The sequence below is a fragment of the Hyperoodon ampullatus genome (assembly GCF_949752795.1).
Source record: "Hyperoodon ampullatus genome assembly, chromosome: 15".
NCBI classification, from domain to species: Eukaryota; Metazoa; Chordata; class Mammalia; order Artiodactyla; family Ziphiidae; genus Hyperoodon; species Hyperoodon ampullatus.
In genome coordinates this window covers 1,746,472-1,856,138 of record NC_136928.1, presented here as the reverse complement: position 1 = coordinate 1,856,138, position 109,667 = coordinate 1,746,472, and the positions used below count along the sequence as shown (strand labels likewise).

The 109,667-nt window shown below is 43.2% G+C and overlaps 2 protein-coding genes across 8 annotated transcripts; both read left to right on the top strand.

Annotated features, from left to right (window-relative positions):
• Positions 1–39,490: 39,490 nt before the first annotated feature.
• ACTG2 (actin gamma 2, smooth muscle) lies at positions 39,491–53,568 on the top strand (the record flags this gene model as incomplete). 4 transcript variants are annotated; one of them, XM_079720415.1, is made up of 8 exons in its annotated part: positions 39,491–39,631; positions 40,035–40,163; positions 45,572–45,682; positions 45,943–46,027; positions 47,637–47,798; positions 48,600–48,791; positions 50,751–50,932; positions 53,356–53,568. In XM_079720415.1, the coding sequence occupies 8 exons, from the start codon at positions 39,506–39,508 to the stop codon at positions 53,497–53,499; spliced, it is 1,131 nt and encodes a 376-aa protein (XP_079576541.1). In that variant the 3' UTR covers positions 53,500–53,568. The 4 variants fall into 4 exon arrangements, with proteins under 4 accessions (XP_079576541.1, XP_079576543.1, XP_079576542.1 ...); XM_079720417.1 differs by lacking the exon at positions 40,035–40,163 and having other exon boundaries at positions 39,506–39,631; XM_079720416.1 differs by lacking the exon at positions 45,572–45,682 and having other exon boundaries at positions 39,506–39,631.
• A 7,161-nt stretch (positions 53,569–60,729) lies between these two features.
• Positions 60,730–97,183, top strand: DGUOK (deoxyguanosine kinase; the record flags this gene model as incomplete). 4 transcript variants are annotated; one of them, XM_079721479.1, is made up of 7 exons in its annotated part: positions 60,730–60,851; positions 72,775–72,887; positions 85,446–85,633; positions 89,963–90,110; positions 95,690–95,805; positions 96,400–96,499; positions 96,943–97,183. In XM_079721479.1, the coding sequence occupies exons 1-7, from the start codon at positions 60,761–60,763 to the stop codon at positions 96,967–96,969; spliced, it is 783 nt and encodes a 260-aa protein (XP_079577605.1). In that variant the 5' UTR covers positions 60,730–60,760. The 4 variants fall into 4 exon arrangements, 3 of the variants coding, with proteins under 3 accessions (XP_079577605.1, XP_079577604.1, XP_079577606.1); XR_013811306.1 differs by lacking the exon at positions 96,943–97,183 and having other exon boundaries at positions 95,690–95,898; positions 96,400–96,468; XM_079721478.1 differs by lacking the exon at positions 96,943–97,183 and having other exon boundaries at positions 96,400–96,529.
• Between the last annotated feature and the right edge of the window lie 12,484 nt (positions 97,184–109,667).

Sequence of the window (109,667 nt, the reverse complement as noted above, 5' to 3'; positions counted from 1 at the left end):
TAATTAAGGGCATCTATGCAGAAATTTGGAAGCCATTTAGAAAATCTTTGGGTTTTTCTGTGGTTTATGGCAGTATTAATGAAGCTTATCATAAGGCTGAGGGAGAGCTCGCTGCGTTTGACCAGATGGTGAGGCCCACGAACCCTGCAGAATGATTTTGTCAGGAATTATTGTTATTTAACAAATATTTCGGGATTTTTTTCTTGTACAATAAAATAACTATATATATTTTTTGTGCTCTAGAATGATCTGTTGGATCAAGAATTGTCTAGAGAGGTTAACTAAATGGTCTGGTTATTTGGGGAAAGGTGAGGGGAAAATGGAATTTGAGATGTACCAACATTGAAGGTATGTCCCAGTTCACCTTAAATTGTTCAGTCTTTTCTCTCTGCCTTTTGCCATCTTCCAGGACTGTGAAGTCATCTCTGTTCTTTTGGTGCTGTCTCAAGTCGGTCATCCCATTCACTTCCTCCTTATGCCCTAAAAGCTTTCAGCTGAGGATAATAGAGCCTTTGTTTGGAGTACCAGGTTACACTCCAAATAAATGATTATATTCCCATGCCACCCCAGCCTACTAGTTTTATTGTGTTGGCTCTTCCTTTCTGACTTAGGCAACATCTAGGAAGATGTTTGAAGCTGCAGTTGATTCTGTATTTCTTCTATGAGCTGAGCCTAGCGTTATAAGGTGGCCCAGAAATTAATGGTATTGTTTGTGTCCTCTCTGGCCAGGGCAGGAGAGTAAATGCCTTGGATAGGAGAATGATTTCTTTTTGTTTCAAAATTCTGTGGTAAAGAAAATTTGCAAATGTATGAAGTTCTGCTTCATTTTTAAATTTTGTGTCCCGAATATATTCAGTCTTTATTGCTTAGGTTGGCAGCCCTTGAACTTTTCCCCTGAAAGCCAAGTGTCTATATTCTTGGTCTTCTCATAAGTTCTTAACTCCAAAGATAATAGAAGTTCTTTCTTCTGCAGTTTCAGAGTAGGTGGGAATGTGGGGGTAGGTGGGTCTGGGCAGGGGAAAGAGAACCTCTCTGGTCACTGCCTCCTTTCCTGCCGTAGCCCTAGAGGCAGCCTGGACTGCTCCCCTTTGCCCTGAACAGCCCTACAGTTGCCTGGCCCGGCACCTTCCAGGAGATTCACCCTTTCTTTCCATTCTCAAGGCTGGAACTATTGCAATAGACTTTTTACCAGGTGTCTTTGTTTTTAGTGTTTCTTGACTCCAGTCTTTTCTGCCCAGTACAGTCAGGAGAAGTTTCCCACATTACAGCCATCCTCATGTTTCCTCACTTGCTCAAAAACCTACAATAGCTTTCCACTGCTTAAAATCTAAATTTAGCCCTTATTCCAAACTTTCTACATATGGCCACATAAAGCTCTTACCCCTGACTACACATTCAGACACCTGGGGAGCTTTTTAAAAAATACTGATACACTCCACCATCCCCCAACCAGTGAAACTCAAATCTCTGGAGAGGGACCCCAGACATTGTTTGTTTCTGTTTTTGTCTTTTAAGCTGCTAGGATTCTCAAGTGCAGCCAGGTTGAAAACCACTGTACTAGTCATTTATACTGGGGAGTTTTGAACTGATTCATCAATCTCTGCACATCATAGACATTCAGCAAATGTTTGTTGAACCGAAGTGAACTGTATCATAGATTGCAACCACATTGGTCATTTACTGTTAACCAGATCGCCACATTTCCTTGCCTCCGCACCTGTGCACAAGAACTCTCAGTAAGTGGATGCGTGCAGGTGTCGTCTTCAGACCTGCTCCAGTCTAGCCACGAAAGCGGTACTTTGCACAGGCCAGCTTTAGTGTCTCACTTCACCCTACATCTGTGGAAGAGACATGCTATCAAGCCAGCTCACAAGGAAGCAGGGAGACTGGGTAAGGCAGTGAGAGAAAAGGAGCCAGAACTGTAGGGAAAGGAGGAAAGGAATATTGTGAATAAAAGGGAGTCAGGGTCTCTGGGTTTCAGTTTCCCCAGTGGAAGGAGTTTTTCATGTGCGGGTTGACAAGCCTGGAGACGGCTAGGAGCAAAGCCTCAGTGACATGAAGGCCCAGTGAACCCTGTGACTTTGGGCTGCCTCAAGTGGACTTTGAGAACAGTTTTTGGATCAGACCAGATGTTCCCTAGAAAACAGTCCAGTTTGTATTGCGCCTCCCAACCCCTCCCCACTATATCTCAGTATATTAACCCCACCTGGGTTTGGAGAACAGTTTGTCCAAGGATCTTTCAAGCCAGAGTGGAACTTCAGAGGCCAGGCTCATTTCTTTCTGTGAGGAGCTTTGCTTGAGGCACTGAGAAGGCCTGTTTGGAACACTGGAACATTATCCTCTTGAGAGGAAGTGCCAGACTGAACATTATAGACTTTGCTTCTAGGCCCAACTGTTGTTCATTCACCAGGAAGTCACTTAACTTCCCAAACTTCTTTAAAATTCTGTAAAGTGGGATCAGTCTAATATACCTACCTCGAATGAGGATAGAATGAACTCCATATGCACCTACGAGAGTTGTAAAGATGCCATTCAATATAAAGATTTAAGCTGCTTGTTATTTGTGTCTCTGCAAGTGTTAGAGTTGAGGTGCCGTTACTTCCACCTGCGAGACCTCTACCACCTCCAACTTCCAGCTAGAGGACTCCTCAGATAGATTCACATTCTTTATCACTAACTGAGCCTCAGCTCCAAATATCTTTTCTGGTCTGCCCTGATGTTCTGAACTGGAAAACTGAGAACCTCAAGAATCAGAAGAAACATTCCAAACTTCTACTCATTTCCCCTAAGACCCAGAGCAGAGCCAGGACCTAAAGAGATTGCACCGTATCTTTTAACCCCTGGTTCCATCCCACTCTTGTTTGAATCTCCCACTTTTGTTGTTCCAACTATTTCTTGAGGTAAAAGAAGAGGAAGAGAAGTTTCATCCTCTTCACAGAAGTCTTTATTCCTTAGTCCAGGGTTGAATTTTTCGTTAACCTTTGCCTCCTTGGGGTTAGAAGTGGGCCTTACAGGGTAAGCCCAGCATCATTCATCCTGTTGGATCCAGAATCCAGCCCTGTCGCACTGAATAACCATGGGCTCTTGTGTCCTGTGGCGATTAAACCTGCTTCCCTGAGGGCTTGGTTCAAGTTCTACTGTCAGTGTCTTCTTGAACTGATAAATTCGCTCTGAGGGCCTCCTTCTTTGAGCTCCAGTGGCACTTGTAGCCTGTTTCCCACAATTTGGTATGTGTTTCTTTGCTGTTTTGCAGTGTTTTCTTATTTTATGTGAGTCAGGTCACTGAACTGTCATGTAACCTCATGTCATGTAAGGATGGGACCATGTTTGCTTTCTAGCACTGTGTTGAGTGCCTTTCAGTCAGCACAGTACTTCCTTACTTTCTCTTGCTGAGCCCTTCCTTGAAATAATGTCCTTGGTGTTGAGCCGTGTGTTAGAAAGCCAGGTGGACTTGTGCCCTAACCTCTGCCTGTGGGAAGCCATCTTACTGCCTCGACTCAGACATTGTATCCTGAGCCTGTGCCACCACCCCAGTGTCACCTTGTGCCAAAGGTCTGAATACAAGCAAGAGCTCTCAGAAGAGGGAGCCAGCATTTGAGCTCTTCTTCCAGCTGCCAGGACAGATGATTGTGCTGCCCAACAGGGTGGGCGGGGGAAGATGTGCCTGCACTAAAGTCTGAAAGGCGGAGGTCAGAGACGTAGGAGGAAACCAAGAGACAGTGGTGACAAAGTCACTACTATCTCATCACAGAAACCAAGGAAAGCAACAGTTTAAAAAAGGGGGAGGTGAGTGGTACCAAATGGCTCAGGAGAGGCTTTCTGGGCTAAGGACCAAGATGAGTCCATGGGATCTAGCAGTTAGCAGAGGTCTTCCCTGGCAACCCCATCTAAAACACCTCCACCCCGGGACTTCCCTGGTAGTCCAGCAGTTAAGAATCCACCTTCCAATGCAGGGGACACGGGTTCGATCCCTGGTCGGGGAACTAATATCCCACATGCCGCAGGGCAACTAAGCCCATGCACTGTAACTACTCAGCCCACGCGGTCTGGAGCCCACGGACCACAACTAGAGAGAAGCCCTCGCACCACAACAAAAGATCCCGCATGCCTCAGTGAAGATCCCGCGTGCCACAACTAAGACCTGATGCACCAAATTAAAAAACAAAACAAAACAAAAACGTCTCCACCCCATCACTCTACCACATCTTCTTTACTGTCTGCATACTGTCATTAGCTAAAATCATCCTGTTTATTTCTAGCATATATATATATATATATAGAGAGAGAGAGAGAGAGAGAGAGAGAGAATACTCTGTGAAAACAGCAACTTTTGTCCTGTTCACTCTTGTATTCTCAGCTCCCAGAACAGTGCCTGACAATAAGATAGGAATTAAATGCACAGACTTATCCAAAGTCACCCAGCTAATAAGTGGGAAAGCTTTGCTTTTTTAAGGAACAGAGCAATAAATATGCACACAGTTTGAATAATGATTTTAAAGATTTAATTTAAAAAACTAACAAATTTAATTTATTTTAATTAAGTAAATTAAAGTTAATTTGTTTAACCTTTTATGATTATAGAAGGTTACCTCTTAGAAGGTAAAAGAAGAAAAGCATATGAGAAAATAAAAACTACATATGTAGCCATTTGTCTTTATTTAGAGATGAGTGATAATGCAGTATCACAAATTGAAACTTCTGAACTTTCTACAAATTATACAGAGAAGGAAATTTAGAACCTTAAATGCTTTAATATTTAATAAGAAAGAACCAAAAGTATGAAATAAGCATTTGACTCAAATTAGGAAAAAGAATAACAAAATATGCTAAGAAAGCCAGGAGGAAGGAAAGGAGTATTATAGCAGATATTGCTGAATTTATAAATAGGAATCTTGGTAGATAAATTCACAATGTTATTCTTTGAAAAAATAAAGTAGACAAAGAGAAAAAGAAAAATATATACAAAATTAGAAGTGAACAAAGGGATACAATGAATGGACATTTTAAGAAAGTCCTATGTATAACTAGGCGAATGAATTTGCATCTCAATGAAATTGTTAAGAAACAGATCTCCAGAACTTTTTCATCTTGCAAAGCTGGAACTCTGTACCCATTAAACCACAACTTTCCTTTTCCCCTCCCCCCAGCCCCTGGCAACCACCCTTCTGTTTTCTGTCTCAATGAATTTGCCTTCTTTAGATGCCTTATATAAGTGGAATCATACAGTATTTGTCTTTTTGTGACTGGCTTATTTCACTCAGCATAATGCCCTTAGGGCTCATCCATGTTGTAGCATGTGTCAAAATTTCCTTCCTTTTTAAGGCTGAATAATATTCCATTGTATGTATAGACCACATTTTGTTTATCCACTCATCTGTCAGTTGACACCTGGGTTGCCTCTGCTTCTTAGCTAATGTTAACAGTGCTTCTGTGAACATGGGTATATAAATATCTCTTGCTGTTTTTAACTGCTGCAGAGCATAGGAAAATAAAAAAACGAGCATATTTCCTTTTTGCGAACACAACCTAATAAATCATATACACATATATTTCACATCAACCTCAACAATACAGATGCAAATTTCCTAAATAAAAGCATTAATAAATTCATCAATATAGTGAAGGAATAATGTATCATAACTGCCAGCATTTGTTGTGCATCCCCATTTAGAACTTGTACATGACCCCCCCAGCTAGTAAGTGGTGGGCTAGGATGGCAGCCCAGGTCTGCCCAACCCGAGAGCCCATGATGAGTTTGTTGAGAAGGTAACGTTGGCCCCACAAAAGAAATCCACTAATATAATACCTCACAGAAGAAGGTCAAAAGAAAATAAAGACCCAAGACTCTTTCATAGATAATAATAAAGTATTTGACATGAGAATCAACATTTATTCTTTATTTTTCAAACTCCCCTAATAAATTAGGAAAGAAAAGCTTTGTTAACATGATAAAATATATCTTCTGAAACAACACCCAGCATCATTCTTCATACAGAAATAATGTTAGGGACAAGACAGACCCTTTCTAACTACTGTTATCTAACAGTGTTCTGAAAGGATAATCTAGCCAATGTCCTGAAGCAGAATAAAGAGTACACTACTGGAAAAGACACAGTTTTTGGCTGCAAACTAAGTACCTAAAAACCTAAGGATAATCAATCATTAAAAACAGTTAGGCCTAATAAGAGCAGCAAAATTGTCCACTAAAAGATATATATATATATATATCAATAAAACTTCTTTGTAGCTTTCTAGTACAGGCAATAGCCAGTTGTGATTGGGAAAAAAAAAATTCTCATTCACCCTAGCAACCAAAACTATGAAATACCTTGGAACAAAATTAACGGGAAATGTTCAGGACTTACATAAAGAAAACTAAGCTGTACAGAGGGACATGAAGAAAATAAATGGAAAGACAGATATTCTATATTCCATGAAGGGAAGATTTAATGCTTTAAATACGTTAATTCTTCTTTAATTAAACCATAAATTTAAATGCAAGTCTACAAAAATTTTATTTTTTAACTTGAAAAGATTATTCTAAAATTAATCTGGAACTGGGACTTCCCTGGTGGCACAGTGGTTAAGAATCCACCTTCCAATACAGGGGGCATGGGACTGATCCCTGGTCAGGGAACTAGATCCCATGTGCATGCTGCAACTAAGAGTTTGCATGCCACAACTAAGGAGCCAACAAGCCACAACTAAGGAGTCTGTGAGCCACAACTAAGGAGCCCAGCTGCTGCAACTAAGATCTAGGGCAACCAAAATAAATAAATAAAATAAAAATAAATAAATGATTTTAAAAATTAAAAAAAAATAAAATTAATCTGGAATAAGTGAAATAACCATTTTTCAAAATTGAAAGATGAAGAGTGTTGGGGGAAATTGTATTACCAGGTAATTCTTATTTTAAATTTATAAGTTTAAATAATAGCATACTGGTGGAAGAATAGGTTAAGAATTAGCAAACTTTATTGTTCAAGGAGGTAAGGCAATGCTGTAGATGGCATGAACCGTATCTTGATGGAATTTGGTGTTGGTATGATGCCAGGGGCTTTTTTCAAGGCAAAGTGAGGTGAAGAGAGGAAACAGAGGGGTAGAGAAGCTAACTGCAGGGAATGAATGAGAAATTTCTAAGAATAGTCTTACTTTCTTTAGTCTAGGTGATGTTTTCACTTCTTTCACCCAGTAATAACCCATTACTATTTGTCCAACACAAGTAACATCCTATATTCTCACTCAGGCCTCGGAAGAAGAACAGAAATAACCCGTGGGCCACTGTGGGAGTTCTTTTTTGGAGTTGCCGAAGGCCACAGAACTGCAAATGAGTGGTGTCAGACTTCCCAACCCACACTCAACCACGGTGCAATACTGCCTTCCTAAAATATGTATAGATATATGCATTCATTAAAACTATGGGAAAGAAATACACCAAAATATTAATAGTAGTTTTCTGTAGGTGATAGAATTGTGGCATGATTGCTCTCTTTTTTTCCCTCTATACTTTTTTGAGTTTTCCAAATATTCTACAGAGAACATGAGTCGTTTTTATATTGGACAGAAAGGACAATGCCTACTATTTTCAGAAACCAAAGCTCCACTGCCCCTTCAATGTGGGAATCAAGCCAAGACCTTATTCTTGGACGGCATCAGTGAAAGGGCCTTAGGAATGCTCTTGGGCACAGCAACAGAGGCATGTCATATATGGAAACCTTCCATGAGGGTGACCTCACCACTGGAACCCATTCAAAATAAACCTTGCTGCAAGGGCTAGCAGCAGAGATCTTTGGACAAAACCTGGAGGTTGGAAAGATAAGGAAGAATTGACCTAAAGAAGACAACCTCCGGGCTTTGTCCTGAAGAACTCCTGTGTATCCATCTGGGCTTACTGGCAGATCTCCTCTGTGCTCAGTTCCTAAGGAAGGATTACTTTACCCCACCTCACCCTCCTCCAAAAAAGAACTCCCACAGTGGCCCAAGGGTTATTTCTGGTTTTTTTTTTTTCCTGGGCCTGAGTGAGAATACAGGATGTTACTTGCGCTGGACAAATAGTAATGGGTTATTGATGGGTGAAAGAAATGGAAACCTCACCTAAACTAAAGGAAGTAAGACTATTCTTAGATATTCCTCAGTCATTCCCTGTAGTTAGCTTCCCTACCCCTCTGTCTCCTCTCTTCATCTCCCTTTGCCTTAAAAAAAAGCCAATAGCATCATACCAAAGCACAACTCCATTAAGATATGGTTCATGCCATCTATAACATTGACCCCTTTGCCACCTTGAACAGCTCTTAACACCTCTGCCTGCCATGCTTGAACATCTGTGTCTAGAACTTCTTTCACCCAGCTTAGTCTTCTATACCTTTCCATTGGCTTAGGAGTTTTAAATTATTTTTAATTGAACCATAGTAGACTCAGGATAAGTTCACACAAATATTTTACTTCCCAGTCCCAGTGTTGCTCTGCAAGCACAAGGCCTCTGATATGGCCCTAGGAGCTTCAACGTGGCCTAGGAAGAGACCATATAATGAGAACAGAATCCTGTGTTGGTTTGAATTCTTTTCATTGTGCTTACAGAAAACTCAATTCAAACTGGTGTTCAGGCACAGCTGAATCCAGTGCCCATTGTCATCAAGGCTCATTTTGTGTTCTTCTCTTAGCTCTTACATACTCAATATTTGTTCATTTAATTACATTTTTCCAATATGGTAGTTTTGACAGCTATAGGTTTATATCCCATTGTCTTGGTAAATCCAGCAGGAAAAAGAGAATTTCTATGTCCAACAGTTCCAACAAGTCCTGACATTGAGTCATTGGGTCATGACTTTGGTCATGACTTCATCCTTGGACCAATCACTGTGGCCAAGGGGATGGAATGCTCTGATTGGCCAGGCCTGTGTTGTATATGTATACCCCATCTGAACTATATGCACTAGGAGTGGGGGAACATTCATTCTCCAAAGAAAAAATTTGATGGCATTAAGGGAGGAATGGATGCTGGGCAGGCAAAAGCAACAGATGCCTACAATAAGTGCCTAGAAGAAAAAGCTAGGGCACCATCACCACTGTGGGCACAATGACCCAAAGTGAGCAAGCGAATAAAATGCAAATGAAAACACCAAGTGCTATTGGCTTTAGATAACAGCAGCTGGACTATGGGGTAGTAACCCTTTCACTTCCCAAAAGGTGGGTCACACATCCAGACCATGGGTCATATATTTAATTTGCATTTATTGAACACCTACTGTGTGCAGGGCACTCTTTAAAATACACAGGAAGTAAATGTTATACTCTCTGTCTTCAGGGAGAAAATAATGGAATAAGATAAAGAAACTATACTCCCATGAATTAGCACAAGGCCAATTTCTTCGTATTGATGAGTGTACACAGAATGAACACCAACTCTGTACGTGAGTACTGAGGGAACCCAAGTTAAGGAGAAATGAATGTTTTCATCTTTATTTATTTATACTCTACTTAGGTAATTTAATTTATACTCTGTAATTTTTTTGTATTCCACTTTTAATTCTCTCAACAAATATTAACTCTATACCTACTAAGTGCCAAGCCCCATGCTAGACTCTGGATACCTAGTAGAAACGTTTTCCAGGATATGTAAAATACTACAAAGAGAAAATAAATTGAATGTAGAGGCAAAGGAATATAGAATACAAGGATACAACAACGCAGATTCAGTCATAGAGCAAAAAAGTAAACCATGATCACTTACATTCCCACCATGGATAGGCCACATGATATGTGATGTCATAAATAATATAAACATTTGTATAATAAAGCCAAACAGCACATAGAAGGTTATGTTTTTCCATATAAAAGATGGCATCTCACTACAGCACAATATGTAGTAAAAGTAATTCTACTGGAACGCAGGGAGTCAGGGCAGGCAGCATAGTTCAGCTCAGATACCTAGCTGTCTGTAAATCTGGTTTAACCTAGGGATGTATTTTGTCATATCTGAGAGCTCAGGTGGACTGCATGGATTTTAAACAACTCCAAGTTTCTCTCTGGTGACATTTTAATAAATATTTAGTGACAGTGAACTTGGAATTGTAATCTTTGGCAAGTACCTGGAGTTTAGCTGCCATTCTTTATTGGCGGCTAAGTAAGATCTGAGGCTGTTGACTTTCAAACTTTTTTTTAACACAGCTCACCAAGGTGGAGTAAGAGAGCCCACGGGCCCACTTAATACATTGATTCCCACTTCACAGCAGAAAAGGGACTTGCAGTAACCACAAAGGGATTTTGTACAGCAAATTGGGGGATCAGATTTTGAACAATATGGTTGTCTCCTCATTTATGAACTTGGGAATAACATGGGACTACCTACCTAGGTAATAATTTTGATCTGTAGCCCTTTTCTGCCCATAGTTTACTAATAAAGACTGTTGTGTATACAGACCATTCCTTTCCCAAAAAATATAAAGCCATATCATCAGAATAAAAAAGGGTATCTCCGTTTCTTTTTTTTATAGCAGGGGGCTCATCCAGAGATACTATCAGTTTTTGTTTTGTTTTGTTTTGTTTTTTAATGAGTGGAAAAGTACTGGTGTCAGAACTCAGCCTGGATCAGCCCTCAGGAAATTCCCCCCATTCTGGCCCATGAACTTCCTAGATGTTATTCAGCGTTTCGTCCCACACGAACTCGCTTTCCAGGGTCACCACTCGAAAAACCCTTCTGGAGTCTTCCCTTGTTGCCAGATTCCATTCTCATCACAAGATATTATTGAAGTAAAATATATGTTTTCATTTAATTGAGATATAATTGACATATGGCACAATATAAGTTTAAGGTGTATAACATAATGATTTGACTTATGTATGTGAAAAGATGACCACAGTAGGTTTAGTGAACATCCGTCATCTCATATAGGCAGATGAAATAACTCACTTGGGAGAGTGTTAGACTGAAGAAATAGAGAAAAATTCTTTTCCTTGTCATGAGAATGCTTAGGAGTTACTTTGGAGAGTTGTTACTCTTAGCAGCTTTCATTTATAACATAGAACAGTGTTAATTATCTTTATTATGTTGTACATTACTTCTGCAGTACTTATTTATCTTATAACTGGAAGTGTGTACCTTCTGATCGCTTTCATTCCATTCCCCCCCTCCCCACCCTCTGGTAACCTCAAATCTAATCTCTTTTTCTATGAGTTTGTTCATTCGTTTACTTTTGAAGCATAAGTGACCTACAACACTGTGTTAGTTCCTGGTGTACAACATAGTGATTCGATATTTCTATACATTTCAAAATGATCACCATGATAAGTCTAGTTGTCATCTGGCACCATACAAAGATATTAAATAATTATTGACTATATTTCCCACATTGTACATTTCATACCTTGACTCATTTATTTTGTAACTGAAAGTTTGTACCTCTACTTTCCCTCACCTATTTCTCTCCTCCCCTTCAAAGTAAAATATTTTTAAGACAGTGAAAAACTGTATCCTAAACCTTAACTTTTGTGAAGTCCTGAGTGGTCTCTTACTATTTTGTTTTTTCACAACTTTTTCATTTGACTTGTTAAAGGTTATTTTGGCTACCAAGAACATTTTGAAAATTAAGGCTGATTCTAAATTATTTGCATTACGTTGTTATGGGAGATCCTCACTTTCAGAACACTACCAGTTCTCAGCTAATTCCAAATAGCAAATATATCTTTCCCCTCAGCACTAGGGGAGGACATGACGCTGCAGTTAAGAGCCGGCTCCAAAGCTAAACTGACCTGGGGTGGATTCCTGGCTCCCTCACTTGCTGACTATGTCACTTCAATAACTGCCTTACCCTCCCCAGCTTCGAACTCCTCAACTCTCTAAAATGTGGAAAATACCACGTTTAGATAAGGGAATGCATACAGTTTGTAGCACATAGACCCAACTCAATAAGTAGCAGCTATCAATAACAGTAATAATAATAATAATATGGCCCAAGGCCAGTAGTTTGCTCCAAGTCACGCTTTGCGGGCTCTCGTCTTTCAGAGGAACATCCTTGCCTTTCTAGAGAGATGGACAGAGGATCCTAACAGCCCAGGCTCAGCTGAGTCCCTATACGCTGAGGCCTTTCCCAGGGAAACCAGAGCCCTTAATCACGAAGTGAAGGGAGAGGAGGCGTGTCTTTCATTTAAAAGCCACCCTTCTGTGTGGGCAGGCCTGAAGTGTCAGATAAAGCTTTACTTTTAGATAACCATCCAGCAGGGCTTCCCTGGTGGCACAGTGGTTAAGAATCTGCCTGCCGATGCAGGGGACATGGGTTCGAGCCCTGGTCTGGGAAGATCCCACATAACCGCGGAGCAGCTAAGCCTGTGCACCACAACTACTAAAGCCTGCACGGCTAGAGCCCGAGCGCTGCAACAAGAGAAGCTACCGCAATGAGAAGCCCGCACACCGCAACGAAGAAGAGTAGCCCCTGCTCATCTCAACTAGAGAAAGCCTGTGCACAGCAACGAAGACCCAACACAGCCAAAAATAATACATAAAAATATAAATAAATTTATTTTAAAAAAAAGAACCATCCACCAGGGAGGCTCGCAACCCTACTTTTAAAGCCCTCCAGTCTCCCTTCCCCCATCCCTCCCCTCTAGCTTCTCCTGTCTCCCAGGCTGAAAATAGCCACCTGGGGCATCACATCACAAAGGCTTGCCAGGAAGGATACAGGCAGGAATGGGGGAGGGAACTGCCTGATAATAAGTAAGGGAAGGAATGGGGATCCTGGGACACCTTCCAGGTCAGCCCAAGGCTCAGGACTCCTAGAAAGTGGAAAGGGGTGTGATGTCCATTTCTAGCTCCTCCAGAGTTGGGGGTCATCCCTGAGGGCAGGCAGGAAAAGGGCATGTGTCTTTTTACTTAGCTGGCTGATAGGTTTCAGAGTTCTTCCTTTGGCTGTCACTTCTCCATTTAGCACTGACTGTCCAAGTGCTGGCTATCTCATAGTGATCACACGTGGGGTTTTTGGTATATTCTGTGCAAACAGTGCCCCCCACCTAAACTGCACACTTCCTTGATATGGGAAATCTGGTCTAGTTCAAACGCTTTTACCCTCCCTTAGCCCCACTCTAGGGATACACCCTCCAGGGGTGCACCCACAGACTTTCTCTTGGCTTAGATATTGGCAAGAAGGCTGAAGCCCAACCGCCTTCCCTGTGCCCATTGGACCTGTGAGGACATCCCAAATGGAGGGTGTCCAGTCTGCTCCACAGACTTCCCCACTGTCTGCCCTGTCTCATTGCCTTCCTCCAAACCCCTTCAGGTGGGCTCAGGGCAGATCAATACAGCCTCTGCACTGGCAGACACCCAAAAGGAGAATGAGAACTACTGCACCTGGATCTTACAAAGGTCCTCTTGGAATCCCCACTCACTCGGCAGGGGTTACTTATTAGCAGCCCTCCCCTCCCCACAGAGAAAAGAGGAAATTCCCTCTCACCATAACACTTCTCTCCTTCCAAGGCCGAGGGCTCCAACTGGGAAGGCTCAGTCTCCTTCTCTCTCTAGCTTTCTCACATAGGTGTCTGGGGACTCCGAGTGGGGGGCAGGGACGCTGCTCCCAGAAAGTAGGGGGTTGAGCTGCCTCTCAGTAAGGCTTGGGGGAGGCATTAGGCTCTGGTTTTTGGCCATCTCCTATAGCTTGTTGTTTGCCGTTGGGGCCATAACGACGATTCAGGGAAACAAAAATGTTCACTCAACATTCTGTACACAGATAAGAGTTAGTCCTGTTGTTCAGATCCTCTAAATCCTTCCTGATTGTTTTGCCTCCTTGTCCTATCAGTTACTGAGAATTTTCTCAGTGTTAAAAATCTATCAACGTGATTGCAAATTTGTGTCTTTCTCTTTTTTGTTTGGTCAGTTTTTGCCCTTGCTCTGTGTGTGTGTGTGTGTGTGTGTGTTAGGTGCATATAAATGTGGAATTGCTATATCCTCTGGTGGACTGACTCTTTTTTATTATAAAACATTTCTTTATCTTTAGGACTCTTCCTTGCCTTAAAACCTTTGATGTTAGTACAACTTTCTTTTGATTAGTGCTGCTTTCAGTTTTACTGAATCCTTGCATTTAGGCGTATCTCTTATAAGCTGTGTTGATTATTGTTGATTTAATATCATCAAATATGCAGTCAAAAGTTTTTATCTTTATTTTATTTATTTCTTTTTGGCTGCGTTGGGTCTTTGTTGCTGCATGTGGGCTTTCTCTGGTGGCAGAAAAGGGAGGCTACTCTTCGTTGCAGTGCGCAGCCTTCTCAATGCAGTGGCTTCTCGTTGCGGAGCCCTAGCGCCCGGGCTTCAGTAGCTGTGGCTCGCAGGCTTAGTTGCTCCCCGGCATGTGGGATCTTCCCTAACAAGGGCTCTAACCTGTGTCCCCTGCATTGGCAGGCAGATTCTTAACCACTGCACCACCAGGGAAGTCCCCACCCAATTGCTTTTAAATTGTTCTCTTTATCTTAATATTCCACACCCCGCCCCCTCCCCCACCCTGCATACCATGGTTCCACTATGATGTGTCTAGGAATGATTTTCTTTGTATTTATCCTACTTGGGATACGCAGTACTTCTTGAATCTGTAGCTTAATGTATTTCACCTGTGTTGTTGGAAATTTCTTGTCCATTATTCTTCAAATATTCTTTTTGTCTCATTCTTTCTTCTCCTTCTAGGACTGCAATTACACATGTTAAACGTTTTCACCATATTCCAAATTTCTCTTTTTTGTATTTTTCTAAAATATAGATCATCTGTGATCTGTTTCTATTGTTTGCTTTTTGTTTCAGTCCTACTCCCTGGTATTCCTGATAATTTTTCAATTGGATGCCAGCTACTGTGGACAAATATCTGTACAGGCTCTTAATAGTATTATCTTCCTCTAGAGAGAATTTACTCTAAACTTTCACAGGTAGTTAGAAATCACCTTATTCCAATCTGGAACTGAACTTATTTTAAACTGGGTTCAGTCTTTGTAAGGCCTGGTCTATTTCTGGCTTGCCCTTATTCTCTAGAGCATAGTTTTTTATGGGACAGTATTAGTTAGGGTTGTCCAAAGAAATAGAACCAAAAAGAGAGAGAGAGCGCATACAGCCAGCAGGCTGCAGATCCAGGGAAGAATTGCAGTTTGAGTCCAAAGGTGGTCCGCTGACAGAATTTCTTCTTCCAGGAAGATCAGTCTTCTTCTATTAAGGTCATCTACTGATTGGATGAGACCCACCCACATTGTGGAGGATAATCTGCATTGCCCAAAGTCTACTGATTTAAATGTTAATCTCATCTAAAAAATACCTGCACGGAAATACCTCAATTAATATTTGACCAATTATCTGGGTACTGTGGCCTAGCCTAGTTAATACATAAAGTTAACCATCACAGGTCCCAGAGGAAAGCCTGGAGTGTTTGACAGTGCCCCTCCTCCACAGTGGGCTCTGAACTCCAGTGTTTTTCTCCCTAACCTCATAAGTCTGCCAAAAGTACTGATAAGCTTCCCATTCTCTCAGTTACTGCTTCTTGCTCAACTTCTTGGTCTCTGCCCAATGCTGCTTAAACACTGAAAGATGTCTCAAGAGGAAAACGGCATAGAATATCAAGTTCACCAGAATGAGTTTTCTCTCTCCAGAAACCTGGCCTCTTATGTCCTATTTTGGTAGTTCGCTGGTGCCTTCAAACAGGTGTTTTCAGATTTTATCCTAGAGGGAGGACCACTGAGATGCTGAGAAGACATTTTACTAAATCCAACTTCCAATTAATAACTCTTAATAAACGTTTGCTGGAACAATACTTCCATAATATGTAAAATAATGCATATTATATTGAATTATATTTAATGGGGAAATGCTAGATCATGATCCTCAATGACATATTGGGAACATGCTTCAGTATTATCTGTGTAATTAACAGAATACAGTTGCCTGGGTGCCACCTCATATTTAATGAATTAGAGCTTGTGAAGGTTGTAGGAATGGTTAAGAACACTGAACTAGAGGCATTCTCATTAAAGACAAGGATGCCAGTTGTAAGAGCAAAACATTAAACATTGTTCTGAAAGTATTAAATAGTGTAATAAAAATAAGAAACTAAATAAAATGTAGAAATATTGGTTTAAATAAATATGATTTTCAGATGATATGCTATCTACTCAAAAAAAACCCCGTCAAACTAATGAGATAGCTTAGCAAGATGACTAGATATGTGTGTATAATAATATATTATATATGTATATAATAAAATGCATGTTTCCTATATGTCAGTAATCAGATAGAAAATATAACAAAAATGTTAATATAGTAGCATCAAAAAACGTAAAAACCTAGTTTGAAAAACAGAACTGTGCAAGGTCTATATGAGGAAAACCTTGAGATTTTATTAAGGGACATTAAAAAGTTTTGACTAAATGGAAAGACATACAATTATATAAAGGTATAGATGTTTTCTAAATTAATATGCAGGGAATTCCCTGGCAGTCCATTGGTTAGGGCTTCAGGCTTCACGCTTCCACAGCAGGGGGCATGGGTTCAATCCAATCCCTTGTCCAGGAATTAAGATCCCACATGCTATGCAGCCAAAAATACATAAATATGTTAATTAATTAATTAATTAATATGTAAATTCAATATAACCAATTAGGATCTCAACTCTTTCAGGGGATATGGTGAGAGAATTTCACAAAATGATTTAAAAGTTTTTCTGGAGAATAAATGAGCAATAATAACAGAGAAATATTTGAAAGAGAATACCAGTGCAATATTTACTTCAGCAGATATTAAAACCTAGAGCTATATTTAAAATGCTGAGATACTGGTGCAAAAATGGGCAAATAAAGGAAGACAGTAGAATATAGAAAGAGAGAATATTTTAAATCATGGAGATGGTGTTGACTAGTTTATAAATGATTTTGCCTAGTTAACAAATAATGCTGGTAATAGCCTTGAAGGAAGAGAGAAGACAGGGGAGTTTGATCCCTATCTCTTGTTTTCATTAGACTAGATTTCAGCTGGATTAAATAAAGATTTCAATACAATAATGAAATAATGAAAGTGCCAGAATAAAATGTAGGTGAATATTTATATAATTATGAGTAAAGGAATTTTTTTAAAAATATGGCCCCAAGATACATACCATGAAGGATAAACAGATATTATTACATCAAAAGTTAAAGCTTTATCAGAGTAGTGTTTACCTTGGGAGGATTATCAACTGGGAGAGGTTACATGTAAACCTGATGTGGGTAATGATTATACGGGTATAAAGACTCATTGAGCACTTAAAATTTGTGTACTTTTCTAAATGTATGTTATCCTTCAATTTAAAAACACTTTAAGTAAAACTTCGTTTTTAAAAAAGATACCATGAAAATAATTTTAAAAGAAATGACAAACTAGGAATAACTATTTGCAACATTCACGGCATACAAAATGTTAATTAATATCTTAAGTATATAAAGAATTATTATAAATCAATAAGAAACGATTAGGCACGCTAATAAAAATGCAAAAATACTCCAACAGGCAATTTACAAAAGAAGAAATACAAATTGACAATAAACAAGAAAATACGTATAACTCACTAATAACCAAATAAATGCAAATTTAAAACCAGTACAGCACTATTTTTCACCTATTAGATTGTGAAGGTTAAAAGGTTTGATGCTCCACACTGAAGAAAGAGGCAGCAGCCATCCATACTAAAAACAGCCCTCTCACCAAAAATATTAAACCCACGCAGGCTACACAGGGATGCTCCCACATAAAAATAGCCCTCCAAGACCACAGGAGATAATTGTTTCTCCTAAACTCATAGAATAAGAGAAATATAAGCAAAATGAGGAAGCAGAGGAACCACTCCCAATTTAAAAATCGAGAGAAATCCCCTGAAAGAATAAAAAATGAAACAGACCTCTTCAGTCTAATAGACATGAGTTCAAAAAGGAGATAATAAAAATACTGAAGGAATTAAGAAAAGCTATTGACAGAAATGCAGATTGCTGTAAAAAAAGGAACTAGAAACTGTAAAGAGGAGCCAAAAAAGTAGAAAACTCATTTGCCAAGACAAAACCTGAGCTAAAGGCAATAAATAGCAGATTGAATAATGCAGAAGAATGAATAAGTGATCTGGAAGATAGAATTATGGAAATCAACCAATCAGAACACAAACAAAGACAAAAGAAAAAAAAATGAAACCAGTCTAAGAGACCTATGGGATAATATAAAGTGTGACAATCTATGCCTAATAGGGATCCCAAAAGGAGAACAAAGAGGAAAGGGATCAAAACTGTATTTGAAGAAATTATGGCTGAAAACTTCCCAAACCTAAAGAAGGAAACAGATATTCAGGTACAGGAAGCACAGAGGGTCCCAAACAAGATGAACCTAAACAGACCTACACCAAGATATATTATAATTAAAATGGCCAAAGTTAAAGAGAGGATTCTAAAGGCTGCAAGAGAAAAACAAAGAGTTAATTACAGGGGAACCCCCATAAGGCTATCAGCTGATTTCTCTACAGAAATGTGGCAGACCAGAAGGGAGTGGCAAGATATATTCAAAGTCCTGAAAGGGAAAAATCTACAACCTAGGATACTCTACCCAGCAAGATTATCATTTAGAATAGAAGAAGAGATAAAGAAATTCTAAGACAAGCAAAAACTAAAAGAATACAGCAATATTAAAACTATCATAAAAGAAATAATGAAAAGTCTTCTAGAGGGGTGGGATAGGGAGGGTGGGAGGGAGGCTCAAGAGGGAGGGGATATGGGGACATGTGTATGCATATGGCTGATTCGCTTTGTTGTGTAACAGAAACTAACACAGTATCGTGAAGCAATTATGCTCCAATAAAGATCTATTAAAAAAAATAGAAAAGAAGCAAGAATCTATAGGTTAGAGAAAATCACAATTGGAAAGTAAATCACTTAAACAAGCCAGTACACAGATTAAAAAAAATAAAATAAAATAAATTTTTGTGAAAGTGCTAACCAAAATGAATAGGAAAAGGATAAACCTGAAAATGTGAAAGAGGACATCAAAATCATAAAATGTAAGGGATGAGAGTAAGAAAATGTAGATGATTTTTTTTTTTTTTTTTTTTTTGCGGTACGTGGGCCTCTCACTGTTCTGGCCTCTCCCATTGCGGAGCACAGGCTCTGGATGCACAGGCTCAGTGGCCATGGCTCACGGGCCCAGCCACTCCACGGCATGTGGGATGTTCCTGGACTGGGGCACGAACCTGTGTCCCCTGCGTCGGCAGGCGGACTCTCAACTACTGCACCACCAGGGAAGCCCTGATTTTTTTTTTTAGAATGTGTTTGATCCTATATGACTATCAGTCTAAAGCAAGTAGATATAGTAGTGGGTTAACATACTTGAAAAACAGGGTAACCACAAATCAAAAACACAATAGATTCACAAAAACCAAAAAGAAGAGAACACAAGCATAATACAAAAGAAAATCATCAAACCAAAACCAAATCAAACCAAACCAAAAGGAAAAACAAAAAGATAACGAAAGGAACAAAGAAGAAATAAAAAATCAACAGGAAAACAAGGTTAAAAGTGACAATAAATACATATCTATCAATAATTACCTTAAATGTCAATGGACTAAAAAGTCCAATCAAAAGACACAGAGTGGCAGATTGGGTTAAAAAACAAGAGCCTACAGTATGCTGCCTACAAGAAACCCACTTTAGGGCAAAGGACACACATAGATTGAAAGTGAGGGGAAAGATATCAAGTATAAGAAGTGGCAAACTAAATTCTGGTCCCCAAAGAGGCCTTAATACTAATTCAAGAAACTAATGATTAAAATAAAATGGTGAAACAAAATGTGAGGGCATTAGTATAATTTGTCCCTCAGTTTAATGAAAGGTATGGAAGGTATTGATAGTCACAAGAGGATAACTGAAAGCTAACTCCCAAAGTGCAGTTAAGAATCATAACATTAATTAGATCAGCCATCTACAGAAATGATACAAACCAAGAAATGTATGGTATCAGTTTTAGGAATAATCCAAATCTAACCTAGGTGATCTAGACAGTGAGTGGGACATAGTTTTCTTTTTTTTTTAACATATTTATTGCAGTATAATTGCTTTACAATGGTGTGTTAGTTTCTGCTTTATAACAAAGTGTATCAGTTATACATATACATATGTTCCCATATCCCCTCCCTCTTGCATCTCCCTCCCACCCTCCCTATCCCACCCCTCTAGGTGGTCACAAAGCACTGAGCTGATCTCCCTGTGCTATGCGGCTGCTTCCCACTAGCTATCTGTTTTACATCTGGTAGTGTATATATGTCAGTGCTACTCGCTCACTTCGTCCCAGCTTACCCTTCCCCCTCCCCATGTCCTCAAGTCCATTCTCTACGTCTGCGTCTTTATTCCTGTCCTGCCTCTAGGTTCTTCAGAACCTTTTTATTTATTTATTTACTTTAGATTCCATATATATGTGTTAGCATACGGTATTTGTTTTTCTCTTTCTGACTTACTTCACTCTGTATGACAGACTCTAGGTCCATCCACCTCACTGCAAATAACTCAATTTCATTTCTTTTTATGGCTGAGTAACATTCCATTGTGTATATGTGCCACATCTTCTTTATCCATTCATCTGTCGATGGACACTTAGGTTGCTCCCATGTCCTGGCTATTGTAAATAGAGCTGCAATGAACATTGTGGTACATGACTCTTTTTGAATTATGGTTTTCTCAGGGTGTAGGACATAGTTCTTGATGAAATCAATGGTAGAGCCTGATAAAAATGACCTGATTAGGCGAGAGCCTTGATATGGTAAGAGTGCAGCTTCCACTTACTTGCTACAGAACACTTAGTACATGCCAGAAGCTTTACACACATGATTTCATTTATTCCTCCCAATAGTCATATGAAGAAATATTATTTATGGATGAGAAAATTAAAGCTTAGAGATGTTAACTTGCCTAAAGTTAATAGTAGGGGGCAGAGCTGTAATTCAAACCCAGACCAGGACTCTACAACTAATTGTGTTTTCAAGCGGATCATCTGTAGAACTCTATTCTGCAAAATGTTCTATGGGCAAATCAGTTGAGAAATTCTTAGTGTTTACTGTACTCTAGGACTTCTCTGAGCCTTTACTATAAATTTAAAGACCAGGGAAAATAACAACTGGATTGACTGGCCTTTCTAGACCATCTCTTTTCTTGTCCTTCCTCTTTCTAACTGTACAAAGCGAATAATTAACAGAAAATAATACTTCCAGGATGTGGACTAGATATAGTAGGAGTATGTAATTAGGGTGCTCAAAAATGCTTGGATTTGAGACTCAGTATTTAAAAATGAATGCTTATATGTAAAAACAAAAGTAAAAATAGGGTTTTTTAAAAATTAAGCTTAAAGGAGTACATTGGCTGGACTTCCCTGGTGGTGCGGTGGTTAAGATTCCAACTTCAGGGGACACGGGTTCAAGCCCTGGTCCGGGATGATCCCACATGCCATGGAGCAACTAAGCCCGTGTGCCACAGCTACTGAGCCTGCCCTCTAGAGCCCACGAGCCACAACTACTAAGCCTATGTGCCACAACTACTGAGCCCATGTGCTACAACTACTGAAGCCTGCACGCCTAGAGCCCGTGCTCTGCAACAAAAGAAGCCACCGCAATGAGAAACCTGTGCACCGCAACAAAGAGTAGCCCCCAATCGCCACAACTAGAGAAAGCCCGCGCTCAGTGACAAAGACCCAACACAGCCAAAAATAAATAAATAAATTAATTAATTAATTAATTTAAAAAAAGAAATACATTGGATAATAATTACAGTAAAGAGTATGCTCTAAGAATAGGAGTAAAGCAGTTTGGCTCCCCTTGGTACTTTGGCTCATTGAAGTTCTTAGTTGTAAACAAGCAGAAGATGAAGCAATCTCTGACATAATTTAAACTGGGTAAAGCATTTAAAAAAAAAAAAAAGGTATGATGCTCTCTAGTTAGGTTCCAGGAAAATGAGCACTCTCATACCTTAGTGGGAGAATAAGTTGCAATGACTTTCTGGAGGTCTGGCTTAGCAAAATTATTTCTAATTAAAATGTGTATTCTAGGGACTTCCCTGGTGGTCCAGTGGTTAAGACTCCACTCCCAATGCAGGGGGTCCGGGTTCAATCCCTGGTCAGGGAACTAAATCCTGCATGCCACAACTAAAAGAGTCTGCATGCTGAAACTAAGACCCGGTGCAACCAAATAAATAAATATATATATATATATATATATATATATATATTTTTTTTTTTTTTTTAATGTGTATTCTACTTAACCAAGAAATTTCTCCTTTTGGAATGATCTAAGGAGATAATCCCATAGGTACACACACATAAGTAAAAACATATTCATCACAGTATTGTTTACAATAGTGACAAAGTGGAAACTACTTATTACAGTCAATCAGTAAAGGACTGATTTGATAAATACATTGATAAATGTTTGATAAATACATTGAAATACATGCAGCCAATAAAATAGATAATGATGAAAATCTATGTTTATGGACACAGAAAAAAAGAAATTCCAAGACATTTTGTTAAGTGATTATAAGTGGGATTTATTTATTTCTTCATTTAACGGATGTTTCTTGAGGGCCCACATGTGTCAGGCCCTCCTGTAGTCATGGGGGATACAACAATGAGCAAAAAAGAAAAGAAATTGTTGCCTTTCTAGAGCTGATATTCTAGTGGCAAATGAAAGATAATAAAAAGTGAAATAAATTATGTAGCATATAAAGCAGTGTGTACAGTACTATAAATGTGTATTTGTATTGAAAAATATCTGTTCATAATGGTTGTCTGGATGGTGGGGATTTTTATCTTCCATTTCATACGTTTTCTTTTTTTCTTGAAATGTTTTGAACTCCTTTTAAATCAGAAGACATCAATGAATTTCTATTTTGACAAAACATAAAATGACAAAATTTTATTTTAAAGAGTGTCTGGATAAATGAGATTTGCTGTTTCCTTCCCTCAGAGAAATTGAAACATCAACAACTGTGAAATGGGAGAAATTTTTTGACATTAAAAATAAGTGCTATGGATAAAGAAGATGTGGCACATATATACAATGGAATATTACTCAGCCATAAAAAGAAACGAAACTGAGCTATTTGTAATGAGGTGGATAGACCTAGAGTCTGTCATACAGAGTGAAGTAAGTCAGAAAGAGAAAGACAAATACCGTATGCTAACACATATATATGGAATTTAAAAAAAAAAAAATGTCATGAAGAACCTAGGGGTAAAACGGGAATAAAGACACAGACCTACTTGAGAATGGACTTGAGGATATGGGGAAGGGGAAGGGTAAGCTGTGACAAAGGGAAAGAGAGGCATGGACATATATACACTACCAAACGTAAGGTAGATAGATAGTGGGAAGCAGCCGCAGAGCACAGGGAGATCAGCTCGGTGCTTTGTGACCGCCTGGAGGGGTGGGATGGGGAGGGTGGGAGGGAGGGAGATGCATGAGGGAGGGGATGTGGGAACAGATGTATATGTATGACTGATTCACTTTGTTATAAAGCAGAAACTAATAAAAAAAAAAAAGTCAAAAAAAAAAAAAAAAAGTGCTCAAAGGTAAATTGAAACCACAATGATGCAGAGCAATAGGAACTCTCATTCATTGCTGGTTAGAATGCAAAATGGTACAGCCACTTTGGAAGGCAGTTTGAAGTTTCTTACGAAACTAAACATACTCTCACCATGTGATCCAGGAATCACACTCCTGGGATCTACTCAAATGAGTTGAAAATGTTATGTCCACACAAAAACCTGCTCGAGGATTTTTAGAGTAGCTTTATTCATAATTAACAAAACTTGGAAGCATCAAGATGTCCTTCAGTAGGTGAGTGGATAAACTGTGGTACATCCAGACAAAGGAATATTATTCACTACTAAAAAGAAAGCAGGGGCTTCCCTGGTGGCGCAGTGGTTAAGAATCCGCCTGCCAGTGCAGGGGACACGGGTTTGATCCCTGGCCCGGGAAGATCCCACATGCCGTGGAGCACCTAAGCCCATGTGCCACAACTACTAAGCCTGCACTCTAGAGCCTGCGAACCACAACTACTGAGCCTATGTGTCACAACCGCTGAAGCCCGCGTGCCTAGAGCCTGTGCTTCACAACAAGAGAAGCCACCGCAGTGAGAAGACTGCACATCACAGCAAAGAGTAGACCCCGCTCGACGCAACTAGAGAAAAGCCCGTGTGCAGCAAAGAAGACCCAATGCAGCCAAAAATTAATTAATTAATTAATTTTTAAAAAGAAGAAATCAGCTATCAAACCATAAAAAGACGTGAAGGAACCTTATATGCATGTGACTAAGTGAAAGAAGCCAGTCTTCAAACGTTACATACTATACAATGTAAACTATATGACATTCTGGAAAAGGCAAAACTATGGGGGCAATAAAAAGATCAGTGATTGCCAGGGGTTGGAGGGTGGGGAGGGATGAATAAGTGGAGCACAGAGGATTTTTAGGACAGTGATTCTGTCTTGTATGATACTATAATGATGGATACACGACATTATATATTTGTCTAAACTTAGAGAACATACAACACCAAAAGTGAACTCTAATGTAAACTATGGACTTTGGGGGTTAATGATATGTCATTGTATCAATGGGTTCATCAGTTTTAACACATGTGCCACTCTGGTTGGGAGTGTGCTAGTGGGGAAGGCTATGCATGAGTAGTCGTAGGGGATATACGGAACTCTCTGTACATTCTGCTCAATTTTTCTGTAAACCTAAACTACTCTAAAAAATAAAGTCTGGGGGCTTCCCTGGTGACACAGTGGTTGAGAGTCCACCTGCCGATGCAGGGGACACGGGTTCGTGCCCCGGTCCGGGAGGATCCCACATGCTGCGGAGCGGCTGGGCCCGTGAGCCATGGCCGCTGGGCCTGCGCACCCAGAGTCTGTGCTCCGCAATGGGAGAGGCCACGACAGTGAGAGGCCCGCGTACCACAAAAAAATAAATAAATAAAAAATAAAGTCTGTTTAGTTTAAAAAACACACACACAATGATATGCCACTTCACATCCATTAGGACGGCCACTATCAAAAAGTGTTGGTGAAGGAAGTGGAGAAATTGGAACACTTGTGAGCAGTTGGTGGGAATATAAAATGGTGCAGCCGCTGTGGAAAACAGTGTGGCAGTTCCTGAAAAAGTTAAAAATAGAATTAACATGTGTTCTAACAATTTCACTTCTGAGTATATACCCAAAAGAATTGAAAGCAGGGTCTTGAAGAGGTGTTTGTACACGCATGTTTATGGCAGCATTATTCACAGTAGCCAAGAAGTGGAAAAAACCCAACTGTCTTTCAAAGGGTGACTGGATAAACAAAATGTGGTACATACAATCTAGAAACAATAAATGCTGGAGAGGGTGTGGAGAAACGGGAACACTCTTGCACTGCTGGTGGGAATGTGAATTGGTATAGCCACTATGGAGAACAGCCTGGAGGTTCCTTAACAAACTACAAATAGAACTACCATATGACCCAGCAATCCCACTACTGGGCATATACCCTGAGAAAACCATAATTCAAAAAGAGTCATGTACCAAAATGTTCATTGCAGCTCTATTTACAATAGCCAGGACATGGAAGCAACCTAAGTGTCCATTAACAGATGAATGGATAAAGAAGATGTGGCACATATATACAATGGAATATTACTCAGCCATAAAAAGAAACGAAATTGAGTTATTTGTAGTGAGGTGGATAGACCTAGAGTCTGTCATACAGAGTGAAGTAAGTCAGAAAGGGAAAAACAAATGTATTTGGAATCTAAGAAAAAATAATGTATGAAGAACCTAGGGGTAAGACAGGAATAAAGACACAGACCTACTAGAGAATGGACTTGAGAATATGGGGAGGGGGAAGGGTAAGCTGTGACAAAGTGAGAGAGTGGCATGGACATATATACACTACCAAACGTAAAATAGATAGCTAGTGGGAAGCAGCCGCATAGCACAGGGAGAGAGGCGCAAGAGGGAAGAGATATGGGAACATATGTATATGTATAACTGATTCACTTTGTTATAAAGCAGAAACTAACACACCCTTGTAAAGCAATTATACTCCAATAAAGATGTAAAAAAAAATGTGGTACATACATACAATGGAATATTCCTCAGCCTTAAAAGAAAGGACATTCTGACACATGCTACACCATGGATGAACCTTGAGGACATTATGCTAAGTGAAATAAGTCAGTCACAAAAAGACATATACTGTATGATTCCACTTATATGAGGTACCCAGGATTGTCACATCCAGACAGAAAGGAGAATGGTGGCTGTAAAGAGGAATAGGGAGTTGTAGTTTAATGGGTACAGAGTTTCAGTTTTGCAAGATGAAATCATTGTGAAGATTGTTTGCACGACAAAGTGAATATACTTATTGATACTGAAGTGAACACTTAAAATTGTTAAGATGGTAAATTTTATGTTATGTGTTTTTTACCACAATTAAAAATAAAATAGAAAATTAAAGAGCTAAGGATGTTATGAAACACAGACACCAAAAAGGGAAAACATTTGATTGAACTCCAATAAGGCAAATACTGCCAGACAAAACCAAAAGGCAAATAAATGTTAAACTGGCGGGAAAATAATTGCAACCCTTGTGATAAACAAAAGGTTAATGGTATCACTAATGAAATATACCAAGAACTCTTAAAACTCAAGAAGATAAAGGCAAACCATCCAATAGAAAAATAAAGACATGAGCCAGCCATTCTCAGAGAAGGACCCCACCCCAAAAAGGTTAATAAATGCCAAACATGTTCATTCTCATGAGTTACCAAATAATTTAAATTTTTAATTTTAAAACAAGAAGATGCTAAGTTTCTCCTTTTGGATTTGGAAATGTTTAAAAGATGGCTAATTGCCACATGGTTCTTTGGGGCACAAAGAGAGCCAGAGAAGCAAAGATGCTCAGTTGACCAACTGTCCACCGAAACAAACATCTTAAGATGCAAACACCTGTTTCCACATTTTCCTTTAAAAAAAAAAAAAAAACTATTGAATGCATTTCTTTTACAATCGGGAGGAAAAAACTAAACCAATTCTTATGTGGTGAGTCACATGAAAATTAGCATGTTTCCAAAGGTAATAAACAAATGTTATGAACCAAAAAAAACCATTGACACTCAGGGTCTGAAAGAGTGTGAAGAAAGAAGTGTTCTCATACACTATGGGCAAGAGTGTACAACCTTTTTGGAGGACAGTTTGGCCATTTCCATCAATATTTCAAATGTTCGTGCTGGATCAGACAATTCCACTTTAGGAAAGTTACCGTGTAGATATACTCACACACACACAGAAAGGCACAATATATAAAGTTTTATTAACTGCAGCAATGTTTGCATAAGTGAAAAATTGTAAATGACTCAAGAGCCCATCGATAGAATATTGGTTAAAAGTTTTATGGTATATCCCTACTCTGGAAAACTGTTAGGGTTTAAAAAATTATATGAACTGATTTGGACAGCCATCCAAGAGTATTATTAAGAGAACGTGGGAAGTTTCAGAACAGTTGTAAAAACATATGTTATAACATAATCCTGTTTTTATAAAATAATATAAAAATTACTTCAAAAAATCTGGGAAAAATCTGAAAGAATACACATCATACTGAAAGCACATCTGAGCCATCTCTGACTCGGGTCTGTATGAAATTGTTGGAAATGATACACAATTGTGTATTCTTTGAATTTTTTTGCATTATTTTTGAAACCAGGAAAAAAACCAAAGAAATAACTGTTTAAGGGTGGGATTCCTCAAACTATAAAAAACTGAGTACCTCTGGCACCTGGTTTAGCCTCCGGCCTCCTCCACCTCTTTCTCTCGATCAAAGTCAAGGCAGACTCCACCTCCCTAAGCATTTCCTAAGGGCTTCAGTTTATTCAGATGGCCTTCCTCTGTGATCTCTGGATTGTTTGGACCCTGAACCACAACCAGTTCCCTTTGATTATAGGCTCTTTATTGTTTATAAGCTGATTGTGCCAACCAAGGTGTGAACATTCACCCTGGCCGCAGCGCAGAATGATTAAAAGAGAATGGAGTCTCCCAAGGAGGGAGACTAGCGGGTAGCACACGACCTGGGCGCTGGCTCTTAGCTGCCCCGCCCAGTCGGGACTGACAGCACTGTGTCCCTGCTGGACGTTTCCCACCTCATCGGCTGCCCTGCATGCCCCCCACCATCCACAGCAAGGGCTTTTTCAGGGACCAGAAAGACTCAGAGAAGCTTCCCAGGGGGCCTGGAACTTAGACTTGGTGCTAAGCACTGAGGCCAATGGTCAAAAGATGAGTAAGTATACCTCATGGTGGCTACAGCGTCCCTTCTCTGCAGGGGCAATCACAAGCCTCCATGCAGAGCCTTCCCTGCTTCCTTCCTCTGGGTTCTCTAAGCAGTGGCCGCTCCTTACCCATATCTTTGCCTGCCTCAGTCCTTAGTTAATGGGCAAGACAGACCTACACTGAGCCACTGTGTCACGACACCCAAGCCCACTGAGAACTCCATGCAGTGTCTCCAAAGTGGGTGCAATTGAGCCTGGTCTGTTGCAAGCCCAGGACAGCTAAAAGCCGAAGGGAAATGCCATCCAAACCTGGGAAAGCAATCCCATGTGCCCTCCTCACCTGTTTCCCCTCACACGAGCTCCTAACCCCTGGGCTGAGTCACCTGGGGGCCCAGGGCAGCGTAAGCAGGTATTCAATGCACAATTCTTCTGGTGAAGGGTAGGTATCCTGGACACCTGGGTGGGAGGGGAGAGGTCTGTAAAACACAGATGGCTGAGTCCTACCCCCAGGGTTTCTGATTCAATCCATCTGGGTGAAACCTGAGGATCTGCATTTCTAACCCATTCCAGATCATGCAGTCGCTGCCTTCCAGTTGGCTTAGGGACCATACATTGGGAACTGCTGGGTTTGAAGATGGGATGGAGTCAGGAAGACCGGTCAGGAAGCTGTGCTGGACAGGACCAGAGCCAGAAGCAGAGCAGGGCCAGCAGGGAGGAGCGCAGAGCCTTTCTGAGGGGAGGGGCACTGGAAAGGTGTCCAGGTGGGTGCGGGCATGAGGGAGAGCGAGGGGTCTGGACGACTCAGGTTTCTAGCTTGAAGGACCGAGGGGAAGGACTCTGAAGTGGGGAACCCAGGAGGCACGGCAGCGTCGAGGGTAGGGGACGAGGATTCTGTTTTGGAGGGTCATCTGGGTGGGGATGTCCAACAGGTAATCCGTAATTTTTGTCTGGATCAGGCATGAGGCATTGGGACTGTGGGAATGTGGGGGTGAGAGCAATTGCCATAGAGCTGGCAACGGCTAGCTTGGGAAATGAAGCAGCTACTCAGGAAGAGGGCGTGAGAAGAACAGCAGGAACCTCAGGACTGTGGACAAGCCTACAGGCTTGCGAGTCTTATTAGGTGTGCCTCCACACTGAAGCAGCTACCTTGGGCTGTATTCCCAATGTTCAGGGACTGGCAGAGGGAATCCAGGAAGGAAAGGAGAAAGGAGGGAGACAGTGAGGTTCCAGAGGAGGCTTCCTCTGTCCTGGGTCCCCAGGTGACTCAGCCCAGGGGTTAGGAGCTTGTCAGGGGTGGGGGTGGGCAGCAGGTAAGGAGGGCACACAGAATTGCTTTCCCAGGTATGGATGGCTTTTCCCTTTGGCTTTTAGCTGTCCTGGGCTTGCGCCAGACCAGGCACAATTGTATCCATTTTGGGGACACTGCCCAGGGGTGGCGGGCATCAGGGCCTGAGTAGGGAGGTGTGGAGGGAGGAGGCCCACTGCCATTCTTGGTATGGTTCTCTCCCCAGGAGCAGCGCTCCATCCGGCCTCACTCCGGGCAGCTTATAAGGCCTGGTGTGAGTTTTGTTTATGCGAGTGCAGCATAAAAGGAACAAATCTGCCAGCACCGAGGCTGCTGCCTCTCGCGTCCTTCGCATACATTTTTCAAATGATAATTCACTCTACCCAACCCCCTTCCCACACCCCCCCAAGGCCGATTTATTGAAAAAACCACCTTATATGGTAATACTGCTAACACACCGTCAGCTGGCCTTTTTAGGGACTCTGCTTAAAGAAGATCCGCCTCTGGGGTTTTATATTGCTCTGGTATTTATGCCAAAGACACACCAGCCCTCAGTCACTGGGAGAAGGACCTCTCATACACTCGGTGAGTACTGTACAGCTTCTGCCGTCTCTGTCTTTCTGGGGCTGCCGGACCCCTGGGTGCAGCAGGCGCCTCCAGATTGGCCTGGCTTCTGTGACGCTGGCCCAGGTCACACGTCAAGACCCTCGGTGTGCAACTCTGCCTACAAGCACACTGCTGCCTGCCAGGAAAAGGTATTTCTGGCCATGGAGCATCCTGGGGCAGGAGCAGCCTGGAACGGGACTCCCTGCCCTCCTAACTGGGTGGTGGGTGGGATGTGTCACCTGCGGTCTCTAGTCTCACTGCTCATCAGAGCCAGCGTAGACCTACACCCATGAGGTGTGCTTTGTTGTGGCTCAGAATGTCTGGGAGGCTGTTTTAGGGGAACAGATGCTTTTCAGAGAAATGACTTCTTCTCGGGGCATTTAAATCCAGACCAATGATGGCCCCTGTGTCTGTGTCTGCTGGGGATGGGTGAGTATTTTCTTCAGACCCCCGCGGGTCTCTCTGATTCATCCTTGGCTAAGAGTCTTCTCACCCTTGAGGGCTCCAGGGTCATTGGAGGATGCAAAAAGTGGAGTGGAGTGGAGTAAGTGTCCTGGGGCATCATGAGGTTTTAGGGCTGGAAGGAAGTGGAACCATCTAATTCGTTCTCTGATGAGGACACTGCGACCTTAGAGAAGTTAAGCAACTTGTACAAAAGACCCCCACCTGGCTGTGAAACCACCCACCAATGCCATCATCTGCCCCCAACGACACACACACAGACACAAGAGCATAAATAATTCAGAGGAAAATAGACCAAGGGGCTGTGTCCGCTTTTGCGAACAGAGTCTGCTAACATCTCTTTACAGCTGAGGCTGGCTGGGGTAGTGATTGCAGGCCTTGGAGGCAGACTCCCCAACTACCAAAGTTACTAAGTGACCTCAGTTTCCTCACCTGTAAAATGGGAGTAATGGTAATAATACCTATCTGGCAGTGCTGTTGTGAGGATTAAATGAGATAATATATGAATAAAGTGCTCAGGTCAACACTGTCAGGGCCTGGCCCTGAGTGCTCAAAGTTTAAAAATCACCTGGACAACTTGTTAGAACACAGATTGCTTTGTCACTCCCCCACCCCAGATTGTGACTCAGTAGACTGGGGTGGGGCCTGATAATTTCCATGCCTAATAAACTTCCAGGTGATGCTGAGGCGCTGGTCTGGGACCACACTTTGCATAGGGAGGCTCTGGCACTTGCTTTTATTATTTGAATGGGTTTAGACCTTGAGGTTAGCCCTTGGGCTGCAGCAAGACAGAGCTTCCTGTGACAGAGATTCATGGGCACTAGAGAAACTCTAACGAGCAGAGATTCTACATGTTACGCCTGGGAAACCAAGATGGGCAGAATGACATCATGACCTTGAAGCTAGAGTTCTTTCTTCCTTCCCTTTGTTCATTCTGACAACATTTATTGAGCACTTGTTATGTACCAGGCACTGTCTCTGCTCCTTAGGGACAGTGTAGGGGCTTCTGCAATCACTGGGAGAGATAGATGAGAACCATGGAGAAGATAAATATATGAAAGGGGTAAAGCGCAGGAGGAGCCCTTCACCCAGCCCAGAAGTTATCGGGGAAGGCTTCCTGGAGGAAGAGGTACCTGAGCTGGGTCCTGAAGTAGGGGTAGTCCCAGGACAGAGGGAGCATGGTCTTTGGGACTGTTTAAGGAGCTCAACTCCACTGACTATAGATTTCAAGGCAGGAAGCAGGGAAAGCTGAGGTCAGAGGGGCAGGCAGGGCCAGATTACTAGGGATTGGGCAACGGGGCACCACAGAAGGATGATAGCAAGAGGTCTGCCCTCTGAAGGCACTGCTGGGGCGGCTGTGAGGGGAGTGGACTGAACAGGGCAAGAGTGCTACAGCAGTGCGCAGTGGTCCCAAGTTGGTGGCTGGAGCTGCATGGAGGCAGAAATAAGAGGGCCTGGGGACTGGTTGGGAGGGAGGAGGAAGCAGTCAGGGTGCTGGGCTTGGGTTCCATCCTGGGTGGGTGGTGCAAATCTCTGAGGGGCCATTCCAGTCAAAGGACGGTGATGAGGACAGCAGTCTCAGAGGTGGAGCTGAGGTGCCAGGGCATGGGGCGTAGATGCCCCATGGGCTCTGGAGCTCAGGAGAGGGGTTGGGACTAGAGCTGAGCAGGGGGAGAGAGTGAGTGGCCGAGGTAAAAGCCAGAAGAGCAGGTCCAAACGGCAGATTCCTGAGGATCAGAAATATTGCTAGCCAGAAGCCATTTTTAATTTAATTAGTGTATATTAACCAAGTCGAGATACCCTGAAGTTAATAAGAGGTGCTGCTAGAATTTTCCACCATAGGAGTGTTTCTTGTGAAGTCACTGTATGGATATATGTGTTTGCAAGATTATAATAGGCAGCTGCTTACTTGTCATTTGAAGCCCTCACTCCAAGATGTTTCCCCAACTAGTATTTGAAATCTCACTATCTGAGAGGCCCTCCTTTTAGGACTCAAACTTTCCCCTAAAATGAAAACGTCTCTGGGAACTGGCATAAATTCAACCTTCCCTTCAATAATCATTGATTGGTGAAGGAGATCAATTCATCTCCTTCCAGTATGGCAGGCTTCATCCGGGGAGCAAGCTCTAATGGAGAAGAGTAAGAGAGATCATAAGAATTATTATTTTTGCGGCCCTTTACAAAAGGGGCTGGCAAATGTTTTCTGTAGAGGGCAAGATAGTAAATATTTTAGACTTCGTGAGTCTAAAGGTCTCTGTCACAGCTACTCAACTCTGCCATTGTCACGGAGCAGCCATGGACAGTATGTAGTGAATGGGTGTGGCTGCATTCCAATAGAACTTTATTTATTATCTGATTTTCATATAATTTTCTTGGGTCATAGAATCTTATTCTTTGGCTTTTTTGCAACCATTAAAAAATGTCAAAACCATTCTTAGTTCGCAGACCTCACAAAAACAGGCATTGGTTTGCTGACCCTGATTTAAATGGATTTCCAATTTATAAAGCACTTCATTTCCATTATTTCATTTGATCCATTATCGTGGGAGATAGATGTCACCATTTCCATTTTACAGTTGAGGAAACTGGAGGCCAAAGAGGGAGCTGTGGGCCTTGGCCATGGGAAGGGGTGCCCAGAGGGAGGAGAGTGAAGACGGAAGTGCAGGAGAGAACTCTGAAGCCAAACCCTCTCCTTCAGAGCGAGGGTAGGGGGCTCTCATCTTGTCCTCGTGTCTGCTTGGGGGTGGCCGGGGGGATGCGTGGGTGAGCAAATTCTTTGTGCTCATTACGTCTTTGGATTTTGGCCACTTTTCGGAGAGGAGTGGGGAGCTGTGTTTCTAACTCTGTGAAATCCTCAATGAAGCCCAGATGTAGTACGTGCTGAAACAGCCAGAGCATTGCACTCGGCTTCCTGCGACTGCAAAGTGGTTGTGACCCAGGAAACCACAGTGACGTTGGCTCTGGTTCAGTTGACACGCTCAAGTCTAGCCACAAATTACCAGCAAGTGGCTGAGTGAAGTTTAGAATTTCCCCTGGCAGAGACATTCCAGGAGCGCCTGGCTCCAGGGTCCAAGCCTTCTCCCCGGGCAGCACAGCACGGGCCACGCCAAGCTCCACTCCAGGCCAGCTGTCTCAGCTGCTGGGAAACAAAGTCCAACGTTCTCTCTTACTATGGGTGGGGAACTTCAAGGGGAGACAAAAGGGTTCACTGAAAAGCCAGACAGCCTTGAACTATAAGTCACAAGAGAGAGGGGACCCCAGAGGGAGGCAGTCACAGAGGTGCAGCTTTGCCTCTTGGCCACCTTCTAGCTTCCGAGGTTGTTTTCTCCTCAAGGTGGACCACCTGCTAGAACAAGGAAACACAACTCTTTGTGACCAGCTTGTGAAGAAGGCTATCCCTGTGTGGTTCTAAATCAGGCCCACATGACCGAGCAGCCCTGAGACTGGCCTGTGGGGACTCGAGCTCAGCTTGCAGGGACGGGCCAGAGCAGATTGTCAGGGGAAGGCCAGGCAGGTGGTGGGATTGCCATCCAACATGTACTGAGCACCTACTATGTGCTAAACAGCGATGCAGGGGCTGTCAACATAAATCTAGACCTAGGCATGGCATAGGAGGGGCTCAGAGGCTCAGAGAGAGAAAAGAACACAGGCCCTTTTGTTTTAGGGCTTTTGCTGCCAACAGTGCCAGAGAGTCAGAAGCAAAAACACCAAACATGGAGAAGTCGTGAGGGTTTCACTGAGGTGGTGAGGAAGGTGCAAGCCCAGGCTGCGAAGCCTGTCCTGGGCTGAGGCCAGCCCTGCCTCGCCCAGTGAGGAGCCCGAGAGCTAAGTCCTTTCACTTCTCTGAGACTTGGTTTCCTTATCTGTAAAATGGAACTAAAACTATCTTCCCTCAGGGCTTTTGTGAGGATTAACTAGATAATGTATGTGAAAGGCTCCCAATTTTTAAAAATTAAAAATACATTTTTGCCAAAAATGGAACCACAGAACATGTTGTATTTCACCTAACAAAGCAGCTTGCACTTTTTCCAGGACATTAAATATTCTGCTCTCTCTGTTGTAGGGAGGTTTCTGGAACCTAGTTTAGAAACCATTTTATTTATTATTCAATCACATTTTTTCGCACTAAAGTTGGCCAAATCTTTGCACTCACCCATGAGTGTTTCCCAAGGATAAATTCCTAGAAGTGTCTTTGTGGAGCTAAAAGATATGTACACTTTTAAGGCTTTTGATAAGTATTTTTGAATTCCCCTTTAGAAAAGTAGTACAATTTGCCATGTCAGCCGTGAACGGGGGCCCACCTTCCCACAGCTCTGCTGGCAAGGGTGGCCCTAAGAACCGGACACAGCCCTCTGGCCGAAGGTGGGGTTAGTTTTTATCATGGCTCCAGCACACTGCAGACTGTCAACAAGACCCCAGGTCCTGCTCACAGAGGCTGAACAAGAGCTTTCACAGTTTGGTTATTTAGACTCACATCCGCAACCTCATATTTATCCTATTAAATTTAATCTTAGTGGATTCAGTTCATTTTCTCTGCTTTTTGAGATCTTTTGGATTTCGATTCTTCCAGCCAACATGTGTGTTTTATCTGGACATTTGATCAGCATGTACTCTATATTTTCATCCAACTCATTTATAAACATGTCACATGAGAAAGGATCAAGAGTGGAGCTCTGAGACATATCATTGCCTCCAGGTTGACAGTGACCTATCAATTAACACCTTTCAGTGACAATAACTCAGGCAGCTGTAAATATGCCTAACTGGTTTATTGTTCAACCCACATGGCTTTATCAATAGAGATATCACAGGAGAATTTGTCAGATGCCAAGATCAAGTTAAGCTCAATGTCTCCCGCCTTCTCCTGCATTTCCAGCCAGGGGGTCCTGTGGAAAAAGGGAGGCTGTCAGTCTGCCAACATTTGTTCTTGGTAAACCCTAATCAATTACTAGAAATCACTGCTTCTTTTTTTTTTAATTTATTTATTTTTATTTTATTTAGTTCTGGCTGTATTGGATCATCGTTGCGGTGTGCGGGCTTCTCATTGTGATGGCTTCTCTTATTGCGGAGCATGGGCTCTAGTCGCACGGGCTTCAGTAGTTGTGGCGAGTGGGCTCAGTTAGTTGTGGCTCGCAGGCTCTAGAGCGCAGGCTCAGTAGTTGTGGTGCACGGGCTTAGTTGCTCCGCGGCATGTGGGATCTTCCCGGACTAGGGATTGAAACTGTTCTCCTGCATTGGCAGGTGAATTCTTCTTTTTTTTTTTTTAATTATCATATTCCAACTTTATTGTCATCAATAAAATACCAATTAATAATTTTTTTTTCTTTTCTAGACAAATACTCCCGTATAGCCTACTATCTTCAACACAGGACACCTCTAGCACAACAAAAGAGTCTATCCTATTTGAACAGAATTCCTGGGATTCATTTTCCTTAGTAAAATTCACTGTTTTTATGTTATGCCTATTCTAACTCCAATATCCCACTACCACCACCTTCCCCCGCCACCGCCAAAGCCTCTGAAAACAACAGAAGGGGGGAAAATGTTTTAAAATTCTAAAATTTTATATTCTATTTCCCTCTGAATTGCTTGGAAGAAGCTTACTTTTTTTTTGAATTTTATTTTATTTATTTTTTTATACAGCAGGTTCTTATTAGTCATCAATTGTATACCCATCAGTGTATACACGTCAATCCCAATCGCCCAATTCATCACACCGCCACCACCACCCCCCGCCACTTTCCCCCCTTGGTGTCCACATGTTTGCTCTCTACATGTGTGTCTCTATTTCTGGGCAGGCAGATTCTTAACCACTGTGCCACCAGGGAAGCCCACTGCTTCCTTAATAGTGCTTTCTTTAATAACACCTTCTGGAAACCTGCCTAATTTGCATATCAAGATTATCTGAGGTTTATATATCTGCCTTCTTTCCCTTTTTGAATATTGGAACAACATCTGCCATCTCCATCTCCTGACATCTCTCCATTTCTCCATTGGTCTAACATGGCAGAAGTTTAGGGATCTTCCCTGCAATCCAGAAACTGTTCAGACCAGAGACAACATTGTTTTGAACAACTAGGTACTTTCCTTCAATCTCCACCTCATCTCAGACCAGTGTCCTCTCACCAGTGTTTGTTCTACCTTTGTTATTCTGAATATCCTTCTCCTTGACGTCCATTGATTCATTCACTCATTCATCTGGATAAAAAAAGGTTTAAGAGCCCACCCTCTGACAGACATTATGCTAGGCTTCCTGAAGAATCGCTGGAGAACAGGACAGGCCCAGCTCCTGCCTTTACAGAGCTACAGATGAGCCCAGATGTACAGAGTTGATCATTGCTGGGACAAGTTCAAGGTGCTGTGGGGCAAAGAAGGGCCACTAACTGAGACCGGTGGGCCAGAGAGACTGAAAATGCAGTGTTGATGCAGAGGCCTGACGGGTGATGGGAGTCAGTAGCAAATAGGTCGGGGGAAGGGTGTTCCAGACCCTGTGTCTAAAGGGCCAGAAGGGAGACAAGATGACACATTCGGAGAATGGAAAGGAACTCCACATAGCCAGAGTGAGAAGGCCAAGGGGGGCCAGGGGGGAGATGAGCCTGGAGACACAGGCAGGGGCCAGAGCCTGTTGGGCCTTGTAGGTCAAGTGCGAGAACTGGGACTTGATCACTGTGACCATGGGTGATCGTGAGGGTCAGCAAGGACAAGCAGAGCTGGATTCAAGAAGTCACAGTGGGCCTCTCCCCTAGTGCGCACCCTGCTTTGAACACAACAGGCAAGGGCTTCCTTTTAACCTGCGAACTGTGTGAATACGCTTCTGCTCAGTCTCTAGGTAGCCTTTCTGACCTCCCGTTCGCAGGCCTGTGACTGTCTCCTCTTTGCTTTGGTCATGGTCTCTGCTGTCCTCCTTCCACGTAAGGGAGCTGGAGGACCAGCGTCCCAGGTGTCTAGGGCAGCTCTCTTCTCCCCTCCTGCCGCTCGTTCCGAATGAAGCTTGGTGGGCTGTCCTCTGCAGCCACCTTCTCTCTCCATGCCTCGTGCCTCTCTTCTCTGGACTCCCACCTCCCCCTGAGCTGGGACCCTCCCCACTTCCACTCTGCCCCCCTGGGGGGCTTCTCAGGCTGGAAGGCAATCCGCACACCATCTCCTGAGCTGCCATTGCTTCTCTTTCTTCACCAAGTGCCAAGAATTTGTCGGGTGTGGTCTTTTTACAATGCCTCTCACCCAAAGAAAGAAAACCTGCAACAGACGTTAGAAAAATTCATTCCCTCGTCACTTTGCAGTCGTCCCAATTCAGATATCAGCATCGGAGGAAGGACCTCTCTGTTTTTCTCCATCTGAAGCAACAGGGACAGTGAGTCCCATCACGAATCCTCTCACTTGCCTCTCTCCTCTCAGGCTGCCCTGTCCTCCTCAAGGGGCTCCTACCCTTAGGATTGTACATTTTCTTCTTATTTTCTTTTTTTCCTTAATGATATGTATGATTGATTTTAATTATGAACTATACATGGATACAGTCTCGTTAACAATTAGAACATCGCGGCACTTCCCAATTCCAGGTAACCACTGTGATCAGTCTTAGTTTTTTTTTTTCCAGAACGTTTTGCTATGTGTTCACATCCACACAAAAAGAAAATTGTGGAAAATGCACAATATTGTTTTGTGCTCCAAAAAGAACTCATAAATGGTTTTATGCTGGACATTCTATTCTGCAACTTGCTTTGTTCACTCAGCAGAATGGTTTAGAAATCTATCCACCTTAGTCCATGTCGATCTGCCTGGCCCTTCTCTTAACCTCAGTACAGTGTCCCACAAGGGACTTTTGGGTAGTACCAGATTGTGTGTTGGTGTGTTTCTCTGATTAAAGAGTGCCAGTGTTCCCACAACTTTGCCAACACCTATAATAAAACTTTGAATCTTAACAACACGATGGGTGAAAATGGTCTTATTTCATTTGCATTTCCTGATAGCTAGTGAGGCGGAACATCTTTTCATGTAATTGTTGGGTATTTGCATTTCGTTTTCTGTCAGTTATCTATTCATAGTCTTTTTATTTTTTTCTTTTGGGCTATTTACTTCTTTCTTATAGATTTGTAGGAGTTCTTTTATATAGCAAATAATAACCCTTAATTATGTTTACTGCAAATTTTTTCAATTCCTTTTCTAAACTTCAAGTCTTTAGAGATTCTTTCCATTGGATTAATGCTTTGTAGTCATTTCAGGTCTTCTAGAGGCAGGTGGATTTGTTTGCTAGGGCTGCCATAATAAAGTACCACAGACTGGCTTAAACAAGGGAAATTTATTTTTTCACAGTTCTGGAGGTTAGAAGTCTGAAGTCAAGGTATCAGCAGGGCTGGTTTCTCCTGAAGCCTCTCAACTTGGCTTGTAGGTGATTGTCTTCTTGCTGTGTCTTCACATGATCTTCCCTCTGTGTGTCTGTGTTCCAATTTCCTCTTATAAAGATACCTGTTCTATTGAATTAGGCATATTTGACACCAGTCATATTGGATTAATGACCTCATTTTACTTTAATTACCCCTTTAAAGACCTTATCCCCAAATACACTCACGCTCTGAGGTACTAGGGTTAGGACTTCAACACAGAAATTGGGGAGTAAACAATTCAGCCCAAAACAGTAGGGTAGAGGGAAGAAGCCCCAATGCCAGAGAGTAAGGGGCCAGGTCCACACCTGTCCCTCCTGCAACTAGGTCCTGGTTGCCGATGGGGTCAGGCCGCAAGACAGCCAAGAAGACGGTCTCCGGCATGACTTTGACCAGTGGCCAGTTACCTCTCTTCTCCCCAGGCCCCTAGGTGCTCTAGCCCGTGGTGCACGCGGCCACACTCACCATGTGTGAAGAGGAGACCACTGCGCTCGTGTGTGACAATGGCTCTGGCCTGTGCAAGGCTGGCTTTGCAGGGGATGACGCCCCCCGGGCTGTCTTTCCTTCCATTGTGGGTCGCCCTCGCCACCAGGTATGTGTTCATCTGGACCCAAGGCTTTGAGTTAGTAGGAGGACGTCCTGCACTGTGGAGTCTATGCTGAGCTGCACGCGTGTGTGCGTGTGTGCGTGTGTGTGTGTGCTGAGTAAGGTAAGGTAAGAGGAAGACGTGTGTGGATGGGCCCTGTTCTCCCAGAAAATGACATTGTTTTAGGACGGAGAAGAGAGACAAGCGCACAAGAAATCCTCCGCCTTCCCTCCTACCATCTCCACATTCATTGGTACCTGCCTCTCCCTGTCTCCTGCAGTCCGGTGTCCAGGGGAAGAGGGACATGTTCCCTACCTTTAACCTCCTTCAGGGACCCTCCAGTACCTGAATCCCTCCAAGTGGAGCTCTCGGCCCATTCCGTTCTCCTTCCTTCTCTTTTGCATTGCAGGGTGTAATGGTGGGAATGGGCCAGAAAGACAGCTACGTGGGGGATGAGGCTCAGAGCAAGCGAGGGATCCTCACTCTCAAATACCCCATTGAACACGGCATCATCACCAACTGGGATGACATGGAGAAGGTACTGGTGGACCCCCCTTCAGTGTGCTCATTTGACATCATCAAGACCCACCTCTGCCCTGCCGACTCTCCCTCTGCAATGTTCCTCACATCTTCTTTCCTTCCTGTCCATCCCCCGGGCATTCCCCAGCCTCAGCTGCCAACATCTCTCACTAGACGATTCCAGTGGCTTCCTGACTGATTTCTTTGTCTCCTGCCTCACTCAACCTAATTCATTCTCTGCACTTCTGCAAAGCTTGTCTTTCTAAAATCAGACCGGATCATGTCACCCATCTCCTCAGACTCTTCACTAACCAACAGTAGGTTCCTAGCTCCCTGTCTGGCGTTTGAGGACCTGGTCCCACCTAAGCCCCAGCTTTATCCTTTCCAGCTTTCACTCCAGCGCAGTGCTTATCCTTCTTTAAAATGCTCTGCTGCTTCTAGAAAGGCAAATAGATTCTCCCTTTATTTTCCCTGTCATGACCTCAGATAGGTGCATTGATGCTACATTAGTATGATGCTTCTCTAGTGAAAAATTTAAATAGGAATCTCTACCGGTTTCTAGAAGCTTTTTTCATGTCAGAAGATGTTGAGGGGGCGCCTTCCCTGGCAGCCCAGCGGTTAGGACTCCACGCTTCCGCTGCAGGGGGCGGGAGTTCGAGCCCTGGTCTGGGAAATAAGATCCCGCATGCCACGTGGCCCCTCCCACAAAAAAGATCAAACTCTCACTAGATACCTAGGATATATTAATATCAGGAACAAACCACCGGTAAATGATAAATGAAAATAAAATATTTTAAAAAAAGAAGACGTGGGGGGTAATTTTTTTTTTTTTTGCGGTACGCGGGCCTCTCACTGTTGTGGCCTCTCCCGTTGCGGAGCACAGGCTCCGGACGCGCAGGCTCAGCGGCCATGGCTCACGGGCCAAGCCGCTCCGCGGCATGCGGGATCCTCCCGGACCAGGGCATGAACCCGTGTCCGCTGCATCGGCAGGCAGACTCTCAACCACTGCGCCACCAGGGAAGCCCGGGGGGTAATTTTTAAATGGTAGTTTGTGTTCCACAAAATCACGTGCAAAATGCTAATAGAGCCTTTCTAATATTCTTTTTTTTAAATTGAAGTATAGTTGCTGTACAATATTTCGAATATTCTTTTGATAAATTCCACTGACAGTTGTCTGAGAATTCTTGTTTCTTCAATGACTGTCTTTTGAAATGTAATAGAGAGCTTATTGAGCAGACTGCACCTGGGAATAAAGAAAGCTGATTTGAAATCTGTAGTACACATATACTTTTCTCTAAACCCTAGATTCAATTTCTCTAAACCCTAGATTCAGTCACTCTGAATGTGACATAAATAGATAAAAGTAAAATAGCTCTTGCTTCACTCTGTGGGATGGTTAAGAGCACAGACACCGGAGTCAGTGGCAGGGAGATCTAGGAGCAAATCCCTCCCTCTAAGCCTCAGCTTCTTTATTTGTGGAAATAAAAATACTTTCTTCATTAGGTTGCTTTGGAGGTTGAACTAGGCAAATATTTAGTATAAACCCAAGGCATGGAACATACTTAATGCTCAATACGTGGCACATATTATTATATTTCTAATGACATCTAATTTGAAAACATAATAGACAAAATATTTTATTCACCGTAGTAATATGAACTCTTTAAAGAAACCCCTAAAATATATTATGTGCCTTAAAAGAAAAACTGAATAGGGTAAAGCTGTCAAATCTTCTCAGATTGATTTATAGGCTCATTGCCATTCTAACAAAAATCTCACAATTTTAAAAATTGTATATATTTAAGGTATACAACTTGATGATTTGATATGTGTATACATTATGTAATAGTCACCATATTCAAGCTAATTAACATATCTACTACCTCACATAGTTTGTGGGGTTTTTTTCCCTTGCAGCGAGAACACTTAGGATTTACCCTCTTAGCAGATTTCAAGCACACAGGACAGCACTGTTATCTTTAGTCACCATGCTAATATATTATGTTAGATCTCCAGAATTTACTCACCCTGCATAACTGGCACTTCGTATGCCTTGACTAAGATAGCCTCTCTTTTCCCTTCCACCAGCTCCTAGTAGCTACCATTTTACTCTCTGCTTCTATGAGCTTGACTAAAAATATCATGAGTTTTAATTCTGCAAGATAATCATAAAGTGTGGAAAAATAAATAAGACAAAATTTATGAGAATAAAATGAATAAGAAAAACTATGAGAGGAGACTTGCTATATCCAAATAGTAAAATATAATATAAAGTTATAAAAATTAAAACAATTTGGTGCCAATACAGAGGTAAAAAAGAAATACATGGTAAATGAAACTTCCAAGACCAGAGGGTAGAGAAGGATTCAATAATTCAATGAATTATTCTGTGACAACCGATTCATTATTTGGGGCATAGGGAATCTGTTTATGGCCATTACTTCATACAATTTCATCAAACACATATCAATTGAATATGAAAATTAAATATAAAAATTCAAATGATAAAAAATACAATACAGTAAGTGTGAGTATTTATCGAATTTCTGGTGAAAGATGTCAGAGAAAAAGAATGACAAATGTGACTTCTTAAAAATCATAACTTCTAATATGTGGAAAGCAAAACCAAATTTAAAAGGCAAACAACAAATTGCAAAAAAAATTCACAAGTGCAAAAGAGGATTAATATAAACAACTAATGTAAACTGATAATTAAAAACACAAAGTCTCCACCAGACAAATAATCAAGGGACATGACCAGATAATTGGCCAAATAGAAATTATCAAAAGTTGAAAATCTGAAGAAGTTTAAACGTATCTGAAAAATTATTTAAAAACTTATTTAAACATTCAAAGTAAAACAACTACGTATTAACTCTATCTATCAAATTATTTCATATTAAGAGTGAGAACACTGAATGCACTTAAGGGTGAAACAGGCAATTTCTATTCTGAAGTAAAGACAAAATTAGCCTCTTTGTGGGTGAGAGAAACCAAAAAGTTTTCCAATTGCCATGCTCTTTAGTTCAGTAATTCCATTCTTAGAATTTTTTCTTTGGAAAACATCCTGAATAGAAAAAAGAAAATGTAATATGTACAAAGATAGTTTTCACAAGATTATTTATAAACAAAAATCAAAGATACTATGAATAGTAATGTGATTAAATATACGATGATGATGGTACATGAAGAAATGTTGTGTAAACATTAAAAAAATTTATGTATGACTGATTTACTTTGCTGTAAAGCAGAGACTAATAAAAAAAATAAAAATTTAGTTCAATTTATTAAAAATAAATGTTTACTATGGAAAAGAAAATTATTTATGTTATATTAACTGAAAAGTGACAGGAAACAAAATTGAACATAGAAGTGTAAGAGTAGTAAATAATAAATAAATGAAAGCATATGAAGTAAATAAATGGTAGTAGTAATAAATTTTAAAATACATAAAGATGGAAGACTAGGGAGAAGAAAAAAGCCAAAGTGTTAACTATTTATTATTAAGTAATGGAAATATGAGAAATTTTTATTCCTCTTAAAAATATTTTCCTAATTTAAAAATTGTCAACATCTTTAACTTTTAAAATACTTTATAAAAGCTTCCGAAAATGAAGTAAGATGGAGTGCAGATGCTTGGGCCCAACACCCAAAGATTCTTTTTTTTTTTTTAACATATTTATTGGAGTATAATTGCTTTACAATGGTGTGTTAGTTTCTGCCGTACACCAAACTGAAGCAGCTATAAGTATACATATAGCCCCATATCCCCTCCCTTTTGAGTCTCCCTCCCACCCTCCCTATCCCACCCCTCTAGGTTGTCACAAAGCATCGAGCTGATCTCTCTCTGCTATGCAGCTGCTTCCCACTAGCTAGCTATTTTACATTTGGTAGTGTATATATGTCCGTGCCACTCTCTCACTTCTTCCCAGCTTTCCCTTCCCACCCAAAGATTCTGATGTGTGGGCCTGGGATGCAGCCTAGGAACCTGCACCTATAACAATTATCCCAAAGCATGCGGGGCCCACATTTGAGGAAATACTGACATCACATTGTTAAGCCTAATTGCCATCTCCTTCATGCCTCCTGTGACACCTCCACCGCCCAGGGCCTCTGCTTGTGCCATTTTCTCTGCCTCAGAGGCCCTCCTCAGTCTCTGGAGACCTTCCTTTGCCTTCAGGGCCTACTCAAATCTCCCGGAAAACGAACTTCTCCTGCCTCTTCCTTCATTAAAATATGGACGTGTCTTGTATTTTGTCTTTTTGACTGCCTTTCTCCCCTCCAGACTTTGAAGCTAAGATCACATTTAGCACCATCCTAGCACAAAGCCAGGGATCCCTAAATACATGGGTACAATGGAATCAGAGGACCCTGTGCCTCACCTCGGAAGAAATCAAAGCCCCGTGTCCCTGCCACTCTTTGCCAAATTCCTCTGAAATAAATGCTCCTGTTTGTTGTCCTGGATCACTAAAGAGGGAACAGTACACAGCGGGTAACTTCCTCTAAAGCAGTGATTCTCAACCGGGGCGATTTTGTCTCCCAGGGGCATGTGGCAATGTCTAGAGACATTTTTGCCCCTCACAGCTGGAGAAGTGCTACTGGCATCTAGTGGGTGGAACACGGAGATGCTGCTAAACATCCTGTAATGCACTTCAGCCCTCCACGATGAAGAATTACTGAACTTACAATGTCAAAGCGCTGAGGTTGAGAAACCCTGCTTTAAAGAACAGCCTGGTCAATCATAGACAGTGACGGTTAATGCATATCTGTCAGGCTTCGGCGGGAGACAGTATACACTCAGCTGGGGTTCTGAAATTAATTTAAGGAAGGACTACTTACAGAGGTGTGAGCAGGGTTAGGGAACCAGAAAGGGATGCAGAGGCATCCAGTACCAGCAACAGAGGGAAGCTCTTCCAGCTGGAAGGCTGAAAGGCAAGGGCAGCGTGACTAGAGCTCAGTGAGATCTGGAGCCTGAGGAGGGGCTGTGTCACAGGAGCTGTGCTCAGGGAGCCCACAGCGCTGCCGGGAAATCACCCTGCCCTCCTCCCCACGCCCCCTCTCCAACCTCTTGCTGGTATCTTCTATCAGCCAAGCACAGCCAGAAGCCAGAGAGCTGCAGAGGGCCTTGTCCCTCAGGGCACAAAGCAGGGGAGACCAGGGAGAGGTGTAAACAGGAGTCAAGGTCAGACAGAAATAATCAACACACTAAGTATATTGGCCCCAGGTCTGAGTCCTGTCTGGGGCCTTGTTGAGAAGGAATATAACCTCTAAAGAGCAATCAGAAGTTCCCGTGGCTGACAGGCCTCCTCTCCAGATCCAGTCCATTCTGAGAACATCGTGCCATCCTCCCCCAGCAGGGGCATGTCCATAGGAAGTCTCCAGCCCACTGGGAGTCTGCTGGACTCATCTGACTTTTGTCCCAACCAGATCTGGCACCACTCCTTCTACAATGAGCTGCGGGTAGCACCTGAGGAGCACCCCACCCTGCTCACGGAGGCCCCCCTAAATCCCAAGGCCAACAGGGAGAAGATGACGCAGGTAAGAGACCAGGAAGACTTGAGCACTGGCACAAGAACACAACATGGATGCTTGGCCAGATTCTTTCTCCCATCCATGCATCAATGCAACAGAAATTTTTGAGAATTGCTGTGTTTGTAGTCCATGCCAGAACCTATGGGAGGTGGGAGTGGGATAAATGAGCACAGTTCCTGCCCTTAATAAAATTACAAACCATTCTGTGGACCAAGAGGTGCTGTGATTTCTGCCAGATAGTCTTCTATTCTGCACTGTTCTTTCAGATCATGTTTGAAACGTTCAATGTCCCTGCCATGTACGTAGCCATTCAAGCTGTGCTCTCCCTCTATGCTTCTGGCCGCACGACAGGTGAGTAGCCCTGTCATCTGTTCCCTTTCTGACTTGGGAGGGAGGAAGGGAAAGCTGGGCTCCTGCAGAGATTCCTGTTCAGAAGAATCAGTGGGACAGTCAAAGTCCAAGGAAAACCTTGGTTAGGGATAACAGAAGGGAAGCCCATGTAAAATGCAGATGCGAGTCCACCCAGTATAGCTGGAAAGAATGTACATGAACAAACCATGACCAGTACAACCTGCAAGGGCCATTTCCCTCACAGTGGTTAGTCTGGGAGCTTGTACACCCTTTCCAACAATGCTAGGATGTTTCTGCTCACGAAGCAGCAATGGCGGAACCTATGATGTTGGATGTGTAAGTATGATGTGGCCTTGGTATAGAAAGGAGCTCAGGGAAACAGAGGGAACTTCAAAATAAAGTGATTTTTAATAGGGGCTTGACAGCTTGCATGAACATCTTTCAAACATTCATTCATGTATTCATTGATTTGTCCATTTATCCATTCATTCCAATATTTTCCATTACTCCCTACCATGTGCCAAACACTACAGGCCATGGGCACACACTGTCAAACAAGATGGACCAGCCATTATGGAGCTAACAGCCTAGTGGAGGAGAATTAAAGTAAAGGATAATTTCACTGCAGGTGATAAGGATGGTGATGGGGAAATATAGGTACACACAGTTGTGTATCCTATGCTTTGCGCTTGGTTTTATGCTGTGAACGTCATGTTCAGTGACCCCACGGTAGTCACTGTGTGATGGCTCCATGGCTGATTGATTGATTTTACCACTTCTCTATTGCAGGACCTTTAGGTTGTCTCCAATGTTTATTTTTTATTATAAAATATGCTGTGACCAGCATCCTTGTAGAAGAGTAAGTGGCTGCTCCCTGGATATTTATTTTGGATCTGGTTCTTACTGAATCATCTGATTAACTCTAATAATTTCTCAGTTGGTTCTCTTAGGTCTTCGAAGTATACAACCACGTTATCTGCAAATAATGATGATTCCATTCCCTTTTGATGATAGTACCTCTTATTTGTATTTTCTGTCATACTGCATTGGCTAGAGCATCCAGGACAATATTAAATAATAATAATACAGTAACAATATTGTAGTGTTTCCCCATCAATTATGTGGCTGTTGGATCAGGAGAAATTTCTTATCACATTGAGAAAACTTATTTCCTTTCATGGTTTGCTAAAAGTTTCATCAGTAGAGAATGTTATTTTTTTTCAAGCTGGTTTTTATAGTCCTTTTCGCACTACATATGTGTTAGTTTGATGCCTGAAGGATATGCACATTATCCAGTCTCACTAAAGAACGTGCAGCCTAGATGCCAATTGACGTGTGCATTTTTGTGAAAGTGTTTCAAGGAATATAAGAAGAGGAGACAGTTTACTTGCCTTCCAGATGCCTAGAGTCTCATTTGGGAAAACAAACCAACATACACAAAAATTGATGTACACAAAAAAATGTGATTGATAATTCTCACCATGGGTGAATTTTCTAGCTGCTAAAGAAAAATATGGTAGTTGAAGATCTTTTGGTAACAGGTCCCAGAAAGAGACAGATGAAAGAAAATATTAAAGGTGTTCATAGGTCTTATCCTCTATGTCCTTAGGCATTGTCCTGGATTCAGGGGACGGTGTCACCCACAATGTCCCGATCTACGAGGGCTACGCACTGCCCCATGCCATCATGCGCCTTGATCTGGCTGGCCGCGACCTCACAGACTACCTCATGAAGATCCTCACAGAGAGGGGCTATTCCTTTGTGACCACAGGTACCCAGCCTCTTTCTGGACTTGACTTGAGCTCAGAACCAAATCTGATCTTGGACCAGAAATTCTCATGACTAATGAGAAGTCAGTGGCCCTGTGTCCTCAAACTCTTTTAGGGTAAACGGGGAGGCCCTAGGCTGGGGCTGGGCCCCTAGACCAGACCAGATAGTCAGGGCAGCCTTATTTAAGGAGGAATGTTCCCAACCAAGACACCTTGGGGAGGGAGACAAGGCTTAGACCTACTCATCCTGAGAAGCGCTTGGCTTTGCCCTCTGTTCAGTGTGCTTTCACAGCACTCCTTCCCTCCCCAGGGACCTGCTACCTCTGTCCCTGTGCACACCGGATCAGAGCTAGTTTTTATTCGGCAGAATAGTGGTAAGAATCTGGTGGCACATTTCATTACCTGGTTTGTCTGAGGACAAACGGAATAAGTAAGGTCTGAATTTCTAAGGGGAAGTGGCCCCCTGGGCAGGAAGAGGTTTTAGGTAGGAGCCTTCCTAGATTCTGTACAACCCCAGCATACAAGCCTCCATCTGGATGGGAAATGTGTCCTGAAAGGCCCTCAGGAAGGCCTGAAGCTTTGTCAGGGCTGAGTGATGGGAACAAGACGAAAAGCACATGCAAAGTTTTGCTTGGGAATCGAGATTTTGAACTTTCACTTTAGAAAGAGGAATGAAAACATTAGCATTCATCTTGAGATGAACCCGAAAGAGAAGGAAGAAGGAAGTTTCCATGGAGATCAAGAGGGGACGACCAGACTAACAGAGCCGAGTATCTACCCTCTGTCATTTCTACTCTTTCTAGCCGAGCGGGAAATCGTGCGAGACATCAAGGAGAAGCTGTGCTATGTGGCCCTGGACTTTGAGAATGAGATGGCCACGGCAGCCTCCTCTTCCTCCCTGGAGAAGAGCTACGAGCTGCCAGATGGGCAGGTCATCACCATCGGCAATGAGCGCTTCCGCTGCCCCGAGACCCTCTTCCAGCCCTCCTTCATTGGTGAGGCTCGACCCGTAGTCCTGGCCAATCAGGAGGGCAGGGGTGGAAAGAGAAACACCAGGAGTCACGCACACTGTTTATTGTTGATACTTAGCCTATAGTTTTCCAGGAAGGACCAAAAATACATAAACAATACAACTAGATAAAAATCTAATTTTAAATGTAAGAGTAAGGAAATCAGAATAAAGGAAAAGTGGGATGGGAATATAAACATGAAACTAAGAATGAGATTAAAACATGAAATATTTCTTGGATCCCTCAACATTTAAATCATGGGGTCTGAGGGCTTCCCTGGTGGCTCAGTGGTTGAGAGTCCGCCTGCCGATGCAGGGGATGCGGGTTCGTGCCCCGGTCCGGGAGGATCCCACATGCCGCAGAGCGGCTGGGCCCGTGAGCCATGGCCGCTGAGCCTGTGCATCCAGAGCCTGTGCTCCGCAACGGGAGAGGCCACAACAGTGAGAGGCCCACATACCGAAAAAAAAAAAAAAAAAAAAAAAAAAATCATGGGGTCTGAAACCTATAGCAGTAAACAGGGTGGGTTTGGGGGTCAGACCTGGTTTTAAATCCTGATTCTGCTCCTTCGAGTGCTGTACCATGGACATGTTACCTTCTTCAAACCTCAGTTTTCTTATCTATAAAGTGGAAATTATGATAGTACCTATTAGATAGGGTTGCCACAAGGATTAAATAAGATAATATTTAATACAAAGATAACTACTTTCCTGAGAAGTGTATAAGAGAAAGGCCTGTAAGCAAATGTTGACATATAATGTAGTGGTAAATAGCAAACTGGACAAAGTGCTATAGGCCTAAGAAATCAGGGAAGGCTTCTCAGAGAAGGTGAATATTTGAATAGAACCTTGAAGAATGAGTATCATTTTATGGTGTCTGGGAATGGAAGGAGTGCAGAGTAGGGAATGGCGTGCAAGGCAAGTGGAAAGGTAAGTGCAAAGTGTGGAGGAGCGACAAGTCATATTCTACTTGGGACATGATGGGTGAGGTGTGTGTGTGCATGTGTGTGTGTGTGTGTGTGTGTGTTGGCACACAGAGGAAACGAGAGAGCCCCTGGACCACACACAGAGCCTGGGGGTTAATCATATCAGCAATGTAGAGCCCCTGGAAGTGTTTAGATGGCAGAGTACCAACGTCAGTATTCCACTTTAGGCAGATTCCTCTATCTACAGTGTGGAATTATATCACATGGAAACAAGACTGGAGATGGGGGATCCCAGGTAAGTGGGCGTGAGCTGGTATGGCAGGCAGGGCCTTTTACTGTGGAAGATCTTGGTGCCAGACTACGGTAGCTAGATGTCAACCAATAGGCAAAGATGATATGATGGGTATATCCATACAATGGAATATTATTTGGCTATAACAGACTATAACATGGCTGAACCTTGCAAACATGATGCTACGTGAAAGGAGCCAGACACAAAAGAACAGATATTGTATGGTTCCATTTATATGAGATGTCCAGAACAGGCAAATCTATAGAGATAGAAAATAGATTAGTGGTTGCCTAAGGCTGGGGAAAGAGTGCAGGGGAAAATGGAGAGTGTCTGCTAATGGGCATGGAGTTTATTTGGGGGGTATTAAACATGTTCTAAAATTAGACTGTGGTGATGGTTGCACAACTCTGTGAATACACTAAAAACTAGTGAACTATACACTTTAAAGGGGTGAATATTATGGTACATGAATTATATCTCAATAAAGCTGTGAAAAAAGTGATACAATGAAAGTATTCCTTTAGAAATATTCATCAGGGAACAGTGTGAAAGATCAGTCAGAACTGGGGGAACCTCAAGGCAGGGCAATGACCAGTTAGAGAGTCTGATCTTATAATCCATTAGGGAGGTGACTGAGGCAAACCAGGGTAGCTGCACCAACAGAAGGGTCACCTGAGGAGCTGTACGTGTGGCACAGTGGATGCTGATGAGCTACTGTGATCTCTGCTAGGCATGGAGTCAGCTGGAATTCATGAAACAACCTACAATTCCATCATGAAGTGTGACATTGACATCCGCAAGGATTTATACGCCAACAATGTCCTCTCTGGGGGTACAACCATGTACCCCGGCATTGCCGACAGAATGCAGAAGGAGATCACAGCCCTGGCCCCCAGCACCATGAAGATCAAGGTGGGTCCCACCCCGGCTCCCTCCATCCTGTTCTTTGTACAAAGACCTGTGTACTTGGGAGATGCTCCGAGTCAGGCTGCCAGGCTTACAGCTTGGTGGCCTCCTGGGTTCTCCATCATTCTGGCCCGAGACAGATTTCATCTTGGGGGATTATGTTCTTTGGGCACTCATAAGTGGGAGACACATTTAGCCTGGGCTCTCAAACACAATGTCATGGACCCCATATGAGAAGGAGGTGAAAGAATTTGGAATGGAGAGAAGTTGAGGGGGTTGAGGAGGAAATGAGGAGGGAAAGAGGGAAAGAAAAGAAGGAGGCAACCCCACGCCATCTTTAACCTTTAAAAAGGACTTGGGTGTCACCCCAGAGGAGGGTGAAAGTTCCAAAGAGAGAATGTTGGCTCTAGGACAGGCTGCTGGTTCAAACTCACAGGAACATTCCTTGATTCCTGGACAGCCTCTGATGTGCTGTCCCATCTTGGTCACAGCCCTCCCACACAATGCTTCTCGCCACATAGGCCTCATCAGAACGGGAGCCCACCTGTCTTACCACTTCTCCCCAGCCTCTGGTCCCCAAGTAATCAGACAGACACTTTTAGGGCTTCTAGGAACTTTGCTACTAGCAGGATTAGAAAGAGTTAGGAGTGAAATAGAAATAACACATAGGTTGAAAGTTACAAAGTCTCACAATAAAGTTGGTCTCTGGGGAGTAGCCCTGCTCTGAGGAAGTGTGTTCTCTATGTCAGTATTCTAAGAACCTTCTTCATAAAGGCTCTCCCCCTGCCTAGCAGATGGTGCTTGGAAGCAGAGCGGGCCACCAGAAAACAGGTGAGCAGCGGGCTCTTCTCACCCAGAGCCAATTGGAGCAGCCACGCTTACTGAGGTCTGCCACATGGGGGGCAATGTGCCAGGCCTGGGGCAGCGGCTTTTTACTAGGACCACGTGTCAGGATACCACACCTGATTCTGGTTCAGCAGGTCTGGGGTGCCCCCATCACTTACACTTATAAATGGACACCAACGATTTGATGCATATTCCAATTTATGAGCCACTGCCCTGAGTTTAATAACATTGCCGGCCTTCCAGGAGTTTAAGATCTGATTAGTAGACATGGTCCATGGAAGAACAGCTTAAATAAGACCAGAGGGGGGGAAAGCACACTGCAGGCAGGGGAATGAGAGTGAGTAAGCAAAGGTGCCCGGGGATGTGTGCGGGTACACACACTCCAGCCACATTGGACTGGGGGAGGTGAGGCAAACCCCAGGATATGGAAGTGTGGAAGGATATGGAGTATGGTGGGAATGGGGCTGAGATTTAGGGCCTCCAGCCCAAGACAACCCAGAGTTTTCTCACAACTAGAACTGCCCAGCAGTAAAATCTGTTACCTTCTTAGTGGCTGTGCCAGTTGCTGAGGTATCTGTCAAAGGAGCAATGGGGTGACTTTTGTCTGCCTGAATAAGATAACTTCTAAAGACCCTACTTATTTAGCTATTCCATGATCTCTGCGATTTAGGAAATACGTAGGGAGATTCTTAGGAGACAAAAAAATCTATTTCATGTCTGGTTTGTTCTAGCACTGAATTCTTAGTCCCTTCAGAAACAGGAATTAGTTGAAGAGTCAGGGTCCTTTTAGATATACTTCTAGGTGGAGTTCAAAGTTGTCTGACATGACAACCAATTTCTAAAGGCCAAGCTCAGGAATCCCAGTGGCATGTATGAATTTGAGAACTTCTCAGATACAAGAGACTATTGAGTAGACCGGCTTAGACTCAGGAATGGAGGAATCCCAGCCCAAGCTGCCCATGCATCCAAACTCTAGGCAGGAACAGAACAGCACTCCCTTACAGATGTTTGTATTGGTTAGCTACTGCTGGGTAACAGCAACTATGAAATTTCAGGGCACGTAATAATAAGCATTTATTGCTCAGGCATCTGCAGGTCAGCTGGGAGTCAGCTGATCTAGGTCAAGCTTGGCTAGACAGCTCTGCAGGCCCAGCCAACTCAGGTCAGGGGTACATCTTTCACTGTGGGGCCCAGGCTGAAGGTCCAGTAGCTCTTCAAGGGAAATTCTTCTCATGAGGATGGCAGAGACCCAAGAGAGTGTGCCCACCTGCATGCCTGAAACACATTTCTAGCCCCTGTGTCAAGTCTGTTGACATCCCATTGGCCGAAGCAAATACAGGGCCTAGCCCAAAGTCACAGGGTGGAACACTGAACTCTTCTCATGGAGAGGCAGGGGGATGGGGTGGGAGGGAGAGTGACAATCTGAGCAATAGTCTAATCTACCACAAGGTTTCTCCTGTTCCTTTCTGACCACAGAGGCTGTTCTTTTCCAGGGCAGTCTGGCAGTGTGGTGAGATGATTCCTGGACCACCTTCCCTATTCCTTGGCGACTGATCATGATTCACCACATTTGCTCTTTGCAGATTATTGCTCCCCCAGAGCGGAAGTACTCAGTCTGGATCGGAGGCTCCATCCTGGCCTCTCTCTCCACCTTCCAGCAGATGTGGATCAGCAAGCCAGAGTATGATGAGGCTGGGCCCTCCATCGTCCACAGGAAGTGCTTCTAAAATCAGAACAGATTCTCTGGGGGTCTCCTTGAGACTGCTCTGTTAACAATCATGAAACATTAAAACCTGCAAGCCTTACTTCTCTGTGTGGGGCTCTTTATTTTCCTGGGCTGACTCTCACACACAATGCTAAAGGCTTTTCACACCTATTTCTCGTCCACACAATGACCCTGAGAGGTAGGTTCTATTATTACAGTTGAGGAAATTGAGGCTCATAGAAGTTAACACCTTGCTGAAGATCACACAGAGCCAGGGTTAAAATCCAAGTGTATGTGACGCTAAAACCTAGTGCTTCTTCTGCTATACCACCTTATTTCCTTTATCTTGAACATTAGTAAGAATGAGGACTAGATGACTCTTGGAGGGAGGAGGCTTAAGAAACAAGGGCTTTCAGAGATGTAAGTCCTTGTACTCAAGGGTGATACACTAGAGACTGTGAACAGAAAGGGAAACGCAGGGCTTATAGGCTGTAACACGTGAGTGGTTCAAACGCAATGCTATTTAAACTTAGGTGAAGGATGGTCGTAGTGGGCTTAAGATCTCTATGAGGTCCTTTGTCATTGAGGACTAAGTTGTATTTTGTCCCAAAAACTAATCAAGAAAGGAGCAGCCTCCCACGGAAGAATATTTTCTCTTCCTGCACTCCTGTTCCCCCTCCCTCTTCTGCTTTTCTCTCTGTCTCTATCTCTCTCTCATTACTTGCTACCCACTGCCTGCCCTTGGTCAAGTCTGTTTAATTTCACAAGTATTTACTGAATGTTTTGCATCTACGATGACTGGCTGCGGCCAAATGGGATTTATGTACCCCACAAAGTTGATTCCTGCCCATCAAGGTCACACTGCATGAAGGGGGAGACAGACACATACATATAAGACAACGATGTGAGGTGAAATAGAAGCCCTCACAAAATGCTATGAGAAAACACGGGATAATAATAACGGCTAACATTGATTGAATGCTTATAATATGCCAGGCACTAGGTTAAGAGCTTCCATGGATTTTCTCATTTAATCCTTCACCACAGCCCTATGAGGCAGGTACTAGTGTCATGCTCATTTTGTAGCTAGTTTGCTAGTTAACTAGATTGCCCAGCTAGTTATGGGCAGAACTAAGTCGCTACTTCTGCCTGGTGTGCCCTTTGCTCCTGCCACCTGGCCAGGTCCCATCCCTGATGCTCCTGAACAGGGCCCACCTGGTCTTCCCAGACACACCCATTTGGAGACAGTGGAGCCCAGTGGAAGCCCACGGACCTCAATGTCAGACATTCTTCCTCCACCATCCCTGCACTTGCCCTCTGGGGGTGCAGTAGAGAAGCATATTTTCTCTTTTTTTTAAATAAATGTATTTATTTTATTTATTTATTTCTGGGTGCGTTGGGTCTTCGTTGCTGCACGCGGGCTTTCTCTAGCTGCGGCGAGCGCGAGCTACTCTTCATTGCAGTGCGTGGGCTTCTCATTACGGTGGCTTCTCTTGCTGTGGAGCACAGGCTCTAGGCGCGCAGGCTTCAGTAGTTGTGGCACGCAGGTTCAGTAGTTGTGGTTCATGGACTCTAGAGTGCAGGTTTCAGTAGTTGTGGCTCATGAACTCTAGAGTGCAGGCTCAGTAGCTGTGGCACACGGGCTTAGTTGCTCTGCGGCGTGTGGGATTTTCCTGGACCAGGGCTCGAACCTGTGTCCCCTGAATTGGCAGGCAGATTCTTAACCACTGCGCCACCAGGGAAGCCCCAAGAAGCATACTTTCAAAAACCCCTAGAGGATTCATGTCTTGGGACAGGTTTCCCAGAAGCAGACCCTGAAATGGGGACACACATGCAAGAGATTTATTAGGGAAGTGCTCTCAGTAGAAATCAGTGAGTAGAGTGGGAAAGGCAGGACAGAAAAGGGTGGCTTCTGCCTGGTCCCCTGAGAGCCCTGGAGTATAAACCTTACTGCAGGCAATGAGCCAGGCTTTCATGGTCACATATCAGTGATAAGTGAAGGTGCTTCCTAGGGGGCAGAAAGTCCCAGGCTTTCCTCCTGTGCAGGAAAAGGGTTCCAGTAGGCTGAGGGCAGTCCTGCAAAGAAGAGCCACAGGCACAGGCTATTGGGAGAGAAAGCACAGGGAAGAGGCGGTACGATGCCCAGGCACAGAGATGCCGCCAGGGCAGTGTGGAGAGCTGACCCTGCCTGCTGTGGGGGGCCACGGCAGAATCTCCATGTGGGGTGAGAAGGGGAGGATGACCCTCCCTACCCCACCTGATCTTACCCCACTTCAGTAAGTGCTGTCCTAGAATTCTGCAGGGGAAGGCAAGGTCTATGCTAGTAGACAGGAGAGCATGGATCGGTTACAGTAAATTCAATAGGAAGTCAACTAAATAGAAATAACGTCCCAGGCACTGAGTAATGTTAGTATTACCTTACTTATTACGTAATACCTATTGGTTGGTAACGGTGTGGCAGGTGTGTTAAACGCTGCACGTGGATTATCTTTCTTAATCCTCACCTCTAGCTGTCTGAATCCACACTCTTAACCATTCCCTATATGCCTCCTTTTATGATTAGGTCTATCAGTCAGAGTTCATTCAGGTGAGGAGAGCCACCATGCACATTATGGGGATAAGGGGGTTATTTCAGGAATGAGACTGCCCAAAAGTGGGACAAGCTGGGGAAGTGATGGTCTGAAGGGAACTGTGGGAGGATCAGAGAGGAGTCACTAGGCCTTGAGAACTAGCTGGGATCTATCTGTGGGCACATCTGTCTGTCACAGTGTCTGACAACAGAGATCTCCTCAGAGCAGCTGAGGCTCCCACTCTACTTTCCAAATCTCCACCAGGTCCTCTTTTGACCAACTCGAACACAGAGCCCTGTCAGGAAGGAGATTCTGGAAGTGTACTTCCCAGCTTAACCAAACTGAGTTAGCACAATCCAGTACATTAGAATATCTTTGATGTAGATGAGGATATAACTGACCAGACACCAAGCTGCAGAAGAAAGTCAGGGTCACATTTGTGTATGTTTATCTCCCCATTTTTAATGGTTGCAGAGCGTTTTGGTCACACGGATCAGTGTACTTGTCAGCAGCACTTGAGAGCACTCTCTAAGGACTGAGCAGAGTGTCTAGTACATAGCAGATGCTCAGCAAACATTGGATGAAGGAATGGCTGCTGAAGGACTGGAGTCCTGTGGGGCAACATCAACTCTTACTCATAAACTCCAGCGGATACCTGACAATCCCGCAGGAGCAGGGAGTGACCTTACTCCTCCAGGCAAGTGGGACGTAATTCTGCTCACCAACATACCGCCGTTTTCCAGGAAGCACTGGTCACCACCTGTTTTTCTCCCTTGCTCCGCACAATTCCTTTAATCGCCCTCCTTCCTCGTGCACGTTGGGGCGCGGCTCCAACACTCACATTTGTTCCTTGAAAGCTTACCTTTTGGCCACAGCTGGGCCAATCAGAGTCTCTCTCCTGGAAATTTGGAATTAAAATCAAGAAAGATATTGAATTTTTATGCATGGTAAACATAATAAAACAAGCATAAAGAAATACAGAGGAGTAGAAGGATCATCGATAATAGTGGGATAACTAACAGGCAAAAGACATTTTAGTTTCTTACTTTACACTAAACACTATACATCCCCCAAATGTAAAAGCTTTTAGAAGCAAGGAACAGAGTGAGAGAAAATATTCACAAAGGACTCATATCCAGAATATACAAAGAGCAATAACGGTAAGTAAAAGACAGATAGCCAACAGAAAACTGGGCACAGGACTTGAACAGGTCCTTCACAGGAGAGGTTACTGAAATGGTTAATAAACATACGAGAAAATGTTCCATTTCATTAATCATCAGGAAAATGCAGATTAAAACTGCAAGACACCATTATACAGCAGAATGAATAAAATGAAGAAGGCTGACAATACCAGTTGTTGGCAAGAATGTGGAACCACCAGAGCACTCTCTCACTGATGGTGGCGCTGTCTACTGGTACAAGCACTGTGGAACTGCACACTCTTTGGGAATATCTACTGAAGCCCAGCCTACATCAGTTCCACTTGTAGGCATATGCCCAAGAGAAATGTGTACTTAACTTTACCAAAGACGTATTCAAGAATATTCATAGCGAGACTTCCCTGGGGGCACAGTGGTTAAGAATCCGCCTGCCAATGCAGGGGACACGGGTTTGAGTCTTGGTCCGGGAAGATCCCACATGCCACAGAGCAATTAAGCCTGTGCACCGCAACTACTGAGCCTGCGCTCTAGAGCCAGCGAGCCACAACTACTGAGCCCACGTGCCACAACTACTGAAGCCCACGCACCTGGAGCCCGTGCTCCACAACAAAGAGAAGCCACCACAATGAGAAGCCTGCACACCGCAACAAAGAGTAGCCCCCACTTGCCGCAAATAGAGAAAGCCCGCACACAAAAACAAAGACCCAAAACAGCCAAAACCAACCAAATAAATAAATAAATAAATTTATATAAAAGAAGAAAGAATATTCATAGCAATGGTATCTATAATAGCTTTAATCTAGAAACCCTCAAATGTCCATCAAGAGTAGAATGGATAAGGGGACTTCCCTCATGGTCCAGTGGTTAAGACTCCATGCTCCCAACGCAGGGGGCCCGGGTTTGATCCCTGGTCAGGGAACTATATCGTGCATGCTACAACTAGAAGATCCCGCACATCACGACGAAGATCCCGCATGCCGCAACTAAGACCCAGCGCAGCCAAATAAATAAATAAATTAAAAAAAAAAAGAGTAGAATGGATAAAACACTTTGTGGTATAACAACACAGTGGAATACCATACAGCAGTGAGAACGAATGAAGTACAACTACATATATAACGTATATAAATCTCACAGATATTATGTTGAATGAAAGAAGTACTTACTACACGATTTCAGTTATGTAAAGAACAGGCAAAACTAATGTCTGCTGTTAGAAGTCAGGTTATTGGTTACCTTTGGGGGTAGTAACTGATAGGGGAAATGGATTCTGGGGATGCTGGTAATGCTCTGTTTCTTGATCCGAATCTGGGTAATAGAGTGTGCTCAGTGTGTGAAAATTGCACTAAGCTGTACACTTACAATACATGCTCTTTTCTTCACTATATATTGTGCTTCACTGTAAAATTTTTTTAAATGACTTTTAGGTGCTCTAACTTTTAGGAACAGATTAGTTGCCTGTCTGCACCTAAACCTGCCAACAACTTCCATATTTACCCTTCACAGTGACCCTGAGGGCAATGAAGGCAAGGGAAACCATAAGGGTGCAGACAGCCTCTCAAACTTTTTTGGATGAATATTTTCCCAAGTCAGAGTTTACATAGATAGAGAAATGTAAGTCGTATTTCTACAGAGAGGTGGCTGCGGGGGAGGGAGTGGGGGGTGGGACAGACTTTAGCTGCTCCAGCATCCTTTAGCGCTCCATCCAGCTTATCCTAAATAAATCTGCAATCTGTTTTTTAATAGATTGTGCTTAATATGATATACAAATGTCACTTCAGCCCTCCCATATAAACAACAATATAGGGAAAATGTCCTGTGCCTGCTCTGCAAACAGTTACCCTGAGACAGGAAGGAAGGCGGCAGGGCACAGTCATTAAAAGAATGGCACAGCCATTAAGAAGAACAGGATACCACAAAAGCCGATTAGACCCTACGAGGCCCAAGATGGCAGAAGAGTCGACTTCCAGTAGACCTAGAGACCCATTACATACTCACTGTAATTCATTAGCATGCTAAATGACACCCGCAGGTGCCATGACAGTTCCAAGGCCAACCAAAAAAGGCCCAAAAGTGGGTGGTGCCCCAGTTCCTGGAAATCCCCACCCCTTCTCAAGATGTTAGAATATTCCTCTCACTTGTTAGCCTATGAAGTTACCCAGCCCTTAAAAACTAACCACCCCCGCACCTCTGGTGCTCTTGCCTTCTGAGATGGCCCACGCTCTACGGAGTGGGTATCTCCCTAAATAAACCTTTCACTTTATTATATCTCGCCCTTGAATTCTTTCCAGCCAGAAGTCAAGGACCCTCACTTGGCGTCCTGTCCCAGGGACTCACCGAGACCTGGGACATGACCACCCTCTCGTGCCCCATTTTTTCCTACAACAGTCCCAGCCACCAGCCCCTCCCCAAACCTTCTGGCAATCAGATTGGTTTCCTAAAAGCTCCCATGTCTAAGAGTGCTGCCCGAATGCCGGATTGCCTGTTAATCCTGGTTTGACTCTTGTGAAAGTCAAGTGGGGAAGGTGGACGCACCCTCTGACAATATTTCATAAATCCTTAGTTCTGAAGTCATTATGACCATGGAGTGTGGCAGGAAAAAGCCAGTCTGGCAGCAGCTCAGAATTGTCCCTGTCCCTCTGCAGAACACAATTCTCCACCAACAGCTAGACCCCAGTTCTATACACCAGTAAATCTCTCTCTACCCTTGCTCTTCTCAAGCTTTTACAAACCCTATTCTGAATCCCCACCAGCCACCCCACCCCCCTCCTCACCCGCCATGGTTCACCTCCACAGAACCCAATCTATCTGGTTTAAACGAGTTCCACACATAGTCCCTAAGCCGCCACCCTCTTTATTCTCATGGAATTTTTGGCTACGATGCAAATAGATTGAGTGAACTTTATTCAAGAGGCAAAATAAGAGGTGGGGTGTAATTGACAAACTAATTTGTTAATTTATTCAATAAGGTGCCAGCATTGTGGTGCAAGTTACAGGGAATGGGAAAAAGTTAATTTGTGTAAATCATCAGATTGCATCATTTTCCTACTTAAAACTGTCCAATTTTTTCCCATGTTAGGATAAAAGCCAGACAACAAACACTTGGGGAAAAAAAGCTCGTTTAAAGTTACAATTATTTTTATTTGTCTTTAGTTATGAAATTTATTCTAAAGCGATACAAAAATGCAAAGGTGATGGAATTCTTGACTTATGTGTCGTTTTAAACGTTGTTTGTCCAGTGGGCAGAAACGGAGGGGCAAACCGCGCGGTACCAACTCCAATTGCCATTAAACTCTCCCGTTCCCCACATTAGGACTCTTCCTTTTTGCAACACTTTATTACAAACATCGCGAGAACAGAGTGGTCCCTTTGGCTCCTCCCCTCAAGCCAACTCAACCCACCCACTTCTCGCCTGACGTCAGCGGCGCGCCGGAGCGCTTGAACACCGTGGGAGGAAGTGCTCTCGGCGGAAGTGATCGCTGCGTGAATCATGGGTGGGGTGATCGCCGGCCGGCAATATCTAAGGCTGCTGCGAGCATCCTCCAAGTCCATGGCTAAGAGCCCACTCGAGGGTGTGCCGCCCTCCAGGGGTCTACACGCGGGGCGCGGGCCCAGAAGGCTCTCCATCGAAGGCAACATTGGTAAGGGCCGGAAAGTAGCTGCCAAGCCTCGGCCTCCGCAGAGCAGGTGCCTGAGAGGTTGGGAAAAGGAGGCCTGGAACCCCCTCCCTCTCGAGCAGACGCGGCCGGACTGCTTGTTCTAAGCTGCCAAACCTTTCCCCCCTCAAGGTGCGCAGTGACTGGCCTTTGCCAGTTGGATTTTTCAGACGTCAGACCTCAGTACTGTCCCACAGGGACAGGTTTATTGAGGCATAAAAGCCACGCAGTCCGTAGATCAGACAAGAGCTAGCTTGTTCTGGTAGAGAAAAATGGATGCGACCAGGAGCAGGGTGCAATTTCTTTGTTCTCCTAAGGTAAGGTTGCCAGATTTAGGGGAGAAAAAGAGGATGCCCATGTAAAATAGCATTTCCGATAACGAATAATATTTTAGTGTGTGTCCTATGCAATATTTGGAACATACACTAAAAAAAAAAAAAATCTAAAATTCAAATCTAAGTGGGTGTCCTTATTTTATCTGGCAACCCTACCCTAAGAGAGTTCCTAAACTCCAGTCATTCAAATACCACTTTCACTATTTTTGCCATGTCTCTTTGCAGTTCCCACTATAACTTCTTAGCATTTTTCTTAGAAGCAGCTCACTTTTTAAACTTAAAAATGTGTGTTAAATTAAAAATAACTGTTATAAGGGAGAATAGAAGTCCAGTACCTTAAATAAAAATAATTTTAAAATAAAATGAAAGCAGAACATTTCAGTGTTGCTAAATGTTTCTAATGTTACTAAATTCTTACTTGAGGCTTTTACCTGCTAAAGTGCTGAGCCCTAAAAAGGGATTAGCAAGTGTTAAGTATTGAAGACATTCTAGCAGCAAACTGAGAATCTCTCAGTTTACAAATTAAACATATAGCCCTTTGAGCCACTTCCATATTCTAGCACTGTTCCTGGCACTGAGAATACAGCCGTGAACAGAGCAAATAAAAGTCTCTGCTCTCAGGGAGCCCTAGTAGAGAGAGACAGACTATAAACAATATAAAGCAAGCAAAGTAAACAGTATGTTCGATAATAATGAATGTGATGGAGAAAATTCAGGGATGAGGGGTTGAGGGAAGTTGCCATTTTAAATTGAATGATCAAGAGAGGCCTCACTGAGAAAGTGACATTTGAGCAAAAACCTGAAGAAAGTGAAGGAGTGAGCCATGTGGATAATGGGGAGAAGAATCTTCCAGGCAGAGGGAAGACCAAGTGCAAAGGCCCTGAGGTGGGAAGTGTGTTCAGGGAACAGGCGGAAAGCCGTTGTGGCTGGAGTGGAGTGCGCAAGGGGGAAGGTGGGGGAAGATGAGGTCAGTTGGTAAGGGGTGGCTGGATTGTATAGACTGTATAGTCCATTATGGATTTTTACTCTGATTGAGATGGGAAACTGTTGGAAGGTTTGAGCAGTCAAGTGACATGACACGACTTAGATTATACAAAGATTACTCTGGCTGATAATGTTGAAAATAGAAGGTGTCAGGAAGTTGTTGCAATGATGAGTTATGGTGTGTTGGACCAGGATGGTAACAGTGGAGGTGGTGAGGAGTGATTAGGTTCTACTTTCATTTAAGGTAGGGTACACTGGATTTGGTAACAGGAGGATGTGGAGTATAAGATAAAGAGGGGTCAGTGATGACTCTAATCATTTTGGCCTGAGCAACTTGAAAGACAGAGTTCCAGTTTTCTTAGATGGAGAAGTGTGGGAAGAACAGCCTGGGGGCGGAGGGTCAAGATTTTGGTTTTAGGCGTGTTAGGTTTTTATATGCTTCCTAGATATGTAAGTAGGGTTGTTGAATAGTCAGTTGGATATGTGAGTCCAGAGTTGAGAGTCTCCCTGGACTGGAGTTATACATGTAGATGGTATTTAAAGTCAGGAGCGTATGTGTGTTGATGAAAAGGACCACGTCCGGGGCACGCAAATGTTAGAGAGATTGAGGCGACAGGAAGGAACCAGCAAAAGAGACTGAGAAGGAATGACCACTGAAATAGGAGGAAAGCCAAAAGAATGATATGCTGGAAACCAAGCGAAGGTGTTCGGGGAAGGAATGATCGACTGTGTAATGCTGTTTAAGTAATCGAGCTCTTTGGTGAACTTGAGCAATCTATAGGAGTGGGAGGGGTGAAAGTCTGATTGCATAAGTTCCAGGAGAATGGGAGGTGAGGCATTGGAGACAGTGGGTTAAGACAACTATTTGCAAGTTCTCCTAGAAAGGGGAGACGTGGAATGGTAGCTGAAATGGGAAGAGGGTTGAAAGGGTTGTTTTTTTCGTTTTTTTTTCTTTTTGTTAGAGGAATTAGATGATATTTATAAGCTGGTAGAGAGGGAAAAGACTGGTGAAACAGGAGAGAGGATAGACTTGCCAGAGTGATTTTAGTAAGCAAGAAGGAATGGAATCTCTTGCCCAAGTGGAGAGAGGTTGGCTTTACCTGGAGCACAGTTGATCCCTAATAATGGGGAGAACGGCAACATAAATGATTACTGACTCGAGCAGGCGTGGCAGGAACTTGGGGAAGGTGTTCTGGTTGTGTCCGTTTTCTCAGTGAAATAAGAAGAAAGATCAGCTATGAGTGAGTGTGAAGAGAGAGGAAAGGCATGAAATAGTCTGGTGAGTGAGCAGAAGAAATAGAGAATTGCTGGGCGGCGTTAAGGACCCATTTGGACTGAGTGGTCTTGAATTTAAAGTGAGACCAGTCACCACAGCTGTGTGTTTTTCTCCAGCCAGATCAGAAATATTGAAAGGAATGAGAAGGGCTGCCTGCCTCGTGGCGTTATTTAACGATGTTCTGTCCCGTACTTTGGGAAACACGCCCCTAAAGGAAGCTCTGTCCTCGGAGCCCAGAGAGGTACAGAGTGTTTCACAAAGTAATTGGTTTGGACAGACCATCAGGTGAGGTGTGAGCTGCCTCTCCCGATTTTCCCAACCTTTGTTTCTTCACCTTTCCAGATTGCTGTGCATCCTTCTTGCTTTCTCATGCAGTCCTTTAAGGAACTCACAGCTAAGTGGGAGGAGCAGACTTCTAAACATAATTTCTGTGCTGTGTGATGAGTGCTATGTTTGGACGTGGAAACTCAGAATCTCTGGGGTAGGAATTCCTACCCCAGAGGAAGGAGTGTTCCAGGCACAGGAAGGAACACTTGCCAACGCAGAGCCTGAAGAAACATGCACTTTTCATATCAGGCTTGTGCCTGGAGTTTAAAGGGCCTGTGAGAGGAGAGCAGAACAAGAGTTTGGAAGGGTAGGATACGCCAGATGTCGAACAGCTAGGAGTTTCTCATGTAGGCTGTGGGAGGATACTGAAGACTTAAAGCCAGTATGTGCCATGGCCAGATTAATTTTTAAAAGGGAATTGGCTAGCACGAATAAATAAAAAGAAAGCTTCATAAAGTAGGCACTTTGTATGTCTCGTTTGCTGTAGTACCCATCGTACCTTGCATCCAATTTGTTGAATGTATGAATACGAGCAGAGTTTGGAGTAGACAGACTAGGTTTTGTGGCTGTTGTAGTCGGTGGAGGGGGGGAGGTGTAGGCCTGAACGGAGAGGATGGCGGAACAGAGAAGACGTGGTGGTTTGAGAAAGAGCTTGGAAGCGGGATTGACGGGACTTGGTGGCCCCTTGGGGGTGAGGGATAAGGAGGTTCAATTTGGACAGTGACTCTGAAACCTGAGGATGGGTATAAAGGCAGAGGAAGTCTGGGGAGGTAAGCGTGATGCTTGGAGGAGGTGCCTCTGAGACAAACAGAGATAGATGCTCTGAGGTAGATTAGGGTGAGTGCCTGCGGTGAAGAGAGAGATTGGAGCTGAGATCTCAGCTATGGAAGTTGTTGACTTGTGGGGGTAGTTGTTGAAGCCTTGGAAGTGAACGCAGTTGCCTAAAGAAAGTGTGACTAATGAGAAGTGGACTGGGGGACCTTAATCTGGCTCTTTCTACTTTTGTCTCCTGTTATTCTCCATCACCCCACACACTGTGATGACTCTCCCCAGACAGAATGGGGCACCTCCTCCTCGGTGTGCTCACAGAACGTTTTGTACCCTCAACTGCTGCAAGCACTTGAGTTCTGTTGGGATTGTCCGCACCTTCAGTACCTTCCCTGGGTTAGCCACGTAGTGTCCTGTTCATCTCTGTGTCACCAGCACCTAACCCACACCTGGCCCGTTGTACTCATTCAGTGTTTACCAGATGCTTGAATCCTGCGCTGTGATATCCATGTGGAAGTTACTCATTGGTGTCCACAGAGGAAATACGGTAAACTGCCCTTACCATCAGATCAAATAGTTATCTTGCTCTCTAACCACAGGTGGCATCCCCCCAGATGAGAGTGTCCATTCAGGAAACCTGAACAGGGGAAGGTGAACCCCTGTCCCAGCTGAAGTTAGATATGTTTATCATAGAGTTAGATATGCTTTTCTTGTAGTCCTGCTGCTCTAAATCTTAATCTGATCCTGTGGGTGCAGATAGCAGCATGTAAGGAAAAGGGATCAGTGAAGTAGCAAGTAAGGGCATCTAGCCTGTGTTATGAGCCATATGCCATGTGTGATTAAGAGTCAAAAGCTTGGAACCTAGAATCCCTTAAAGTCTAAAAAAAAAAATACCTAGCCTATCTATTAAGTTTGCTCATCACTAAAGTGTATTATCGCCTTCCAAAGCCAGTTATTTTATGATTACAAACCTAAATTGAAGAAAGGATCGCCGCAGGAAATACAGTCAGTGAGTCAACTCAGACTAGTCTCACTTTGTTTTATTTTGTTTCTGTTTGTTTCATTTTGATTTTCAAAGACCCAACAGAGAAGAAACCTCACTTTTGCCATCTAGAGACTTGTATGTAAAGCAGTGGAGAGCTTCCCTAAATAACATATCCTCCAGCATTCAAAATTAGTGATTTAACATTACTAATGTCATCTTTTACTTTCATTAAGTATAAACATTTGGGCAAGAATTCTAGGGGAAAAAAGACCTATTTAACCCAAACATTGTATCCAATATACAATGTTTGGAATAAGTTGGATTCTCTGTTTCTGTGATTCACCTCATTCCATCCATCCATCTCCATTCTTAGCACCTGGCCAGAGACTCAGGATGCGAAGGAAATAAAGTTAGTCCCTGTCTTCAGAAAGTGAGCTCCCAGTCTAGCTGGAGAGAGTGGTGAGTCAACAAATAATTACAGTGTGATGCCTCTGTAGACCAGAGCAGGCAGTAATTAACTCTGCCCAGGGATAAAGTGGAGCTGGAGGGAGTTCAAGGAGACCTCACTGAGAAGGCGACAGTGAAAGGATGAATCAGCTGGTGGGCAGAGGTGGTGAGGGCATTCCAGATCAGCAAGGGTCTCGTGCTAAACACAGAAGTTTGAGTTGTACTCTGGAAGCTGTGAGGAACTTTTTTTTTAAACAACAATTTTTTTTTTCTCATGAAAAGAAGATAAAAGTAATCAGGGCTGAAATATATCAAGTTTCTTTTAAGTCAGCTGAGTGATTTTTTTTCCCCAGAATGCTTTTAGGCTCAGAGCCTATTTGATCCTGGGTGCTTAGCCTCGATATAAGTTCCTTGAGGGCAGCATCTCAGCTCACTTCATCATTTTTGTTATAGTACCCACCATTAGTGGCTACTCTGTAAACATCTGTTGGTTGAATGAATGAATGCAGCATCACATGTGGTTCCTGAAATAAAGGCTTTAAATTTTCTTTGGAAGAATTTTTTTGTTTAAAGATAGCCAGCTTTATATTTACTGCTTTTGTTTGTTTTTTTTTTTTTTTTTTTTTTGCGGTATGTGGGCCTCTCACTGTTGTGGCCTCTTCCGTTGCGGAGCACAGGGTCCGGACCCACAGGCTCCGGACGCGCAGGATCAATGGCCATGGCTCACGGGCCCAGCCGCTCCGCGGCATGTGGGATCCTCCCAGACCGGGGCACGAACCCGTGTCCCCTGCATCGGCAGGCGGACTCTCAACCACTGCGCCACCAGGGAAGCCCTTGTTTGCTTTTTGGTACAGGGTTTTACATCTTGTTCCGAAGAAAATGCCCGAAGATGATGGTATATTTAAAGAGGCTGCCATGAACTACAACTATATTAAATTTAAAATAATACATCATTTTGAGTGTTACATCAGATACTATTATCTTACTACTAGGTTTTAGTATAATGTAGCTATAACAGGCATTGTAGTTTATAGAAAAATTTGTGGGAGAAAAGAACTATTATTTAGGAAGAGATGAATGTTAACAGCAGAACTCTTTGGTCCAGCCTGTGGAATGACGATCCTTGTGCTAATAAAAATCAACATGTTGATATAATATACTCTAACAAAGTACCTCCCACCCTTTCTCAAGTCATGGCACGCATAATAAAGTACAGTGATAGCCAAGGCCCTAAAGGAAGATTTAATGCTGCTTATGACATCTGATACCTCCCAAATTTCATGATATTAAAAAGTATATTGAAAGAGAACAGTTAAGCCGGGATCTAACTTAATTGTGATAAGTCTGAGGTAATGATATCAAAAGAGGCTAGTGCTCAGCATAGAGACCAGAGGGAGGCATTTGTCATTTGGCCCAGCGTTGCCTGAAGAAGAGAGACTTTGGTGCATACAGATGTTCTGCTCACTAGGAGGAGGCCAGTGTAGCAGTGGAAAAGCAGAGAACGCCATTCTTATGCGACCCCTGGGAATACTTTAAAACATTTGTCTTAAAAAAAATACAAAACTTCTTTTTTTTATATTTTATTTTTTTATTATTTATTTATTTATTTTAACATCTTTATTGGAGTATAATTGCTTTACAATAGTGTGTTAGTTTCTGCTTTATAACAGTGTATCAGTTATACATATACATATATCCCCATATCTCCTCCCTCTTGCGTCTCCCTCCCACCCTCCCTATCCCACCCCTCTAGGTGGTCACAAAGCACCAAGCTGATCTCCCTGTGCTATGCGGCTGCTTCCCCCTAACTATCTATTTTACGTTTGGTAGTGTATATATGTCCATGCCACTCTCTCACTTTGTCACAGCTTACCCTTCCCCCTCCCCATATCCTCAAGTCCATTCTCTAGTAGGTCTGTGTCTTTATTCCTGTCTTACCCTTAGGTTCTTCATGACCTTTTTTTTTCTTTTCTTAGACTCCATATGTATGTGTTAGCATACGGTATTTGTTTTTCTCTTTCTGACTTACTTCACTCTGTATGACAGACTCTAGGTCCATCCACCTCACTACAAATAACTCAATTTCGTTTCTTTTTATGGCTGAGTAATATTCCATTGTATATATGTGCCACATCTTCTTTATCGATTCATCTGTGGATGGACACTTAGGTTGCTTCCATCTCCTGGCTATTGTAAATAGAGCTGCAATGAACATTGTGGTACACGTCTCTTTTTGAATTATGGTTTTCTCAGGGTATATGCCCAGTAGTGGGATTGCTGGGTCGTATGGTAGTTCTATTTGTAGTTTTTTAAGGAACCTCCATACTGTTCTCCATAGTGGCTGTATCAATATACTTTCCCACCAGCAGTGCAAGAGTGTTCCCTTTTCTCCACACACACCCTCTCCAGTATTTATTGTTTCTAGATTTTTTGATGATGGCCATTCTGACCGGTGTGAGATGGTATCTCATTGTAATTTTGATTTGCCTTTCTGTAATGATTAATGATGTTGAGCATTCTTTCATGTGTTTGTTGGCAATCTGTATATCTTCTTTGGAGAAATGTCTATTTAGGTCTTCTGCCCATTTTTCGATTGGGTTGTTTGTTTTTTTTGTTATTGAGCTGTATGAGCTGCTTGTAAATTTTGGAGATTAATCCTTTGTCAGTTGCTTCATTTGCAAGTATCTTCTCCCATTCTGAGGGTTGTCTTTTGGTCTTGTTCATGGTTTCCTTTGCTGTGCAAAAAGCTTTTAAGTTTCATTAGGTCCCATTTGTTTATTTTTGTTTTTATTTCCATTTCTCTAGGAGGTGGATCAAAAAAGATCTTGCTGTGATTTATGTCAAAGAGTGTTCTTCCTATGTTTTCCTCTAAGAGTTTGATAGTGTCTGGCCTTACATTTAGGTCTTTAATCCATTTTGAGGTTATTTTTGTGTATGGTGTTAGGGAGTGTTCTCATTTCATTCTTTTACATGTAGCTGTCCAGTTTTCCCAGCACCACTTATTGAAGAGGCTGTCTTGTCTCCACTGTATATTCTTGCCTCCTTTATCAAAGATAAGGTGACCATATGTGTGTGGGTTTATCTCTGGGCTTTCTATCCTGTTCGATTGATCTATATTTCTGTTTTACAAAACTTCTTAAAAGGAAGGAAAAAACTATTACAGTCAGGTATCATAGCTTTAAAAAAGTTATGTCTAGTTTTAATATAAATAAATAATTTTGAATTATTTTTTAAAATAATTATTCCATATCTGTGGGTGGTGCCTGGCACAGCTGAGTTCCCTTGAAATGCAGTTTTAAGAAATGCCGCCCTATGGAAAATTACCCAGGCTCTCCAAGGCCTACAGCATCATGGATGGCAAAGCTCCTAGGACCTTCCACCACCATTTACTGTCATTCTTTGCTGAAACTCTGGCTTCTCATTGCTAAACTGGATTTCCAAAAGCTTTGGAATGGGGAATAGTGTGTAAGGTGGGGATGTTGCCCTGGTGCGACTGTTCCAGTAATTGGAACTGTATATTTCCCATTACATCTCATTTACTGGCATTCGGGTTTTGTGTGTTTAAATGGCATAAGTCGGTTTCTCAGAGTACTGAGTGCCCTTGGGTGAACTAACAGTGTCTGATCTCAGGGTGAAGTTGGCGCGCCCTAACCCTCAGGGCCCTTCCTTTCCATCTGCAGTCGTTCCTTGGGTAGTTGTTTTTAAGTTTTAAAAAATTTAAGTAATTCTGACAACCATTCAACCCCACCCATCTAACTAATCAGTTACCTTCATCTTCTCATATTAATTAAAATAATTTTTCAGCCCATAGCCAGAGACCATGTTTTAGGCTTAATCACCAACCTGCAATCTAAATATTGACTATCTGTGCCAAATATTTTAAAGTAGGGACTATTCAGGACAGGTAGGTATCTGATAATAAACAAATTCAACCAGTTTGTAATTCCTGCAACTCTGTTGGGCACTCCATGACAAGCCCAGAGTGTTTTATTTAGTAGTCTGGGATGTGGTTTTGGAACCCATATTTTTAAAAAACCAGCTTTGTTGATTGTGATCAGATTGTTCTAGATAGGAATCTCCAGTATAAGTCTGCATCACGATCACTTGGGGCATGCTTTAAAAATGTGGATTCCTGGGATCCAACCTCAGAGATTCAGATCCTGTTAGGAAACCAAAATTGAGGCTCATGAAACAATCAAAACAATTAAATGCTAAATGTATCAGAGGCAGTTAATAAATATTGCTTGTTTGATTCAGCTGCCCAATATGGTAGGAATTTGGTGTGAGCTGGAAATGTCCTGAACTTTGCGGAAGAGGTGGGCCTTATGCTTAGTGGGGGAAGGGATTTAGACACAGGCTGAGCAGAGCAGGGGAAGGCATTTGTTCACTGAAGTGTGGGAGAGCAGAGGCTGAGCACACATGCAGAGGCACACAGGAGTCGGGTGAAGGTGGGACTGAGAGGTGAGTGTGACTGTACAAGATGTACGGATTTATGTGTTTGTTCTTTACCCTGTGTGTTCAGAGAGGGGTTGGAGTGGTGTGTAATGAGTGTCGGATGTCGGATGTGTGGGCTCTTCTGCTGAGATGTGTCTTTGCTCCTGATCAGTAACCATGAGTGGCTGATAGAACTGCCTGGAAGGGTGCCTCCCCCTTCCTTCTCTTCCTTCCATTTGGGTTCCTCCTAAGGGTAGAACTCACTTGAGAAAGATCACCTCTCATAGGGGAGATTGAGCTCCAAGCACATTGTTATGGTTCATGTTTTGATTTTTAACAAATGTGGGTTTCGTAGGGAACTGGAATTAATAATGTATTACATGTTTTATTCATTCAGCTAGGTCATTAGTCTGGGCTTTGGTTCCTGCCCTGAAGGAACCCCATCTTCTACCTAGAGAAACAGAATTACAATGGCAGTGATGGAGTCTTACCCAGATTGCCAGGCCAAGCACAAAGGAGCTAATCCAACTTAGAGGCATCAGGGTCCTGAAAGCCTTCACACAGGAGGTGTATCTGAGCAGAATCTGAAGATTGAGTAAGAGTTGGCCAGGAGAGGAGAAAGCATATGCAAAGTCACATTTGCAGCAGACAGCATGGCATGATTAGAGTTGCAAAGAGTTTGGTCCAGTGGGAGCTCAGGATGCCTGAAGGGAAGTGAGGCAGAGAGGTCTATGCAGGGGCCAGATTTTGATGTGTTTTGTAGGCCATGCTAAAGGGTTTGAATTTTGTTGTGAAGGCAATAGGGAGCAGCCAGAGGATTTTAAGCAGTGTTACTTTGTGTTCAGTGTGGCTGCAGTATGAATGCTGGATTGAAGAGGGCAAGGCCAGAGTTGGAGAGGCAAGAAATGAAAGCCTGGTCTTGAGCAGGAGGTGGGAACAGAGAGAAAAGGACAGATGTGGACATTTTAGAAGGCAGGTTCAAAAGCAGTTGGTGGCCACTGGAGGTTTGGCAGAGAAGGAAGAAGTCCTGACTGAGTGGATAGTGCTGTCTTACCCTGAGGTTGGGATATGGGAGAAAGCTCAGTTTGGTGGGGAAGATGATGAGTTCATTTACGGAATATATTGACTTTCAGTTGTTTGTAGGATATCCAAGTGGAAATGTCTGGAGGGCTCTTAGTGAGTCTGGAATTCAGGAAGTTATGGGCTAGATGTTGGTGTAAATGGGAAAAGAGAACTTGAATGTTGTGGCACTAGGTTCATTTCATCTCCAAAATATTTCTCAAGGCAATCACTACTTTCCACCTCTTCTGCTCTCTCCTTGGTTGAAGCTACTATTACCTTCTAACTGGTCTGCCTGATTCTACATCAGTGCAACAGCAGGTGGAGTGGTCTTTTAAAAATGAGATGGTCTTTTAAAAATGACATGGTCATTTCCCTGCTTAAAACCCATCATCACTGGTATCCCATTGCCCTTAGAATAGAACTCAAACTTTTTACCGTGGTACGGGGCCCCATGTGACCTGGCCCCGGCCTGCCTACCACCCTCTCCGCACTCATTTTGAGCCATTCTTCTCCCTCGTTTGACCACACTGTCACTTCAAGGCCACAGATGCCTCTTCTGTCTTCTTGTGCGCCGTTTTTCTCTTTTCCCAACCATTCCCCCACTCTTGGCCTGACCAGTCCTCGTCTTTCAGGTCTCACCTCAGGTAACATTTTTCAGAGGAACCTTCCTTGATCTCCTGAGCTACATTAGAGCCATCCTGCATTTTTCTTTCCTAGCACTTAATACAATTTGTTATTAGTTACTCATGTGTTTATTTGGTATCTGTCTCTCATACAAGCTCTGTGAGGGCAAAATCCATCCTGTGTTTTGTTTACCATTGTACCTCCAGTGCCGGACAGTCTGAGCACATAATAGCACTCCCTGAATATTGGTTAGATTTGTTGAATGAATGAGGGTCATTGTCTTCATTTTCTATCTTGAAAAACTTGTAATTTTTATACTGTCACCGAGTAAATAGGATTGTGCGATTCAAGCTTTACAACACGTGTAGCTGATTTCATCTACTTTTGAGAGTCTATTCCATTTTTAACTGTTATTAAATACTCTTTTCCTCTTGAGAGGTGGGACATGAAAATTACAAATCAAATCTTAAGGGTATTTTTCCTCCCTGTTGCCTGCATTCATTATGGTGACTGGTTAGTCTGACAGTGATGTGGCTGCTGAGTTCTGAAATTGGAAAAACTGGTACTTGTTCCCTTGAGTTGGGCATTTGTGGCAGAGTTTAGTAGCAGCCTTCTCCTGCAACCCTGATTTGAGATGCATCCCAATACATGCTGTTTGCATTGCAGCTGTGGGAAAATCCACCTTTGTGAAGTTACTCACGAAAACTTACCCAGAGTGGCACGTAGCTACAGAACCTGTAGCAACATGGCAGAATGTCCAGGCTGCTGGCACCCAAAACGTAAGTTTTCAGTTGTGATGGGTAGTTGTCAGGCATAGGTGAATAAACTAATTGTAATAATCTAGTTTGCTCTGAGTAGGTGAAGTAGTCCAGTTTGAACCTCCTTTTTAAAATATTAGCACCTTCATTGCCTAAAGCAGACCATGTACACCAGAGAGGATATGACTTGTTTGAATATGTTTAGTTTTGATTTTCGTGTTTTTTACATGTCTATATAAGTGACTGTCTCTGTTCTTTGTGGTTTCCCAAAGCATGTCCAGCCATCCTGGCTTTGAAGATTAATTTTGTCATTCCTACCTTTAAGTGTATTACTGAAACTGACCATAAGGATTAGTAGTTAATTATAATGATTTTAACTTATTGATGAAGTCTTAGAAATTGAAAGGGACCTAAAAGAGCATCTTGTCACATTTTGAGTCAATGCAGAAAGAATAGCTAATGTTTATATAAAGTGCATACTATGTACAGTGCTATCCCAAGCACTGTACATTCCATGTATGCCTTGTGGCTTAAGCCCTAGTGTCAGGTAGTTGCTTTGGGAGAGCACCAAACCACCAGCCACATCAGTGTGAGTAGGGAAGAACCAACCTGGACGTGAACCCTAGAGGCAGCTGAGGGAGTAGCAGCACCACGCCTCAGTCTCCACAGACTCCGGCAGTCCTGGGAACGTTCACTGAGCGCATCATTCTTGTTTTTACAACCTATTGTTAGAAAGTTCTTGTATGAGCCACTTTGCATACCTGTGACTCTGACTCATTGGTTCAGATTCTGCCTGTTAAGTCTTTTAACTTTTCCACATGGCAACCCTTCATACATTTCTAAGGCAATGATTTGCCTGCTTTTTCTCCCCCTCCAGTCTTCTCTCTTTGAAACCAAATACCATTTTCCTCCAGACGATTTCTCATGCTGAAGTAACTTTGTCTAGGAGATGTGCTCCAGTTTGTTAGTTTTCCACCTAGATTTTAGTAAGAGTGGTACTCAGAGCTGAACAGGACATTCTGGATGTAGCCTAAATGGTATAGAATATCATAGAACTTGTTTGGGGTGCCATTTATGTGTTATTCCAACTTAGGATTGTGTTACCTTTTTTGGCAGACAAATAATATACTTATTGAGGATATTTGTTTTTTAAACTGTCGCCATATGTGTACATGTATATGTGTGCATGCGTGTGTGTATTTGTGAAATTAACTTTTCCATTTAGAAAATAAATTATCTTTTTCTGAGTATGCCACAGGTCCCCTGTTTTGGGGATTTAAAAATATATCCTCAAATGGTTTGACACTCTTTCCTTCAAGAAGTGGACCTTAATTCTCCCCTTGAGTGTGACCTGGACTTAGTGACTTGCTTCTAATGAATACAGTGTAGCAGGTTTAACAGTGTGTGACTTTTTATGGTAGGTCATAAAAGACATTGTATCTTCCATCTTGTTCTCTCTTGATCATTTGGCTCTGATGTTGCCAGCTGCCATATAATGCAGCATACCTGTCTGTGAAGAGGCCCACGCAGCAAGGAACTGAGTCCTCCTGCCAGCAGCCTTGTGAGTGAGTCTTGGAAGCAGATCCTTCAATCTCCAGTCAGGTCATCAGATGACTGTAGCCTCAGCCAATGTCGTGACTGAAATCTCATGGAAATCCTTGAGGCAGAACCACCCAGCTAAGCTGTGTCCCAAATTCCTTTCCAACAGAAATGGATTTAATGAATGTTTTTTGTTTAAACCACTAAATTTTGTCAAAACTTAGATAACTAATACTCCCATAATCCCATTATCCAGTGGTAAAACAGTTAACATTTTTGTCCTTTTAGATTTCTATCTACAAAGGAGAAAATGTATATATTTACATACACTTATATAAATGTATAGAACATATATACATTACCTCTTTTAAAATAATAATTGTGATTGTCTCTTGCGTGTCACTTGATATCCAAGGTCTTCTTCCTTTTACATTTACAAGGTAATGTCATTTTAATGGTTGCTGTATACTGCATAATATGGTGTACTATCATTTAGTTGTTCAGTCTTTTATTTTGAATACTTAGTTTTCTAATTTCTCCCTATTATAAGCAATGTCACAATGATGAATGTTTTTGTAGCTATATCTTTTTTCTTTTTAATAGCTAATTTTGAGGGTAATCTAGAACTGGAATTTTGATGTCCAAAAACAACATGTTTTGTTGAGGCTTTTGTTATATTTTATAAAATTTTCCTTCAGAAAAGTTGTACTATTTTTCTCATATTTTCAGCAACACTGGGTGTTATTTTTTTTCATCCTTTCTGATTTGAGAGGTGAGAAAATGGTGTGTTATTTTATTTTACATTTCTTTGATTACCAGTGAATTGAACTTTTTAATGTTTATTGGCCATTTATTAGTATTCTTCAGTGAATTGCCTATTCAAACCTCTTGCTTTTTTTTTTCTCTCTATTGAGATCTTCAGGTTTTTGTAATGGCTTCATAAGAACTCGTATGTTGAATATCTTAGACATCAATTACAGGAAAAAATCTATAAAAAATACAAACACATGGAGGCTAAACAATACACTACTTAATAACCAAGAGATCACTGAAGAAATCAAAGAGGAAATTAAAAAATACTTAGAAACAGATGACAGCGAAAACACGACGACCCAAAACCTATGGGATGCAGCAAAAGCAGTTCTAAGAGGGAAGTTTATAGCAATAAAATCCTACCTTAAGAAACAAGAAACATCTCAAATAAACAACCTAACCTTACACCTAAAGCAATTAGAGAAAGAAGAACAAAAAAACCCCAAAGTTAGCAGAAGGAAAGAAATCATAAAGATCAGATCAGAAATAAATGAAAAAGAAATGAAGGAAATGATAGCAAAGATCAATAAAACTAAAAGCTATTCTTTGAGAAGATAAACAAAATTGATAAACCATTAGCCAGACTCATCAAGAAAAAAAGGGAGAAGACTCAAATCAACAGAATTAGAAATGAAAAAGGAGAAGTAACAACTGACACTGCAGAAATACAAAGGATCATGAGAGATTACTACAAGCAACTCTATGCCAATAAAATGGACAACCTGGTAGAAATGGACAAATTCTTAGAAATGCACAACCTGCCGAGACTGAACCAGGAAGAAATAGAAAATATGAACAGACCAATCACAAGCACTGAAATTGAAACTGATTAAAAATCTTCCAACAAACAAAAACCCAGAACCAGATGGCTTCACAGGCGAATTCTATCAAACATTTAGAGAAGAGCTAACACCTATCCTTCTCAAACTCTTCCAAAATATAGCAGAGGGAGGAACACTCCCAAACTCATTCTACAAGGCCACCATCACCCTGATACCAAAACCAGACAAAGATGTCACAAAGAAAGAAAACTACAGGCCAATATCACTGATGAACATAGATGCAAAAATCCTCAACAAAATACTAGCAAACAGAATCCAACAGCACATTAAAAAGATCATACACCATGATCAAGTGGGGTTTATTCCAGGAATGCAAGGATTCTTCAATATATGCAAATCAATCAACGTGATAAACCATATTAACAAATTGAAGGAGAAAAACCATATGATCATCTCAATAGATGCAGAGAAAACTTTCGACAAAATTCAACACCCATTTATGATAAAAACCCTGCAGAAAGTAGGCATAGAGGGAACTTAGTTCAACATAATAAAGGCCATATATGACAAACCCCCAGCCAACATCATTCTCAGTGGTGAAAAACTGAAACCATTTCCACTAAGATCAGGAACAAGACAAGGTTGCCCACTCTCACCACTCTTATTCAACATACTTTTGGAAGTTTTAGCCACAGCAATCAGGGAAGAAAAAGAAATAAAAGGAACCCAAATCGGAAAAGAAGAAGCAAAGCTGTCATTGTTTGCAGGAGACATGATACTATACATAGAGAATCCTAAAGGTGCTAGCAGAAAACTACTAGAGCTAATCAATGAATTTGGTAAAGTTGCAGGATATAAAATTAATGCACAGAAATCTCTGGCATTCCTATATACTAATGATGAAAAATCTGAAAGTGAAATCAAGGAAACACTCCCATTTACCATTGCAACAAAAAGAATAAAATATCTAGGAATAAACCTACCTAAGGAGACAAAGACCTGTATGCAGAAAATTATAAGACACTGATGAAAGAAATCAAAGATGATACAAATAGATGGAGAGATATACCATGTTCTTGGATTGGAAGAATCAACATTGTGAAAATGACTCTACTACCCAAAGCAATCTACAGATTCAATGCAATCCCTATCAAACTACCAATGGCATTTTTCACAGAAGTAGAACAAAAAATTTCACAATTTGTATGGAAATACAAAAGACCCCGAATAGCCAAAGCAATCTTGAGAAAGAAAAACGGAGCTGGAGGAATCAGGCTCCCTGACTTCAGACTATACTACAAAGCTACAGTAATCAAGACAGTATGGTACTGGCACAAAAACAAATATAGATCAATGGAACAGGATAGAAAACCCAGAGATAAACCCATGCACATATGGTCACCTTATTTTTGATAAAGGAGGCAAGAATATACAATGGAGAAGAGACAGCCTCTTCAATAAGTGGTGCTGGGAAAACTGGACGGCTACATGTAAAAGAATGAAATTAGAACACTCCCTAACACTATACACAAAAATAAGCTCAAAATGGATTAAAGACCTAAATGTAAGGCCAGACACTATCAAACTCTTAGAGGAAAACATAGGCAGAACACTATGACATAAATCACAGCAAGATCCTTTTGACCCACCTCCTAGAGAAATGGAAATAAAAACAAAAATAAACAAATGGGACCTAATGAAAGTTAAAAGCTTTTGCACAGCAAAGGAAACCATAAACAAGACCAAAAGACAACCCTCAGAATGGAAGAAAATATTTGCAAATGAAGCAACTGACAAAGGATTAATCTCCAAAATTTACAAGCAGCTCATGCAACTCAATATCAAAAAAACAAACAACCCAATCCAAAAATGGGCAGAAGGCCTAAATAGACATTTCTCCGAAGAAGATATACAGATTGCTAACAAACACATGAAAGAATGCTCAACATCATTAATCATTAGAGGAATGCAAATCAGAACTACAATGAGATATCATCTCACACTGGTCAGAATGGGCATCATCAAAAAATCTACAAACAGTAAATGCTGGAGAGGGTGTTGAGAAAAGGGAACCCTCTTGCACTGTTGGTGGTAATGTAAATTGATACAGCCACTATGGAGAACAGCCTGGAGGTTCCTTAAAAAACTACAAATAGAACTACCATATGACCCAGCAATCCCACTACTGGGCATATACCCTGAGAAAACCATAATTCAAAAAGAGTCATGTACCACAATGTTCATTGCAGCTCTATTTACAATAGCCAGGACATGGAAGCAACCTAAGTGTCCATCCACAGATGAATCGATAAAGAAGATGTGGCACATATATACAATGGAATATTACTCAGCCATAAAAAGAAACGAAATTGAGTTATTTGTAGTGAGGTGGATGGACCTAGAGTCTGTCATACAGAGTGAAGTAAGTCAGAAAGAGAAAAACAAATACTGTATGCTAACATATATATGGAATCTATATATATAAAAAAAAAAGGTCATGAAGAACCTAGGAGCAAGACGGGAATAAAGACGCAGCCCTACTAGAGAATGGACTTGAGGATACGGGGAGGGGGAAGGGTAAGCTGTGACAAAGTGAGAGAGTGGCATGGACATATATACACTACCAAATGTAAAATAGATAGCTAGTGGGAAGCAGCCGCATAACACAGGGAGATCAGCTCTGTGCTTTGTTACCACCTAGAGGGATGGGATAGCGAGGGTGGGAGGGAGACGCAAGAGGGAAGAGATATGAGGATATATGTATATGTATAACTTTGTTATAAAGCTGAAACTAACACACCATTGTAAAGCAATTATCCTCCAGTAAAGATGTTAAAAAAAATCTTAACTCTGTCATTTATTGTCGATACTCTCCCCAGTTTGTCATTTTTCCTTTCCTTTTCTGTATGATGTATTTTGCAATATAATACTTTTAAGTTTTTATGTGGTCAAGTCTATCGTTTTCTTCATAGTTACTGCCTTTGATGTGAAAGTTTAAAAAGACCTCTTACAGCCCAAGATTATAAAAACAGGCACTTGTTTTTCTTTCTCTTGCTTTTAAGATTTTATTCTTTGTGTCACTTTAAAAGTTACAGGAGTCTGATTTTCCCCAAGTTGTTATCTGAATTCCCAGTAATAGTCTTGTTTAGTTTATTCCTGAGTGGTTATATATTTTGTTGTTATTGTGACTGGGATCTGTTTTTCCATCATCTGTTTCAAACTGGTTATTGCTGTTTGAAAGAAAAGCAGTTGATTGTTGTATGTCTTGTGTGACTTAATTCTCACATTAATTTTTTTTTTGCTTTATTTGCTTGAGGTTTTAGAAAATAATAGTATTCTCTAAATATTAATCATTTGTAAGAGTTTTCCAATATCCAAACTTCATTTCTGTTTTCTTTTGTTGGATAGAAGTTCCAGAACAATATTGAATAATAGCAGTGATGGTAGTCACTTTTATATTTTCTGTGTTTAGTGAAAGTACCTCTAATGTATCATTGTTAAGTTCTGTGCTTGTCATTCACTTCAATAGACCATGTGGAGGAGGTACTTCTATTACTAGGATATTAACTTTTTTTTATCAGTAACATATGTTGAGTTTTCATCAAAAGCCTTTTTTAGCATCTAGTGAGATAACCGTGGGATTTTTCTTTCTTTCTTTCTTCCTTTTTAATCTCTTAGTTTTAGTCATAGATTGGATAATGATGTCATCCTCACATTCCTAGAATAAACCCTTTTGGTCATGGTGTACTGTTGCATTAATTTGCTAATATGTTTGGAATTTTGTATGAATAAATTTAATTGGTATTATATTTATGTGTACAGTTTTTGACAGGTTTTACCATCAGGGTTATGAAAATGAATTGGAAGCTTTGTATCATTTTTAGCATAGAAATTATCTATTCCTTCAAGGTGTGACGGAAATCAGTTTTAAAATTACATGGATTCAGTGCTGTTTGGGGGGGATAGTTATTAGACAACTGTTTCTTCCTCAGTTATTATTCAGGGTTTTTAATCAGTTTTGATAATTTTGTTTTCTAGAAAATCGCCCTTTTATTGAGATTTTCAAATTTAATAATGTAAAATTAGTACATGTATTCTTTTATACTTTAAATTCTTCTGTATCAAGAGTTTTTGTATCTTTTGTCTGATGTTGCTTATCTGTGTGAATATTTTGGGAGGAATAGGTTTGATAGATGATTGTCTATTTATTTGTCCTTTTTTAAAAGACCCAATTAATGGATTTTAATTTTTAATTCTATTGGGGCTTGCATTCTAATTCATTAATTTTTGCTTTTAAATTTATTTATTTCTCAGAATTCCTTTGCATTTTTAAAGCTGCTTAGTGTGAATGATTAATTTGTGTATTTTTCCCTTTCTTCTGCCTTAATAATAAAAGCATTTGCAACAGGAAATTTTTTTCATGGGATAAGCTTTGGCCCTGTCTTCTAGATTTTGACATATGAGAATTTAACTGAAATTTCTAAAGAGTTTGTAATTGTAGTTTTAAGTTATTTTTTGCCTAAGATTTCTTTTTAGTGTTTTACATATTCTGAGTAGATTTTGTATGTTTATTATTTTGTTAATTCTAAGTTTATTTTGTTATGATCAATGTGGCTTATACAGTTTCTCACTGAGGAAACTTACTGAGATTTTCTTCATTGACTATGTATGATCAATTTCGATAAGTGTGCCATGGACTTTTAAGAAGAATATGTATTATCTGTAAGGTATATGTAGTTTGATGTGACATATTTTATAAATTCCAAGATGTCATTGATTATAAGACATTATCAATTTAGTGACACTTCTAAGGAATAATTAAAATGTCTGTTACGTTTAGTAAGCATTATAAGATGTATCCCAGTTTCAGATATGTGAAAAAAAATAATGATTAAGAGTCTTATCCTCCAAGTTCTTATTTTGAGAGTCTACTGTTTTTATTAAATTCTGAGAGAAGTGTACTAAAGTTTTGTGCTTTTATTGTGTTTTGTCTATTTCTCCTTGTATTTTTAATTGACTTTATATTTTTGTATTTCAGTGCTTTATTAGTCCATGTAAAAAGGTTCATGACTTTTTTGTGGAGTCTTTATTGCTTTACTAGTCTTGTAGCATTTAATGCTTTTTTAAAATTTGAATTAAATTAATTTATTTGGCATGCGGGCTCTTATTGGTGGCATGTGGGATCTAGTTCCATGACCAGGGATCGAACCCGGGCCCCCTGCATTGGGAACGTGGAGTCTTAACCACTGGACCACCAGGGAAGTCCCAGTGCTTTTTTTTTCTTAATACAGCTTTGCCACATCTACAGTCGTTTTATTTGCATCTACCTGGTGGATTTTGCTGCCGCTCTACTTTCAGCTAATGTATGTCATCTTGTTTTAGGCGTTTCACTTATGAACAGGATTTTTAGCTTTTACCCAATCTTAGGGTTTGCCTTTCCTGGGAATTTTTCTCTTTTATCATGATTATGTTTAATTTATTCCTGCCACCTTACTTTGTGCTTTCATCTCCTTTTTTTCCTTTTTGCTGTATTTGAATATTTCTTTCATTTTTCTCCCCTTCATTCGTATGGAAATTTTAGTATTTTTACTCTACTAGTGGAAACATTTAAATTAAAAATATACATGTTTAAAACCCACAGATATAGAAGACAAACTTGTGGTTACCAAAGGAGAGAGGGAAGGAGGAGGAACAAATTAGGGATGTAGGATTAACAGGTAAAAACTACCATGTATAAAATAGATGAGGCAACAAGGGTATACTGTACAGCACAGAGAATTATAGCCATTATCTTGTAATAAACTATAATGGAGTATAAATTGCAAAAATACAGAATCACTATGCTGTACACCTGAAACTAATATAATATTGTAAAACAACTATACTTCAATAAAATATGTATATATAAATGTTTAAACCTATTTATCAATGTTAATGGGGTCTCTATGAAAGAAAAAAATAAATTTTACTACTTTTTTTTATTACTTTCTTCTCCAGACTCCATCCCCCATGTATAGAAATCTTTAGTTTTATAGATCCAGAATGTTTTTACGTAGTGAAATTTCTCTCTCTCTCTTTTTTTTTTTTTTCCTGGCCACACCACAAGGCTTGTGGGATCTTAGTTTCCCGACCAGGGATTGAACCTGGATCCCAGCAGTGAAAGTACCAAGTCCTAACCACTGGACCACCAGGAAATTCCCTGAAATGTCTCTTTTAACTATAGAAATTGGCAGTAAACTTCTTCACCACATTCATAATAATTACTTTATACTTAACTGTTCTACTGGTCATTCACTGACCACTGTCTTCTTATTACTTCTTCCCATTTCTTAATTCTTTATTTTGATTCATTTTTCAATTGGTTGAAATATATTTTAGAGGATTTTTTTTTTCAGAACGTAGTTGGTATAATTTCTGAGTGATTGCTTGTCTTAACATGTCTTTAGTTCTGTTGTAGGGAAGTGTTATATGGTCTGATCTTTTTTTTTTTTAATAAAATGTTTTCCCCCCTCAAGTTTTTGTTTTGTTTTGCTTTCATGAATTGTTGACATCTTGCTAGGTTAGGTCTGGGTGTGTGTGTGTGTGAAAGCTGTATATGTAAATCTATATTAAATCCTTTCTGGTACTTAGTGAATTTCTCTGGCGGAAAGTCTCACATCTTCAGAGATTTTCTTCAATTTTTTTCTTTGATTTTGGCTTCTTTTTCATCTGATCAGTTCCCCCTGACTATAACTCCTAGTTGTAGCATGGTTTTAAACTTCCTTTCTGTTCTAAAATACCTAGAGATATGTCATGTTTCTATTAGACAGTGATTCTCAGTGATGGTGAAATTTGATGAGAAGGAGACCTTATGAGTAGTGGTCTTCCTCTGCTGATCTCTTTTTTTATTGGGGGTGGCATTTCACCATTCTGTATTGGACTTTTATCTCATGAGAAGGAAAACCGTTTGCTTTTGTTAGGTAGCTTTGTCTGAGATATGGGTACTGTGAAGTTGCACATCATTTTAGCCTTTGTTTGAAAAGTTGTTTGATACAAAATTGTACTCACTGCTGTCAGGTAGGACACAAGTGACATTGCATCTTGATGTATCTTTTCAGAGAAAAGAAAGAAAAAACAAAAAATACCCTACCACTATATAACAATGTATATTGGATCTCCTAAACTGTATTTCTTTCATAATTTTCTGCTTTTCTTCTCTTAGTTTAGGGGAAATTTCTTGAGTTTATATTCTGTATGATATTCACTAATTAGGTTTACTGCAGTTTACAGTCTGCTGGTTACTATCTTCATTGGGAGTTTTGTTTTGGCAATTGCGTTTTTCTCCTCTAAGGATGTTCTTTTCATATTGCTCTGTTTTGTTTGTTTTCTGGCCACGCCACGCTGCATGTGGGCTCTTAGTTCCCCGACCAGGGATCAAACCCATGCCCCCTGCAGTGGCAGTGCAGAGTCTTAACCAGTGGACTGCCAGGGAAGTCAGTTGTTCCTCTTTTATGATAGCCTCTTCTTATCAATGTGGCAGTCTCGAGTCCCATTGAGATTTTTTTTTTTTTCTCCTGTTTGTGGCAATAGCTCTGTCTCCTGAGAGGCTGCTTGTCCTGAACACACGGATGGGTCCACTCCCTTTGAATTGCTGGATATTCTTATATGCAATGATTGTCCCTCTATTGTTTATATGTTTGAAGGGATATTTGCATACGTTCTGTAGCTGAGATAGGTTCTTTGGAAATTGGGTAGCCCTCTGTACAGTTTTTTATTCTGGAACAGGCTCCCTTTGGTAACCCAAAGCCTGCCGGTAGAATCCCCCCGCCTCCCAGTCAACCTAGTGCATCTGCAATCGCAGTGCCCTATTCCACTCAGCAGGCTTCCCTGCAGTCTCAGAGCTACGCTGTAACCATGGGCTCCCTCCAGTCTCTGGTGACACCACCAGAGACTCAAGTAGATCCACATCTGTCCTCCTGCCTCCACCTCCAGCTCTCAGCCAGGGGCCATTTGGGAGGCTGGTGTGTGTTTGTGGGCTGCAGGATTGAAGGCAGGGAGGTTGTTCTGTGATCCACTCTGCTCTACACACATGCTCTGCTGAAGCCTTCCGAAGCATAGGACCCCTCTTTGGAATCCAGGGGTGATATTTAGCCAAACTGGACCACCTGGGGTTGTCTAACCTTTCCCCCCACCCCGTGTATTTTTGTCTCTACCTGAAATACTTTCTTCTTAATCCCTATTTGCATCTGTGGAGAGTCCATGTATCATTTACTTCCCAGCCTAATTCCACTTTTTTCCAGAAACTTTCTCAGATTCCCTCCACCATACCGTGATCACCCCTTTGTTGTATGTTCTGCTTTATAGTCTAGCTCTCCATATCTTTGTCACCCCCTTTCCGTATGCATTATGAGCTACTTGAGTTTGGGAACCATGTCTTGCTCGCCTTTATATGGAGAAGTATTAGAACGAAGAAGTTAGAGGAAGCCAGGTTTGAGTCCCCATTCAACACTTACCATGAAACTTTGGACAAGTAAGTTCCTTAACCTTTCTGAGTGGATGTTCTCCTCAAGAAAATGGGCATAACAGTCATGATGCTGTTTTGGAGATTAAATGAGATAACATAGCGCAGTGAACATTGAGATAAATCTTAGTTTTGTTTTCTGTACCCCTTAGAGCACCTAGCTCACGTAGCATCTTATCCACACAGGCCTTCAGTTCATGGTGACTGAATGAACGCAGATCAGAGTGCTTTTCGCAAAACTCACTTTTGCGTTGAGTCAGTGGCAGAGCCCAGGAAAGAATCCAGGGTTCCTGAGTGTCTTAGACACGTTCCCACCTGCACATGCTGAGTAAGTGGGTCTTCACATGCCTTTCATAAAGTGTCTAGAATCGAGGAGGAGGGATTTGTTTGTTTTTGTTTGTTCATTTGTTTGTTTAACCAACTGTAGCCTTGCTCTAAGAGAGAGAGAACTCGGTTTGGTTGGTTGGATTTTCAAATAATCAGTTACTTTCTTGTCTGGGTTGAAGTTTTAGAAAGAAATAGCCACAAATTGGAAGCTCAGAAGAGAAGCAACATAGTGTTGCAGTGGAAATGTCTGATTCCAGGTAGCGTTTCAGATGGTTGTTGATTGTTAAGCCCTCCTCCAACACGCTCCACAAACCCACCAATCAGCGAATGTGCTGATTCTATGGGTGGTTCTTCCTCTGCTGTCCCTTGGTATGCTGAAGGTGGCATGTCATCTCCCTCGGTCAGACTCTTGTCTCGTAAGGTAGGAAAATCTCTTCCTTGATTATGTAGCTTTGACTAAGCTGAGGGATGTGATGATATCTGTTTAGTGGAAGGAAACTTCTGTGATTGCGTCTCTCATTGATTCTTACCCTTGTGGGCGGGTGGGTAGCGGGTGGTAAACACTGTGAAGTAAACATGCCTTCTAGGAGGTTCTCCTCTTCCATCATTTACCTCTAGGCCGGCACTGCCCCCAGTCTCGGAAACTTGCTGGATATGATGTACCAGGAGCCAGCACGATGGTGCTACACATTCCAGACATTTTCTTTTATGAGCCGCCTGAAAGCACAGTTGGAGCCCTTCCCTGAGAAACTCTTAGAGGCCAAGAAGGCAGTACAGATCTTTGAGAGGTCTGTATACAGCGACAGGTAAGACCCTGAGCCCTCCGCCCGTCACAGGCTCTGTGCTTAGCGCTGCATGTTTTCTCCTCTTGCTCAGACTCTGCACTGCTCTTGTCATTGAAAATTATACTTGAAAAAAGTGTCTTTTTAAAGACAACACTCTACAGATTTGTTCAGACTTATAATTTCACAGTTACCATATATGTCAAGAAAGGAGACTGTGTTTTTCATAATCTGAATGCATTTAATTTCTCACATTGGCACTGATTATGTTTCCTTATTCTTTTCTAGCATAGAAGCAGGCGGGTAGCTACCTAGTATAACCATTACATGCTAAAAGGCACAGAATAGACACTTAAGTAGCAGCATATGTTCTAGCAAACCAAATGAATCAGTGGTGGGTTATCACCTGGAAGAAAAAAGCAGTCGGAATTAAAATGTGTTCCTAAAATGACAGGAGAAAGAAATTTATCCCTTTTTTAAAATTCTTCAAGAGAGGATTTCTGAGTAGAAATAGCAGATTTGTAAAATTGGCTTCTGTCTTGGATTTAACCTTTTTTGACCCTTTGTTGTGTGGCAGGGCTTATTGTTGGCCAGAGTCTGTAAGGGACATCCAGTCTCTTACAGGTCAGACGAAGAGCATCATCCTGACCACCTGAGGGAGTGAGACGGGGAGTCACTTTTAATGAAAGCTAGCAGATAGCTTGGGAATTCAGCCCATCTTCTCTAGAGGCGCTAGTCCATCTATGCTCTGGAATTCCTGGTTCTGCCACAAAACCAGTCTGTGACTTGTGTATAATCCATTTGAAGATGAAGTGAGGGTGCCTTAATCTGGACATCACTGAGGGTTTTTTATCTGAAGGTGATGAATGACGACCTCTGTCAGTGTGAAATGGTGGCTTAAAGCCTGATGGTCTATCTTAAGCCCCCTGAGTTATCAGAATGGAAAATGGTGCATTTTTCTTGTCCATTCACTTCTGAAAACACTAGATTGGTTACCCATTTAATTCCAAATTAGAAAAACTAGCTGTGCTCCTTAGTGCTCCCATAAAGCCTCCTGGAGGGAAAAAATAAGGATACATTTGTAAATGTACTGTGACTTTTTTTTTAGACATTACTTAAAAATCATTCAAGATATGTAAAACAAACCCTATAGACTAGGCATTCCTTCTCTGTGGACCCCAAGAGAGAGCCTACTCTTTTTTTTTTTTTTTTTGGTGGTATGCGGGCCTCTCACTGTTGTGGCCTCTCCCGTTGCGGAGCACAGGCTCCGGATGCACAGGCTCAGCAGCCATGGCTCACGGGCCCAGCCGCTCCGCGGCATATGGGATCCTCCCAGACTGGGGCACGAACCCGTATCCCCTGCATCGGCAGGCGGACTCTCAACCACTGCGCCACCAGGGAGGCCCGAGCCTACTCTTTATAAAAGCGAAATATGTGAATTATAGATGGTTGGGCTATAGATTTTAGTTCTTTTTCAACTGTTGGATGTACTACTACCTATTTTCCTTTCCTCTCTCCCAAGCCATGCCTCTTGAATTAGGAAGATGAATTACATATTACTACCTGCTTGGAAACATATTCACCATCTTTTTTTTTTTTTTTTTTTGGCCTCACTGTGCAGCATGTGGGATCTTCCCTGACCAGGGATCGAACCCGTGTCCCCTGCAGTGGAAGCCCCGAGTCTTAACCACTGGACAACCAGGGAAGTCCCTACCACCAGTCTTTTGATTTCCAGCCCTTTAATGAGATAGACATGTGAGAGACCCCTTAGAAATAGAAATACTTTGTTTAGAAGGTACAAGATCTTGGGACTTCCACTCCTTTAAACATTTATCCATCTATTCATTTGCTCAGCACAGATTTGTTGAATGCCGCCTGTGTTTAGGCACTGGACAGCAACAGTCAGCAGAGCAGACCCAGTCCCTGCTTTCACGGTGACCTTAGTCTAACAGGGAACTTTGAGACTGCACGTGTGCTCACGTGTGTTATATGTGTTCCAAAGCAGGAATATGGCTTGTTTGGGAGAGTGGATGACAGGGAGGGAGACATCTAAATCTTTTCTGTTTGAGTTGAAAGAAAATAATAGCATGTGGTTTTAGAGCAGGGGCCGTTACGCCTAGGTCCTTAAGCTGGTTCTTCCCTGCAGCCCCTGCATCCGGGCTGCAGGGTTCCCTCCCCTCAGCAGGCAGCACCACGGCCTTCTATGCCCTCTTGACCCTTCACCACCAGCTCTGGAGAAATAAAGAAGTGCTCATCTTCAAAAAAGGCGAGGGCCCTTTTATAGGACTTACTAACAGATATTTACTTTCTCTTTATAAGATCTTAATTTCCATGTTACCTGTGAAGAAGCTGAAAACATTTTTCAGATACTGAATTAGAAATTAGCCTCTTTTCTTTGTTGCCTTCAGCTAGGCTGTAGCTAAGCCATTCCAGGCTGGAAGAGTTGACTTCTGGAGCTCCCAAATCAGTGCCTTCATAGCCTAACGATGAAGTAGTTACAGTGACAGCTAGGGTGTCTTGAGTACTGTGTGCCAGTCACTCTTGTAAGCAACTTGTGAGTGTGCTTACAGTCCTCACTGTACAGTCCTCACAACTCTGTGAGTTAGGTTCAACTGTTATCTTTTTTTTTTTTTTTAATTTTTATTTTATTTATTTATTTTTGGCTGTGATGGATCTTCATTGCTGCATGTGGGCTTTCTCTATTTGCAGCAAGCAGGGGCTACTCTTCATTGCAGTGTGCAGGCTTCTCATTGTGGCGGCTTCTCTTGTTGCGGAGCACAGGCTCTAGGCGCGTGGGCTTCAGTAGTTGTGGCACGTGGGCTCAGTAGTTGTGACTCGTGGGCTCTAGAGCACAGGCTCAGTAGTTTGGCACACGGGCTTAGTTGCTCCGTGGCATGTGGGATCTTCCCTGACCAGGGCTCGAACCCGTGCCCCTTGCCTTGGCAGGCGGATTCTTAACCACTGTGCCACCAGGGAAGTCCTCAACTGTTATCTTTGTACAGAGGAAGAAGCAGGCTGAGAGTTTGATGTCTTGCCCCTGGTGACACAGCTAGTGAATTTTGAAGCCAGGCCGGACTCAGGAGTGTGACTCTGCAAGCCATTCTCTTATTGCAACACTCGCAGCCTTGCGGTGTATACTTCCCTGAGCCATTCATAGATAAGGATTCTGAATTTCATTTTCCCAGAAGTAGCCAGTGGCTGAGCGTTGCCTTAGAAACTGGAGTTCATTGTTCAGGATGTAAATTGTGTTTTGTATCAAGATGCCTGAGGTTTGAAAGCAGAACTGACCCTCCTGACGTGATGGTTTCTAGTTAACTCGTATTTCCTATCCACCAGATGCTCCTTTAGTTATGGAAGTAAGCAGGGGGCAAAACTAGTTTGATTTTTAGACTTAGCTTTCTTGTATCTGGATCGGAAGCTCAGAAGCAGCGGAAGCAAGAGCTTCTATGTGCTTGCTTTGGAGGAGGGTCTGCTTTCCTGGTAATACTGCAGTTAGTGGGAAGTGCATTTAACTGCTCCATAGGTGACACCACTTAAATACGGTTCCTGCTCTACTGCTCAAGTAGACAAAAGGATGGCTCAGTAGCCTGGAGACTCAGAAGGCTTGAGTCCTTAAATTAACAGTGGTGGGTGCTGTATACGAGATTGGCTTTTTGTTTGGGGGTTTACTTGCAGTAATAATAAGGAAATCTTAAAAGTTTGAGTTTACATGCAAGTTTGAGTTTACACGCACCATTTGCTATATGTTTTGACTGGTTTCCAGCAGGGAAAATTGTTAGCAACCAATGATATTCTCTTTCAGTGTCCCTTTTCTTCCAGTGCATTAATCCATCCAGAAAGCTGTGATTTTGGCCTCTAAAGTCTAAATTCTCTTCTCATCTTAGTGTTGAGCAAGGAGGGAGAGACATAGGTGAAGAATTCAGATTTCTTAAAGATGGGTGAGGGACCAGAAAGGTTAAGTGTCAACTGTACTTCAGTTAGAAAAGAAAAAGAGGGCTTCCCTGGTGGCGCAGTGGTTGAGAGTCCGCCTGCCGATGCAGGGGACGCGGGGTTCGTGCCCCGGTCCGGGAAGATCCCACATGCCGCAGAGCGGCTGGGCCCGTGAGCCATGGCCGCTGAGCCTGCGCGTCCGGAGCCTGTGCTCCGCAACGGGAGAGGCCACGACAGTGAGAGGCCCGTGTACCGCAAAAAAAAAAAAAAAAGATTGATGGGGTGCTAGAAAGGTTAAGTGGTTTGGACAGACACGGAACAAGTTGGTTATTGATGTTTTATTTTGCTTCTCTCTCTCTTCGGCCTTTCATTCCATTCCCCATTCTCCTTCCCTCTCCCCATCCTACTTACATTTCCAATCAGGTATATCTTTGCAAAGACTCTTTTTGAAAATGGTTCCCTCAGTGACATCGAATGGCATATCTATCAGGACTGGCATTATTTTCTCCTGCAGGAGTTTGCCAGCCGGCTCAGATTACATGGCTTCATCTACCTCCAGGCTGCTCCCCAGGTAACACCGAATTTAAAGCCTTAGACTTTAGGGCCATATGAAACTTAAGAGGTGATGTTCTCTGAGCCCCTGATTTTCCAGTTGGAGAAAGTCGATTGTGGGTATTACCTGGAGCACGGAGAGCAATGGATGCGTACCCTCCCATCCTAGCGTGAGCACCCACAGGCTTTCTGAAGCAGAGGGCTAAAGCCAATGACTGTGCGTAGAAAGTGTCCTTCCTGATGTAGCAACCACATAGAGAAAATTGGGCTTTATGTTTATCACCAGGGTCTGCAGGTTCGACCCTCTGATCAGCTAACCTGTAGCCAGTTGCCTTAGCTTTTCCTTCCCTCTAACTGGGTCATCAGAGTCTGTGATGGTCTTGATGGTTTCCTGAATAGCACGTCAGGCGGAGGAAAAGGGTTTCCTCACCTCATCCTGATACCATCCTAATTTATAGTCTCCTTTTGAACCTTAAGGGTGCCACTGGTAAGGCAAGATGGACTGTGGAAGTTGCATCCCATGACCCTCTGACTTGGACCGTGGAGCCAGCCCAGCACACAGTAGGGTGATGTTATGGCAGGAGCACTGGAGTCTCTGGAGACAGCAGTGGTCCTTGGCTCTGCCAACAGGCAGTGACCGTGCGCAGGCCCAGGAAACCTTTCCCCAGAGGGGTCCTTGTCTGTCAAATCCAGTGTCTCAGACTAGTGATCTCTAAGGGCTCTTCTGGAGTGGGGGTCAAGGCAGGGGGTATTTTTTGAGGGATGTGTTGTTCTCACCTTTTTAGACAAATATCTGATATACAGTCAAATGCCAGATATACCACATTATCTTAGGAGGGAAAGCTCCCTTCAGGCTAGAGGCCGTGCTTCTAGAGACAGGACTGGGTCTTGTGGAAGGGGGAAGGCTGAGAGCAGATTGACTGATCAGAAAATGGGTGGGAGAGCCCCAGTTGCACAGGCTCACAGGAGCCAGAGACGAGAGGACCGGATGGAAGGGCCTGACCAGTTTGAATGCCTTGGGTGTGACAGGGACCAGGTATCGGGGCTCTTTGTGTCAGGAGCTTCTGAAGATTGTGAGGCAGAAGCTAGATCATAGGAGGAAATAAAGAGATTCCACAGAAGTAAATAGGGTCTCAGGTTTAAAGTGAAACTCAGCTAGAGATGCAGTGAAGCCAGAGGGCTGAGAGCCTTCTGTGAAAATAATGAAGCTGAAAGTAGCTGCCTTGCGTATTTATGACTTCTTGCACAGTAGTCTTCATTGCCTGGGAGCAGGAATAGAGGAGGCCAATTATGAGGGTGACTGTACTGTAGGGGCGGGGATTGGTGTCAGATTAGGGGAAAAGGAGGCCCCTGCCAGAAGGATGGTTTGAAGTAGCTGAGTGTGGGGTTCAGGATGAGAGGAAACTCCTGGACCCCAGGAAGGCTCGTGGATGAGTCAGAGCCTTGTGGACCTGAACTGAGTGAAGACTGTGGTTGGATTTTGAAGAGGTGACAGGTTTCCAGTAGGAGTTCATGGGATGAATAGTTGAAAGCAGAAGTAGGTTGAGGGGCTAAGCATTAAGAGAAGAATTGAAAGTACTGACCTAGCCTTTTCCTGGTTCTTAACCTAACCTAACCTAACCTAACCTGCTGGGACACTGGGACCCAGCAAAGGAAGGAAGAACGTCTTCCTCACTTCTTTGTGTACTTGGAACGACTTTGTGAGAAGAGACAGTGATGATGACAGTGGTGGTGGTGACTGTTATTTTTATGGTGTGGCTGATACATCTTTTTGGAGAGACGAATTGAGGTATTTCAGCTGGGGTACAATAAGGGTTGAAGGATTACTGCAACTTGATGGTAGAAAAAAAATAGCTTATTCATTTTGATATTGAATGGGGATTTGGGTGCTATTTTGATGGCATTAGAGCCAGGAACCAGGAATGTCGATATCCTTCCCCTGAAGTCACCACTGACCTCTTCTGTGAGACCCAAAGGGAACTACACCTAAGAGAGAGCAGAACAGAAGTGAAAACATCTCTGTGTAGAAAGCTGCGCAAGTGTTCAATCCCCTGGCAGATGCTACGTTCAGCGCTCGAGGAATGGGCTCAAGTGGGGCCTTTTGCTCTTTCCCACCTACTCTCCCCTAAATTGTAAAAAGCAAGCAAGCCAACAGTAAAAAATCAGAAGAGAAATGGCTGGGCCTCAGTGCCCCATGGAATCAGGAAGAAAGAGTGCAGCTGGCCAGTGTGCCTCCAAGAGCCAGGCCGTGTTTGCAGCCTGGACACAGCGTGCTGCAAAGTCCTGGGAACAAGTGGCATCTGGATGCTGGGCTTGAGAAGCACAGTGGCCAGACGCACTAGCAGGCAGGGTCCAGTTGCTGTCTCTGGCTTCAAGCAGTCCGGACAGCAGCTCTTCCGGGGGTGGGGATGCGGCGGGCAGGGGAGTGGAGCGGCAGCTGCCATGTCCAGCTGCACTGTCTTTCCTGTTCACATTCAGTGTGTCCTCCCCACGAGGACTGAGGCACAGAGGGACCAGACTAAAGCACTGTCTGCACAGGTTTTTCTTTTTTTTAAGAACTTGTTGTAACCATATCAGTAAAGCAACAATTATGCCAAATGCTCAAAATAGAAGTTTACCTAGGCTTCTGGAGGGAAGAAAAGTTTGCTCTATTAAGCAAATGAACAGTGCAAAGGGAAATGTTAGCCCAGTTTAGCAGGAGAGACTTTAGCATCAATGTTTGCCTGCCAGCAATGAATGAATAATTATAGCTTTTATAAAAAGAATTGCTCTGCCCTGTGTATAATTGAAACCATAAAGCCACATTCTAAAAAATACGCATTTTCATTAATTCTGATAATATTTTTCTCTCAGGAAAATTAGGTAGCTTTGCTATATTTAGAAATCCTGAAGCTACCTTGCTGGCAGGAATGTGAATTGGTCAGCCTCTAAGGAGGCAGTTTGGCAGCGTATACTAGCAGTGCACATACTTTTGACCTATTAATCATGCTCTTTGGAATTTACTCCATAAATATGCTCCCACATAGGCAAAATGGTGCATGTGCAAGGCAACATTGTTTACAATAGCAAGTTATTGTAAACAGCCCAGTAGTCATCAGTAGGGACTGGTGGAATAGATTATGCCCCATCCATGCACTGATAAATTCTGAAGTCATGAAAAAGAGCTAGAAAGTACTATACTGACATGTAACAATCTTCAAGACGTTAAGTAAAGAAAAATAAGAACTAAGTGCGTCGTGGGAGACCTTTTACATGTATGGGTTTTTTTTTAAAGGTGGGGTTAAGAATGTGAAATGCGTGAATCTTTCTGAAAGTATACAAGTCACTAACATCTGTCCTCAGTGGGACGGAGAACTGGGTAGCAGGAAGTCGGTGGTGTGAAGCTGTGTGATGGGCAGGCAGGGGAACACGGGGAGACGTCTGGAAGCAGTCAGCGATGAGGATGAGGATGCCAGTAGGAGCAGGATGCCAGGAGGAGGAAGAGGAGGTTCAGAGTGAAGGAAAGCAGGAATGGAAAAGAGTCAGGTAGGAGCGAAAGGTCGATAGAGACGGACTAGGTCAGAAATGGAAACGTTCCGTGAGTATGTGCAGCAAATATTTATCGACCACCTGCTCTACCAGGCCCTGCGCTCAGCCCTGAACCAGACGGACTCTGGCCTGCCTCCTGGGTCTCCCCCAGTCACTGTGCCCTTAGAGCACCCTGTGCAGACCTCCCTCAGTCACCTGATACAGCTGAAATACCACTGGGGGTCTGTGTGTGTCCAGGGCCTAGCATAGCGCTTGGCTCGCAGAGTGGTGCTGAGTAAGCTGGTACCAGAGATAAAGGCAGAGCCCTGTCTCTTCCGGGAAGCGCCTCTGACTGCCTGAGCCCAACTGCTGCCTCCCTTATCCGACCGCCGCACTTAAGATCCAAACCTCCTAGTTCAGCACTTGATTTGCTATTTTGCATATGTCGTTTTACTTGTTATCTAACTAGATTATAGAATCCCTAGGACAAGGACTTCATCTAAGTTTAGAGCAGTTCTTAATTCAGGGGAAAGAGATGAAAAGGGATAAGTGCTAAAAGTATTAACATGTTAGATCTGTGTTAATCAGTTTGAAAAGTTGGACATAAGATCATAAATGAAATGTGTTTTTATGATTTTCTCTCCTTAGAGGAAAGATGGGACAAGAGGGAAACAGCAAAGACTCTGCATCTTTAGGGATACTGTACCCTACGTTTGGGGATCAAGTTTACATTTGGCAATAAAGTTTAAATGTTTGAAAGAGAGAAGTCCTAAATCAGTGAGTTAATGTACTTGTGCTTCCCAGGACAGATGACATTGAATAATAAAGCATTTGCCAGGCAGAGAGAGGAGGGAAGGCAATTCAGGCAAAGCAAACATGCAGAGCAAAAGTTCTGAGACGTGAAGGAGCTTGATCTATACCGCGGGCAGGAGGTCAAGTCTGGCTGAAGCCGTGGGTCCAGGGGAGGAAGGAGCTAAGGAAGGTGAAAGTGGAGAGTTAGGAGGGGTGGCCAGACTCCGGGAATGGCCTTGTGTGACCAGTAGAGGAGAAGCTGACATTCCCTGAGCCATTGTGCTTCAAACTTTCTGGTCAGCGTGAAATTAGGCACGCTCTGGAAGGAGTGGAGGATGGAGAGTTGGTCTCAGCCTCACTTTCTTTACTTCTTTACCTTTGACCTGTGCAGAATTTGCACTGTGCCCCAGAGTGAGTGTTTGACATGATATGAAAGAGATGTTTCAAATTACTTACCCTTTGGTAAATATGATGTTACTCATACTTCCTTGAATCCAGGCTGAAGGCGATAAGGACCCTGTGAGGGATTTTAAGCAAGGAGAGGAATACCGTTACAGTCACCCTCCATATCTGCAGACACAGACCCCGCTGATGCGGGGAGCCCACTGCCATTTCATACACATCAGGGACTTGAGCAGCCTTGGATATTTGTATCCTCAGGGGGTCCTGGAACCAACCCCCGCTCACCACAGATACTGAGGGACAGCTGTATATTGCAGTGCTCTGGAAGGGCGGGCTGAGCAGGAAGGCTGGGAGGAAGAACAGCATCTGCCAGGACCTTGACGGGCTCCCTCTGTAAATCCTCACAGCGACCCTGGGATTGATGAAGGGGGAGGAGGTGGAAGCCCACCCAGCTGGCCCCGCTGCTGCCCGCTGAAGACGGGAATCTAACCCTGGACTTTCAGACTCTAGGGCCTGTGCTCCTTCCACATGCTTCACCGCTTCCGGGAGGCAGGGAGCCAGAAGGCGCGTGCTCGTAGTCCAGGTGAGAGAGGCTGAGGGCCTGCCCAGGGCAGAGGGGAGAGAGGCGAGGTGAGAGCCCGCTGAAGAGAGATTGAAGAGAACTCGGGGACTTCCTGGATGTGGCCGGGAGGAGGAAAAAGAGGTTAATTCCAGGTTCCCAGGGTAGGTGATGTTTGTTATTAACCTGTGACTGAATTAAAAAAAACAAGGCAGCAGAAGCAAAGTCGTCGTGCTAGTGCCCAGGATAGACATGGCAAGTGGGTCTGAGGGCACCCCAGCTTTTGTAACAGCCGAAATAACCAAAGAGCTCAGCAGATCCTGGGGATTGTCTTTCAGGTTTGTTTGAAGAGGCTACACCTGAGGGCCAGGGAAGAGGAGAAAGGAATTGAGTTGGCGTATCTTGAGCAGCTTCATGCTCAGCACGAAGCCTGGCTTGTCCGCAGAACAACCCCGTAAGTGGAGAAGACTGCAGCAGTGGACAGAGGCCTGCCTTCCTGCAGCCGGTCATTAAAATACAGGAAGTTCAACATGCAGCCCCTAAGCAGGTTCAGAGTGTTCTGGAAGCGGTTGGAATTGTCAAGCATTATCCAAATCAGAAATTTAACATTGGATATAATCTATATATTCCAAGAAACTTGTTATTAGATTCTATTTCTCCATCTTTTTTGTTTTTTGACACCCCCTGACTGACCATGGTGATTGATGATGATGACATAGTTGGCTCAGGGTAAAGGTCTGAAAAAGTTTAGAGAAATTGTCAGTGTACTAAGTTGACATTCCTAGTTTCAGCCTTTCCTCCCTTCAGGCTTGGTGTGGTGTCCATTTAAATGTTTGAGGCCCTGACCTTCAGTATCAGTCTCAAGACTAAAGAGGAATTTCAGCCTCATCTTCCCAGCCAGCTTTATTGAATCCTTTTTTTAAGCTACTGTTTACATGAAATTTCCTTAAGAAGGTATGTGGCCTTAGATCTGTTCTGAATTAAGGCTGGTGAGTGTGTGAAACCTGCCATCTTTCTTCTGTTCCCTAAATGTTCGTGCTTCTTACAGGCTCCACTCTGAGGCCCTGCTGGACATTCCAGTGCTGGTGTTGGATGTCAATGACGATTTTTCTGAAGAAGTAACCAGACAAGAAGCGCTCATGAAGAGGGTGGGGAAGACCTTAACTCCTGCTTTCTAGTAGTTTTCCTTGTTTGCACTTTTATTGCTTCAGACTTCAGTATGGGCCCCGTGCATTGTGCCTCAAATTGCATTTCACACTCCAAAGCCTGTGGGACCTTGTAGAAGTTACTGATATAATCCCTATTCTCTAATACTTGGGGCCAGTAACTTAAATACTTGACTTGTAACGTGTGCTTTCCAGCTGACTCCCTCCTCTAAGGTGTTCTAGAAGTAGGGAAAGGAGACTTCTGGATTCTCTCCAGCTCTGCCACTTGATACTGTAGGACCCTGGGCAGGTCACATTTCCTTTCCATACCTATTTTCCCTTCCTCACAAAAACTCATGGGCTTGGCTACATATGCATTATGGATGGACTATTGTGTCGTCTCCTGAAAATGTGAAATTAACTTCTGGTTGTTCCCTTCCCCACAGGTAAACACCTTTGTAAAGAATCTATAACCAGTACCAGGATGTTCTAGCTGTGATCTGGGCTCTCTGACTTTTTGAAGCCAGAAGAATACCAAGTCACCCACCTTCCCATCCCCACTCCCATCTCCTTTTACACCTAGAGTGCTCTGACACTCAGGGGTTAGGTTTCTGTTATCCTTGGACCCTGCCTTTGTCTTCTTTTATATCTCAAGGACTTCTTAAATAAAGTCTGCATTTTTGTGGATTTTGCTATCCAATTGTTCATTTATTTCAGCGTGTATCTACGGGTGCCTGCTCTGAGCTCCCGTCTAGACTGGCCATTTTCACGTGAGAAAAGTCTTTGCTTTCCTTCTTCTTGAATGCTTCACCAGCCAGACTTCCCTGTGTGTTCACTGGCTCCTTCTGACATGCCAGGGCGGGAACTTCTAGGACCCTTAACCAAGCTCTGCCTTAGGCATGAAGCAGGGAAGTACAGTGACTCAGGAGTGGGTGGTTGCTCACGTGTGAGTCCCCAGAGCCAGGAAACGGAGCCCGAACTCCAGGAAACTCCGCTGTCTCTTCCCATCCAGCACTCTTGGTTTGGGGGTTGGGGTGGGATTTAGACCTTTGTCTTAGAGCTGGAGAACCTGGACGAAAGAAAGGGAGGGAAGGAGGGAGAGAGCAAATCATGAGCCTAAAAGTTCCACATCTGATATTTAGGGTTTGGTCATCCTGGCGCTCTGGCCTGCTCCAAACACCTGACCCAGTGAGTTTCAGGTGACCTTAATGGAGTGAATCTGTCTATGCTGGAAAGAAAGAAAATAATTTTTTGTGCTGCACTTCGAGCTTCAAGGACAGTTTATTGTTAAGAGAGAAAAATACATGGCTCTATAGAATGGAAGTACTTCATTGACAGAAGACTGCAGGTCCACGATTCACCGGCATCGGAATTCCTGCACTGAGCCCTTGACAGTTGCACAGGCCCACAGGAAAAATGAATGAGCTTGGGACCCAGAGTGTCCCAGGAGACAAACCTGTGTTTCCCTTGATGCTTGGGAAAACGAGTGTGAGATTGGTTTCTAACAAATGTGGGATGTTTTGAAATAGCACGGCATTTCTTTATCCTACTTAAAAAAAAAATTTTTTTTTTAATTTATTTTTGGCTGCCTTGGGTCCTCATTGCTGTGCGCGGGGGCTACTCTTTGTTGTGGTGCGCGGACTTCTCATTGTGGTGGCTTCTCTTGTTGTGGAGCACAGGCTGTAGGTGCATGGGCTTCAGTAGTTGTGGCTCGCGGGCTCTCTAGAGCATGTACTCAGTAGTTGTGGCGCACGGGCTTAGTTGCTCCGCAGCATGTGGAATCTTCCCGGACCAGGGCTCGAACCCATGTCCCCTGCATTGGCAGGCGGATTCTTAACCACTGCGCCACCAGGGAAGCCCCTATCCTGCTTAAAACAATTTTAACGGCTTTACTGAGATGTAATTCACATACCATACAATTCACCCATTTAAAGTGTACAATTCAGTAGTTTTTAGTATAATCATAGGGTTGTGCAACCATCACCACAATCAATTCTAGAATGTTTTCATCACCCTCAGAAGAAATGCCACACCAGCCGCTGTCACTCCCCCATGATCCCCACCCACATGCACCCCACCCTGGGCAATCACCAGTCTACTTTCTATCTCTACTGATTGGCCTATTCTGGACATTTCATATAAATGGAACCACATAATATGTGGCCTCTTGTGACTGGCTTCTTTCATTTTAAGGTTTTCAAGCTTCATCCAAGTTGTAACACATATCAGTACTTCATTCCTTTGTATGACTAAATATTTCATTTTGTGAATATACCACATTTTGTTTATCTATTCATCCATTGATGCACATGTGGATTCCATTTTTTGACTATTAAGAATAACACTGCTATGAAAATTCATATACAGGTTTTTGTGTGGACGTATGTTTTCATTGCTCTTGGGTATATACCGAGGAATGGAATTTTTGGGTCAAATGATAACTCCACGTTTAACTTTGAGGAACTGCTAAACTTCCAGAATTCCATGTTACATTCCCTCCAGCAATGTATGCGTGTCCACTTCCTCCACAGCCTTGCCATCTATCATTTTGATTACAACCATCCTAATAGGAGTGAAGTTGTATCTCATTGTGGCTTTGATTTACATTCCCTTAATGGCTAATGATGTTGAGCAAAACTTTTCATGTGCTTATTGGTCATTTGTATATCTTTGGGAAAAAATGTCTATTCAAATCCTTTATCCATTTTTTCAATTCTGTTATTTGGCCTTTTTTTTTTTTTTTTTTTTTTGTGGTACGTGGGCCTCCCACTGTTGTGGCCTCTCCCATTGCGGAGCACAGGCTCCGGACGCGCACGCTCAGCAGCCGTGGCTCACGGGCCCAGCCGCTCCGCGGCATGTGGGATCTTCCTGGACTGGGGCACGAACCCGTGTCCCCTGCATCGGCAGGCAGACTCTCAACCACTGCGCCACCAGGGAAGCCTGTATTTTCATTTTGATAGTGTCCTTTGAAGCACAAAAGTTTTTTTATCTTGATAAAGTCAAATTTATTCTTGTCACTTATTTTGGCACCATGTCTAAGAAAGTTTTGAATAACCCAGGGTCACAAACATCTCCTATGTTTTCTTCTAAGAGTTGTATAGTTTTAGCTCTTACATTAGGTCTGTGATCCATTTTGAGTTAATTTTTGTGTAGAGTGTAAGGAAGGGATTCAACGTCATTCTTTTGCATGTGTATATCCAGTTATTCCAACACCATTTGTAGAAAAGATGAATCTTTTCTCCCATTAAATTGTCTTCGCACCATGGTGAAAATCTGTCCCACTTGTTCTTGTGTTTATTTGCTGCTTCAGGCTTTGGACAAGACCAGCGATGAACACGGGGTATTAGGTGTGTTTTGGAAACTCAATGGTTTGGGTCCTTTAGTGTTGAGGGGCCTGAATGTTTCATTCCCATTTAAGTTTCCAGGAGCCACTAATGTAGAAATCACCTGTAAACCCAGAGTAACAGCACTAGGCCCCCACCCTTCATTCATTTATTTAGTCATCAACAAATATTTGACTCTCTGCCATATGCTAGGGACCAAGGAGATAACAGTGAACACAACAGAACGCAGACCTTGTCCTCACCTCACAGAACTTGTCATCTAATGGAGAGGGTGATAGACACTGAACAAGTATTGCAGGTGTAGTGACTGTTTCAAAAGATGTACAGGTGTACCGTGGGGTCCTATAACAGGAGGAGCCAACATAATCTGGGATAGTCCCCCTACGAAAGTGACATCTATTCTGAATTCTGAAGAATGAGTGGGGTATTTAGGCAGAGAAAAATGTTGTGTGCCAAGGCCTTCATGTGAGAATGAGGCATTAGGCCCAGACTGTCAAAACTTGCTGAGGTTGATGAGCTTATCGTTTAAGAATATCCACCTCTCCACACTCTTCACTTAGTCTTCTAAAGTCTGAAAATCTACAAATTCAGCATTTCTTCCTGTTTGGAAACGTTGCCTTTAGAACGTACATGTTCTCTAAGATAGTCAAAGCCATCAACAGCCTCACCTGGGTGAAATAATTTGCCATTTTCCAAATTGGTAGCTGAGCTGGTCTGGTGAGAGAGAGTACATATTTATTGAGAAGTAGTTTCGGACTCTAAGGATGGGGGTGGGGGTAGGTCCGGGTGAAGTGTTTAAGTATGGAGATTAGGTCAGCACTGGCAGGCCGGTCTGGGTGGGCTGTTCTCCCCCAGAGTCAAATAACTGGGATTAACACATTAAAACAGCTACATTTCTTTCTGGCTTACGATGTGGTAAAAGCTGCTGTTCTAGAACCAGAATAATTACCTTAATGGGTTTATAACTTGGATTGAGGTGGTGAAAGTTCTCAAACTCTCAGGCTTTTAACATGAAGGGAGAAGGTGAAGTTTCAGGTGAAAGAGGCTGTTTTATATACAAATGCGAGAATCACTGGGAAAATGAAGCAAGAAAATAACATGTATTTTAAAATTGAAAGACTAACCTTCAGCCCTCACTTTAAAGAGTAGGCAGTTTAAATCTCTGGACCACTTTCTCCTTTTTTTTTTTTTTTTTTGGTTAGTATTTATTTATTTAGCTGTGCCGGGCGTTAGTTGCGGCACACGGGATCTTCATTGTGGCATGCGGGATCTTTAGTTGCGGAATGCGAACTCTTAGTTGCAGCATGTGAGATCTAGTTCCCAGACCAGGGACTGAACCTGGCCCCCCGCGTTGGGAGCGTGGAGTCTTAGCCACTGGACCACCAGGGAAGTCCCTACTTTCTCCTTCTTGGAACTCTTTCCTTTGTTGGTCTCTTCTGGCTTTTCCACTACTTGGTGTCTCCCTTTCTGTCTCCTTGGCCGGCTCACCTTTGATTCCTCTCCTCTGAGGTGTTGGTGTTGCCCCAGGCACCCTTGGCTCACTTCTGTATTTACCCACTCCTCTTGTTTGTGGTCTTGTATTTGTTTTCTATTGTTGCCATATCAAATCACCATAAAGGTGATTTAAAGCAGTACAGATTTATTATCTCACAGTTTTGTAGGTCAGAACTCTACCGTGGGTCTCATTGGGTTAAAATCAAATTATCAACATGGCTGTGTTCCTTTCTGGAGGTTCTAGAGGAGAATTTGTTCCCTTACCTTTTTTGTCTTCTAGATGCCACCCACATTCCTTGGCTTGTGGTCCCTTCCTCTTCAATGTTGCATCTCTGACTCTTCCATCATCACATTTCTCTCTGACCACAGCCAGGAAAGGTTCTTTGCTTTTAAGGTTCCACTTGATTACATTGGGCTCATCTGGAGAATCCAGAATACTTTCCCATTTCAAGGTCTTTAGCCTTAACTACATCTGCAAAGTCCCTTTTGCCAGTAAAGTAACATTCACAGGTGCCAGGGATTAGGATGTGGACTTTTTCTGGCGTGGGGCAATCATTCTGCCTTGCACAAATCTCAAACACTGTCAAGGTGTGCACTATTAATATGGGGTGAGGACTTTTTAAAAACTTGGAGATGTTATGGAAAATGTGGATCATTTGCAGTAGCGGAGAGAAGAGTACAGAGAACTCCCATAGGCCTACTGCTCATGTCATAATCAATCAGCCTAAGATCACTGGGAACAGACCTGTATTTTGACAGAAATCATTTAACTCATTGAAATGAAGGAGACCACATACCAGAGAAACTATGCATGTCTCACCAAACAGGCAAAGAGAGAGTTCTAGGACTTAGGGTAAGGATAGAATTTTGGTAAAATTTAAATGAAGCAATGTTTTGATAGGCTCAGTGCAAAGCAGGAGTCAACATCTGGTCTGAACTGCACTAAGGAAAGGTTCATTTCCTTAGAAAGTGCAAAGTTAAGATAAACATGGAATGTTGTGCTCAGAAGCCCCTTATCTGAAGCTCTGAACCTGGGTTGCAAATCAAGACTGCTTCCCTGGGAATTCCCTGGCAGTCCAGTGGTTAGGACTCCACGCTTTCACTGATGGGGGCATGGGTACGATTCCTGGTTGGGGAACTAAAATCCCGCATCCATGTGGTAAGGCCAAAAAAGAAAAAAAAAAAAAAAAAGACTGCTTCCCTGTGTCAAAGTGACTTAGATCCTCCTGACAACAGAAGGGTGATTCATTTTTACTGATAAAATTTCAAACAGCAAAGTTTCTGATGGTCTATCATTTTAGAGAACAAGGTTTCCCAGTGAGTCGGAAAGCAGTAGTCACACAAAAAAAGGGGGTGGTTATGATACTTTAGCCGCAGTGTGCCCTTGGGAGGAATATTGTTTCATAGTAACTTTGTAGCTAGCCTTACCTTTGTCCTCCCAGCCTGACGAATGGCAGGGCAGCTTTTTCTTCCCCTGAGCATGAGCTAATTTTTACTTTTTCACCCACTTCAGTTATCTACTCATAGCCAATTCTGTTTCATCTATAGCCTACCCACCATTCTCAGATGATTTTGAAGCAAATCACAGACAGGAAGATGACTTTTAAAGCTACAGCTATACTGACCTCTGGATGTCATTACCTGGACATCCCTTATGCTCAGTGTGTACAAGACAGAGTTCTCAACCCCACACCCACCTCAGCCAGCAAACTCTGTTTCTCCTGCTTCTCCATTTACCCAGTTGACTCACTAGAAGCTTTGGGGTCCTCTTTGCCCTCCAGCTCTCATCGTCCCCTCCCTTTTCACCAACGTCAACCTCTTCACCTCTGAAGTCTCTCAAATCTTCTCTGCGCCTCACTTTGTTTCTCTAGTTGCAGGTGTAGTGGACTCGCCAGCATTCATTCACTCTACCTGCTGTGTCATGGCGCTCACAGGGCTCCCTTCTCGGTGTGGGTGGCCAAAACCTGGAGTGGCTGGAACGCCCACTCACCGGCCAAGCCCCGGCCAAAGCCCGCCCATCACTACTACCACTAATCGTCTCTTTCCTGAGATACCTCAACTAAACCATGAATTAAAGACCTGTGGTTGCTATGCAGAAGAACGGCTTCAGGTCGGGTCTCAGGCCCCACCCCTGCCACCAGATAGCTGCCCCCCAGCCTTTCCCGTGTGGAAGTATCCCAGCTGCCATGTTTTTGTAACTTCACCTCCCACCACTCATTCCATAAACCCACAAGACTAACCTAGGTTCCAGAATACAACCTGTGTTTCCCGCCTAACGCAACGCTTTTCTCTCCCTCCCTCTCGCCTTTTCCCCACTCTTCTTTAACTGGAAGACCCACTTATTCTGCGAGTCCTGAGCGTGCTCCTGCTCTCTTCCCTCGCTCCTCACACAAGTATCCAGGCTTTGTGCCTTGGACCATCTGCCTATTAAACTATGTCAAACTACGTATCAGACCTGAATAAAGTTGTCTGGAGGCACCTCTCCCTCCTGGGCTTTGCCATTCTCAACACAGACCATCTTGGTCACTTAGCACAGTGCCTGACATGTATCTATTTATTGATATTTAGTGAGTGACTAACAGAGACTTGCTAAATAAATGAATGTTGTAACTGGAGTCATGATCCGCCCTTTCTGAGGTCACTGGGTGTGTGAGCTCCATATCACAATCATCAATGTATGAATTACTTTCCAAATGTTAAGCACTTTGAGGATATACAAGAAAATTATAGGTCCAGACCCCACCCTCGTGTTGTCAAAGGGAGCCGATTATTGAATGCCTACTGTGTGCCAGCCCCTCCTGAACACTGTGTAGATGTTAATCAATCCTCTCAATAATCTTATGAAGGAAGTTTAATATTCCAGTTTTTATCAGTGAGGAAACTGCAGCTCAGAGAAGTTGAGTAACTCACACATGGTCTCTCAGTAAGTGATGGAGCCAGACTTAAACCCTGGTCCATCCTGACCCCCTGTAGAGCCTGTTCTCTTTCCACATCAAACTGACTTGTAAGGGGGCTTCCCTGGTGGCGCAGTGCTTGGGAGTCCGCCTGCCAATGCAGGGGACGCGGGTTCACGCCCCGGTCCGGGAAGATCCCACATGCCGCGGAGCAGCTGGGCCCGTGAGCCATGGCCGCTGAGCCTGTGTGTTCGGAGCCTGTGCCCCGCAACAGGAGAGGCCACAACAGTGAGAGGCCCGCGTACCACACAAAAAAAAAAAAAACTGGCTTGTAAGGGAGACAAGTCTAGACTTTCAGAAAAGAGGGCAAGCAGGGCAAGCATGTATTTCTTTGGCTGCCTGTCTGGCTTTACCAGCCTGCTCTTGTTGCCTGGGTAGGAAGACCTTCTAGCTTACCACCACTGCTGGGTGGAGGCTCCCAGGTGTATCTTTTTTTTTTTTTTTTTTTTTTTTGCCACACCACGCAGCTTGCAGGATCTTAGTTCCCCAACCAGGGATTGAAACTGGGCCCTTGGCAGTGAAAGCGCAGAGTCCTAACCACTGGACCCCCAGAGAATTCCCAAGGAAGGAGTTTTTCTTTTTTCCTTTTTGGCTCCCAGGTGTATCCTAAATATACCTTTGGCCCCCTGGGGCCCTGAGCAGGCCCTGCATCTTCAAGGTGGTGAGCCTCTTCAGATGCTGGGCAGTGGGGTGTATTTGGAAGTTCGAAGGTTCTGGATTGCCTTTACAAGTGCATTCCTGTCCCACTTCCTGGACCAACCTGTCCATTGGTATCAGGTGGGTCTCCTAAAACACCTTTAATAATGTTAATATTATCCTTTAAAAAGGTTGCTGTCTACGTGCAGAGTGGTATCCTGGATTGGATCCTGGAATAGAAAAAAGATATTAGTGGAAAAGCTAGTGAAATCCAAATCAAGTCTGGAGTTTGGGTAACACTAATGTACCAATGTCAGCTTCTTAGTTTTAACAAATGTACCATATCATGTAAGATGTTAGCACTAGGGAAAACTGGGTGAGGGATATATGGAAACTCTCCGTGCCATTTTTGAAACTTTTCTGTAAATCCAAAATTATTCCCAAATAAAAGTTCATTTTTTAAAAATGTCAATGCCTCTTGCAAGGTGATGACTAGGTTCCTTAACTGGGCTTTTGGGGTCCTCCAGCCTCACCTTCCCCTGACCCTGTGAAAGAACCCTCTGTTCCAGCTCAACGGTCCTCTGAACTCGCTGTCCTCTGAACCAAGCAGTGCTCTCCTGGTCCCCACATTTACCCTAGCCTCACCCCCTGCTGGACTGATGACAATCAAAGACTCCATCATGGCCCGAAACTGCAATGAGAAGCAAGTTCCTGTGAACCTGATGAAGCCCCAGGGCCCGTCATCTGCAAGGCCCCAGAGGGTCCACCACAGTTGTGGTGAGAATGTGACCCCCCTGCAACTGTGGCTGTCACAGAAAGTTCTCAGGGACCTGATTCTGGTAGGGATAGCTGACTCCTAGAATCTAGGCCACGTGCCCTTGACATGCCAAGTAGCTGCAAGGGAGTCTGGGAAAAACAGTATCTGACTTCATCTTCACTGTGGGAGGTGGGCTCTACCTCCAACACAGTGGTCCTTCACACAGTGGGAGATGTTCACTACAGATGGATTTTCTAGAGCCAAAGTTTCCACTAGGGACCATCGGGCTCAGGTGACACTTGGGAAACTCCAGCTGGGTCTGGCCTGGAGGTTGCATGGTGCAGACCGTGCTCCTGTATTTGATTCACTAGGTCAGGGTCAGGGGGACCTCACCTCCTGAGAGTACCTGGGTTAAAACCCTGAAAGTGAGAAGGGCCCAAATTCACATCTTTGCGAGCAGCGATGGGAAAGGCAACACTGGGGAAGCGACCACCTGATCTGAGGCAAGAAAGCACGGGGCATCTGTGAGAAGATCCAGCGTGCAGTGTTCTCCTATCATTCCTGCAGCCACCAGGAGCGTCTGACTCCTCCTCTCACTCATCCCCAATATCCAGGCAATCATCTGAGGCTAGTAACAGCCCTCCTAATATGTCTCATATCTGCTTCATCAGCAAGCACCCTCTTCAAGAAGCCTTTGCTGGCTGCCTCGCCCCCCCCAGCTGGGTCAGGTGCCCGTCACTGTGTTCCTGTTGCGTGCCTTTGGCATATATCTTATTGTGGCACTTGCCACGTAGCATTAAAAGGATCTGTTTCTTTGTCTCTTTATTAGACTCAGAGTGAGTCTTATTCCTCTTTGTCTCTCCAGTGTCTGGCACATACGAGTGAGGAGCTCGATAAATATTAAACAAGTAGAAAGAAGTAGGCTGAGCTTAAGAAGGGCCCCTTGGGGCTTCCCTGGTGGCGCAGTGGTTGAGAATCTGCCTGCCGATGCAGGGGACACGGGTTCGTGCCCTGGTCTGGGAAGATCCAACATGCTGTGGAGCAACTCAGCCCATGTGCCACAACTACTGAGCCTGCGCATCTGGAGCCTGTGCTCCGCAACAAGAGAGGCCACGATAGTGAGAGGCCCGCACACCGCGATGAAGAGTGGCCCCCGCTCACTGCAACTGGAGAAAGCCCTCGCACAGAAACGAAGACCCAACACAGCAAAAATGAATGAATGAATGAATGAATGAATAAAAATAAGGGCCCCTTGGACTAAGCAATGACATGTCCCCTACGCCCTCACCCCTTACGCTCACAGCGACATGCTACATGCTTGCCAAGTCCCAGGCCAGCTCCCAGCTAGGCTCTGAGCAGCTTATCCACCTCTGGACTAGATTATGTGATTGTGTGATCCGTAGAGTAAATGGCAGAAATAGAAGATGGGAAGTGAGCCCTTGGATTCTGCTGGCAGCACCCCTGCCCTAGGTGATCCTGGAGCCACTGGGGACCATGAGTGCCCCTTGAGGAGGGAATTGCAGAAGAAAGCAGCAGCCCCGGGGCTTGACTTGGTAAAACTGCAGCAGCAGCAGCTGTGGATTGCCCTCCTCAGACTCCTTTTACACAAGAAAGAAACTCTAAGTGACTGTCTTTGGGGATTTTTTTCAATATGTACAGCTGTGGCTCTGAGGGTGTTGCAACATTCTCTCTTGCCCAATTTGGGGCCCTGCTGCAGGGCAGTTGTGTCAGATGGCTTGCAAATGGGGACCCCAGGGAATGTTACCTGGTACTAGGGACCACCTGAAGTTGACAGATGAGGAATGAGAAAAGCATGTAGGGAGAAACTGTGTCACCTTGGGCAAGTCTTGATACCTTAGGTTTCTTGCATTGAAAACAAAGGTAATCTTCAAGATCCTTACAGTCTTATGTTCAAGATATTTGCCCTATGAATGTAGAAGTCACATGGAATGGATGGAAGGCTTGGGTTTGGTGTCAGACAAGCCTAGGTTCCAATCCTGGCTGCGCCACACTAGCCAGCAGTGCAACTCGGGCACCCTTAACCTCTCTGAGCTTCTATTCTTACCTCTGAAAGTAAAATAACCTCTGCATCTACTTTGCAAGGGTGTTCCAAGGATAAGAAATACTGGAGATAAACTTCTGGGCACAGAAGTAGCCGATCAAAAAATGGAGCCAGCATGTCCGTGAGGGTGGAGCGGTGGTGACAGTGGGAAAGTCCTTCACAGTCTGTCTCTGAGCTGAGCCTTGGAGGACGACGTGAGGGGTGTGGTGGCGGCAGAAGGCAAGGACCTGCAGGCAGGCGGGCAGCACGGGCCAAGGAAGGAAGAGACATGATGCGATGGTCACGGATGGATACAACGTGGTCCCAAATGGAGGGAGACAACATGACCCTAAGTGTGACGCAGGACACATGGCAACAGGTGCTATTTCCCCCTACGGGAGCTTCATGGGTCACACGGCATTCGAGCTGGGCATTAAATGAGAGCAGGATTTCCAGAGCTTTGGGGTAAACGCCAAGAGCAAAGGCAGGGAGCTAAGCAAGAGTCCTGTGTGCCTGAGGCAGGGGAGGCCGTGAGGCTGGAGGAGGGCGGCAGTGGACGAAGAAGCCTCGAAGGTTCTCCGTAGAGCTCTTGGGGCGGCCGAGACACGCCGGGCCGGCGCCGACCCAGCGCTCCCAACGACTCGCTGACTCTACCTGCTTCTCCGCGGCGCCTCCACGCGGGGTGCGTCCGCGAGGCCAGAGCCAGAAGGCCGGGATCTGGAAGGAGCCTCTGAAGTCCCCGGGGCGCCCTGGCAAAGGGGCTGGCGCGGGACTTGTGCTCAGAAGGCGAAGGGCTGGGAGAGCAGGCGGGCATTCGCTGCAACTTCCTTCCCGCCTGGCTGCTGGCTGCGTGCCCTGAACTTGACCTCAGATGACCTCTGTGTTCCCTTCTTGGAAACGGTTCCATTGCCAGGAGCAGTTGAGCTCTGTCTTTGGCTTTCTTTTTCCTTCAGAGCAGGGATCTCGTCTCAGCTGAGACTGGCTCCTGCCGCCCCCCGAGGCTCCGCTCCTGCAACAGCACCTTGCTTTCCCGCCACGGCCGCCAGCGGGGTGCCTGCTGTTAGCAACCTGCTCTCCGTGCTTCCGGTCCGCCTTCATTGTTCTTAGGACTGGTGGCTTTAAGAGCGTGAGATCACCGTATGGATACAGAACAAGGGGAGAGGTGTGAAATCCGACCCCCGCCCCGGGCCCCGGCGCCCCAGACACACAGCTAGTTAACAGCTGAGCAGAATCAACCCAGGAGCTCTGACTCGCAGGCAGATGCTCTGAGTCCTGGCTAGGAGCTGCTTAACTGTGTACTCCTCAAATTCATTAGTGCCTGGAGCAGTGGACCTTGGCTCATTTGCAAGTCTAACTTGGATTAATGTCAGTGTCTTGAAATTCTTGTGTGAAAAAGTGAATTATGTTTTGGGTATTGTCCCTGTTGACAATACCATGTTTGCATGTTTTGTGGATTGGGTTGGCATGAAAAATAATTCCAGAAATGCCTGGATTTGTCCAGTGTTGCTGATTAGTGTTGTCTTAGGAGACTAAATCCAGTATTAGCCCCAATAAGGGGAAGGAACTGCATCATTTTCTCCGTAGTCAAATGCACAAGGTGTACCCACAGCATACTTATCAAAAGAAAGAGACAGATTTCTGGTCAACATACAAGCTAGAAATTATTACTCCCAAACAGGCTGCTTTGTTCAAAAACTTTTCCAGACTTACCTTTTGAGCCAGTTTCTGGGTCCCAGTAGAGAGCCAGGTTCTGTTCACCACTCAAGGCCCCAGGTGCTGTACAGGGTGCTGGGAATACACTGGGTAGCAAGACAGACACACATGTGTACCTTGCAAGGGACCTCTTCGCTTAAAAAATAAAACATCTAACCTAGGCTTGAATGCCATCTAACTTGTCAGGTTTGGTTCTGAAAGATATTTCTGGCTGCTTTCTAAAATTAAGCTT